At 46.6% G+C, this 144,179-nt stretch overlaps 1 protein-coding gene across 2 annotated transcripts; it reads right to left on the bottom strand.

Annotated features, from left to right (window-relative positions):
• Positions 1-50,091: 50,091 nt before the first annotated feature.
• GCLC (glutamate-cysteine ligase catalytic subunit) lies at positions 50,092-120,481 on the bottom strand. 2 transcript variants are annotated; one of them, XM_075340303.1, is made up of 16 exons: positions 120,164-120,481; positions 93,365-93,477; positions 88,288-88,470; positions 88,029-88,142; positions 87,773-87,831; positions 87,557-87,693; positions 87,279-87,353; positions 84,256-84,372; positions 84,028-84,166; positions 71,717-71,829; positions 71,432-71,524; positions 69,397-69,501; positions 61,738-61,819; positions 53,887-53,993; positions 53,661-53,781; positions 50,092-51,536 (listed from the first exon to the last, which is right to left on the bottom strand). In XM_075340303.1, exons 1-16 carry the CDS (start codon positions 120,311-120,313, stop codon positions 51,331-51,333), a joined length of 1,914 nt encoding a protein of 637 aa, XP_075196418.1. In that variant the 5' UTR covers positions 120,314-120,481; the 3' UTR covers positions 50,092-51,330. The 2 variants fall into 2 exon arrangements, with proteins under 2 accessions (XP_075196418.1, XP_075196419.1); XM_075340304.1 differs by lacking the exon at positions 120,164-120,481 and having other exon boundaries at positions 93,384-93,472.
• Positions 120,482-144,179: the final 23,698 nt, after the last annotated feature.

The following is a 144,179-nucleotide window of genomic DNA, read 5'->3' as shown; positions in this document are numbered from 1 at the left end:
AAATATCTCATTTTTCTTAGATTTTCCTTAGCAGTAATGCAGGTCCATGTTCACACATTCATGGTTTACATACTTTAGCATTATCAGAGCGCAAACTGTCTTTTTTTTGTATTTTATGTCATGTTCAGTTATGCGCCTGTTCACACGTCAGGTCGATGAGGCTGAGTGCAGGCAGTCTTTTTTTGTCTATATCAAGAGGGTCATACCTTCTGACCGTGCAACCCTCCCCCAGTTGCCACAGGTAATCTCATTCTATATAGCAGGTTCCTACGTGCCCATACACAGGAGGTTTTTAACCCAGAGAGAGGCTTCAGAATAGCGTTAGGTACCCAGTTACGAGATATGCCGTGAAGGAGCAACTGGGCAGATATACAAATGGCCATTTCTATATGCTAAATATCTCATTTTTCTTAGATTTTCCTTAGCAGTAATGCAGGTCCATGTTCACACATTCATGGTTTCCATACTTTAGCATTATCAGAGCGCAAACTGTCTTTTTTTGTTTTTTACGTTTTCTAATGTGACCGCACACCGTGACCTCAGATCTGGCAGAGCTGGGATCGTCATGGGCCCTCATGCATTACGATAGAGCTGCAGGGGTGTATTAGGTGTTAACAAATTGCAGGAGTGGTTTTTTTTTTGTTTTTTAAATGAAGGATTTTTCTGTGTAATTTTGTTTTTCATTTTTTTTTTACAGGGTTAGTAATGAGGGGGTCTCATAGACCCTTCCCCATTACTAATCTATGGCTTGGTGACAGCTGTGATTTTTTTTTTTTTTTTTAACAAATCATAGCTGTTATTAACCCCTTATCTTACTCCGGCTACCACAGCACCAGAGCAATCAGGATGAGCTGGGTAAAGCACCAAAATTGTTGCGTGTAATGGATGCAACAGTTCTGGAGTGGTTAGGGAGGGTCCAATAACCATGTGCCTCCCCATCCTGAGAATACCAGCCCCCAGCTCTGCGCTTTAACTTGACTGGGTATCAAAACTGGGGGAGGAAACCGCATGCCGTTTTTAAAAATGATTTCTTTAAATAGTTTTTAAAAAGCCGCATGGGATCCCTTGTATTTTGATACGCAGCCAAGATAACGCACACAGCTGTGGGCTGCAGCTGCTAGCCGTTTGCTTTATCTGTTCTGGATATCAATGTACGTGGGACCCTACGTAATTATTTTCCAATGATTTATTTATTTTTACACTCCACGTCCAATTACAGATACCGATATGCCAGCAGTCTGACTTCAACCAAGCACAGACGCTGTCAGAAAGGGTGGGCGGGGGAAGCAGTGAATATATGCATAAGAGCTAATTAGCGGACCCGGTAGTATTGTGACAGCCGCAGGGGAGACTCAGTAAGTATAATTTGTCTATTTTAACTTTTTTTTTTAATCTGGGTGGCCGAATGCGAACAGTAATACGAACATCCCTGAGTAGTCCATGTTCCGGGTCAGTGTATGGACACGAGATGTCTGGTATGGAACCCCAACTTTACAGTTTGGGTTCGCCCATCACTAAGGCCGCTTTACAAGCTACGACATCGCTAGCAATTGCTAGCGATGTCGAGCGCGATAGCACCCGCCCCCATTGTTGTAACGATATGTGGTGATCGCTGCCGTAGCGAACATTATTGCTACGGCAGCGTCACACGCACATACCTGCTCTGCGACGTCGTTGTGACTGCCGAACAATCCCTCCTTCAAGGGGGAGGTGCGTTCGGCGTCACCGCGACGTCACCGTGACGTCACTAAGCGGCCACCCAATCAAAGTGGAGGGGCAGAGATGAGCGGGACGAACATCCCGCCCACCTCCTTCATTCCTCATTGCTGGTGGGACGCAGGTAAGGAGAGGTTCCTCATTCCTGCGGTGTCACACGTAGCGATGTGTGCTGCCGCAGAAACGAGGAACAACATCGTTACTGCAGCAGCAACGATAATTGAGATTATGGGGACATGTAAACGATTAGTGATTTTGAACGTTTTTTGCAATGATTCAAAATCGCTAATAGGTGTCACACGCAACGACATCGCTAACGCAGCCGGATGTGCGTCACAAAATCCGTGACCCCAACGACATCGCTTTAGCGATGTTGTAGCGTGTAAAGCCACCTTAATCTTTATTATCAGCAGCCTTGAGTTTTCAGTTATAAAGGCGTGGCCAGTGCAGTTTAAGTCACTTCTCAGTGCATAGTGAGTGACAGCTGTAACCGCAAGCCTGGTACTGACTGATAGCAGGCTCAGCTCTGCATTAATTCAAAACAGAGCCAGCTGGCAGTCAATGCTCAGACCATGGTTACAGCCGCTGTTCATTTTGCACTCCAATCTCTCAAGTGTCTATTTAATCCAAATGGAGATTCTAATCTAACATCCTTGCCAAATCTCTACACAGGGTCTAAAGCCCTTATTGAATGGAGCTAAAATCGCACGTACAATCACAATATTCTTCTAAAGACAGCGATATTTGCAATGTGTAATAGCTGATAGCAATCGTAATATTGTCACAAAACCAGATCTTTCAACTTGATTAAATATTATCGCCTGTAGGTACAAAATTTCACCAAGGTAAAATTAGTTAAAAAACAGTCTTGCCAGGAAGAATTCCTTGATGGCGCTCTGCGCTATCATCCCTCTTGTATTTCTTTTTACTAAAACTGCATTGCCCTCTAGTGGTTGACATTGGTAATGCAATGAACCCAAAGCCAAAGTTATGTGTACATATGGCTAATCCGCCAGCGGACTAGAGCATCGTCTTAACATTCCTATACAAATACCCTATGCTTAAACAAATTACATCAAAGTACTATTCCCTTCCCCCTGGTAATGATCACACATTGTGCTGTCTTAGGGTAGGTTCACATGGGAGGTGACTTGAACACACATAAATTCTGCTGAGGATTTTGCTGCAAATTCAAGGAAATAATCACTGGTGGTTTTGCTGCATAACTGACCTATGAACTGATCTATGAACTGGCCTATGTATTGCAAAAATTCCAAACCTTCAGGATAAATTGATATCCTAAGGATAGAAGAATTTAACTACATGCCATGAGGAGGCATGAGGAAACATGCACTGGAGCACTGGGAAACTAGATGAATGCCACATATGCTACGTTCATTTAATACATGGTCATAGGCCCATAACAGACCTATCATAGGTGCCTTACTATATAATTTTATACCTTTATACCTTTTGTCTCTTAGTATGCCCAGATGCTTTAGACACTGTCTTATTACAATGGTATAACCACTGGGGGATTATTCCACTACGTTACATTATATGTATTTACCCATGTCTCATACTTTTGCTACCTCTCGTTTGTATAATGATATATACACTCTATTGTCTAGACTATTTCTGATATGGTGATGGGTTTATTTTTAATTTTACAGCAATGTAAAGGATGCTAGTTCTCAAAGTTGCATACCACAATAAATTATTACATTTAATGGAACATTTGCTTTTGTATGTAATTCTGTGTATCTTTGAACAGTTAGGCTGAATTCACACATGCATAAGAGATGGACCATGCTCAGTTAGTGGCAACCTGCCTACTGGAGGAGCTAACTGCCTCATAGGTCGGAGACCTTCTGATCAAGCTTTGTTATCTGAGAATGAACCATGTTTCAGTAATGCGTGATTTGGTTTTATTTAAACGATCATTTAAACATTGTATTTTGTGTCTATTAGGTTGTCAGAGAAGAGTAACAACATTAATAATCAGCCACGAGGAAGCCATCATACTGCTATCCTCTGTGTGGCCAGCAGCTAAACTATGCCTACATAGAAGGACATGGGTGGTTACAGGTTTTGTGAAAATACTTTAATTTTTATTAACCGAATAAACCACACTCTGAATCCTTGGACAACCTCTATAAGCATCGCTTCTCAAATTGTTGAAGAGGCGCAACAGGTTACCTAATTCTGGAAGAAGTGGCTAGAAGCTGCACAGTTTGCTCCATGCCTGCAGTCATCTCTGGTTTAGCAAAATACCTGGGTCATTTTCTACTAAAGTTGGCATGGCCTTTCATTCTAGATGTCACCTTAAGGTGGCTTTACACGCTATGATATTGCTAAAGCGATCTCGTTGAGGTCACGGAATTTGTGATGCACATGCGGCCGCTTTAGCGATGTCGTTGTGTGTGACACCTATGAGCGATTTTGAATCGTCGCAAAAACGTTCAAAATCGCTCATCGGTGACATCACCCCCTATTCCCAATTATCATTGCTGCTGCTTGGACGATGTAGTTCGTCGTTCCTGCGGCAGCACACATCGCTACGTGTGACACCGCAGGAACGAGGAACCTCACCTTACCTGCGGCCGCCGGCAATGCGGAAGGATGGAAGTGGGCGGGATGTTGCGTCCCGCTCATCTCCGCCACTCCGCTTTGATTGGGTAGCCGCTTAGTGACGTTGCTGTGACGCTGAACAAACCGCCCCCTTAGAAAGGAGGCGGTTCGCCAGTCACAGCGTCGTCGCTAGGCAGGTAAGTAGTGTGACGGGTCCGCACGATCTTATGCGCCACGGGCAATGATTTTCCCATGATGCACAACCGATGGGGGCGGGTATGCACCCTAGTGATATCGGTAACGATATCGTAGGGTGTAAAGTGGCCCTCAGTCTGACAAGTGTGGTCCCAGCAGAAAGAGTTTGAGAAGCCTTGACCTAAAGGATGTTGAAATGGTTGGATTGCATAAGATACAAGGCTATAAAATTATTTTTTTATGGTTTTTCTACAACCAGACACTTGTGCTGCAGCAAAGCTCAACTGTTGGCAGTCGAATGGCTGCACTCTTGTGAAACAAAATGATGCAGCAATTGGCCGTCATGCTGGGCAAAGCTACAGATGGATCATCTGGCCATTACTATTGCATGAGTCTGTTCCTCCATTACTGAGAAATCGGAGTTTGAATTAATAAGCAAATGAGGCTTAGGGGCTATGGTAGATCTGAAGCTTCTGTCACTCCAGTTCTATTTCCTCCTGCTTAACCCATAGCCTCTATGCTGTGCAAGTACAGGCAAAGGAGCATTCAATCAAGCAGGAGGACATGGCACTGGGTGGAGTAATAGAGCTGGAGTGACAGAGGATTCAGGTCTACAAATATATTTGCATATCTATACAATTGCTGATTTCTCAGTAATGGACTGGCCATGTAAAGATATCTTTGGTAGAGCTACTTGTACATACAGTTTGGTTGGTGAAATGCTGCTGACAGATTCCCTTTTATTTATCTTGCATCAACAAGAAATGTGGAATTGGTGTAAAATGTTTACCAATGGCTTATATAAATCTGATAATGGCTCTGTCAGCCAGTGTCCAGAGAGAGCAGGAGTGGGGAACCTTTTTGCTGCCAAAGGCCATTTGGATATTTATAATATCATTTGCATAAAAAATTATCAACTGAAAAATGATCCTGCTATATTTAGCCAAACAGTTATATAACTCAACCCTAAATCTGATATATGAAGCTGCTTCTCTCTGATGAAACACGTGTGTTATGATCCGGAACCATGGAAGACCACCACAAATCATTGGCAAAAGGGGACAAGAGCATTGGCAACTAATCTGGCCGCCATCCACTTATCTGGGGAAGATGTGGTGTAGAGCAGGATTAAGCAGGCTGGAGATACAAAGAACAACTGGCATCCGGCAACAGCCTGCAATCAGACCAGGATTTAAATAAGCAGAGAGTTAGCAAAGGAAACACCCACTGCACAACACACCTGGTCCAAGTCCAAACCATTCCTGGCCACCAGAGGGAGCCTCCCAGCATCCAAAACATAACTAACATTCACAACAGTACCCCCCCCCCCTTGAGGAGGGGTCACCGAGCCCTCACCCACGCCACCGGGTCGCTCGGGATGAGCATGATGGAAGGCGCGAACCAACCTGTCCGCATGAGTGTCAGAAGCCACAACCCAAGAGTTATCCTCCTGCCCCTTACCCTTCCATTTCACAAGGTACTGAAGCTGACGCCTACTGCGTTGGGAATCCAGAATTTTTTCAACCTCATACTCCAGATCCCCTTGTACCAAAACAGGGTAAGGAGGCGCTGCTGCAGGAACTGCTGGCTACACATGTTTCTTCAACAAGGACTTATGGAAGACCACCACAAATCATTGGCAAAAGGGACAAGAGCATTGGCAACTAATCTGGCCGCCATCCCCTTACTAACCATCACAACTAGAAGTAGCCGAAGGGTGAACATCCTGTGCACCGCGAACCCAGCCAGAGAACTAACTATCCTAAAGGTAGGAAAGATGAATAACTCTCTGCCTCAGAAAATAGACAAGAATAGCTAGCGCCCCACATTCAAAGACTGCGGTGATATAGGAAAAACACAATACACAGGTAGATGACAGGATTAGCAAAAGGTGAGGCCCCCGCTGACTAAAATAGGAAAGGACAGGAAAGGGACTGATGGTGGCCAGAGAAAAACCCTGCAAAATACCAACTTTCTGATAGTACAAAAAGGCCCTCAGATCGCACGATCTGAACTCCGTCCTATACCAGGTGCCCTTGTCATACCAATGAACAGAAAACAAGAATCATAAAGTCAACAAGCCACAAACACATGGACCCAAAGGAGCTATACTCCACACAGAACTGCAGGGAGTTCCTCAACAATCCACTGAGGGGGAAAATCCCTGCAAGCAAATAAACTGAACCCAACCACAGCAAATGACAAACCCAGATAAACAAAAGAACCAGACAATAAATAAAGAGCAAGCACTTATCTGGGGAAGATGTGGTGTAGAGCAGGATTAAGCAGGCTGGAGATACAAAGAACAACTGGCATCCGGCAACAGCCTGCAATCAGACCAGGAATTAAATAAGCAGAGAGTTAGCAAAGGAAACACCCACTGCACAACACACCTGGTCCAAGTCCAAACCATTCCTGGCCACCAGAGGGAGCCTCCCAGCAGCCAAAACATAACTAACATTCACAACACACGTGACACACAACTACTTTCCAGGGTTCCGTCAGTTTGGAGTGTAGTTGACTCTTTGTGATAATACGTTTTGTAAAGAACTGCTCAAAGGAGTAAGCTGTACTGAACCACTGAAAGTCTGAAGTCTTCCTGTCCTGCTCCAAGACTTGTTAAAAAGCGAAATAGAATTAATTTGTATATCATTTTTTTCATGAAGAATTCCCAATAACATTTCATGCACACATAGGGAAGGGGCACTAAGCAGGGTTGTCCTTTGTCACTCCTGCTCTTTGCTTTGGCTAATGAGCCACTGGCCTATCTGATTAGGACATTACCTGGCATTGTGGATTTGGCTAAGTGGGCATGAGGAAGATCATATGCTGAAGATATGTTACTATATACAGCGGCTATTCTAAAGTCTATCAACTTGATAATAAATATAATCACAAATTTTGGAGGTTTCTTATCAATTAGAATAAATCTGTTGCTGAGGGTGAGGAAGATCATATGTTGATATTTTACTATATAATGCTGTTCTTGTAAAGTCTATCAACCGGAAAATGAACATAATCACTAATTTTGGGGGTTTCTTATCAATTTAGTATGGGGGTGCATTAAACGATATGGGGCCTGCATAATGCTATATGAGGGCTGCATAATAATATAGTGGGTCTGCATACTACCATATGGGGTGCATAATACTACGTGGGAGCTGTATAATACTATATTGGTGCTACATAATGCTATATGGGTTGTATAATACTATATGGGGGCTGCATAATATTATATGGGGCTGCATAATATTATATGGGGCTGCATAATACTATATGGGGGCTGCAAAATACTATATGGGGAATATAGGGGCTGCATAATACTATCTAAGGGAATATGGGGGCTGTATAATACTATTTGAGGGAATATGGGGGCTGTATAATACTATATGAGGACTGCATAATAAAATATGGAGGAATATGTGGGCTGCATAATGCTATATGGTGGAATATGGGAAGTGTATTATAATATATGGAGGAATTGTATTATAATATATGGAGAAATATGGGGTGCATTATAATATATGGAGGACTATGGGGTGCATTATAATATATGAAGGAATATGGGTGCATTATAATATATGGAGGACTATGGGGTGAATTAGGTGATATAGAGGACTATGTGGGGCCCATTATTCTGTAAGGACGACTATGGGGGAGTATTATACTATATAGGACTATGTGGGGCCCATTACTATACGGAGGACTTTGTGAGTCCCATTATACTTTATGGAAGGCTTTCTGAGGCCATTATAATATTTGGATTGCTATAAATTAGCCTTACACTTTAGGGTTATTTGAGGGCTATTATACTGTATGCAAGGATTATTAAAAAGTGTGAAGGTTTGTGTGGAGCTTATCATACTATGATGGGGCCATTATACTATTTGGAGGGATAGTATGGGCCATTATACTGTTAGGGTGAACTCTTAATCAGAGATCACTAGTTGCCTACTGCCTGGCCTAATTGATGTGGATCGAGTGCATGCTTGAAAAATGAGATCAGACACAGTAGGATATTCATCTTTCCTCGACAAAACTCGGCCCATGCTCTGCTTTATTACAACTGAGCTTACTCTGATATAACCTTGCAAAGGGGCATGTCCGGATGTGTTCATTGGTCAGTGGGTTGAACAATGTGTTAGTCCATGAGCTGATTGGTGGGCGTTATTGTAGGCGGGTCTATGACATCATTGGATGGATCCATGGTGATGGGAGGGATGTCATCTGGTGGATCCATGCTGATGGTAGAGTCTGTGATGTCATCGGGGGCCATTTTGGGTTCCTCTGAAGAGTGACTGGCTAATGTATAGAGAATTAATTTCAATGAACACACTTCTCACAGTGCTCTATGTCCAAAGGTTAATCAAGTATTTCATCTTATGGCTCTCCTCAATAGTCCCCCCTAAATACTTTATTAACCTTCTGACCCTACCGTGGTCCTCTAACAAATCAGCTCTAATGCTTTAACTGCAACTTTTTTCAGTTTTCTATCCACTGTACAAGCAATGCTAAGCCTTTGCCCCCACTGGTACAGACTGTTGATCAGAGAGTTGATCACATCCCGCACACACAGTTCACAGAGGCATAGGTAACGTCCCAGTCCTTAGTATAGACTATTTAATGCTGAAGAGCTCACCCAGATTTTGATATTAATCGATTAGAAAAAGTAAGGCAATCGTAAGAATAAGCTTCTTACCGTTATGCTGCAGCTTTTAGCATTACTGTTTCTGAAAGACTGATTCTCAGTCAATATCCGAGTGCTGTCCGCGTCCTCGAGACTTTTCTACCTGAATACACCCGATTGTATCACAACTCTAATGGAGCTCTTCTTGTCTCGGGTTCATAATCTACCACCAGGAGTCCTTCAACAAGATTTCCCTTACACATGGATCCGATTACTTTCAGTAACACAGAGTAGCACTTTTACGGCTTCAAATACCAGCAAATAAGACAATACCAGTAACCTACAAGTGTATGTTATCCTTAAAAAGTCACTTAAAACCTTAAACTAATGGGTTAGTTCAGGTCAGAGAATGTTTTTCCCACCATGAGCCCTTATATGTGTAATGTTCCTGTACGGATTGTTCCCTTATCATGGTTATTTCCCATGTATCATCCCCAATCTAGAAATTCTCCATAAGGTTCTATGTGAGATAATCCAGCACTATGTGTGTTGTGACCCTCATTCTGCTGGTACGATGGACTCTTTACAGCGGCTGTTGTCTCCAGATGGGATTTCCCTCAAGCTTCATGGAAATTGCTGTGGTCGGGATAAGCTGGATCGGCCCATCTGATTCTGACTCATGGCTCTTTCTGACTTGTCTTTTTAGGGTCACCCAGTCTCCTGGCTGGAGACCACCTGCTCCTGACACTGATTTAGGATCTGGAATTGGAGGATACACATGTTTAACACACTATACAGGCAGTTGTATAAGGCTCGTACATCACTGGTCAGGATATCACACTGTATCTGAAGTGTCTATGAGAAATATAATCACATTCTAGGTACTAAACCAAAAATATCTTATGTAAAGATCTAATTATTAAGAAAAAGGAAACCGAATATTTGTTACATGATTTTTCCAGCGTTCACCGTTATCTTGTGGATCGTTACATTTTCATGTTATAATCATTAAAATTCCAAACAACATAAACCCATGTGACTATAGACACAATTAAATATTCCAATAAAGGAGGGGGCAGGGATTGGGGCAATAGCCCTACACTCTCCCTACCTCGCAGCGGAGGTCGGCACCCTATAAGGCGAATTGGCGCCCCCGTCACCGACGGCTCACCCTCCCTATCCCTACACTGCTAAGCTAATATGTGCTGTTAATGTCAGTGAGGGAAAATAGAAACCGTGAGATACAGGGGATAAAGAGGTGTCAATATGCAATTATATATATATCCAATTCATTCCCAAAGATTAAATATTCAAACTCAATATTTTACATAGCTGTTTGGTAGCTTAAATCAATATGATACAGCAAATTCAAGGACCAAACCCTAAAACAAATTGAATATTTCACTTGTATAACATGTACCCACTGTATAAATATAATAATAATAAGGCCAGGTAAAGTCATGAGGAGATATTGTCAAATCACAGACCCTCCGCTGTCCAATTCACCCTCAGACTAATAAAATAAACACATATTTGTCAGACACTTAGCTTGAAAGAAGCCCAACATGTTTCTCCCCTCTTCACAGTGGCAGACAGGGGATCATCAGGGGCATCCCCAGGTACTGTAAGATCTCTATAATAACCTCTGCTATAGAACATGCACTTTTACCACTTTTTAGGAACTCCATTTTTACATACCACCAGCATCATGAGTTTTTCAGCAGTAATGTTTTCCACACTGGATATGTTTCAGAGCAGACCTGAAAAGAAATTCACACAACACGCACAAAACTCATATAAACCTACTCATGGTAGATGTATATGACTAATCTGCAATCACTGGAGCAGTAGAGCGGATGAGGGGGGGGTGGTTCTATGAGGTCTTTACAGTTTTTTTTTTTTTTCTACCTTAATAGGCACACATCTTACAAGACTCGATGTGTTTGGCCACCTGGGTACTGAAGCAGTGGTGCTACCCATATCTTGTCCACCACCACACTCTTTGTCACGTGCTTATTGGTTACCTGGGCCATTATTGAGTAGAGCGCTCATGGCAGAGAAAGCTTACTGCCCTTTATCCACAGACCTTCCTCAGTCAGCTGGCTCCCTGCGTCTCACACTCCATTCCTTGCTGAATCGCTTGTTCCTGTAGGGATTTAAGAACACAACTAGTGACCAATGTCACGGACGTGATAGGAGCCACTGAGGTACTGGTCTGCATTGGTAAAGGACTGTCAACTCTAGGCCCGTTCACTGCTTCTTTGTTGTTTGCACTTGTGCGAACATCTCCTCCTCCCCACCTCCTCAGTCACCGCCTCCTTTGATAACACCTGGGCTCATACGCACTCTACGGCCTTATAGGTTTATCACATCACACTAGAAAAGATCTGCTGCCTATATCCACATTTTCCTATCTTACCTCCCTCTGCTCTACGAACCACAGTGATCATAAATCTTCATCTCGTTCTCCTATTCCGATGGGAGAGGAGCGAGTGGTTCGATTTTTATTACCTCATGTTGTGTAACCTCAGCATATCCAGTGTAGAATCAACCAGCATCTTGGTATCTGGATCCATCTACGAAGAAAACCTCAAAATCTGGATTAGCAATGGGCTCATCTGAGACATATTCAAAACCTGACAATTCTTGTTACATCAGAGCAATCATGAGATATATGTATGTCTTCTGTATCCTCCTCAATAATATGTGTGATTTTCCCCATCATCTTTCCCCCCCTTTTTGAATCTATTATCCAAAACATAATTAAACCCAGAGCTCTACATTTAGGCATAAAAGTCACATTGTATAGATTGTACCTAACCGGAAACACCATAAATATTATGTTATGTGTAACCTTATAATGGAAAATTATTTCAATGGGGTTTTTTTTAACCTTCGCTTTAACCACAGAAATCTGCATTACAATCTTTCTTTCTATAAAAAAGAAAACAGATGATTCAATACATTATATAATCAAACACAGAATGCCATAAATCATCCACATACTTTTAAACCAAATTATTGTAATTATTAATAAATATATTATTAATAAAGATTATTATTATTACTATTATTATTATTATTATTAACAACAACAATAATAACGTAACACAACCTCTGGATAACAGACTTCTATGCTCGAATATCTATCAATAAATCTAAACATGTCCGCAGTTAATTTTTATTCATTTGGGATTAAATTAGTAAAATATATTATTTGCAATTACTTTTTCCACTATAATTTACAATGAATTAAATGTGGAAACCCCTTTTTTTTTTTCTTCTTTTGGCCTTTTTATGACAAAACAATAGATAGGACGAACCCCACCTTGTAACTTGAAACTCTAGTGGAGAAACCTGTATTTCCCTCCTCCCTCTGATACCTCTGAAGCCATAAGAAAGCATTTATTTTTTTCTCTCTCTCTCTCTACAAGATGCAAGTTGGGGTCCATCTCTTCCCTTGGATATATTATTATTATTTTATTTTAATGTATTTGTTTATTTTATTTATTTTTAAAACATGCAACTCTCAAGATTAATCTATCATATACATAACTGGAATATTTATTTATTTTCATAAGATCTGTTTTAAGGTACGTTTATTTTAACCCCTTAAGGACGAAGCCAGATTTGTACTTAATGCCCAGGCCATTTTTTGCAATTTTGACCAGTGTCACTTTATAAGGTTATAACTCTGGAACGCTTCAATGGATCCCGGTGATTCTGAGATTGTTTTTTCGTGACATATTGGGCTTCATGTTAGAGGTAAATTTAGGATGATATTTTTTTATTTTATTTGTGAAAAAATCTGAAATTTGACAAAAAAATTAAAAATTTTGCAAGTTTCAAACTTTTAATTTTTATGCCCATAAACCGGAGAGTTATGTCACACAAAATAGTTAATAAATAACATTTCCCACTTGTCTACTTTAGATCAGCGCAATTTTTGAAACAACATTTTTTGGGGTTAGGAAGTTATAAGGGGTCAAAGTTCATCAGCAATTTCCCATTTTTTCAACAAAATTTACAAAACCATTTTTTTAGGGACCACATCCCATTTGATGTGACTTTGAGAGGCCTGGGTGACAGAAAATACCCAAAAGTGACACCATTCTAAAACCTGCACCCCTCAAGGTACTCAAAACCACATTCAAGAAGTTTATTAACCCTTCAGGTGCTTCACAGGAACTAAAGTAATATGGAATGAAAAAAAATAAAAATTAACATTTTACCTAAAAATGTTACTTTAGCACTAATTTTCTTACTTTTTCAAGAGGTAACACCAAAAATTGGACCTCACACTTTGTTACCCACTTTCTTATGAGCACGCCGATACCCCACATGTGGTCAGAAACCTTTGTTTGGGTAAATGGGAGGGCTTGGAATGAAAGGAGCAATATTTGAATTTTGGAAAGCAAAGTTGGCTGAAACAGATTGCGGGCACCATGTTGCTTTTACAGATCCCCTAAGGTACCTAAACAGCAGGAACCCCCCTCAAGTTACCCCATTTTGGAAACTAGACCCCTTAAGGCTTCTATCGAGGGGTATAATGAGCATTTTGGATCCACAGGTACTTCACAGATTTTGATAACGTTACTTTGTCATATTGAAAATTGTAATTTTTTTCTCAAAAATGTTGCTTTAGCATCAATTCTCTCACTTTTTCAAGAGGTAATTCCAAAAATTTGACCCAAATGTTTGTTACCCACTTTTTTATGAGCGCGGTGATACCTCACATGTGGTCTGAAACCTTTGTTTGGACAAATGGGAGGGCTTGGAACGAAAGGAGCAATATTTGAATTTTGGAAAGGAAATTTGGCTGAAAAAGATTGCGGGCACCATGTTGCATTTGGAGGACCCCTAAGGAACGTAAACAGCAAAAAACCACCACAAGTGACCCCATATTGGAAACTAGGCCTCTCAAGGAATTTATCTAGATGTTTGGTGAGTACCCTGAACCCCCAGGTGCTTCACAGAAGTTTATAACGTTGAGCCATGAAAATAAAAAAATAAAATTTTACCACAAAATTGTTACTTCAACCAGGTAGCTTTTTTTTCACAAGGGTAACAGGAAAAAAATCACCATGAAATGTATTCTGCAATTTCTCCTGAGTTTGGTGATATCTTATATGTGGTGGAAATCAACTGTTTGGGCACACGGCAGGTCTTGGAAGGGAAGGAGTGCAATTTGACTGAACATTTGGCTGGAATAATTAGTGGACGCTATGTCGCATTTGGAAAGCCCCTAACGTGCCTAAACAGTGGAGGCCCCCCACAAGTGACCCCATTCTGGAATCAAGAAACCTCAAGGCTTTTATCTAGGTGTATATTGAGCATTTTGAATCCACGAATACTTCACAGAATTTGATAAGCTTAGGTTGCCATATTGAAAATTTTCATTTTTTTCACAAAAATGTTTCTTTAGCATCACATTTCTCACTTTTTCAAGAGGCAACAACAAAACGTGGACCCCACAGGTTGTTTTCCAATTTCTTGTGAGCGCAGGGATACCCCATATGTGGCCAAAAACCTCTGTTTGGATATATGGGAGGGCTTGGAATGGAAGGAGCACCATTTGAATTTTGGAAAAGTTGAAATAAATTGCGCGCACCATGTCACATTAGCAGAGCCTCTTGGGTACCTATACATTAGAAACCCCCCACAAGTGACTCCATTTTGGAAACTGGACCCCTCAAGGATTTTATTCAGAAGTATAGTAAGCATTTTGAATCCACAGGTACGTCACAAAAATGTTGCTGTAGCAACAAATTTCTCTCTTTTAGGCTATGTGGCCATGATCCAGCGACACGGCGTCCAGTACACAGTGTCAGCCTTCCTGCAGAGATGTGAGTGTTGTCCACGGGAGAACGCAGCTGCCCATGCCCACGATTTGGGTTCAGGCTGCTGTGGAGCTCTATGCTACCTGCAGAGCACACTCATCTCCGCAGCATAAATTGACATGCTGAGGCTCGGGAAGCTGCGCCACAGGTCGGTTTATGCTGCGGAGAAAAGAAGCACAGTGGGCACGGGATTTCTAAAAATCCTTCCACTGTGCTTCTACTGCACAACGCAGCGTTATGGACGCAGGGAAAACACTCTGCGTCCAAAACGCTGCAAACCCTGATTGTGGGCACATAGCCTAAAATGCTACAATGGATGAATGGATAGATGTCAAACGTCCCACCCCCCTGCATATTCTAAGCTGGCGCCCTTTAGTGCCTTTCATGTGGCACTAAAGGGTGCCTAGCCTTGTATTTAGCCCAAAAAGAAAAAAAAATAATTAAAATAAATGACGTGGGGTCCCCCCTATTTTTGATAGCCAGCTAGGGTAAAGCAGACAGCTGTAGCCTGCAAACCACAGCTGACAGCTTCACCTTGGCTGGTGATCAATTTGGAGGGCTCCCCAAGCTGTTTTTTTTTTTAATTATTTATAAATAAATAATTAAAAAAAACAAAACAAACGTGGGGTCCCCCCAAATTAGATCACCAGCCAAGGTGAAGCTGACAGCTGGGGTCTGGTATTCTCAGGATGGGAAGAGCCATGGTTATTGGACTCTTCCCAGCCTAAAAATAGCAGGCCACAGCCGCCCCAGAAGTGGCGCATCCATTAGATGCGCCAATCCTGGCGCTTCGCCCCAGCTCATCCCGCGCCCTGGTGCGTTGGCAAACGGGGTAATAAATGGGGTTGATACCAGGTGTGTAATGTCACCTGGCATCAAGCCCAGCAATTAGTTATGTCACGGCGTCTATCAGATACCCGACATAACTAATTGACAGTAATAAAAAAAAAAATTGACAACAAAAAAAAATTTATTTGAAAAAACACTCCCCAAAACATTCCCTGATTGACCAATTTATTGAAAAAAAAAAAAAAATCCGCTGTAATCCATTTGGACGTCCCACGTCGACTCTGGACCTTCTAGAATATGGGGGACACGTTCAGGGAACGTATCCCCCATTTTCTAGGTGTGAGGACCCTCCATTTGAGGAGAGTGGGTGCAATGAATCTGCACCCACCCTCCCTGGGTCACAGCTACAGACTGTGCAAGCAGCAGCAGCCAGCGTCTGAGTCACAGACACAGGAAGCTGACAGCCGCGCTCTGCACATGTGACCGGCGTCTGCTGAGAAGGAGCCGGAGGAGGGGGCTGCGGGGGATCAGCGCTCCGACAGGTATGTATGACACCGGGGAACACCGGGGGGGGATAGGGGGGGACCCGGCAGGGCCTGGGGAGCAGGTTTCTGTCGCATGTGTTATGGCACATGCGACAGAAACCATAGGAAAGGGGGAAATGCGGCCGGCGCGCTGCTGTGCTCGCCGGTGCGCGCGGCCATCTTGGATTTTCGGGAGGGGGTTGGGGGTCGGGGGGGCACTTTGGGGATACCGAGGGGACCGGAGGGAACCGGGAAAAAGATTTATCTCCCATCTGGCATGTTTGATCATGCCAGATAGGAGATAAATGATTTTTTACCGGCGCGGTCATTTACTGTAACCTGATCATCGGTATACGGTGTATACCGGTCATCAGGTGAGCGGGGACCGGAAAAACCGGCCAGAATCATGATCTCCAGGGTCTCAGCTACCCCCGGCAGCTGAGACCCTGGAAATTTTCTGACTCTAGGGGGCGCTAGACCCTTTTTTCCGACCGCCGTTAAAAAGCGGCGGATCGGAAGAAGTACCCTAATTTGTCGCCGTTAAAAGGCGTATCGGCGGTCGTTAAGGGGTTAAGGTTTTTCTCTTATTCTTTTATTGTTTACTAATTAATAAGATTTTGCTCCTTGTGACTGTCCTGACTCAATCCAACCTGCACACTGGATCTATATTAAGTGTCTTCCACAACTACCCAAACATTCAATATTCCATCTTTTAGTACTATAAACGTTTACTAACACTTCATAGGTTATTCAGTGAGAGCAGTTTTGTCAACTTCACTGGAGGGTTCCATACAGATTTACTAACAAAATGGCCACTGCCAGAATAGCACATGGCTTTTTTGTGTAAGGGCGGTTGAACCACATGAGAGGGGGAAGGGAGAAACTGATTTTACTTCTGCTAAACTTACAAGTTTAACCAATTATCCTTCCTGCCTATATTCCATACTCTATACATATACACACAGATTTACATATCCACAGTCCTGGTCCGACTACAGTTAAAAACACTAATTTTTCTGTCTAAGTATGTACTACTCCATTCAATCCATTGTTCAGACTTTCATACAACCTATGGTCTTCTGGTTAATTTACACATCCCCCTACTCACTCTCTGTCTTTGTCTCATTCATACCTCAGCCATGTTCTTCATCCACCATTTTAAAATCTGTAGGAACATGTGGCAGAGAAAAGGGAAAACTGACATCACATCTGCTCAAACTCTTTCTCTCCTATTTTCTGTAGTCTGTACACACACACATATATATATATATATATATATATATATATATATATATATATATATATATATATATATAGATATATTCATACACACATACACATAAGTCCACGATCTAAGTCTAATTATAGATAACATTTATTTTTCTGGCTAAGTATATAGTTGTCCATCCAATCCATTGTTCAAACATTTACAGAGCACATGCTCTTCACACATCCCGACTCACTTCCTTTTCTTTGTTTAAACCATGCTTGCCTCAGCCATGTGCTTCATCCACCATTTTAAAATCTGACCTAAAATGGCTGCCACCAAAAAATAGCACATGGTTTATCACAGGATTGCGGCCTACTAAAATGTCTGCCACCAAAAAATAGCACATGGTTTATCACAGGATTGCGGCCTAGAGTCCCCATATCTCAACAAAGTCCACTCTCATCCAGATTTTTTCCGACCACAACTACACACAACTTCATCAATTTCTCCATCTTTGTCTCAAGATAAACAACACCAAACAATCTTTCTCTATGCAGACCAAGATAAGAACAGACAACAAATAGACGGGGGAGATGACAAATAACTGAAATACTAAAGAAAACCTGCAGTTTGCAGCACACACTTCCAAATCCTTCCTTATACTGCCACGTGGTCCCTGTCTAATTTCTGCATTCCGTAATATACAAAAAAATACCTAGTATCACCCCTGACTACAAGGTGTCTATACCAGCCGATTCGCCTCTCTTGGAGGACTTGTAACTAGCCTCTATAACACCGACTTCCGTTAACCTGCCTCTCTTGGGGGACTTGTAACTAGCCTCTATAACACAGACTTCCATTAACCTGCCTCTCTTGGAGGACTTGTAACTAGCCTCTATAACACAGACTTCCGTTAACCTACCTCTCTTGGAGGACTTGTAACTAGCCTCTATAAAACAGACTTCCGTTAACCTGCCTCTCTTGGGGGACTTGTAACTAGCCTCTATAAAACCGCTTTGAGAGCCCGTGAAAAACACGTGCCTAACCTGACCAATTAAAACCGCGCTATATTTCTAGGCCTCTTGCCGAGTCATTCACTCTAGCCCTCAAGCCACAACTCTATTTAAATCACCACCAGAACCGCAAAACATAAGACAGGCAACAACCAAAAACCGTACCACATGGAGTGTCCTCCACGTTTCCAAACACCGCTCAAAAACCCACTTGCTATCCTAACTACCAGTCATCTCCCCTCTTCACAAATACACACAACAGGCAGCAGGCAACTGAATATGTGACGGTTCTTCTGAGATTAATATGGCTAATAGCCGTGAGACCCGTCTGCCCATCAACAGATACCCCAACAAAAAGGACACAGTCAGGCAACCAGTGCCACACAGCCCACCAAGACCACGGGAAGACTACAGATTATGAAAAAAATCAGCAGACCTACCGTACCCTTGTTAGGAAGTGATCAAATTTCTGGGGTGTCCAGCACGTCATGCCATTCCAGTTGCCGGTTCATCAGGATTTCAGGTGTCTCTGTCTATTGGCCCCACGTTGGGCGCCAATAATGTTAGGGTGAACTCTTAATCAGAGATCACTAGTTGCCTACTGCCTGGCCTAATTGATGTGGATCGAGTGCATGCTTGAAAAATGAGATCAGACACAGTCGGATATTCATCTTTCCTCGGCCCATGCTCTGCTTTATTACAACTGAGCTTGCTCTGATATAACCTTGCAAAGGGGCATGTCCGGATGTGTTCATTGGTCAGTGGGTTGAACAATGTGTTAGTCCATGAGCTGATTGGTGGGCGTCATTGTAGGCGGGTCTATGACATCATTGGATGGATCCATGCTGATGGTGATGGGAGGGATGTCATCTGGTGGATCCATGCTGATGGTAGAGTCTGTGATGTCATCGGGGGCCATTTTGGGTTCCTCTGAAGAGTGACTGGCTAATGTATAGAGAATTCATTTCATTGAACACACTTCTCACAGTGCTCTATGTCCAGAGGTTAATCAAGTATTTCATCTTATGGCTCTCCTCAACAATACTATATGTAGACCCATTATACTGCATGGAGGGCTTTGTGGGTTTCACAGTTGGGGATCTTACTATGTCGGGGTCATCATACTGTGCGTGTGAAGGGTACTGTGGAGGAATTTACTTTGGGGTATCATACAACAGTGTTTGTGGGGCACATTTGTTGCCATCATACTTTATGGGTGCAATGAAAGGGGAATCTAGGGGCTGCAATATAAGGAAAATTACTTGCACCCATAAAGTGTAAAACTTAAAAATGTGATAAAATCTGATATAGCTGTAATTGTGGTGACCCGAAGAATAAAGTCATCTTATTACTTATACAGCACAGTGAATGGCGTAAAAAATAAATAAAACCAATTCTTTAACTGCTGTTGATTTCTTCCTTCTGTCTCTTAAAGGTTGCATTAAGGCTCGGCTTACATTTATCCTGTGCCCTACACTGAGTGCTTACATTGTGGTTTTAAATGTAAATCTCTGAAATTCGTGATTCAGATGAAACACCCAACACAAGATCCATTATAATGATGAAGATGGAGTTACTTTGGACTCTCTCTGGCCTATTATGCAGCAGTGTCCACCTTTTTAAATGTTCATAAAAACATGCTCAGCCACAGTTTTGTGCACCTTTGAAAAGACGGACACAGCTGTCAGACAGAATCAGAAGTTACTCTGCCTGTCTCATTATAGTGAATTGATCTATTGGGGTTTTATTTGAATCACACCATTTGGAGATTCAGATATAAACCCAAATTCACGTGCTCAGTGTAGAGAAAAGGATAAATGTGATCTAAAATGTCATGTAAAATGTTCACAATAAAAGGTTTAACTCATTCCACCAAAAAACCCCACATCCTCACTGAAGACTGTCAACGGAAATACAGGGGGTTTCAATGGTAATAGTAGCACAAATGTTCTGGAAGAGTGCCATCGCTCTTCTTCCTCCACTCCTCAAAAGAAAGTCAGCCAAATTTGCACTCCCAAATCCAAAGTGTGCCCCGCCATGCTGAGCCCCACAGTGTTCTTAAAATGCAGTTAGCATCAACATATTTCTCAGTACAGTAGCAAGGATAGACCACATAATTACTGAGTACATGTCTCCAGAAGCACAAGCTGGGCACACTATATGGGCCATACAATACATTTGCTATAGGGGGTGACCTGACTATGGAAGAGGGAGGACATGCCTCACAGGAGCTCCTCAGTCCGCGGCACTTCATATCTCTCCTGCTGGCAGTGAAATGTGGTAATGCTGGCGAAAAGAAAGGGGAATATTGCTCATACTTTGGTTTCCTCACCCAGTAGAGACCACCTAGTATCCTGCAGCACTTCCTTACTGTAGAGGCGCCAGTATCTTTCCGTTCTGAGGCTAAAAAGATGACATTAGTGTCTTAGCATGTGGCAGTGATTGCTCAATTGATTCCTGCACCGCTGGTGGTGGAAGAAGAGAGATAGTGACTTAGCTACAGCATGCAACCCTCATGCAGCTAGGACCATTTAGGTGTATTTGATGGGAGATAATACAGAATAGGGAGGCAGCCTCTTAGCTCCTACCTCTCCCCGACAATCACATAGTTTGCAGCAGGACTTTCAGAACCTAAGTTAATAATGGCTCTCCCTACTAAAAATGATCTAGACTCTGTTGTATCAAGAACTGAGATGTCCCAGCAGCAAGATATTATTGTCATTCAAGAAGAATTTGGATCCCTTGATAATAGGATCCCTGAATTTGTGCATGAACATATTCCCTTGACAAAAAGAGACCACTTTGGAGAAGGACTATAAAAAATCCAGGTCTCAATTAAAGGACTTTGCACTGCTCTTAGACAACTAGGAAAATAGGAGCAGACAAACTAACGTGAGACTGAAAAGCATACCTAAAGTTGGCCTCATGAACTTTTACAGACAAGGTAATTGGCCATTTTTCTCTACCAGACTCCTAGAGGCAACATACAAGATTGACAGGGTCCATTCAGTTTCCAGACCCATCTACAGGCTCTCCTCTACTCCCACAAATGTTTTATGTCATCTGCATTATTATGTGGATAAGGAACAGATCCTACAAAGGGCTTAATGGCATGGGTCTTGTGACAAACCGCACCTTGCAGCCCCTTGTCACTTCCCGCCAACATGTGACGTTTAGCACCCCCGAGGATATGCCAAGTCAGCTTGGCACAGTTTTACAGAGGCACCCATGTCCGTACGAGCACAGGAAGGCACGGGGAAGGAGAGATGGTGATCCAAGCAACCTCCTGAGTCCAGCCAGCCCAGTAGTACTGCCACCAGTTCCACGTTAAACATAAGGCTGATCCTTTAACAGGATTATAGCGGGTCAGAAACCAGCCCCGGTAGCATGTAATATTAAGTAGAGAACACAGATGTGGAATTTATGGATTGAGATAAATGAGCAACTCAAGATTAAATTATATATTTAATCGCCTTAAGCGCTTGCTAGATAAAAATGTAAGGGTGAACTCTTAACCAGAGATCACTAGTTGCCTACTGCCTGGCCGAATTGGTATATACCAACTGCATGCATAAAAGAATTCACACCAGACACAGTCGGATATGAAGTCTCTTCTTGGTCACAGTAAAGATGGCACCAAAACAGACAGAGAAGGAACATGCGTCCTCTTGATATAGGCTAGGGGTGTACACAAGTTCAGATATGCCCATTTAGTGGGACAGTTCATGGGCTAGCCAATGGGGAGATCCGTGTTGCTGTTGATGGGTGCGTCTGACTTCAGTGGATGAAACCATGATGATGGGAGGGACGTCATCTGGTGCATCCATGCTGATGGTTTGGTCTGTGATGTCTTCTGGCTTGACCAGGGGTCTTCCCTTATATGGTATCTTCTTTCATTCCCTGCATTCTAAGCAAGGTGTGGAGAACAGGAAATGGCAGCCATCTTTATATCTGTGTCATGTGTATGATCTGAGAGCTGAATTATGTAAGGCAAATCGACATATTTCCCACAATGCTCTATGTCCAGAGGTTAATTAAGTATTTCATTTTATGGCTCTCCTCAACAAAAACACTATTTACACAATGAATATACAGAAAGGATAGTCAGAATTGGAGATACACGTAAAGGTACAAGCAGATATACATAACTCAGTGTATAACTCAACTTGAATGCTAGGCCTTAGTTGCTGGCAGTCACATAAGAGGTGCTATTGAGCCAGGGGATTTCTGGTTGCTTCCAGCACGTTACTCGACGTGATCACCCCACAGAAGAGCACCCAAGAGATATGATGGATACCTTTTATCCCCTTGGTCAGTCACTCTCTTTCTAATCCCCTGGATGGTCCTACTCCCTCCCCTGGTTAATGGATGAAAAATCTCAAAACCTATGATGAACTTCTCACCGGAATGTCACAGAGAGGTGGTTTTGGTGCCACTGGATCTGGTCAAGCCCCTGTTACGCTTGGAAACCAAACTGGGCTTTGCTACCTGGCTTCTGCTTGCTGATCTACGCATCTCCACACCCCAGGATACTAGGAAAAATCTATATATTTTGATCATAACATTTGTAATGTGAGAAGCAAGAAACAGAAACTTAAGAATATGAAAACTAAGAAACTACGTTTGACTGTACATTTTTAAATTCTAAAAACCAATAAAAATTATTGTACAAAAGAAATACAAAGGAAATGTGTCATCTTTAACTTTGTCTTTTAGAGATCATTTAATCAACTTGCTTTATTGTTTACAATAACAGTAATTTTGACCACGGGTGCTCAAACTTTTGAATAACACTGTATTACTTTTTCATTATGCAAGAAGATCGACATTCTCTTATAAACATCTCGATAGAATTTCTCTCAGACCAAGATTTAGTCACTCTCAAACCTCTCATCGCCTCCTTATTCACATGCATGGGCAATGTATACTAAATGATCAGATTACTATCAAAGAAATCCAGAACATTTTATCGGACTATTTTGTCATTAATTCTACTGAGGAAATGTCACCAAATACAATCTGGGAGGCTCATAAATGAGTGGTCACGGAGTTCTTTATTAATCATGGATCTGGTCTAAAACAGGAGCAAGCTAAAGCAATCAATGATTTGTTGGCCAACGTCCGTACACTTGAAACTTGTCATAAGGGTCTCCCAGATCACAATACAAAAGTTCTTCTCATTCAGAAAAGAGAGGAACTAAGATATCTATTATCTCATAAATCTAAGTGCTCCGTGGCCAAATAGAGAAGACACTCCTATGAATTGAGGAGTGAAAGTAGTAGAACACTTGCCAGAGCCTTGAGGACTAGAGTGATCTAAGGGGTATATTCCAATCGATCCAGTCTCCTTCAGAAGCTAAATTTATTTGGCAAAAATACATTGCCTCTTCCTTTAAGGAGTTTTATATTTCTTTATATTTTATTAATAGACCGCCCTCTGAAGCAGCTAGGGCGGAGTTCCAGAATAGTATTAAAGAGTACATTACAAATTCAGGTCACCCTTCTTTGAAGAGTGAGGACATACAGGTACATCTAATAAATTAGAATATCATCAAAAAGTTAATTTATTTCAGTAATTCAATACAAAGCGAAACACATTACATAGCGTACTGTAATTACAAACAGTGATTTATTTCAAGTGTTTATTTCTGTTAATGTTGATGATTATGGCTTACAGCCAATGAAAACCCAAAAGTCATTACGTCAGAAAATTAGAATAAATATCACAAAGCACCTGCAAAGTCTTCTTAAGCGTTTAAAATGGTTATTCTGGTTCAGTAGGCTACACAATCATGGGGAAGACTGCTGACCTGACAGATGTCAAGAAGGCAATCATTGACACAATACACAAGGAGGGTAAGCCACAAAAGGTCATTGCTAAAGAAGCTGGCTGTTTACAGAGTGCTGTATCCAAGCATATTAATGGCAAGTTTAGAGGAAGGAAAAAGTGTGGTAGAAAAAGATGCACAAGCAGCTTGGATAACCGCAGCATTGTTAGGATTGTTAAGAAAAGGCCATTCAAAAATTAGGGGGATATTCAAAAGGAATGACCTGCTGCTGGAGTCAGTGCCTCAAGAGCCATCACACACAGACGTATCCAGGACATGGGCTACAACTGTCGCATTCCCTTTGTCAAGCCACTCCTTACCAATAGACAAAGCCAAAAGCGTCTTACGTGGGCCATGGAGAAAAACAAATGGACTGTTGTTCAGTGGTCCAAGGTGTTGTTTTCAGATGAATGTAAATTCTGCATTTCATTTGGAAATCAAGGCCCAGAGACAGGAAAAAGTGGAGAAGCCACAATCCAAGCTGCGTAAGGTCTATTGTGAAAATTTCACAATCAGTGATGTTTTGGGAGCCATATCATTTGCTGGTGTAGGTCCACCGTGTTTTATCAAGACCAAAGTCAGCGCAGCGGTCTACCAGAAAATTTTAGAGCTCTTCATGCTTCCCTCTGCCGGCAAACGTTTTGGAGATGGAAACTTAATTTTCCAGCATGACTTGGCACCTGTCCACACTGCCAAAGTACCAATACCTGGTTTAATAACCACAGTATCACTGTGCTTGATTGACCAGCAAACCCGTCTGACCTAAACCCCGTAGGGTATCTATAGGGTATTGTCAGGAGGAAGATGAGAGACACCAGACCCAACAATGCAGACGAGCTGAAGGCTGCTATCACTGGGCTTCCATAACACCTCAGCAGTGCCACAGTCTATTCACCTCCATGCCACACCGCATTGATGCAGTAATTCATACAAAAAGGAGACCCAACCATGTATTGAGTGTATTTACTGTACAAACTTTCAGTAGGCCAACATTTCTGAGTTTAAAACAATTTTTTTCAGTTGGTCTTATATAATATTCTAATTTTCTGAAATATTAACTTTTTGGTTTTCATTGGCTGTAAGTAGAGATGAGCAAGTACTGTAATATTCGTAATCACTACACTCGTAACAAGTACTTTGTAATACTCGTGTATTCATTACGAATAGCGAGTACAATGCAAGTCAATGGGAAATGCAAGTAATTTTCTGCTGGAGCCAATAAAGAGGTCTGGGGGCCTGAGGAAAAGGCTGAAATGGATGGGAAAGTGATGAAACTGAATGGGGAGAGCCTGGAGAATATGCCTGCATACATTTTTGACTCACATATGGTTTCTGGGAATGAGGATGTCACAGTATTACGCCACTTTTTCAGATGCACAAAAACAACTACCAAACCTAACCTAAATTGCATTTTACAGGCCAAAAAGGTTAAGAAACAGTTTTTCCTACATAATCACTTGTAAATAATGCTAAATAAACTGGAGGAAAAAAAATTTGTCCATTTTAGCTTTTGTTCACACGTAGTGTTTTGGCTTGGGCCCTGACATACATTTTGTAGGTTCTTCTGACATACATAATTTGTAGTTAGCTATTCCCCAGCACTTTACAAGGCCAGCTACAATGTGCTAGTTGGTATCTTGATCTTTGACCTGAAGGGCCTCAAGTGGTCCTGTAACATACATTTTGGAGGGACTGCTGTTAATTATATATTTGGGCGGTCCCTCCCTCATTGAGACTCAGATATTGAAATACATATTCCATAGCAGTTTACAACGTGCCCATTGTGGTGGTGGCCTTTAGCCTCCTGCTTCTCCACCATGTCATTCTGTGGCCCTCAATTCAAGTTTTCAGAGAGTCATTAGTTGTTCATCAACATTGTAAATTGCTATCGAATATGTATCCCCTATCTCAGTTACAATGTGAGACAACCCAGAGATGTTTTTTTTGCCAACTATGTTGACTGACAGTAGATTTCTATCGAATATGTATCCCTTATCTCAGTCACAATGTGGGACAACCCATGACAAGGGTCTCAAATGACATATTAGTTTGGTAGGAAAACTACCCTGGTTTGTCCAGTGCACAATGTGCCTAGAGTTTACAAAAATTAGCCATATAGCCTGAGTCATGGTTGACACAGGGAGTCACCATCACAAAAGTCTTAAATGACAAATAGTTAGGCTGGAGTAGGAGCACTGTCCTGGTTTGTCCACCACTGCACAATCTGCCTAGTGTTTATAAAAATTAGCCCTATGGCCTGAATCATGGTTGACGCAGGGAGTCACCTCCTAAGGGCCTCCAATAACAAATAGTAGTTAGACTGGAGTAGGACTACTGTCCTGGTTTGTTCACCACTGCACAATGTGGATAGTGTTTACAAAAATTAGTCCTATGGCCTGAGTCATGTTTGACACAGAAAGGAAATGGCTTTATATGGCTAGATGTCAACAGCAGTAGTCAAAATCAAAATTTTGTGGGAATTTACTTTGGCTTGCTCATCTGGAGGGATTACAAACTGTGGAGAAATCTAGTGCGGCGCCCCTGACCTGGTCAGGCAGTACTGAGTACTGCACCCATGCTGGGGGCAGTACAACACAGGTAATCCAGAAGGCCGACCGGGGTGTGGTTACACAGGCACATAGTAATTAGGTCTCCCACATTGACCTTTGAAGGGACCCCTGGGGAATCCAGGAGGGGGCATGGCCTCCATCTCCACTCAAGGGGTGTGGTAGAGAGCCTGGTTGCTAAGTTGCGTAGGCAGGCACAGAGGGGAGGGAGTAGTGAGCCAGTCAGTGAAGCTCAGGAAGAGCAGTCGCAAGGAGGAAACCTGGAGGCTGTCATTAGTCAGACACCGCAGGTGCAGTGGTTACTGATGGAGGAGAACGGTCACCTGGTAGTGCTGCCCGAAATCCACCTAGGGCCGGAGTGCAGAGGGGTGGCTGAGTATGGGGACTGCCAGGAGAGGCCAGGCCACACGGGGTTACAGGTCACCAGTGCAGGGCCCCATTCAGTTCAGACATTCCTGCTGTGCGTGTGAGTTCTTCTGCGACCTGTGGTGCCACACACCTACACCGGGCCCTGGGGCCAGCATCACTCTCGGGAGGCTATCACATCTAACTGCATCCACCATCAGCCCCAGGTGCCCCTTAAACTGTAGTGGCGGTTGCCCTGACCACAATACCGAGAGTAGCGTCACGAATCCTATAGAAGTCAACCTACCTGTGACCAGAAGGACCCAGGACGTGCTGTCCCTGAAGACCCTAAGATGACCTGAAGGTAACGGGGCACTGGGCGGCAGAACTCTGGCGTCACGAACAGGATAAGGACTAGACCTGTTAAGACAGATGACCATGTGCCTTGGCGGTCCGATTTAAAAATGTGAAACACCACCATATTGCCACCATGAAAAGCGCGCCAAGAAACAACAGCAGCCCGCGCTAAAAGTAGCCGTCCACGAAGAGGTGGGGCTACCCAGAGAACCCCTGCAGCGTTCTGACCTCGCAAGCGATGGAGGCGGCGTTGTCCAGAGACGGCAGGAAGAAGGAGTCACGAGTCTGCAGCAAGAGGTGAAAGTGGAAGGTCGTGCAGAGAGAGAAGGGAAGATGGCGTCTGAACGCAGAGATCCAAGCCAGGCTCCGCTGCCTAGTGGGACTGGGAGCTTGCCCAGTTCTGCAACCGGCTGGAGGCCAGGATCGTGCAGTAGATCAGGGAAGGACGCACCGAGCTCCTGGAGATGGCTACAGCGGTTCAGGCCTATGAGAGGTGGACCACGCGACAAGTCCCACACCGGGCGGTGACCACCCAGACTCTGATGATGCTACCCATGGGTGAGTGTGGTGTTGCCCCTGCCCGTTCGAGTGTACCGACCCCGCTGACGCTGCTGCACCCTGAGGCCGCTGCGATGCCTGCGGCGCACCACGCTGCCACGCCCGTGAAGATCCCTGCTGCGATCCCGGAGGAGACACCCGCTACGAGCCACGCTGCGAAGCCCGCGATCCCTGCAGAGACGCCTGGTGCAAGGACGCCCAGCCCGCATAGACCAGGCCGTAGCAGCGACGCCCAGCCCGGCCCGCCAAGACCAAGCCGCAGCAGCGACGCCCAGCCCGGCCCGCCAAGACCAAGCCGCAGCAGCGACGCCCAGCCCGGCCCGCCAAGACCAAGCCGCAGCAGCGACGCCCAGCCCGGCCCGCCAAGACCAAGTCGCAGCTGCGACGCCCAGCCCGGCCCACCAAGACCAAGCCATAGCCACGCCAGGCCCGGCCCACCAAGACCAAACCGCAGCAGCGATGCCCAAGCCGGCCCGCCAACACCAGGCCGCAGCCACGCAAGTTTTGCACGTGTAAAAGAGGCCTTATATGGAGCTTTTTCCCTTCTGAACTTTGCACCCAGACTCCGATGATGCTACCCATGGGTGAGTGTGGTGTTGCCCCTGCCCATTCGAGTGTACTGACCCCGCTGACGCTGCCGCACCCTGAGGCCGCTGCGATGCCCGCGGCGTACCATGCTGCCACGCCCATGAAGATCCCTGCTGCGATCCCGGAGGCGACACCCGCTACGAGCCACGCTGCGAAGCCCGCGATCCCTGCAGAGACGCCTGGTGCAAGGACGCCCAGCCCGGCCCGCCAAGACCAAGCCGCAGCAGCGACGCCCAGCCCGGCCCGCCAAGACCAAGCCGCAGCAGCGACGCCCAGCTCGGCCCGCTAAGACCAAGCCGCAGCAGCAACGCCCAGCCCGGCCCGCCAAGACCAAGCCGCAGCAGCGACGCCCGGCCCGCCAAGACCAAACTGCAGCAGCGACGCCCAGCCCGGCCCGCCAAGACCAAGCCGCAGCAGCGACGCCCAGCCCGGCCCGCCAAGACCAAGCCATAGCCACGCCAGGCCCGGCCCACCAAGACCAAACCGCAGCAGCGATGCCCAGGCCGGCCCGCCAACACCAGGCCGCAGCCACGCAAGTTTTGCACGTGTGAAAGAGGCCTTATATGGAGCTTCTTCCCTTCTGAACTTTGCACTGTGGCCCAAAAGTAGATTTTGGCCACAAAACGTATCTACATACTCAGGACAAATTGCATAACAAATCATACCATCCATTTTCTCCTATTAACAGTTTTGAACTAAATGAATTGAATTAGGACCTTGGGGCTAAAGCAACATGGCAAAGAAAAAAAAATAGTAATTTTTCATTTTCACATCCCAATTTTATTAAGTAATGTGAATCACAAGGGCTCTAGAAGCATCCTACAGCACTAAATGAACTCTGAGTGGTATAGTGTCCAAAATTGAAGGGATGGGGGGTTGCACAACAAATTCTCTTGTTATCCTTGTGAAAATGAAAGATCTGTTGCTAAAGCACCTTTTCTGAAAAAAAAAAAACAAAGTGGGAAAAAAAACAAAACACGCTAGTTTAAATTTGTATGAAGCACCACAAGGGTTATCTTCCTAAAGGTGGTTTTAATACCTTGAAGGGTACAGTTTTTTTTAAATGGGGTCACTTTGGGTGTTTGACATATTAGCCTCTAAAAGTTACTCCAAATGTGAAGTGGTCCTTAATAAAAATAGATTTTGCAAATTTAAAAAAAGAAAAAAAAAACGTTACAAAAATGATGCTGTGGTATGACCAAGTTTTATCCAATTTCTCATAAATAAACAAAATCATATTGATCTGAATCTACAATTAAAAGGGAACCTGTCACCAGGTTTTTTCCCCTATAACCTACAGCCACCACTAGTAGGTTCTTACAGTGCTGGCTAAAAGTATTTGCACCCCTGCAATTCTGTCAGAGAATATTCAGTTTCTTCTTGAAAATGATTGCAATCACAAATTCTTTGGTATTATTATCTTCATTTATTTTGCTTGCAATGAAAAAACACAAAAGAGAATGAAACAAAAATCAAATCATTGATCATTTCACACAAAACTCCAAAAATGGGCCAGACAAAAGTATTGGCACCCTTAGCCTAATACTTGGTTGCACAACCTTTAGCCAAAATAACTGCGAACAGCCGCTTCCGTTAACCATCAATGAGTTTCTTACAATGCTCTGCAGGAATTTTAGACCATTCTTCTTTGGCAAACTGCTCCAGGTCCCTGAGATTTGAAGGGTGCCTTCTCCAAACTGCCATTTTGAGATCTCTCCACAGGTGTTCCATGGGATTCAGGTCTGGACTAATTGCTGGCCACTTCAGTAGTCTCCAGTGCTTTCTATCAAACCATTTTCTAGTGCTTTTTGAAGTGTGTTTTGGGTCATTGTCCTGCTGGAAGACTGATGACCTCTGAGGAAGACCCAGCTTTCTCACACTGGGCCCTACATTATGCTGCAAAATTTGTTGGTAGTCTTCAGACTTCATAATGCCATGCACACGGTCAAGCAGTCCAGTGCCAGAGGCAGCAAAGCAACCCCAAAACATCAGGGAACCTCCGCCATGTTTGACTGTAGGGACCGTGTTCTTGTCTTTGAATGCCTCTTTTTTTTTTTTTCCTGTAAACTCTATGTTGACGGCTTTTCCCAAAAAGCTCTACTTTTGTCTCATCTGACCAGAGAACATTCTTCCAAAACGTTTAGGCTTTCTCAGGTAAGTTTTGGCAAACTCCAGCCTGGCTTTTTTATGTCTCGGGGTAAGAAGTGGGGTCTTCCTGTGTACCCTACCATACAGTCCCTTTTCATTCAGACGCCGACGGATAGTACGGGTTGACACTGTTGTACCCTCGGACTGCAGGGCAGCTTGAAGTTGTTTGGATGTTAGTCAAGGTTCTTTATCCACCATCTGCACAATCTTGCCTTGAAATCTCTTGTCAATTTTTCTTTTCCTTCCACATCTAGGGAGGTTAGCCACAGTGCCATGGGCTTTAAATGTCTTGATGACACTGCGCACCGTAGAAACAGGAACTTTCAGGTCTTTGGAGATGGACTTGTAGCCTTGAGATTGCTCATGCTTCCTCACAATTTGGATTCTCAAGTCCTCAGACAGTTCTTTGGTCTTCTTTCTTTTCTCCATGCTCAATGTGGTACACACAAGGACACAGGACAGAGGTTGAGTCAACTTTAATCCATGTCAACTGGCTGCAAGTGTGATTTAGTTATTGCCAATACCTGTTAGGTGCCACAGGTAAGTTACAGATGCTGTTAATTACACAAATTAGAGAAGGATCACATGATTTTTCAAACAGTGCCTTTTTTATGTTTGGTGTGGAATTATATCCAATTTGGCTTTATGACAATTTTTTTTTCCATTCAAGACAAATTAAATGAAGATAATAATACCAAAGAATTTGTGATTGCAATCATTTAAGAAGAAACTGAGTATTATCTGACAGAATTGCAGGGGTGCCAATACTTTTGGCCAGCTCTGTATATACAGTATTCTCAAGTTATACATATACATAATATATACACTAAAAATTTTAGAATATATATTACACACAATAATATATATACGTACATACACACACAATCTACAGTGGGTACGGAAAGTATTCAGACCCCTTTTAATTTTCACTCTGTTTCATTGCACCTATCTGGTGAATTGGAAAAAGTTCATTTTTTTTTCTCAATGTATGCTCTGCACCACACCTTGTCAGAAAAAAAAAATAGAAATTTTTGCAAATTTTTTAAACAAGAAAAACTAAAAAAAAAAATATATGGTCATAAGTATTCAGACCCTTTGCTCAGACACTCATTTAAGTCACATGCTATCCATTTCCCTGTGATCCTCCTTGAGATGGTTCTACTCCTTCATTGGAGTCCAGCTGTGTTTAATTAAACTGCTAGGACTTGATTTGGAAAGGCACACACCTATCTATATAGGACCTCACAGCGCACAGTGCATGTCAGGCCAAATGAGAATCATGAGGTCAAAAGGAACTGCCCATGGATCTCAGACAGAATTATGGCATGGCACAGGTCTTGCCAAAGGTTACAAAAGAATTTCTGCAGTACTCAAGGTTCCTAAAAGCACAGTGGCCTCCATAATCCTTAATTGGAAGACGTTTGGGACCACCAGAACTGTTCCTAGACCTGGCCATCCAGGCAAACTGAGTAATCGTGGCAGAATAGCCTTGGTGTGAGAGTTGAAGAAGAACCTCAAGATCACTGTGGCTGAGCTCCAGAGATGCAGTGAGGAAAGTCAACTATCACTGTAGCGCTCAACCAGTCGGGCCTTTACGGCGGAGTGGCCCAACGTAAGCCCCTCCTCAGTGCAAGACATCTGAAAGCCCGCATAGAGTTTGCAAAAAAAAAAGCACATGAAGGACTCCCAGACTATGAGAAATAAGATTCTCTGGTCTGATGAGACGAAGATAGAACTTTTTGGTGATAATTATAAGCGATATGTGTGGAGAAAACCAGGCACTACTCATCACCTGCTCAGTAGAATCCCAACAGTGAAAAATGCTGGTGGCAGCATCATGCTATGGCGGCAGGGACAGGACAACTGGTTGCAATTGAACAAAAGATGAATGCGGCCAAGTACAGAGATATCTTGGAAGAAAAACCTCTTCCAGAGTGCTCTTGACCTCAGACTTGGCCGAAGATTCACCTTCCAACAAGACAATGACCCCAAGCACACAGCTAAAATAACAAAGGAGTGGATTCAGAACAACTCTGACCATTATTGACCGGTCCAACCAGATTCAGGACCTAAACTCAATTGATCATACCTGGAGAGACCTGAAAATGGCTGTCCACAAACGTTCACCATCCAACCTGACGGAACTGGAGAGCATTTGCAAGGAAGAATGGCACAGGCTCCCCAAATCCAGGTGTGAAAAACTTGTTGCATCATTCCCAAGACGACTCATGGCTGTACTAGCTCAAAAGGGTGATTCTACTCAATACTGAGCAAAGGGTCTGAATACTTATGAACATGCGATTTCAGTTTTTCTTGTTTATAAAAAAACGGATTTTTGTGTACTCACCGTAAAATCGTTTTCTCTTAGCCATCATTGGGGGACACAGGACCATGGGGGACACAGGACCATGGATGTTATGCTGCCTATCCATAGGAGGACACTAAGTAGATGCAAAAGAATAGCTCCTCCTCTGCAGAATACACCCCCTGGCCGGGCCAGGCAAGCTCAGTTTTAGGACACAAGCAGTAGGAGAAAAAAACAGTAAAAACTTACCTCAACAGAGGAACATGAGAAAAAAAAGAGTCATAACCAAATAAGGTACTGAGAGAACCAAGGCCCAACAGGGCAACAGGGTGGGTGCTGTGTCCCCCAATGATGGCTAAGAGAAAATGATTTTACGGTGAGTACACAAAAATCAGCTTTTCTCTGACGCCTCATTGGGGGACACAGGACCATGGGACGTCCTAAAGCAGTCCATGGGTGGGAAACATAAAAGAAGACAACACAACCCAAGGACTAGGAACCAGTCCCAGACAGCCTGGAGCGCCTACTGAGAGAGGTGCTCTACTGCCGTTTGCAGAATTTTCCTACCCAGATTTGCCTCAGTTGAAACCTGGGTATGGACTCTGTAATGCTTTGAAAACGTATGTAGGCTAGACCAGATCGCAGCCTTACACACCTGTTCCACTGAAGCCTGATGCCGAATGGCCCACGAAGCTCCAACTGCTCGCGTGGAATGAGCCTGCAGCCCACTAGTAATGGGCTTGAGTTGCAAGCGGTAGACTTCCTGAATTGCAGAGCGAATCCAGCGAGCCAGCGTCGCCTTTAAAGCTGCCTGTCCCTTCTTGGGCCCCTCAGGAATGATGAACAAGAGAGTCCGTTTTCCTAAAGGGGGCTGTCCTGGATATGTAATATCTGAGAGCTCTGACGAGGTCTAACGAATGCAGAGACCTTTCCACCCTATGAACCGGGTGTGGACAAAAGGAAGGCAGGACAATGTCCTCGTTCAAATGAAACGGGGTAATAACCTTTGGAAGGAAATCCGGAAGGGGGCGCAGAAGCACCTTGTCCTGGTGAAAGATCAGAAAAGGTTCGCGGCAAGAGAGTGCTGCCAGCTCCGAAACCCATCTGATGGACGCAATTGCCACTAAGAATGTTACCTTCCAGGACAGAAGAGCAAGTGAGGATTCCTTGAGGGGTTCAAAGGGAGACCTCTGGAGACCATCCAGAACGAGGTTGAGGTCCCATGGTTCCAGCGGCCGTTTGTATGGGGGAACTAGATGGGAAACGCCCTGGAGGAAGGTCTTGACTTGCGGTTTTTGAGCCAGGCGGCATTGGTAGAAGATTGAGAGCGCTGAGACCTGCCCTTTAAGGGAACTGAGAGCCAACCCCGCTTGTAAGCCAAACTGTAGAAAGTCGAGAATTCTGGGGATGGCCAGAGGCATAGGCTGGACGTTAGTTACCCTGCACCATGAAAGGAAGATTTTCCACATACGGTGGTAAATGCGGGATGAAGCAGGCTTTCGGGCGCTGATCATGGTGGCAATAACCGCGGGGGAGAATCCCGCTCTTGTTAATACCCAGGTCTCAATGGCCATGCCGTCAGCTTCAGGGCTCTGGAGTTCTGATGGGAAATGGTCCCTTGGGTCAGCAAGTCTGGGATGTCTGGAAGGCGCCACGGTGCGTCTGTGAGCATTTGTACTAATTCGGCGTACCAGGCGCGCCTGGGCCAGTCCGGTGCTATCAGTATCACCGGGACTCCCTCTGCCTTGATCTTCCTGATTACCCGCGGCAGCAGGGGTAGAGGTGGAAATATGTAAGGCAGGCGGAAGTGGTTCCAGGAGCAGACTAGAGCATCCGCACCGATGGACTGCGGGTCGCGTGACCTGGGTATGAACGCGGGTACCTTTGCATTCAACCTTGAGGCCATTAGGTCCACGTCTGGTGTGCCCCAGCGAGTGCAGATGTGTAGAAACACATCTGGGTGGAGAGACCATTCTCCGGCAGCCAGGCCATGGCGACTCAGAAAGTCTGCTGCCCAGTTCTCTACCCCCGGTATGTGTACCGCTGATATCACTAATCCCGTTGATTCGGCCCAGCTGAGGATCTTGTGGGCCTCGAGATAAGCAGCTTTGCTGCGGGTGCCCCCCTACCGATTGATATAGGCTACAGCTGTCGCATTGTCCGATTGGACTCGAATCTGACGACCCGCTAGCAGAGGGCAGAATGCTCTGAGCGCGAGGAAGATCGCGCGGAGTTCAAGGATGTTGATGGGAAGGAAAGACTCCTGGGGCGTCCAATGTCCTTGAGCAGTGTGGTGCCGGTACACTGCTCCCCAGCCTAGGAGGCTGGCGTCCGTGGTCAGGACCAGCCAGTTCACTGGGAGAAAAGATCTCCCCTTCGATAGGGATGAGGACCGAAGCCACCAGCGGAGTGCGTACCTGACTGAAGGCGTCAGGTGAAGATGTCTGTTCAGGGAGAAGGGGCTCTTGTCCCAGGCCACTAGAAGGGCTAGCTGCAGTGGGCGGAGGTGCAGTTGAGCAAAGGGTACTGCTTCCATAGCCGCCACCATCCTGCCGAGCACTTTCATGCTGAATCGAATGGAGCGAGACGGAGGACGTAGAAGGCAGCGTACCGCTCGTTGAAGAGCGAACGCCTTGTCCTGAGGGAGAAGGACCAAGCCCCGACGGGTGTCCAGGGACATGCCCAGGAAGGTGATGGATCGTGATGGGATCGGGGATGATTTGTCCAGATTCACTAGCCACCCTAAGCGGGATAGGGTGTCCACAGTGATCTGTACGCTGGTTGAGCAGTTGCGGAAGGAGGGGGCCTTGATGAGGAAGTCGTCCAAGTAAGGGAGAACGACTACTCCCCTGGCGTAAAGGACGCTCATGGCGGCCGCCATGACTTTGGTGAAGACCCTTGGTGCGGTGGCAAGGCCGAAGGGTAGAGCTACGAATTGAAAGTGGGAGTCCTGAATTGCGAAGCGGAGGAACTTTTGGTGATCTCGGGCGATGGGTATGTGCAGGTACGCGTCCTTGATGTCTATGGAGGCGAAGAATTCCCCTTCGACCATGGATGCAATAATGGACTCCATTCTGAATCTCCGTACGTGCACATATTTGTTTAGGTGTTTGAGGTCCAGAATGGGTCAAACTGACCCATCCTTTTTGGGGACCACAAAGAGGTTGGAATAAAAACCCCTGAACTTCTCGTCGTCTGGGACAGGTATTATCACTCCTGCTGTTTGGAGCGAGTGGATTGCTGAGAAAAAAGCTTTGCGTCGTTTTCAAGTCTTTGGGGGGTTTGAGAGAAAGAACAGACTCGGGGGTCGGGTCCGAAATTCTATGTGGTAACCGGAAGACAAGGTCTCGCACCCATTTGTCGTCTGAGGCGGCAGCCCAGATGTGTTGAAAGAGCCGCAGTCGACCTCTTACAATGAGTGTGTCTTCCGGGTCGCCGAAGGAATCATGAGGGGGGAAAACGTCGTGGCCGAGTCTCCCTAGTCCTGGACTGTTTCGCTCTAGGCTGCCATGACGAAGTGGGTTTCGGGGAGAGCTGAGAAGGTCGGTCCCTGCGTAGTCCGCGGCTGGTGGCGGGGACAGCACGGGATGTCGACCAACCAAATGCGTTCCGAAAGGAGCAGAACGAGGACTGTGGACGTCTGGTGAAGGACGTCCTGGACTTCAGCTGGGGGAGGGAGGTACTCTTTCCTCCCGTGGCGTCATAAATGAGCTTGTCCAGACGTTCGCCAAACAATCGGTCTGGAAAAAAGGGAAGGCCCGTGAGAGACTTCTTGGAGGCAGAGTCCGCTCGCTATTGTCGGAGCCAGAGAGCTCTACGGATGGCTATGGTATTTGAGGCGGCAAACGCTGCGCAGGTAGCAGCGTCCATGGAGGCCTGGATGAGGTACTCCGCCGCAGCGGCAATTTGAGCTGTTACCTCTGTGAAGGTATGAGTGAACTGGGATTCCTCAAGCGAAGTGTTAAGGGATTCTGCCCAGACCGAGATCGCCTTTGTGACCCACACAGAGGCAAAGGAGGGCGAGAGGGAGGAACCCGCAGCCTCAAAAGCAGAGCGGGCGAGGTGCTCCACCTGTCTGTTGGGTCCTTGATGGAAGAACCATCGGGTAAAGACAGGAGCGTCTTTGTGGTAAGGCGGGAGACCGGGGTGGTTGACCGAGGGCGGATCGGCCCAGCCCTTAGGGGCAGGTGAGGCAAAAGGGTACCGGGACTCCATGAGCTTTCGGTTACTGAAGCACCTGTCAGGCTTCTCCCTTTGCTTTGTGAGGATATCCTGAAACTCTGGGTGATCAGCGAAAACCTTTTGGGGTTTCTTTGCCCTCTTAATGGAGACCGCATGGTCAGTGGTAGTGGATGGGGGATCCTCCACATGCAGAATTTGGTTGATTGCTGCTATAAGGGAGTCTATTGCAGTTTGATGAAACCAAGGAATCCTTCTGGTATAAACAGCATTCTCCCTCCTCCAGCTCATCAGAAGCCGTGGAGCGTGTGGGAGAGCCTGCCTTGTGTGCTCTCGAGGGAGAGCCCGCTGGAGACACCCGGCCGTGTGCTCTTTTCCTGATCCCTGCAACCGGTGAAGCATGTGCCCGGATTACCTCAGAAGGATCCTCCATAGGGGTATCCTTAGGCTGCGTTCCGTCCAGGGACCCAGAAGGGTGTGGAGGACGACATTGCATAGCCAGAACCAGGTTCTGTGACAGTTTTTCCATGGATTGGGACAGAAACTGTGCCCATTCGGGTGGGCTGGGAGCCCTAGGCTCTGGGCTGCCGGTTGAGACGGTGGTGACAGGGGGGCTATAGGGGCACAGGACTCACAGAGAGAAGAGGTGTGTTTACGTGGTAGCTCAGCGTGGCAGGCAGTGCAGGCTGAATAATAGACTATGTGGGCCTTAGATAAGTGTAAGGTTATGCACATGGGAAGGAGAAACAGATGCTACGATTACTTACTAAATGGGAAACTGCTGGGGAAATCAGACATGGAAAAAGACTTAGGCATCTTAGTCAATAAGAATCTAAATTGGAGTGCCCAGTGTCAGGCAGCAGCCACCAAAGCAAATAGGGTGATGGGATGCATTAGAAGAGGTCTGGGGGCATGAGATGAAAACATCATTCTCCCTCTGTACAAATCACTCGTCAGACCACACTTGGAGTATTGTGTGCAATTTTGGGCACCGGTGCTCAAGAAAGACATTACTGAACTTGAAAGGGTTCAGAGGCGGGCTACTAAAATAATAAATGGAGTGGGTGCATTACAATACACGGAAAGGTTATCAAAATTAGGTCTATTTACTCTAGAAAAGAGAAGACTTAGGGGAGACCTAATAAATATGGACAAATATATCAGAGGGTCATATAGAGATCTCTCCCATGATCTGTTTGTACCAAGGACTATGACAAGAACAAGGGGGCATTCTCTTCGATTGGAGGAAAGAAAATTCCTACATCAGCATAGAAGAGGGTTCTTCACGGTAAGAGCAGTGAGGCTCTGGAATTCTCTTCCTGAGGAAGTGGTGATGGCCAACTCACTGAATGAATTTAAGAGAGGAATGGATGCTTTTCTTGATAGCAAAAGTATAGAAGGTTATAAATAGCATAATCTTACAGGTAGATAGAAGAGCGACCTAGATTATTAGAGGAATGGGTGGGCTGCAACACCAAGACAAGTTATTAAACTTGGGGTTATTTAGTTTGGAAAAACAAAGGCTTAGGGGGGATCTAATCACAATGTATAAACATATGAGGGGACAGTACAGAGACCTTTCCAAAGATCTCTTTACACCTAGGCCTGTGACTGGAACACGGGAGCATCCGCTACGTCTAGAGGAAAGAAGGTTTAATCATACCCACAGACAAGGATTCTTTACTGTACGAGCAGTGAGACTATGGAACTCTCTGCCGCATGGTGTTGTAATGAGTGATTCACTACTAACATTTAAGCAGAGCCTGGACGCCTTTCTTGAAAAATATAATATTACCAGTTATGTACATTAGATTTTATGACAGGGTGTTGATCCAGGGAACTAGTCTGATTGCCGTATGTGGAGTCAGGAAGGAATTTTTTTCCCCATTGGAGCTTATTTGACACATTGGTTTTTTTTTTGCCTTCCTCTGGATCAACATGTTAGGCCGGTTTCACACATCCGGCATTTTGCCGTTTTGCCGGATCCGGCGCTCTCCCGTACAGATAATACAGTACAATGACAGCGCTGTAACTTCCGGGTCACATGCGCCGGTCACATGACAGCATGTGACCGGCGCTTGTTGCGCTGTCATTGTACTGTATTAACTGTATGGGAGAGCGCCGGATCCGGCAAAACGGCAAAAAGCCGGATGTGTGAAACCGGCTTTAGGCTACGGGTTGAACTAGATGGACTTAGAGTCCCCCTTCAACCTTAAAAACTATGACTAAACTATGACTAGTACTCTTAGTGCCCTTAGATTTCTGCATGTTCCTAATAGGAGTATGCCAGGAGGGGGAGTAATGCTCAGCAGAGCTACAATTGAAGCAAGCACCTCACCAGAATCAGCCGATGGCCCTGTCCTCAGGAAGGATTAAGCTCTATGAAGATCTTCGCACGCTTTCCTGGGGGGGCGGGGCTTAGCGCTAAAAGAGCGGGAAGATGAGTCAGTGTGCTCCCCCCTGCTGTGGGTAGTTAAAAAAAAAAAACAGGCGGGAAGGGAGCTTCTGAGTTTTCCTCCCTCTCCCTACAGTCAGCACACAGCTTGTCACCGGTGGTTATCAGCCGGCTTTTCTGCTAGAGCAAATAATCAGAGCAGATAATAAACAGCGTGAGTCCCTGAGCCCTGGGCCCTCCCCCCTGCCACCAGGAAATTATCTGCAAGACTTTCTGCAAACAGCAGAACTTCCCCCTCCTCCAGCCAGCAAGCTAGAGAAAGTTAACACTGTTTGTGCATGATCCTTGCTCCTTGCACATAATAAATACTGTAAATGTCCTGGGGGCCTTCCCTGCCGGATCCGGCGCTCTCCCGTACAGATAATACAGTACAATGACAGCGCTGTAACTTCCGGGTCACATGCGCCGGTCACATGACAGCATGTGACCGGCGCTTGTTGCGCTGTCATTGTACTGTATTAACTGTATGGGAGAAAAAAAAACAGGCGGGAAGGGAGCTTCTGAGTTTTCCTCCCTCTCCCTACAGTCAGCACACAGCTTGTCACCGGTGGTTATCAGCCGGCTTTTCTGCTAGAGCAAATAAACAGAGCAGATAATAAACAGCGTGAGTCCCTGAGCCCTGGGCCCTCCCCCCTGCCACCAGGAAATTATCTGCAAGACTTTCTGCAAACAGCAGAACTTCCCCCTCCTCCAGCCAGCAAGCTAGAGAAAGTTAACACTGTTTGTGCATGATCCTTGCTCCTTGCACATAATAAATACTGTAAATGTCCTGGGAGCCTTCCCTGCAGCGTCTTTTCTCCCTTTGTCTGGGAAACCAGTCAGGGGGGATCTCACCTTAAAACAGTGCTTTCCAGGCAGTGAAAATAGAGTCAGCTTGCTGTGTCGGTGTTATATTCAACTCAGAGCCTGCAGAGAGGGGCTGAGGAATTGGGCTATAGGGGCACAGGCCTCTACCCTGGGCTTTGGAAAATCGGTGTCTGTGGAACCAGTCGTCCAGCCCAGGATCTAGCGTCACAGGAGGGGGTACATGTAGGCAACACTTCACGTTCCCGCCCGTTGATGGTAGTGGGAGATCGGTCCCAAAAGGAAATAACAAACCTTGAAAGGAAGTGCCTCCTACAGACACTAAGCTAAAACTGAGCTTGCCTGGCCCGGCCAGGGGGTGTATACTGCAGAGGAGGAGCTATGCTTTTACATCTACTTAGTGTCCCCCTATGGATAGGCAGCATAACACCCATGGTCCTGTGTCCCCCAATGAGGCATCAGAGAAAGCAAAAATTTCTACATTTGTGTTTTGTTTTTGTTTTTTTCTGACAAGATGGGGTGCAGTGTACATGAGAAAAAATTAAAAAAAAAATAAATTTTTGAATTTGCCAAATGGCTGCAATGAATGAGTGAAAAATGTAAAAGGAGTCTGAATACTTTCCATACCCACTGTATATTATATACACATACAAAATATATATGAGCCCAGGCCACTCTGTATAATGTAAAAAATACCTTTATAATACTCCCCTAGGGGGTGGTCCGGTCTGATGGGTGTCACTGCTCTTGGTCTGGTGCCTCTTCTCGTGATTGCAGTCTTTCTGACCAGCCCCGTGTGCATGATGTGTACTGAGTCATTCACAGAGAAGCCTCCAGTGTGCTCCGGTGCACGCACACTTTACTCTGCCCTCAGCAGGGCAGATGAAAGTACTGTAATGCGCAGGTGTGAGAAAAGTTTATAGACCGCCCACGCACTACTGCATTCTGGAATGCTGTATATAAGTGCTCCCTTTAACATAGTAGAGTGGGGAAGGGAAAGAACAAATATATATATATATATATATATATATATATATATTGTATATATATCTAGCTATCCATCACTGGATCACGTTGAAGCAATGAACAGTTATTAAAGTAACGCTGGTCAGAATTAAAAAATTTTGCCTCGTCAGGAAAGGTGAAATGTGGGTTTTGGTTAATGGATACGGCAATAAACTGGATCCAAAATGTATGCTGGGGTCATTCCCTTACTGATGAAATGACTTGCTATAAGGATTACATCACAGAGCACACAAGACAGATCAGAACAAGCTTTGTACATTGTACTCCGCTTTGTCTGAACGATGACATCACTTTACTATTTAATAATTAGTTCCTAATGTCATGATTAAATATTGACATTGGCATGTTCATTTTACTCAAGTTACAGGCAGCACACATTACAAAGGGTAAAGTCAAAACCTGCAACATGTGAAATATCTACCTAACTAGTTAACCATTTCTGAGCTCCTTAATTGATTTTTTACTCCTTTGTTGTTGTCTGTGACCAGAATCTCAGGAGCTCAGCAAGTCAGATAAAAGTCACAAACTCACTGTCAGGAGCTCTCTGACATATTAACTACTCTGTAGCCAGTGTTTAAAAGGGAAACTGACACTTTTTTGGCTATAAGCTGCGGCCACCACCACTGGGCTCTTATATACAGCATGTTAGAATGCTGTATATAAGAGCCCAGGCCACTGTGAACATAAAAAAAACCAAAACACTTTATAATACCTAACGGTCGCTCAGTTGGCCATGTGGGTGTCTCCGTTCTCCAGTGACCCCTCTTTCGGCCATCTTCATCCTCCTTTTCTAGCCACGGTGCATGACGCGTCCAACATCATCCACATTCGCGGCATTCAGGTCATGCACAGGTGCACTTTCATCTGTCCTGAGCAGGGAAGATCAAAGTATTGTGGTGCGCCTGCGCAGGACCGGCGAGTATGTATGACGTAGACGCGTCATGAAAATATCAAAAAACTGACCCGCACATCCAACAAATGAACAGGTGCTAACTGAAAAAACATAGTAACTATAAATGCATACAGTTGCACACTGAAAAAGCCAAAAATGTACAAAGGAGAATATGGCACTGCATTACTGCAAAAGAGATATTTAGTTTATGTATTGGCCAATGCATGTAAGCCCGGACACCAACGGCAAGGTATATCTCTGTAATCCGGGAACCTAACTTAAATGCCACTATCTAGGTTAAAAACATCCGTATCTGGGCAAAAAAGAGAATTGTTACTTACCGTAAATTCTTTTTCTTATAGTTCCGTATTGGGAGACCCAGACCATGGGTGTTTAGCTTCTGCCTCCGGAGGACACACAAAGTACTACACTTAAAAGTGTAGCTCCTCCCTCTGAGCTTATACACCCCCTGGTAGCCAGTCCTAGCCAGTTTAGTGCAAAAGCTGAAGGAGAATAGCCACCCACAAGTAGAACCGAGTAAGAACCGGAACAACCGGAGACTGTCCACGACAACAGCCGGTGATAACACACGGAACAAGAAAATTGCCAACAGGCAACAGGAAGGGAGCTGGGTCTCCCAATACGGAACTATAAGAAAAAGAATTTACGGTAAGTAACAAAATTCTCTTTTTCTTTATCGTTCCTTTGGGAGACCCAGACCATGGGACGTTCCAAAGCTGTCCCTGGGTGGGAATAAACAGAAAAAAATAAGAAGTAGGCGGAGCCTAACTTCACAAGTGGGCGACAGCCGCCTGAAGGATGCGTCTGCCCAAGCTCGCATCTGCCGAAGCATGAGCATGCACTTGGTAGTGCTTCGAAAAGGTATGCAGGCTAGCCCAAGTGGCAGCCTGACAGACTTGTTGAGCCGTAGCCTGGTGCCTAAAAGCCCAAGAGGCACCGACAGCTCTGGTCGAGTGTGCTTTGATCCCCGGCGGGGGAGGCACCTGAGCACTCTGGTAGGCGTCCGAAATGGTCGATCTAATCCAACGGGCCAAGGTCGGCTTAGAAGCAGAGAGACCCTTGCGCTGCCCTGTGGTTAGCACAAAAAGAGAGGTGCACCGCCTAAGCGCAGCAGTGCGAGACACATAGATCCAGAGAGCACGCACCAGATCTAGAGTATGCAGCGCTTTCTCAAAGCGATGAACAGGGGCCGGACAGAAGGAAGGCAAGGAAATATCCTGGTTAAGGTGGAAGGGAGAGACCACCTTAGGAAGAAAGTCCGGGGTCGGACGGAGAACTACCTTGTCTTGGTGAAAAACCAAAAAAGGTGACTCCGAGGAGAGCACAGCCAAATTAGAGACTCTCCTAAGAGAAGTTATGGCAACTAGAAAGGCCTCTTTTTGAGAAAGACGATACAAAGAAACCTCCCTAAGGAGCTCGAAAGGGGGTTTCTGCAATACCGTGAGGACCAAGTTAAAGTCCCAGGGATCCAAGGGCCGCCGATAAGGCGGAATGGATGTGAGACGCACCTTGCATGAAGGTGCGGACCTGAGCCAGCCGGGCGAGACGCCGCTGGAACAGCACTGATAGAGCTGAGACTTGTCCCCTGAGAGAGTTGAGGGACAGTCCTAGCTGCAGACCGGACTGTAAAAAAAGACAGAAGGGTCGGCAACGAGAATGGCCAAGGAGAATGGCCGGAAGAGCGACACCAGGACAGGAAAATTTTCCAAGTCCTGTGATAGATCTTGACAGAGGAAGACTTACGGGCCCGAGTCCTAGTGGAGATGACTTCAGGAGGAATACCAGAAGCCATCAAGATCCAGGACTCAAGAGCCACGCCGTCAATTTGAGTGCCGCAGAATTCGGGCGGAAAAACGGACCTTGTGAGAGCAGGTCTGGACGGTCCGGAAGATGCCACGGCATCTCCACGGACAGTTGGAGCAGGTCCGGATACCAAGCTCGCTTGGGCCAGTCCGGTGCAATGAGAATGACAACGGCCCTCCATTCTGATCTTGCGCAGGACTCTGGGCAAGAGAGCTAGAGGGGGAAACACGTAGGACAGACGAAACTGGGACCAGTCTTGAACCAGAGCGTCCGCGGCAAAGGCCTGAGGATCGTGGGAGCGAGCCACGTAAACCGGAACCTTGTTGTTGTGACGGGATGCCATTAGGTCCACGTCCGGAGTGCCCCACTTGCGGCAGATTGACTGAAACACTGCCAGGTGCAGGGACCACTCGCCACCGTCCACGGATTGTCGGCTGAGATAATCTGCCTCCCAGTTTTCTACGCCAGGGATGTGGACTGCGGATATGGTGGACTTGGAGTCCTCCGCCCATTGAAGAATGCGTTGGACCTCCAACATTGCCAGGCGGCTGTGTGTCCCGCCTTGGTGATTGATGTAGGCAACCGCTGTCGCGTTGTCTGACTGGACTCGAATGTGCCTGCCCGCCAACAGGTGGTGAAAGGCTAGGAGAGCTAGAAGCACAGCTCTGGTTTCCAGCACATTGATTGAAAGGGCTGACTCGGACGGAGTCCAAGTGCCCTGTGCTCTGTGGTGGAGATGTACCGCTCCCCAGCCGGATAGGCTGGCATCCGTGGTGAGAATCACCCAGGACGGAGTCAGGAAGGAGCGCCCTTGGGACAGGGAGAGGGGGTCGAAGCCACCACTGAAGAGAGCTCCTGGTCTGTGGCGACAGAGCCACTAACCTCTGTAAGGAGGAAGGCCACTTGTCCCAACAGCGGAGAATGTCCAGCTGCAGAGGACGCAGATGGAACTGGGCAAAGGGAACCGCCTCCATGGAGGCCACCATTTGACCCAGCACCTGCATCAGACGCCTGAGGGTATAACGGCGGGGCCTCAGGAGAGCGCGCACCGCCAACCGGAGTGACAGCTGTTTGTCTAAAGGCAACTTCACAAGTGCCGGCAAAGTCTCGAACTGCATCCCTAGGTACGTGAGACTCTGGGTCGGAGTCAGAGTGGATTTAGGAAGATTGACAATCCACCCGAATTGGGCTAGGGTGGCGAGAGTGAGTGAAACACTCCGCTGACAGTCTGCGCTGGATGTACCCTTGACCAGAAGGTCGTCCGGATAAGGAAGCACTGCTAACCCCTGGAGGTGCCGGACCGCAATCACTGCCGCCATGACCTTGGTGAATACCCGAGGGGCCGTGGCTAACCCGAAGGGGAGAGCCACGAATTGGAAATGATCCTCTATCGCAAAACGTAACCAACGCTGATGTGACACTGCGATTGGCACATGTAGATAGGCATCTCTGATGTCGATGGACGCCAGGAACTCCCCTTGGGTCATAGAGGCAATGACTGATCGCAGAGACTCCATGCGAAAATGCCGCACCCGGACATGCTTGTTGAGAAGCTAGAGATCCAGGATGGGCCGGAAGGTACAGTCCTTTTTCGGAACTAGGAAGAGATTTGAGTAAAAACCTCTGAACCGTTCCTGAGCGGGAACTGGGACAATCACTCCGTTTGCCTGCAAGGACGCCACGGCCTGCAAGAAGGCGGCGGCCTTGGAGCAGGGGGGAGTTGAGAGAAAAAATCTGTTTGGTGGGCTGGAAGAGAATTCTATCCTGTAGCCGTGAGATATGATGTCTCTCACCCACTGATCGGAGACCTGCTTTAACCAAGCGTCGCCAAAGTGGGAGAGCCTGCCACCGACTAAGGACGTGGCTGGAGCGGGCCGAGAGTCATGAGGAAGCTGCCTTAGTGGCAGAACCTCCTGCGGTCTTCTGCGGACGCGCTTTGGGGCGCCAGTTGGATTTCTGATCCTTGGCTGAGTTAGCGGACGAGGCGGAAGGCTTAGAGGATGACCAGTTGGAGGAACGAAAGGAACGAAACCTCGATTGATTCCTACCCTGGGCGGGTTTCCTGGTCTTGGTTTGTGGCATGGAAGTACTCTTCCCGCCAGTAGCTTCTTTAATGATTTCATCCAGCTGTTCACCAAACAGCCGTGAACCAGCAAAAGGGAGCCCAGCAAGAAACTTCTTGGAAGAAGCATCTGCCTTCCACTCTAAGCCACAAAATCCTGCGGATAACAAGAGAATTAGCTGAAGCCACCGCAGTACGGTGAGCAGCCTCTAGCATGGCAGACATGGCATAGGATGAAAAAGCTGAAGCCTGAGCAGTTAAGGTAACCATCTCAGGCATAGATTCCTTGGTGAGGGAATGCATCTCCTCTAGAGAAGCAGAGATGGCTTTGAGAGCCCACACTGCTGCAAAAGTCGGGGAAAACGCGGCCCCCGCAGCTTCAAACACAGATTTGGCCAGAAGGTCAATCTGACGGTCAGTGGAATCCTTAAGTGAGGTGCCGTCAGCCACCGACACAACGGTCCGGACTGATAGCCTAGACACCGGAGGGTCCACCTTTGTAGAGTGAGACCACTCCTTGATCACCTCAGGAGGAAATGGAAACCGGTCATCAGAACCACGCTTTGGATAGCGTTTGTCAGGGCAGGCCCTGGGTTTGGTCACAGCGGTCTGAAAACTGGAGTGGTTAAAGAACACACTCTTCACTCTCTTAGGCGAGGTAAACTGATTTTTTTCTGCCAGAGAGGGTTGCTCCTCTGATACTGGCAGATTGAGATCCAGCACAGACTTAATAGAAGCAATCAAATCACTAAGATCTGAGTCACCCTCAGAGAAATCGATGGGATACATAGCCTCCGAGCCCCCAGTGAGGGCATCCTCCTCATCTAGAGAGTCAGCTCTTGAGACAGAGCCGTGGGATGGGGAGGGGGAGGAAACCCTGCGCCTTCTCTTAAAAGGACGGGGTCTGGGATCAGATGATGAATCCTTCGTGAGCTCTGATGGACGGAGGTCAGAGGATAGGAGTCCTCTGTCAAGAGTATTAGAGGCACCCTGTGAGGGGGGCTGATGCATATTCATCAAAGTCCTGGACAAAAGCCCCATGGACTCAGCAAATGACTGGGATATGGACCTAGAAAAGGACTCTACCCAGGCCGGGGGTTCAATCACAGGTGCAGCAGCAGCCTGAGAGACCATGCTGCTGGAGTGGGGGCTTTGCAGAGAATGAACCCCAGGGAGAATATACAGGAGGTCCACAACCGGAGACCGGCTGTGGCTTACCAGACCGCTGAGCGCGGTGTTGTGTGCCCTCCAGATCCCGAAGCCCGGTCCCCCAGTCGCAGCACCTCAGCAGAGATGCAGAATGCAGGATGTCCCAGAGCAGAGTGAACTCTGCCTGAGAAGAGGGAGTTCCTATAAAAGAGCGGGAACTGGAGGGCTATAGAGACCTGCAGGGAAGGAGGGACGCCCCAGCAGTGGGGAGTGTCCCTCCCCTGTGTAGAACGGCCGCCGGGAGGAGCCGAACCTGTCCCTCTGCATGAGTGACATGCGAGGGCAGGAAAATGAAACTAGGCCTCCGGCGAAGCCAGGGCCTAAATTTAAATTTAAGCGGCGAGGCCGACAAGCAGGCACCATCGGCGCGGTTCTCAGGCAAAAGCTAGAGAACCCGCCGGAAAAGTTAAAACAATCACATACAGCATTACTCTCCCCTTACAATAAAGAACCGGGACCCCCAACATAAACGTCTCAGGTACTTAGCTGCTGAGACGCAGGGCCATGTCCCTAGGGATGAGTGCTCCGGTCCAACAGAATCCTCAAGGGGCTGTGGATGGAGACCGGACTCCTGCCAGGCATGGAGACCGTGCTGGCTCCCACTTCAAGCCAGAGCCCAGAAGGGATGGTGAAGGAGCGCGGCATGTAAGGCTGCAGCCTTGTAAATCAACCTTAACAACACCGCCGACAGTGGGGTGAGAAGGGACATGCCGGGAGTCCAGACATGGACCCGCTTTTCTTCAAACTCTTTCCAAAAGTCAAACAAATCAGATGAGAATGCATGTGTGGATGTATGCCTCCTGACACAAAGCAATAAACTGGCTAGGACTGGCTACCAGGGGGGTGTATCAGCTCAGAGGGAGGAACTACACTTTTAAGTGTAGTACTTTGTGTGTCCTCCGGAGGCAGAAGCTAAACACCCATGGTCTGGGTCTCCCAAAGGAACGATAAAGAAAATGCCACTATTTGGACTACAAACCTCCATGTATGGGCAGCTAGGCTCCTGCTATAATGGTTATGAACACAGCCAGGTCTTAGGACGGAGTGCTCAGTCAGAAAAAGACTCACTAGAAATATCTGCCTGACTGAGCACGCCGCCCTAAAGCTGGTGTCACACATAACGACAACGACGTCGCTGCTACGTCACCATATTCTATGACGTAGCAGCGACCTCAACAGCGACGTCGCTGTGTGTGACACATAACGATCAGACCCCTGCTGCGAAATTGTTGCTCGCTCCTGAATGTTCCAGGTCATTTTTTGATCGCTGCTATCCTGCTGCGCCATGCTGATAAGCTGATAATCCTTGTGTTTAACACCGCAGCAGCAACGATCGCTACGCTACGTCTGAAACCACACAACGACCGTCGACGTCGCTATGATCGCTGCTCCGTCACTGCTTTATATAACATGTTTGACAGCTTACTAACGATCATCTATGGTCGCTGCTACGTCACAGAATATGGTGACATAGCAGCGACGTCGTCGTTATGTGTGACCCCAGCTTAAGACCTGGCTGTGTTCATAATCATTATCGCAGGAGCCTAGCTGCCCGTACATGGAGGTTTGTAGTCCAAATAGTGGCATTTTGCCCAGATACGGATGTTTTTAACCTAGATAGTGGCATTTAAGTTAGGTTCCCGGATTACAGAGATATACCTTGCCGTTGGTGTCCGGGCTTACAACTAAATATCTCTCTTTTGCAGTAATGCAGTGCCATATTTTCCCTTGTACATTTTTGGCTTTTTCAGTGTGCAACTGTATGCATTTATAGTAGACGCGTCATGCACACAGGCTTCAGAAAGAACACGAAGATGGCCGAAAGAGGCGGCGCAGGCACCGGACAACGGAGACGCCTATATGGCCAACGGAGCAACCGTTCAGTAAGTATTATGAAGTGTTTTTTTATGTTCTCACAGCAGCCTGGGCTCTTATATACAGCATGTTAGAATGCTGTATATAAGAGCCCGGTGGTGGTGGCCGCAGCTTTTATGCCAAACAAGTGGTGACAGGTTTAAGGAAACTAACAGGCTCAAAAATTATTTCAATAAACAGCTTTTGATATTAGTCAATTGGCAGTTTATATAACATCACATCTGCTTGTCATGCACATGGTATTTCCACATTGGAGCGCTATACACTTCCAACGATTTTTCCATCCTATTAAGTTAGCGTACACGAAATTCTTCGCTGTGCAGACCACCAGCTCTCCTGACCATTCCTTATACCTCCTTACTCCTTTAATCAAGTGTTTTTAAAAAGGTGAAGGGGAGGAAGGGGTAGGACAGAGAGCGGGAAGAAGAGAAGGGATGGGATAAAATAAAAGAAAGGGTGGTGGACACGTTGCTACCAGAATCCTTTAGATAGAAGGGATGCCAGTTTCGACCCCCTGCCCAATAAGAGAGCTACAAGCCATTTTACCAAACATAACATATCTATAAGAAAGTGTCAGAGTCAGGTACTGGGAAAATGTTTATTCGTCATATCTGCAATATAGATTTATAAACTGCGGTAACCCACTTTCATATTGGACTTGCATTAACATTCAAATATGATCCGTTCACATATATACAGTGGGTTATAATTCTTTACTAGACATGCAGTATTACAAGCAATTGTTAAATATTACATAACATCAGGCTGACACTTTCTACACAACACAAGATTTAAGGCTGGCGAGGTTGTCAGCTAGACATGCTCTGGTCAGTACTCTGAGGCCATCCTCCTACAGTAGAAAGCAATTCAGTAAAAGTAAACTATTGAAATCAATGTAAGGCCTCATTCAGATGTTAGTGGGTCACGTACTAATTCGAACATGGATACGAGTATTGGGCTGTTCACAAAAAACACATTCAAGTCTATGGTTCCAGGAACATTTAGACAGCCCATTGACTGTACCTATTTGACTCAGTCAGGTGACTAAAAGGTTTCTCAACCCTCTGCTATCAATTTTTTTTTCTTTCTTTGGAATGAGAGATAAGAAAGGATGAAACACTGATGGTAAAACAGGCCAAACACTGATCAAAATGTGATCCAGCACACTGACAGAATGTCTTTTTTTGACACGTATGAGAAAAGAAACGGACATCTTAATGAGGCCGAAAAGAAAGAGGGGAAAGTCTAAGTATTCATCCTAAAACAAGCAGAGTATGAAAGCAGCTGATCTTTACTGTGGAAATAAAAGGCTTTGACAAATCGTGGAATGCAGGCCTCCCCCGAGCAATGCCAGCCTCCCCCGGGCAATGCCATTCTACTGGGCAAAAAATGTGCCTGCTTCAGCAGAAACACCTATCAGCTAAATGTTTCTTCATTATAGGAACCAAATATATAGAAGCGTGCCAGCTTTATAGTTCTATTTGTCTAGTATTTGTACGTATAAAACTCTACTATTGCTTACTAAAGGGATGCCATCATTATTTCCTTCCTTTATTACACAGAGCTACTGGCACTTTACTGTATAGAACTGTATGCCCATAGTGTACATAACAATTGTGAGTAGATTTCACAGTAACTTGATACAACTTTAACCAAATACAATGTTAGTCAGAAAAATATTTTCCTATTTACATGTTCACTGTATAAAGGCTAATCGTATTCAATTGTGAAGCCAGCACTGCAGAAAATCAGATTGGCCCATGATTTTTGCACAGTTTTTCTTGGTCACCGATCAGATAACACTTCATGGGCGTTTAGTTACATCATAGAGAAACATTCTTATTTCCACTTTGCTTGACCCTGAAAGAGAACCCTAGCAGCTCAGGACAGCTAGCTTGTTCATTAGCGATTTGATTGCATTTCACCAGCAGGTCGTAATTAACTTGGTCACTGATCACACTGTCTTTCTTGTAGTCCGGATGATTGGACACAAATTCTCTCATCCACCGGGCAGCGGTCATCAGTTCTCCTACAAAAAAAAAAAAAATAAAAAATTCTATTATGTATAATAAAAATGCATGCTAAATGCACATTGGTTATTTAACAACATTTGCTCTCCGTTGATTTCATCCTCTTATTCGGCAGAAACCGTATTTTTCATTTTATAGGACGCACCGGATTATAAAACTCACCCCAAATTCAGAGCAAGAAAAGGTTAATAAAAAAAAAAAAAAAAAAAAAAAAGGGAAGAAGGTGGGGGGGGGGGTCTGTCTCGTAGTCTGGTGGTGTCTTACCGGAGGGGGCAGTAGCTGTGGAGGAGGCGGCTGTGCTGGTGCAGGGGCGGAGACTGGGACTGCAGTGGAGGCTCAAGCTGCCGTGCTGGGGCAGCTGTGCTTAGGTTCTGGCGGCTGCTGTTGTGGAGGAGGCTGATGCTGCTATGCTGGAGCTTGGGAGGCTGCGGATGGTGAGGGCTTCAATGAAATGAAGCCATTTTCCTGCAATCCGCTGGGGTGAGATCAATGGTCCGGAGGCGGCGCCTGCACAGATGAGAGCTTGAGCAGAGAGCTTTAACTGTGCGCACAGGCCGACTCCCGGCGGCATTATTTGAAGTCCTCACGGCCCGACCCGCAGTGCCAGTAAAGCTGCTGAAGACCCCGCACAGCAGCCCCAGGAGACCCTGCATAGCAGCCCCAGCACCAGCCTCCGCAGCCCCCTCCCCTTCCCCAACAGCCCAGCCACTGGAGCACCCCCTGCACAGCCGCATTCCACAGGCCCCTTGCGACCCCTCTCCACCACTCTGGTAAGCTACATTCAGATAAGACGCACCCCTCACTTTCCTTACAAATTTTTGGAAGGAAAAGTGCGTTTTATAATCCAAAAAATACAGTATACACCATTTTTAGCACTAAAATGCTTGCTGCTCAATTTGAGCTGGTCAGATGCTCGGATGAGCTTGACGTGAGTAATAAGCATTATGGAAAGGCAATGATTGGCCTATTCGGGTCTCCGCCCACATACAGCCAGTCATAAACAGCATTTCCAGCAGAAGGGAGGGATTTTTTTGGTCACTCCACATTCAAGAATGCAGTTTGATTCCCAGGGAAAGCCAGAGACTGCACATGACTGTCCCTGGGGTGCCTACACACATTATGCAGGAAAGCAAGCCTGTGCAACAAGGCCTGTGCAACAAGGTCATTGTTTCAAGGACAAAATATCTGAGCACCTGCGATACTGGCTGAGCTCTGAGCACCTGAACCCGCTAATGCTTGACCGAGTAATGAGCAGTGCAGAGCATGTTTGCCTATAAATAACCATTATATATCTCTTTGAAATGTGTATTTGGGCCCAAATGAGAATTGTGCAACTTGTTTGTGTCAGACAGTAAAATACTTTATAAAACTGATGGATCCTACAATTGTGTGCTTTTTGACCCCCCTCTATTGCTCTTTCCACTCCCTTGCCCCCTCCCCCTCATGTAGAGACATGATGCAAATATATACCAATTATATGCACTGTGTTTTTAAGCTTCTAAAAACATGTACACATTTAATGGGGTTCTACATTCAAATGTAAAAGTCTTCCAGAAGGGGAGAAACTATATACCCCAATGCACTCTGTTCCAATGCAGATCCACCAATTAGCACTGTCAGACAAGAAGTGATTACCACAGACTGCCGGTGACTTGACTGTGGGCAAGGTCCGATATAAATGATCAGGTCAGTGAGGTCATAGCTAACAGTCCTACAGCAGAGCACATCCACTGGAGCAGGGTTAACATTTTACACTTTCTGTAGGTGGCATTAGGTTCAAGTCTTTGTCCTCTAAGAGGCAATATGAATATGTTTAAATTATCTTAAACCCAGTTGCCTGATATAAGTGAAAATAATGCAGATATAAAAACTTTAATGTACATGCAGAATTTGGTGGCAATAAAAATATGGTCCAATAATATGGAATTAGGAATGCTTTCCCAATATTTTGGGGCACAATTTATGTTATTTTAAAAGGGACAGGATTAAAATACTGTTCTAGGCATCCAAAATGCAGTTTGCATGTAGATTTACACTTTTAAATTGCTGTGTCCATGAACTCGTGGATCAAGTATTTAACACAAATATAGTACAAGTAGTATAAAGATATCAGAAAACCTTACCAGATGCTCTTTTCTTGATAAGTTTAAGGTAGTTTAAGATAGTGCAGCGAGTGTCTACATCAACCTCCATATTTTCAAGGTAGGAATTGAGAATTGGAAGTAAACCCGGAAACACGCCTTCCTGTGAGTAAACAGAAACTTATTCTACCAAGTTTTAAGAGACATTCGTTTCACAGCCATTTAGGCTAAACAAAAGTTATTTGTATACTTTATAAAAACACATTACCTTTCCATTGATTATTTTATCAATGCTCATCAGAGTGTACTCTTCTGCTTCAGAATCAGTACCATTAACTGCAGCAACACAGCCATCAACAGCAGCAGCGATACCAGCTATTTGCAAAAGAAAAACAGACGTTAAACAACGTTGTACCAATTTTACATAGAGATTAATGCTATTGTGGGAATAACACTTCACAAAAACCAGTAAATGCAAAGTTATTGCCAATACACACACTAAGCCTAAGGCTATGTGCGCACTAGGCAGTTTTACCCGCGGATTTGCTGCGGAAATTTCTTGAAAGGTTTGAAATCTTTCTGCAGACATTTCCCAGCAAAACCTATGGGAACAAAAAAATAGCTGTGCGCACGCTGCGGATTTTTCTCAAGAAAATTTCTTGAGAAAATGAGCATGTCCATTAATTTTCCGCAGGTACCTGCGGTATGCCCCCGGAGTATCCCTCCATTCACTGTAATGTAATCGCGAAATTCCGGGGGTATACCACAGGTAGAAAAATGATGTGCGGTATACCCCCGGTATAGCTGCGATTTACCTGTGGTAATGCTCATCACTCCCTGCGGTTTTGCAGGGAGTGATGTCATTATGCCAGGAAGAGGAGGCGGAGCAGAGTAAACACACACACACACACTCCCTGGACGCCACACAGAAGCGCTTCCGTGTGACGTCCGGAGGGTGCCCGTGCAGTCTGTGTCCCGCTCCAGCCCCGCCGCTGCACGCACAGCAGTGTCAATGTCTGCCCGCAGTGTCAGCAGCTTGTCACGCTGCAGTGCGTGCAGCCGCAGGGATGACTGGCGCTGCTGTCAGGAGGCGAGATGAGATCATTACCTGCTGTGACGATCTCCTGCCTCCTGACGTCACCGCGGTCACTGCAGTTTATGCCCGTCCCGCGAGCGGCCCGAGACTGTCACTAGTGGTGACGTCACTGGCTCTCGCGATAATGCTGACAACACGGCGGGCATAGAAGGCAGTGACAGCGCTGATGGCAGGACTGCAGGAGATCATCACAGCAGGTAATGATCTCATCTATCCTCCTGACAGCAGCGCTCGTCATCCCCTGCAGTGACCTGGGCTATTGATGTTAGCTCAGATCACTGCATTGCTCTCCCAGCCAATGGGGAACATTCTGTTCTTCATGGACTGGGACAGTGACTAATGGTATGGATCGCCGTGGGACGCCCCCCCCCTTATTGGATTATGCCGGACGTGGAATTGATTGTTCCTATCAATAAATTGGTGAAAGAGGGAGTGTGGGGAGTGTTTTTTTTTTTTTTCCAAATAAAATTTGTTTTGTTTTCTATTTTATATTTCTTACTGACTGGGTTTGTGAGGTCAGGTATCTGATAGACGCGTGACATCACTAACCCCAGGACTTGATGCCAGGTGACATTACACATCTGGCATCAACCCCATATATTACCTCGTTTGCCACCGTACCAGGGCAACGGGATGAGTTGGGGCGAAGCGCCAGGATTGGCACGTCTAATGGATGCACCACTTCTGGGGCGGCTGCAGCCTGCTATTTTTAGGCTGGGGAGTGTCCAATAACAGTGGACCTCCCTAGTCCGAGAATATCAGACCCCAGCTGTCTGCTTTACCTTGGCTGGTGATCCAATTTGGGGGGGAGGGGGGGTGGGGGACCCAACGTTTGAGGTTTTAAATTATGTAATTTAATGTAAAATAACAGCGTGGGGTGCCCTCTATTTTAAATTACCAGCCAAGGTAAAGCTGCCAGCTGTGGTTTGCAGGCTGCAGCCTAGCTGGCTACAAAAATAGGGGGAACCCCACGTAATTTTTTTTGTAAATCATTTATTTTTTGGCTAAATACAAGGCTTGCATGCGTTTTTCCCGCAGAATTGGTGCGGTTTTTTTACCTCCCAGAAGTTTCTCAAGAAATTTTCTTGAGAAAAATCACTTTTTCTAGTGCGCATATAGCCTAAAAAGGTTTTCCTGTATCTTTCATATATAAATTTGCCCCTCTGTGCATCCAACATCACAGAAGAATATAGCGGCACATTTCATCTTCTGCCATCTAAATAAATGTGCAGTGGTTTTACATGATTGTTGGTTTGTTTCTCTCAGAGCTCAACTCTTTTCCACGCCTCCACAACAGAGCTCGTAATAACTGGACAGTGCAGAGCTGAGATGTGTTTGTTGCCTGATGCTGACAGATCAGTGATGTGAAATACTTACCGGTAATGGGTTTCTTCGGAACCCATGACAGCACCACGGGAACCCCGGAGAGAGGGGATTCACCCTTCTAGGGCATGAACCTACTGAATAAGGCCGTACCTCTCCCACGTATCAGTTGGATTACACAGCATGAGAGGACCTCCGGATAAAACATTATTAACCCAAACTACATCCAATCACCGAATAAGCTATATCCACCAAGTTCATTACACTACATATATACATGTGAAGAGATTTTTTTTTATTCTATAAAAAGACCCCACACGTGAAGGGAGGGAACATATGGGTGCTGTCATGGGTTCCAAATAAAAAAAAAAACAAAAAAACAAAAACCCAACAAAACCAAACCAAAACAAAAAACACACATTACCGGTAAGTAATTACATATCCTACCACCCATGACAGCACCATGGAGAGAATTACAGAGAACTCAGCTACGGAGGGTCCACAGCCTCGAACTCTTCTACAAAAAGGTGAGATCAGAAGCGGATGATCGATCTAGCTGGTAATGCTTATAAAGAAGGTAGAGGGTGAAGACCATGTTGCCACCTAACAAATGTGCTGGACATCAGACTTTTCCGCCCAGGAGGGTGCCACCGCTTTTGTGGAATGAGCCTTCAGCCTTTCTGGGGGTGACCTGCCTGCAGTCGTGTAGGCTAAACTAATGGCCTCTCGAATCCACCTAGCTAGTGTAAATTTAGATGCCTTATGATCCTTTCCTTGGCACTGAAAAGGTGACAAATTGAGACTAGATCGGTCTTTAAGACTGTGGCCTAAAGGTATTTTATCAGGCATCTCTGGACATCTAGGGTATGTAATTTCTTCTCCTTCTGATTCCAAGGTCTATTGCAGAAGTTTGGCAGAACCACCTACTGAGACCAATGGAATTTAGAAACAACTTCAGGGAGATACACTGCATCTGGTCTCAACACAATTCTATCCTCAAATCTGGGTGAAAGGAGGGTCCGTCGATAGGGCCTGGATATCACTAATCCTACAGTCTGACTTTAACGCCACTGAAAGGATGGTTTTAAGTGAAAGCAACTTAATTGGTGTCGATGCTATGGGTTCAAAGGGAAGCTCAGTCCGTACCAGATTCAGATCCCACGGAGGTATTCTATGTCTAACAATAGGCATTGCTCTCGAGCGGGCCCAAATAAACCTGGAAATCCATCGATTATGTGCTAAATCATAATTATTTAAGGCCCCAAGTGCGGACACCTGGACTTTTAGGGTGCTAGTGGAAAGCCCCAAATCTACTCCCTTCTGCGGGAATTCCAAGATGGAACAGATAGGGACCTAATCAGTGACTTGGACTCTTGGGGTAGACAAGAATCTGTTCCAGGTTTTGGCATAAGTTTAGGTGGTTACTGGCTTTCTACACTACAGCAGAGTTGAAATTAGACTTGGGAGAAACCTTTACTTTCTAGCAATGACCTCAAATTCCATGCCATTAGATGAAGGCTGGAAATTTGAGGATGTGTGACTGGTCCCTGTAAGAGAAAGTCCGGGATGTCCGGAAACACCCACGGTCAGAGATTGACATACTCTGTAGCCAAGAAAACCAAGGCATTCTGGGCCAAAATGGAGCCATCAGGATGACCCTTGCTTGATCTTCTCTGATCTTCCTCAGTACAACTGGAATCCGTATCACTGGAGGAAAGGCGTATGCTAGACTGAAGTTCCATCTTGCCAGGAAGGAGTCTACTGCGTGAGGATTTTCTTTGGGGGTTGAGCGAACAGACTTTTTCCACCTTCCGGTTCGGTCTGGTTGAAAACAGGTTTATATAGCTGGTTGCCCCCACAAGTCCACTATTTGGGAAAATACTGAGTGATTAACCCCTTCAGCCCCCGGGCATTTTGCGTTTTTTTCCTCTTTCTTCAGAGAGCCGTAACTTTATTTATCCGTCAACCTTGCCATATAAGGGCTTGTTTTTTGTGGGACGAGTTGTACTGTTAAATGAAATCATAAGTTTTACCATATAGTGTACTGGAAAACGGCAAATTAATTCCAAGTGCGGAAAAATTGCAAAAAAAAAAAAGTGTGATCGCACAATAGTTTTTGGGATATTTTATTCACAGTGTTCACTATATGGTAAAACTGATGTGTGATTGTGATGCCTGAGGTCTGTGCGAGCTTGTAGACACCAAACATGAATAGGTTCACGTTTAAGTTTAAGGGGTTAAAAAAAAAAATTCACAAGCTTGTCCAAAAAAAGTGGCGCACATTTTGCGCCATTTTCCGAAACCCGTAGTATTCTCATTTTTCTTATTTTTTGCATCTGAAGCTGCCGTTTTTAACGGTACCATTTTTGTGCAGATGCTACGTTTTGATCGCCTGTCATTGCATTTTGCGCAAAATTTGCGGTGACCAAAAAACGTAATCTTGACATTTGGAATTTTTTTGCCGCTAAGCAGTTTAAACAAAACGTGTTGGCGAATCCGGAAATTTCAACTTTAGGCCGGACATTGCTACTGAGAGGATCCAGCTGTTGGAGATTTTTTCCCAGACGGGAAAGAATAGGGAGTCTTCCCCCTACCTGAGGGCAACAGTCATTGGAAGGGCTTGTTCCCCTTCGGGGAGGGGCCTTTAAACATGAGGCCTCGATCTTTACTTCCTCGGTGCAAGTTCTATCTCCCCTGGTCTCTAGGGGGATCCTCTGGATCTCCGAAAGGTACCCTAGGAAGATGAAAGGGAGAAGTTTGGGAACCCCTTCTTGTCTCCGGCCTTCTCCAATAGGTCATCCAACACGGGCCGAACAGTAATTCCCCCCTCACAGGAGATGGAGCATAGCTTCGATTTTGCTTGCATGTCACCTGGCCAGCATTTAAGTTAGAGGGCCCTGCAAGCCGCGTTTGATGGTCGGCAGACCAAGCAGCCAACATTGCTGAATCTGCTGACACATTGGAAAGGAATGCTGATGCGCAGCACATCAACGGAATCGCTGATAAACTGTCCTCCCTGGCATCTTGATACGAAGTTGCTTCTCTAGATGAGAGAGCCAGACTGATAAGGACCTGGCTGTGTATGTTGCTGCAATTGCTGGTCTGAGGGCCCCGGCTGAAGCTTCCCAGGTCCCTTTTATGAAGCCATCTGCTCTTATCCATTGGGTCATTCAAGAGTCCCAAATCCTCGAAGGGTATAGTGGGGATTTCTTGGAAGCGTTAGAGATGGCCACATCCAGTTTTGGAGCTTTTCCTTCCCAAGATGTTGTGATGGAGTCATCAAACAGATATTTGCTCTTGAAAGATGATGGGAGAGAACCCAGTTACTGTTTTTTTCCCCCACTCGGTCCGAATAAGGGAGCTGAGTTTTTCATTGAACAGTAAGGCTCGAGGCTTCTTTTGTTCTAGACCCCCCGTACATGACGTCTTCCACTATGTTACGAGTCTTATCGTCGGGTATGCCCATTGTGGACCTGACAGCTCTGACCAACTGATCTGTGTTTTCCGTGGGGAAGCAATGGCGTCCCCTCCCTCCCCACATCGGTGTCAGAGGACTCGCACTCCCCTTCTGACCTGTCTGATTCACTTGAAAGAAGTGACGATCTTCCATGTTACTTCCTTTTCGCTTTCTTCCCTTTGGATAGGGATGTAAGGGAGATCTTCACTTCGGATCCAATGATGGCCCTTAGATCAGAGGCGAAGCCCGGGGTCTCGTCACGGATTGTCTGCTAAATGCAGGACTGAGACGTTTGGGCCAAGTGCTGGGTAACCCTTCCCTACAGAGGGAGCACTCCCTGTGTTTAGTCGTCATAAGACTTTTCTTGGGCTTTTCCTAACAAAATACAAGAGAGAAAATGAGGAATCCTTTATAAGCAAACTTTCAAGATCCCTTACCAAAAGGATAATCCTCACTGTACCGGGTACGGAGGAGAAATCTGGTCAGGTGACGCGTTTTCTCTGGAGGCAGCGGAATCCGCTTTTTTTCCCCCCTGGTCCAGATTGCTGGAGCCGTGACCCTGCTGGCTGGTGCTGCTGACACTGTGCTTGGACTGCCCGCCACAGTGGGAAACAACTTTACTATGTTGCTTCTGCAGCTGACTTGGCTGCAGGTGGTGGTGTTCTTGGTACTACTGCTCCTGAACTGCTTCATTCATCTTCACTGTCAGAGATGTGTGGCTGGACCAAAAGCGCTCTACTGGTGGTCAGACTGCTTTTTTTAAACTGCAGGATCTGCCAGGTACAGCCCCTCCCCCGAAAGTCACTTCCTGCTTCCTACCATGTGACCGCAGTCCCTTAATCCCGAGTGCGCATGTCATCACTGCGCACTGATTAGGAAGTATGCTGTGCGCATGCGGACCCAGGAAGCATGGCAGCCCAACAAAAAACCCACGTGGGTGCAGTGGCTCACGCCCGCACGCGTCGTGAAATCCCCCCCCCCTCCCCCTGGGCTTACCGTGGCCCTTCCAGGACCCCTCGCTTCCAGCCACAGCAGGGACCCTCCGCTGCCCGTCTCAGTGAGCGAGGCCTGGGAACATCTTCTGGATCAAACAGTACCGCTTCAGGAGGTTCCCCCTCCAAGGACAGGAAACCAGATGGTATGGGAGAGGTACTGCCTTTTTGTTCAGTAGGTTTCCTGTCCTGGGAGGGCAGATCCCCTCTCTCAATGGTGCTGTCATGGGTGGTAGAAAAAAATGGCAAATGCTACTTTATTGATGCATATGGCAAAAGGACTATACATGAAGTGTAGCAGTTACAGATTCGTATCATTGTCAGCAGCAACTAACAAACACAGCTCAGCACTGATTATTAATTACGAGGTCTGTTAAGGTGTGTTGAGCAATTAAAGAAATTCGTAAAACAATTAAACCCAGATATATTGATGTAGAAAGATGACAGAAGTATATAGTGAATACAATAAGACAGAGAGAGGCAGCGCAAAGCTTATGAACCACTGTACTGGAATGTATCAAAAAAGAAGAAACTTCAGCTCTCCCCTCCTCACTCCCAAATCTTACCTCCGGTGCACGGAAACACCCTGACCTGGGTGAGAACACATGAAGAAAAGGAGAAATTCCAGCAACTTGAGGAGAAAGTAGAATTTTCTTAAAAAGCAGATTCTTTATTGATCATAAAAATATTAATATTCCATCCAAGCAAGACAAAAAATAGAGAGGCAAGACAGAGGAGCTGTTTCCTACGCGTTTCAACCTGAATAGGTCTTAATCATGGAATGCCATGATTAAGACCTATTCAGGTTGAAACGCGTAGGAAACAGCTCCTCTGTCTTGCCTCTCTATTTTTTGTCTTGCTTGGATGGAATATTAATATTTTTATGATCAATAAAGAATCTGCTTTTTAAGAAAATTCTACTTTCTCCTGAAGTTGCTGGAATTTCTCCTTTTCTTCAACTGTACTGGAATGAACTTCCACAGGATGGTTCCACTGAAGTTGGAGGGTAAAAAGCCTGGAGGTCCGTCCTCAGATGTGCGATATGTGCAAGACCAAGCATATGTCAAAATTGGTTAAGCTCTAACAAAATCAATATAGGAGTACATTATGATTTTAACAATGTCATGAAGGATACTGTGAAGGGTACCTGTTCCACAACACCAAGACATAGGTAATGGTATTTGCCAACACATCAGCAGATCCCCTACCATCAGCATTTCAAAAATTAAATCAGCACATCATAGGATTTACCTTTACAAATATCCTTCTTGAAGTAAAACATTCCCTCTTGAACAGCATTTCTTTTTTGAGCCACTTTCATATTTTCATCAACCTGTTGGGAAAGCATTTTTATATATTTACTAGCTGTAGTACCCGGGCGTTGCCCGGGATAGTAACTGCTTCTCTCCCAGTCTGTCTGTCTCTCTCTGTCCGTATTTGTAGCAGTCTGTCTCTCTGTGTGTCTATAGGTGGCTGTCTTTCTGTCTGTCTCTTTGCGCCGTCTCCCCATTGACATCCTATTACCTCACATATGCTTCTTATACTACAGTTTATTTTGTTATTATAGCAACCACTGATAGTTGCTATTAATAGCCTATAGCTTGCAGCTCCATTCAGTTTAATGGAGGCAGGATTTTTAGAGTAACTAAAGCGCGGGGTTAAATTTTCCCGCCCAAACATAGTCTATGAGTCACATGGAGTGTGCGCAAAATTTCGTGATTGTAAATGCGACGGTGCCAATTCCTTTAGCGAACGAACACACACACACACACACACACACACACACACACACACACACACACACACACACACACACACACACACACACACACACACTAGCTATTATTATTACTAGCTGTAGTACCCAGGCGTTGACTAGGATAGTAACTGTCTGTCTCTCTCCCAGTCTCTCTCTGTATTTGGCCGGCTGTCTCTTTGCCCGGCTTGGTCTTTCTCTATCAGTCTCACCACCAACATCTTTTTACCTCACACATAAGCTTCGTTTACTAACAGTTTATTTTGTTCCTCTAGCAACCACTGACAGTTGCTATTTATAGCCAGGAGCTCCCAGCTTCATTAAGATTAATGGAGGCAGGATTTTTGTAGAGTAACTGGAAAGGACGGGGTTACATTTTTCCGCCCAAACAGTCTATGACGTTCCCTGAGTCACATGGAGTGTCTGTGCAAAATTTCGTGATTGTACATGCGACGGTGTGGATTCCTTTAGCGGACATACATACACACAGCTTTATTATATTAGATTAATATTATAATAAATAAATAAAAAAAAAATGTAGGCCCAAAATGAATATTTCTTTTATGCTTGCTCACTATTCACTTTCTCATTTTAATTTATTTAAATCAAACTTCAGTTATACATGCAACCCTCATTACAGAAGACTGCATCACCTGTCCCCTAGTCTGTCAACCAGTCTGGTAAATGTATCAGTGTGAAGGCAGGAAGTACGTTTGACTTCCTGCAAACTCCAGTTCTTCTCCCCTCCTTATCCATGTGTATGCCCTTCACAAAGGGCTACACTGGAAGCTTTGTATCACTGGCAGCCATTAAGAGCAAGAGCGGTATTTTCTTTGCTTATATAGTGGTGCACAGGTTATTAAGGAATAATGTAGAGGGTTTTGTGTATAACTATTAGTTGGAGTTCTTCTTTAAAGATTCTATTGCCTATGATCAGCCAGTTCAACTTCTAACTCCAATTCACATAAATAGCTACACAAAGAAGGGAATTTTGTTTACTTACCGTAAATTCCTTTTCTTCTAGCTCCAATTGGGAGACCCAGACAGTGGGTGTATAGCTACTGCCTCTGGAGGCCGCACAAAGAACTACACTTAAAAGTGTAAGGCCCCTCCCCTTCTGGCTATACACCCTCCCGTAGGAGTACGGATTCCTCAGTTTTAGTACCAAAGCAAGAAGGAGGAAAGCCAATAACAGTTTCAAAAACAAATTCAATCCGATAACAAGATCGGAGAACTTAAGAAACAACATGAACAACATGTGCACCCGAAAAACGAAACCCTAAGAACAAATAGGGCGGGTGCTGGGTCTCCCAATTGGAGCTAGAAGAAAAGGAATTTACGGTAAGTAAACAAAATTCCCTTCTTCTTTTTCGCTCCTAATTGGGAGACCCAGACAGTGGGACGTCCAAAAGCAGTCCCTGGGTGGGTAAAAAGATACCACATGAACGGGCTGTCAGACAGCCTCTTCCTACAGGTGGGCCACCGCCGCCTGAAGGACCTGTCTACCTAGGCTGGCATCTGCCGAAGCGTAGGTATGGACTTGATAGTGTTTGGTAAACGTGTGCAGACTCGACCAGGTAGCCGCCTGGCACACTTGCTGAGCCGTAGCCTGATGCCGCAATGCCCAGGACGCACCCACGGCTCTGGTAGAATGGGCCTTCAGTCCAGATGGAATCGGAAGCCCAGCAGAACGGTATGTGTGAAGAATTGGTTCCTTGATCCACCGCGCCAGGGTGGATTTGGAAGCTTGCGATCCCTTATGCTGACCAGCGACTAGGACAAAGAGCGCATCAGAACGGCGGAGACGCCGTGCGAGAAATGTAAATCCTGAGTGCTCTCACCAGGTCCAACAGATGTAAACCCTTTTCAAATTGGTGAACTGGATGCGGACACAAAGATGGCAAAGTGATATCCTGATTGAGATGAAAGGAAGAAACCACCTTGGGAGAAAACTCTGGAATTGGACGCAGTACTACCTTGTCTTGGTGAAACACCAGGAAGGGAGATTTGCAAGATAACGCCGCTAGCTCGGACACTCTTCGAAGAGACGTGACCGCCACAAGAAAAACTACCTTTTGTGAAAGCCGAGAAAGGGGAACCTCTTTCAAAGGCTCGAAAGGCGGCTTCTGGAGAGCAATGAGAACCTTGTTCAGATCCCAGGGTTCCAATGGCCGTCTGTAAGGAGGAACGATATGACAAACTCCTTGGAGAAACGTGCGTACTTTAGAAAGCCGTGCCAAGCGCTTCTGAAAGAATACGGATAGCGCGGAGACTTGACCCTTAAGCGAGCTAAGCGACAAACCTTTTTCCAACCCAGACTGCAGGAAGGAAAGAAAAATTGGCAATGCAAATGGCCAGGGAGAAAACCCTTGAGCCAAGCACCACGCTAAGAATATCTTCCACGTCCTGTGATAGATCTTAGCTGAGGATGGTTTTCTAGCCTGTCTCATTGTGGCAACAACTTCATGAGATAAACCTGAGGCCGCTAGGATACAGGACTCAATGGCCACACAGTCAGGTTCAGGGCCGCAGAATTCAGATGGAAAAACGGCCCTTGAGACAGCAAATCTGGACGGTTTGGTAGTGTCCACGGTTGGCCTACCGTGAGATGCCACAGATCCGGGTACCACGACCTTCTTGGCCAATCTGGAGCGACGAGTATGGCTCGATGGCAGTCGGACTTGATTTTCCGGAGAACTCTGGGTAACAATGCTAGAGGTGGGAACACATAGGGGAGTCGGAATTGCGACCAATCCTGAACTAAGGCGTCTGCCGCCAGCGCTCGGTGATCGTGAGACCGTGCCATGAAAACTGGGACCTTGTTGTTGTGCCGTGACGCCATCAGATCGACGTCCGGCGTCCCCCAGCGGCAACAGATCTGCTGAAACACGTCCGGGTGAAGGGACCATTCTCCTGCGTCCATGCCCTGGCGACTGAGAAAGTCTGCTTCCCAGTTTTCCACGCCTGGGATGTGAACTGCGGATATGGTGGACGCTCTGCTTTCCACCCACGTCAAAATCCGCTGGACTTCTTGAAAAGCTTGGCGACTGCGTGTTCCCCCTTGGTGGTTGATGTACGCCACCGCCGTGGAATTGTCCGACTGAATCCGAATCTGCTTGCCTTCCAGCCATTGTTGGAAGGCTCGCAGGGCAAGATAGATTGCTCTGATTTCCAGAACATTGATCTGCAGGGTGGACTCTTCCTGAGTCCACGTCCCCTGAGCCCTGTGGTGGAGAAACACCGCTCCCCACCCTGATAGGCTCGCATCCGTCGTGACCACTGCCCAGGACGGGGGAAGGAACGACTTTCCCTGTGACAATGAGGTGGGGAGAAGCCACCAACGCAGAGAGTCCTTGGCAGTCTGAGAGAGGGAGACAGTCCTGTCGAGGGACGTCGATTTCCCATCCCATTGGCGTAGAATGTCCCATTGTAGAGGGCGCAGATGAAACTGCGCGAACGGGACTGCCTCCATTGCTGCTACCATCTTTCCTAGGAAATGCATGAGGCGCCTCAGTGAGTGCGACTGGCTCTGAAGGAGAGATTGCACTCCAGTCCGTAGCGAGCACTGCTTGTCCAGTGGAAGCCTCACTATCGCTGAGAGAGTATGAAACTCCATGCCAAGATAAGTCAGAGATTGGGTCGGGGTTAGATGAGACTTTGGAAAGTTGATAATCCACCCGAAACTCTGGAGAGTGTCTAGTGCCACCTTCAGACTGTGTTGGCATGCCTCTTGAGAGGGTGCCTTTATAAGCAGGTCGTCTAGATACGGGATGACCGAGTGACCCTGCGAGTGCAGAACAGCTACTACTGCTGCCATGACTTTGGTGAAGACCCGGGGGGCTGTTGCCAGACCGAAAGGTAACGCTACGAACTGCAGGTGTTCGTCGTGTATGACGAAGCGTAGGAAACGCTGATGCTCTGGTGCAATCGGCACGTGGAGATACGCATCTTTGATATCTATTGATGCTAGAAAATCTCCTTGAGACATTGAGGCTATGACGGAGCGTAGGGATTCCATCCGGAACCTCCTGACTTTTACGTGTCTGTTGAGCAACTTTAGATCCAGGACGGGTCGATACGATCCGTCCTTTTTTGGGACCACAAACAGATTGGAGTAAAAACCGTGACCTTGTTCCTGAAGAGGGACGGAGGTCACCACTCCTTCCGCCTTTAGAGCGGCCACCGCCTGCAACAGAGCATCGGCTCGGTCTGGTGGTGGAGAAGTTCTGAAGAAACGAGTTGGCGGACGAGAACTGAACTCTATCCTGTAACCGTGAGACAGAATATCCCTCACCCAACGGTCTTTGACGCGTGACAGCCAAATGTCGCCAAAGTGGGAAAGCCTCCCACCGACCGCGGGTGTGGGAATCGGAGACCGCAAGTCAGGAGGACGCCGTCTTGGCAACGGTTCCTCCGGCTGTCCTTTTTGGGCGTGACTGAGACCTCCAAGAATCTGAGAGTCTCTGGTCTTTTTGAGTCTTTTTTGACGAGGCGAATTGGGACCTGCCCGGTCCTCGAAAGGACCGATAACCAGACTGCCCCTTCCTCTGTTGGGGTTTGTTTTGTCTGTGTTGCGGTAAGGATGAGTCCTTACCCTTGGAGTGTTTGATGATTTCATCCAAACGCTCTCCAAACAATCGGTCACGAGAAAAAGGCAAATTGGTTAAGCACTTCTTGGAATGAGAATCTGCTTTCCAATGTCTCAACCACAGGGCCCTACGCAAAACAACGGAGTTGGCTGACGCCACTGCCGTGCGGCTTGTAGCGTCAAGAACAGCATTAATCGCGTACGACGCGAATGCCGCCATTTGCGAGGTCAATGGTGCTACCTGCGGGGCAAATGCACGTGTGACTGAGTCGACTCGCGCAAGCCCGGCTGAGATAGCTTGGAGTGCCCATACGGCCGCAAAAGAAGGCGCTAATGACGCTCCAATCGCTTCATAGATGGATTTCAGCCAGAGCTCCATCTGCCTGTCAGTGGCATCTTTAAGTGCCGCTCCATCTTCAACTGCAACCAAGGATCTAGCTGCAAGCCTGGAAATTGGAGGATCCACTTTTGGACACTGGGTCCAACCCTTGACCACCTCAGGGGGAAAAGGATAGCGTGTATCTTTAAGCAGTTTAGAAAAACGCCTTTCAGGATAAGCGTGGGGTTTCTGGATTGCGTCTCTAAAGTCAGCGTGGTCCAGAAAAGTGCTTAATGTACGCTTAGGGTATCTGAAATGGATTCTCTCGTGCTGCGAAGCTGACTCCTCTACAAGAGGAGCTGGTGGGGAAATATTTAACATCTTATTGATGTTAAATATAAGATCATTAACTATGGCGTCACCATCTGGTGTATCTAGATTGAGAGCGGTCCCAGGATCAGAATCCTGATCAGTTATGTCCGCCTCATCACCCATAGATTCATCTCGCTGGGATCCTGACCATTGAGATGAATGTGAAGGCCCGTCATAGCGAGCCCGCTTAGGCTGCCCGGGGCCATCGTCCGAGTCAGAGTCTTCACCCTGAGGTGTATATGCCCGTCCCGGAGCTTGGTTCAGCTGAGGGGGACCAGGGGGCAATGATTGCACAGTGTCCGTGGCCTGAAGTACAGGCCTAGCTCGCAATGTGTCAAGAATTTGTGACATAGTGAGAGACATTCTGTCAGCAAAAGCTGCAAACTCAGTTCCTGTCACTTGGACAGCATTCACAGGTGGTACACCCTGGGTCACGTCCAGCAGAGGTCCCGACTGTGCAAGCGCCGCAGGGGCCGAGCACTGCACACAATGGGGGTCCGTGGAGCCTGCCGGTAGAAAAGTCCCACATGCGGTGCAGGAAGCATATAATGTCTGTGCCTTGGCACCCTTGCGTTTTACGGACGACATGCTGCTGGCTCTCTGGAATGTGAGAGAGTCTATAGCCAAAGGGCGACCAGCGCTATGTAATACCAAGTATTTGTAGAAACAAAATACTAAGAATACTACTGTCACAAGAGGGGGTGAGCCCTGAGGGCTGCTTACCGCCCGCTGAATAGCGGGTAAGAAGGCGCAGAATTCCTTGTCTGGGTCTCCCCGGCTCCCCTCTGCAGCTCAGCGTGTCAGCAGGAATGGCTGCCGGCGTCTGTGGAGAGGGGCGGTCCGTGGGAGTTCCCAAACAAAAGTGCGGGAAACAGTGTCCCCTCTGTGCCGATTGTGAGGGCTGGAGTATGTAAAAACGACTCCAGCCCTCGGCGCTGATGCACTGGCCAGCGTCCCGCCCCTCTCCTGACTGGCAGGTCTGGGGGCGGGAACGAACGGAAGCAGGCCGCAAAAGCCGGGGACTCGAGTTATCAGCGTGGCCGCCGTAAAAGCGCGGGCCGCGCTGAAGTCCCAGGCGCACCACAAGTGCCAGCCGCGCCGCAGTCCCAGCGGCCGGCGCGACCGATTCCCAGAAGTGTGCCTGCTTCAGCGAAGCTGAATGAGGCCATGGCACAAGCGCCGTAGCGCTGATGTCCCCCGGCGCACTACAACACCCAGCATGCTGCGGTGTGAGCGCCAAATGCACGGGGACACAGAGTACCTTGAGGAAGCAGGGCCATGTCCCTGATGTACTCCGCTCCATCCAGCATCTTCTCCAGGGGCTGTAGATGGAGCACGGTCTCAGTGCCTGGAGACCAGTAAATCCCACTTCACCCAGAGCCCTGTAAAAAGGGATGGGGAAGGAATCAGCATGTGGGCTCCTGCCGCCGTACCCACAATGGGTACCTCAACCTTACAAACACCTCCGACATACAGTGGGGTGAGAAGGGAGCATGCTGGGAGCCCTGTATGGGCCCTCTTTTCTTCCATCCGACATAGTCAGCAGCTGCTGCTGACTAAAAACAATGGAGCTATGCGTGCGTGTCTGACCTCCTGCGCACAAAGCTAAAACTGAGGAATCCGTACTCCTACGGGAGGGTGTATAGCCAGAAGGGGAGGGGCCTTACACTTTTAAGTGTAGTTCTTTGTGCGGCCTCCAGAGGCAGTAGCTATACACCCACTGTCTGGGTCTCCCAATTAGGAGCGAAAAAGAAAGTGTTTTTTTTTCATCCCCAAAAAAAATCACACTATTTTGACAGATTTTAGCCTTGTATATTATATAAAAAGTTAGATTTTAGCTAAAGCAATAACCTCTTACAGAATGTAATCGCTTACCTTTGACAAAGGAATCAGAAAGTCCAGCTTGTATGAAAGAATTACTCTAGTCAGTAAAACAACAAACACGACATATGCAGAGTTCTCAAAATCTGTTAATTGGACCTAAGAAAAGAAACAAAAAAACAGGAATCTATAGAAGTGGCTGCTCACGTTAGCCTACAACAAAATCTCACTGTGGGAAAGATAGACATGGTGATTTACATCACATAAAAGTTTGAGGGAAGTTTATATGGACAGTGTATAGTAGGACACGTATTCTTGAGCAACAGTAGGTATACATAAGTTGAAGGTAATGAGAAGTTTCTAACTCTGCCAGCAGTACATACAGCGGTGTCCTTCCTTTAAAAATAGAACTTGGCATGTAAAAATAAAAAAAAAAACTTAAAAAAAAAAAAAAAAAACACGATAGAAATGTACAGATATGGTATTAATAGCATTCTACAACTGGGCGGTCAACAGACTGAAAGCCCAACTACCAGGAAGAAATTAACTTTATTTCTCCCCGCTGCCTTGGTCTTTTAATCAGAAGTGTGGCAGGAGAAGCCTCAGTCACTGTCCAGTAGATTGTGAGCATTGGCTGTAATGACACCCCGGCACTGACTGACAACTGATTGTGCATTGCATCAGTGCACAATGAGCGGTCAGTCAGAGCCGGGGTGTAGTTACAGTCTCTACTCACTATGTGAACGTCTACACCTTTACAATTGAAAGCCTGAGGAATTAAGTTACTGTATTTTTCGCATTATAAGACGCACTTTTGTTCCCCCAAATTTTGGGGGAAAGTAGGGTGTGCGTCCTATAATCCGAATATACGGATTATATACTGCAGGGTCCAGGGGAGGTGGGGGCAATTCTGGAGCGGTGCTGGTAGAGGCAGCGGGAGATCTCCTGCTCCCGCTCATATAATATGCACTGCCGCTGTCCATCACAGTGGTGCTGAAACCGCACCGCGGCGATGGGCTGGGGGAGCGGCACATATATGTGCCTGCGCCCCCCTTTGATTGCACATGCCCCCCCGTGTTAGATATGGCCCCCATGCTGCTCCCCATCCTAAAATAAAAAAAAAAAGCTTTACTTACCTCCTCCAGCGTGTCTCCCCGATCTTACTGCTGCAGCTGTGATCAGGCATGCAGAGATTATGTCACTCTGCTGTGCCGATCACATGACCGGCACCGAGAACCAGAACGTGCAGGAGCTCCGCAGCACGGAAGGTAAAGTAAAGTGTTTATTTTACTATGGGCAGCAGCATGGGGGCCATATCAAACACAGGGGGATGTGTGCCAGCAATCGGAGACTTGTGCCATAAATAGGGGACATGTGGCATCACTGGGGGACGTGTGCCAGCACAAGGTGGCTATATTTAATATAAGGGGGCAATATCCAGATTAAGGGGGCTAATTTTAGGATGGGGCTATAAGGGACATATACCCTATAGGATTTATTAGACGGACACTGGCATAAGACGGACCCCATTTAAAATTAAAAAAAAAAAAAATAAAAAAAAAAATATATATAAAAAAAAAATTTTTTTCCTTCACCAAATTTGTGGGTGCGTCTTATAATCATGTGCGTCTTATAAAGCGAAAAATACGGTAATTTCCTCCCACTAGCTGGGTATTCAGTGCAGCGACTGGACAGCCTTAGAACCCTACTAACCTTCGGATACCCAGAATTTTTTTTAAATTTTACAATACAGGTAATCTTTAAATCTGACATATACAGAAGTAGCATTCGTCACCTTGAAAAGCCTCAGGCGGTTAACATCGTAGCACACTGTGCCATCTATCATCTATGTAACTTAAATAACCATTAACCATTCCCATTAAATTGGACTGCACACTATGCAGATAGTAGACATATCAAATTGCTGGTTGTAGAGGGAATATTAATTACATACATTACACACTACAGCTCCATTTATTTAAAGCTATAATTTGGGCAACATACCACCCATTGATGAATGCCATCCTTTAGCCAAAACACCCCCCCCAAAAAAAAACAAAAAAAAAAAAAAAACAACCCATAAACTAACCTCCATAGGACGAAACTCCACTCTCCAACCTATATCAGAGTTAGGTGGAGGGGGCTTAAACCTCATAGTCTGCCAATTTGTCGACTGAATATTCTGAGGGGCAAAGAAAAATACAATTAAAATTTAGATATTTTTCAGATTAGCAATCAACAGAAGTCCAAGATACATGAAGGGAAACGGTATAAAGTATAATCTTGTTTAAATGGTTTGCCTTCTGTGATTACAGGTAGATGTATGTGTAATTAGGTTGTAGACTTTTTGCCATTTTGTATCACGCTATATTACCTCAAAATGGTCAGATTCATTGGCGTCGTCGAGGTGTATTTTCTCTTCAAACAACGTCAAAGGATCTCGGATAAAGAGATGTGCGATGTGCTGAGCCAGGAGATGGTCAATTCCTGTTTTACAAAACAAATGAATATAGGCCTAAATTAGAAGGCCGTGACTTTAATAGTAATGCTGGTTTCGGTTTCTATGAGGAGACAATAAAAGTGGGTTATTCTTTAGTAAAGAAATTCACTATATAGATACTACCTTGTACGGCTTATGCAGTACACAGCATTATCAAGCCTCTGTCTTATACTTACATGCTACCTATTCAATCTTGCGTCTTTCACAATCTTTTAGGATTCTATGTTTGGCACAAAATGTTAAGCATGAACTTTCCTTTATTCCCTATAAAAAATGACTCATGTTATCTGCATCTTTTAAAAAAAAAAAAAAAAAAAAAAAAAGTCTCCAGAATCCAACCTTTTCTCATCTTTCAAAATGCCAAAGCACTTCTGCTACGTTCCCACAATGAGCTTTTGGTGCATCAAAAACACGGCATTGTTCAGTTTCAGCAAAGTTGATGGGATTTATAGAAGTCTCATGCCTCCTGTATCTTTCTTTTTACACGCTGGGTTAACGAACCTGCGGTGGAGTTTTTTCTTCAAATCTGCAGCATGTAAATTGCTCTTGTGGTTAAAGTGAAGCCATCAGGTGCAATATGCACCCAGAAGCACGAGCAGTTCTGGGTGCATATTGCTCATCCCTGCAACTAGTAGCATAAATAAAGGGATCTTTAGAAAAAGTATTTCTAAAATATTTTATCTTATGCTAATGAGCTCGGGGACTAGTCCCAAGGGCGTTATATTGTTGAGGATAAGAATTGAGTAACCAAAAATGCTTAATTCAGCCATTTCATAGACTCAGGTATATACCGTATTTTTCGGACTATAAGACGCACCCTGGTTTTAGAGGAGGAAAATAGGAAAATAAAAAACTTTAAGCAACAAAATGTGGTCATGACACACTGCTATGGGGCGAGGATCTGCTGCTGACACTGTTATGGGGGTAATGTCCCCAAATTCTCTACTAAAGGTACCACATCCTGGTAATTATCCTCCTGCCTTGTATATGATCCTGCTATAAACCCCCATCCTGTTCATATACCCCCATCCTATTGATATACCCCCCCCATCCAGCCTATTGATATTTCCCCCATCATCCTGCTCATATACTCCCATCCTGCTCATATACCCCCATCCTGCTCATATACCCCCATCCTGCTCATATACCCCCATCCTGCTCATATACCCCCATCCTGCTCATATACCCCCATCCTGCTCATATACCCCCATCCTGCTCATATACCCCCATCCTGCTCATATACCCCCATCCTGCTCATATACCCCCATCCTGCTCATATACCCCCATCCTGCTCATATACCCCCATCCTGCTCATATACCCCCATCCTGCTCATACACCCCCATCCTGCTCATACACCCCCATCCTGCTCATACACCCCCATCCTGCTCATACACCCCCATCCTGCTCATACACCCCCATCCTGCTCATACACCCCCCCATCCATCCTGATCATATACTCCCATCCTGCTATATGCCCCCATCATGCTCATATACCCCCATCCTGTTCATATACCCCCCATCCTGTTCATATACCCCCCCATCCATCCACCCCCCCATCCTGTTCATATACCCCCCATCCATCCTGCTCATATACCCCCATCCTGCTCATATACCCCCCATCCATCCTGTTCATATACTGCCATCCTGTTCATATACCCCCCCATCCATCCTGCTCATATACTCCCATCCTGCTATATGCCCCCATCGTGCTCATATACCATCCTGGTATATGGCCTGTATCCTATAGCACAGAGAAAAAAAAAAACGTTTATACTCACCTTTTCCTCACTCCCTCCAGCACCGATCATCTTCCTCTCAGCGGCAATGACCTGTGTGTGTGTGTGTGGAGCCGTTCCCCTGCAGCACGCGATGTCTTCCTGTCTGTGCCGATCAGCTGATCAGCACAGATCAGCTGACCGGCACAGACAGGAAGACATCACGTGCAGCAGGGGGGACGGCTCCACACAAGGGATGGGTGAGTGTACTGAGTCACTGCACCCCGCGCTGATGACGCGCGGGGGGGCAGTGAATACAGCTGCATATGATCACTCCAGGCTGTAATTGCCAGGGGTGATCATGCGGACCGCCTCTTTACTATGCGCGCGTCCCCGCTCATCCTCCCGCCCACCTGTCAGTGCCGGCTTCAGCGCTGAGAGATGGGCGGGAGGATGGGCATGCATATGTAATGAGCAGGCCCACGTGGTCACGGCAGGCGCTACTGCTGCCTGCTCGTGCCCCCGATGACCCGCTCCACCGCAGCACCCTCGTTCCCGGCCGCAGCCCTATAGTCAGACCATAAGACACACCCCCAACATTTGGGGGGGAAAAAAGTGCGTCTTACGGTCCGAAAAATACGGTAGTTTAGTAGATTTAAAACCAACACACATTTATGAATGCTTTTGTTTTTAACACGTATATATGTATATTGCATATTTAGTGACTTTCCTTAACACAGTATATGCCAGCACATGTAATTTGAATATGGCTGCCACATCCTGTCTACACCCAAGATGATGAACAAAGGAGAATTCCTAAAGCTTGGACTGACCAATCCAGAAGAGATTATGCCAATATCTATACGTCTTGAAGCCCCGACCTGCGATACTTGGACAATACTTTTGTATACACCCATACTATAAAAGCTTCGTCCGAGGAGAATAAAGACCAGTTGGTCAGCGTCCGTCATGGAGAAGGTTCATACCAAATATAGTGTCTGTTATCGGTCTCTCGCGTGCACTCATGACATAATTTGGAACAGCAGTCAGATCCCGAAAGACCGCTTAAGTCTCATCATCATCATTTCAACAATATCCCCTGACTGGTCTGCTTTTTCAGCATGTTAGTACGCCCACAAGGGCGTACTAACATGCTATGGAACTCAGCATCACAAGCGGTGATGCGCGTACCTATGTTCGCTGTGACTGCACTTCTGAATACTGGGCACTTCCGGTTATGTGCAGTATGAAGCCGGGTGTACATGTCCTAGCTTCAGAGGTCTACTGCGCATGACTGGAAGTGTCGGGCATTCAGAAGCGTGGTCACAGATACGCGCGGCGCCGCTGGTGATGATGCATGGTATAGCTCGTTAGCACGCCCCTGTGGGTGTGCCAACATGCTAAGAGGACAGACTAGTCTGGGGGATATAATGCCCTTGGGACTAGTCCCCACGCTCATTAGCATAAGATAAAAGTTCTTTAGAAATACTATTTCTAAAGATCTCCATCTATGCTAGTGTATACAGGGACGATTAGGCAGGGATTAGTAATATCCACCCAGAACTGCCCATGGTACTTGGTGCATATTGCACCTGACAGGCTCCGTTTAAGTTGAGTTTTCTGTGCAGATTTTCCACTTAGACTTATATTAGATGCTGAAAATCTGCAGGAAAAACAAAAAACCCCAAACCCACACAGGTGGAAACGCATGAATAAACACATATTAGTTTTAAGTTTTAAAAACAAAGCAGGTTATTGAAAGCATGACACAACAAAAATACAGTGTCAAAGAAGGGAATTTTGTTTACTTACCGTAAATTCCTTTTCTTCTAGCTCCAATTGGGAGACCCAGACAATTGGGTGTATAGCTACTGCCTCCGGAGGCCACACAAAGTACTACACTTAAAAGTGTAAGGCCCCTCCCCTTCTGGCTATACACCCCCCCGTGGGATCACGGGCTCCTCAGTTTTAGTGCAAAAGCAAGAAGGAGGAAAGCCAATAACTGTTTTAAATACAAATTCAACCCGAGAAACAACCTCGGAGAACTGAACTGTTCAACATGAACAACATGTGCACCCGAAAAAAACAAATTTCCTAAGAAAAACAGGGCGGGTGCTGGGTCTCCCAATTGGAGCTAGAAGAAAAGGAATTTACGGTAAGTAAACAAAATTCCCTTCTTCTTTGTCGCTCCTAATTGGGAGACCCAGACAATTGGGACGTCCAAAAGCAGTCCCTGGGTGGGTAAAAGAATACCTCGTGATAGGGCCGTCAAACAGCCCTTTCCTACAGGTGAGCCACCGCCGCCTGAAGGACTTGTCTACCTAGGCCGGCATCCGCCGAAGCGTAGGTATGCACCTGATAATGCTTGGTAAAAGTGTGCAGACTCGACCAGGTAGCCGCCTGGCACACCTGCTGAGCCGTAGCCTGGTGCCGTAATGCCCAGGACGCACCCACGGCTCTGGTAGAATGGGCTTTCAGTCCTGATGGAATCGGAAGCCCAGCAGAACGGTAGGTGTGAAGAATTGGTTCCTTGATCCAACGCGCAAGGGTGGATTTGGAAGCTTGCGACCCTTTACGCTGACCAGCGACAAGGACAAAGAGTGCATCCGAGCGGCGCAGAGGCGCCGTGCGGGAAATGTAGATCCTGAGTGCTCTCACCAGATCCAATTAATGCAAACCTTTTTCAAATTGGTGAACTGGATGCGGACACAAAGACGGTAAAGTGATATCTTGATTGAGATGAAAGGAAGATAGCACCTTGGGAAGAAATTCTGGAATTGGACGCAGAACTACCTTGTCCTGGTGAAACACCAGGAATGGAGATCTGTATGATAACGCCGCCAGCTCGGACACTCTCCGAAGAGACGTGACCGCCACTAGAAAGGCCACTTTCTGTGAAAGACGAGAAAGGGAAACCTCCTTCATAGGCTCGAAAGGCGGCTTTTGGAGAGCAATTAGAACCTTGTTCAGGTCCCAGGGCTCCAATGGCCGCTTGTAAGGGGGGACGATATGACAAACCCCTTGCAGGAACGTGCGTACCTGAGGAAGTCGCGCCAGGCGTTTCTGAAAAAATACGGATAGCGCGGAGACTTGACCCTTAAGGGAGCCAAGCGACAAACCTTTTTCCAACCCAGACTGCAGGAAGGAAAGAAAAGTAGGCAATGCAAAAGGCCAGGGAGAAACTCCCTGAGCCGAGCACCAAGATAGGAATATCCTCCACGTCCTGTGGTTCTTGGCGGAGGATGGTTTCCTAGCCTGTCTCATGGTGGCAACCACTTCATGAGATAAACCTGAGGCCGCTAGGATCCAGGATTCAATGGCCACACAGTCAGGTTCAGGGCCGCAGAATTCAGATGGAAAAACGGCCCTTGAGACAGCAAGTCTGGACGGTCTGGTAGTGCCCACGGATGGCCTACCGTGAGGTGCCACAGATCCGGGTACCACGACCTCCTTGGCCAGTCTGGAGCGACGAGAATGGCGCGGCGGCAGTCGGACCTGATTTTGCGGAGCACTCTGGGCAACAATGCCAGAGGTGGGAACACATACGGTAGCCGGAACTGCGACCAATCTTGAACTAAGGCGTCTGCCGCCAGAGCTCGGTGATCGTGAGACCGTGCCATGAAAACCGGGACCTTGTTGTTGTGCCGTGACGCCATCAGGTCGACGTCCGGCATCCCCCAGCGGCGACAGATCTCCTGAAACACGTCCGGGTGAAGGGACCATTCCCCTGCGTCCATGCCCTGGCGACTGAGAAAGTCTGCTTCCCAGTTTTCTACGCCTGGGATGTGAACGGCGGATATGGTGGATGCCGTGTCTTCCACCCACGTCAGAATCCGCCGGACTTCCTGGAAGGCTCGCCGACTGCGTGTTCCCCCTTGGTGGTTGATGTATGCCACCGCTGTGGAGTTGTCCGACTGAATTCGGATCTGCTTGCCTTCCAGCCACTGTTGGAAGGCTTGTAGGGCAAGATAGACTGCTCTGATCTCCAGAACATTGATCTGAAGGGTGGACTCTTTCCGAGTCCACGTACCCTGAGCCCTGTGGTGGAGAAACACTGCTCCCCACCCTGATAGACTCGCATCTGTCGTGACCACCGCCCAGGATGGGGGTAGGAACGACTTTCCTTTTGACAATGAGGTGGGAAGAAGCCACCACCGGAGAGATTCCTTGGCTGCCTGAGAGAGGGAGACCTCCCTGTCGAGGGACGTCGACTTCCCGTCCCATTGGCGGAGAATGTCCCATTGTAGTGGACGCAGATGAAACTGCGCAAAAGGCACTGCTTCCATTGCTGCTACCATCTTCCCTAGGAAGTGCATGAGGCGCCTCAAGGGGTGCGACTGGCCCTGAAGGAGAGATTGCACCCCTATCTGTAGCGAGCACCGTTTGTCCAGTGGAAGTTTCACTATCGCTGAGAGAGTATGAAACTCCATGCCAAGATATGTTAGTGATTGGGTCGGGGTTAGATTTGACTTTGAAAAGTTGATAATCCACCCGAAACTCTGGAGAGTCTTCAGTGCCACGTTCAGGCTGTGTTGGCATGCCTCTTGAGAGGGTGCCTTGATAAGTAGATCGTCCAAATACGGGATCACGGAGTGACCTTGCGAGTGCAGGACTGCTACTACTGCTGCCATGACCTTGGTGAAGACCCGAGGGGCTGTCGCCAGCCCGAAAGGTAGAGCTACGAACTGCAGGTGTTCGCTTCCTATAACGAAGCGTAGAAAACGCTGATGCTCTGGAGCAATTGGCACGTGGAGATAAGCATCCTTGATGTCTATTGATGCTAGGAAATCTCCTTGAGACATTGAGGCGATAACGGAGCGGAGAGATTCCATCCTGAACCTCCTGGTTTTTACGTGTTTGTTGAGCAGCTTTAGATCCAGGACGGGACGGAACGACCCGTCTTTCTTTGGCACCACAAACAAATTGGAGTAAAAACCGTGACCTTGTTCCTGAAGAGGAACAGAAGTCACCACTCCTTCCGCCTTTAGAGCGGACACCGCTTGCAGCAGAGCATCGGCTCGGTCGGGCGGTGGGGAAGTTCTGAAGAAGCGAGTTGGAGGACGAGAGCAGAACTCTATCCTGTACCCGTGAGACAGAATGTCTCTCACCCAACGGTCTTTGACCTGTGACAACCAAATGTCGCCAAAGCGGGAGAGCCTGCCACCGACCGAGGATGCGGAGAGAGGAGGCTGAGAGTCATGAGGAAGCCGTCTTGGTAACGGTTCTTCCGGCTGGCTTTTTTGGGCGTGATTGAGTCCGCCACGAATCTGAGCCCCTCTGATCCTTTTGAGTCCTTTTGGACGAGTAGAATTGGGACCTGCCTGAGCCTCGAAAGAACCGAAAACCAGACTGTCCCCTCCTCTGTTGCGGTTTGTTTTGTCTGGGCTGAGGTAAGGATGAATCCTTACCCTTGGAGTGTTTAATGATTTCATCCAAACGCTAACCAAACAATCGGTCACGAGAAAAAGGCAAACTGGTTAAGCACTTCTTGGAAGAAGAATCTGCCTTCCATTCTCTCAACCACAGGGCTCTGCGTAAAACCACAGAGTTGGCTGACGCCACCGCCGTACGGCTCGTAGAGTCTAGGACAGCATTAATCGCGTAAGACGCGAATGCAGACATTTGAGAGGTCAAGGGTGCCACCTGCGGAGCAGATGTACGTGTGACCGTGTCGACCTGTGTAAGCCCAGCTGAAATAGCTTGGAGTGCCCATACGGCTGCGAATGCTGGCGCCAACGACGCTCCAATAGCTTCATAGATGGATTTTAACCAGAGCTCCATCTGTCTGTCAGTGGCATCTTTAAGTGCCGCCCCATCTTCCACTGCAACTAGAGATCTGGCTGCAAGCCTGGAGATTGGAGGGTCCACCTTGGGACACTGTGTCCAGCCCTTGACCACGTCAGGGGGAAAAGGATAGCGTGTATCTTTAAGCCGTTTGGAAAAACGCTTATCTGGATAAGCGTGGTGTTTCTGGATTGCGTCTCTAAAGTCAGAGTGGTCCAGAAACGTGCTTAATTTACGCTTGGGATACCTGAAATGGAATTTCTCCTGCTGTGAAGCTGCCTCCTCCGCAAGAGGAGCTGGTGGAGAAATGTCTAACATCCTATTGATGGACGCTATAAGATCATTCACTATGGCGTCACCATCCGGGGTATCTAGATTGAGAGCGGCCCCAGCCTCAGACTCCTGATCAGTTACATCCGCCTCATCACACAGTCGTCCCGCTGGAACCCTGACCAGTGTGATGAAGTTGAGGGTCGCTCATAGCGAGCCCGCTTAGGTTGTCTGGGACTGTCGTCCGAGTCAGAGCAGTCACCCTGGGGTGCATATGACACCCCCGGAGCTAGGAAGTGGTCCAGCTGAGGGGGACCAGGGGGCAATGGATCAACAGTGTCCATGGTCTGAGTTACTGGTCTAGACTGCAATGTTTCAAGAATTTTAGACATAGTCATAGACAATCTGTCAGCAAAAGCTGCAAACTCCGTCCCTGTCACCTGGACAGCATTTACAGGTGGTTCTCCCTGGGTCACTTCTAGCAGCGGCCCCGGCTGAGCAATTGCCACAGGGGCCGAGCACTGCACACAATGGGGGTCAGTGGAACCTGCCGGTAGAGTAGCCCCACATGCGGTACAAGCAGCATATAAAGTCCGTGCCTTGGCACTTTTGCTTTTTGCGGACGACATGCTGTTATCTCCTTGAGAAATCTAAGGAGGGTATATAGCAGAAAACCACCAGCGACTGTACAGTGCAAAGTATTGCCAGCACAAAATACAAAGTACACTATGGCACAAGTGGGGGAGAGCCCTTGAGGGCTGCTTACCGCCCGCTGAAAAGCGGGTGTGAGATCGTAGAATCCCTTGTCTGGGTCTCCCAGCCTCCCCTCCGCAGTTCAGCGTGCAGGCAGGAATGGCTGCCGGCGTCCTGTGAAGAGGGGCGGACCGTGGGCGTCCCAAACAAAAGAGCGGGAAACTGCGTCCCCCTGTGCCTAGTGTGAGGGCTGGAGTATGTAAAACAGACTCCAGCTCTTAACGCTGCTGGACTGTACAGCGTCCCGCCCTCCTCCTGACTGGCAGGTCCGGGGGCGGGAACGATACGAACTAGGCCGCAAAAGCCGGGGACTGTAGTAATCTAGCGCGGCCGTCACATATGCACGGCCAGCGCGGAAGTCCCCGGCGCACCACAAATCCCAGCCGCGACCAGTAAAAACTGACCCCAGCGGCCGGATCGGCCGATCGTACAAAGTCACCTCACTCAGCAGAGCTGTAGTGAGTAACGGCACCAGCGCAGCAGCGCTGTTTACCCCGGCGCACTAACACACCCAGCAATGCTGCAGTGTGCGTGCGATAAGCACGGGGACACGGAGTACCTTGATGGAGCAGGGTCCTGTCCCTGAGAAAACTCCGCTCCGTATCCAGCAGATCCTCCAGGGGCTGTGGATGGAGCACGGCCTCAGTGCCCGGAGACCGGTAAAGTCCCACTTCACCCAGAGCCCTAATGGGGATGGGGAAGGAATCAGCATGTGGGCTCCAGCCTCCGTACCAGCAATGGGTACCTCAACCTTAACAAACACCGCCGACAGAAAGTGGGGTGAGAAGGGAGCATGCTGGGGGCCCTAGTATGGGCCCTCTTTTCTTCCATCCGACATAGTCAGCAGCTGCTGCTGACTAAACAGTGGAGCTATGCGTGGATGTCTGGCCTCCTTCGCACAAAGCATAAAACTGAGGAGCCCGTGATCCCACGGGGGGGTGTATAGCCAGAAGGGGAGGGGCCTTACACTTTTAAGTGTAGTACTTTGTGTGGCCTCCGGAGGCAGTAGCTATACACCCAATTGTCTGGGTCTCCCAATTAGGAGCGACAAAGAAAACTAGATAAAAACAAGACTCACACAAACAACGAAAGTAAAAAGTAACAATTAACATAATAGGTGCAGAAATTCTGCAACATCAAAAACGCACCAAGAGGCCAAAACCCATTGTGGAAACGTAGTCTGTCGCTCTCGTCTTGACTACTGCAACGCAACTGATCTTTCCCCCTCCCTCTAATCAAACTTTCTCCTCTGCAATCTGTCCTGAATACAGTAGCCATGGCCGTATTTCTGTCCAGCTGCTACACTGATACTTTCACCATGTGCCAGTCATTGCACTGGTTACTTATTCACTACAGACTACAATACAAACTTCTCTCTCATCGACAAATGGCTCCAAAGTTCTGCACTATCCTATACCTCCTCTCTCATCTTTCCATCAACCTACCTGTAAACTCAATTTTGCAACTGATCTAAGACCAATATCCTTCATAATCTGAATCTTGCACCTTCATCTCCAAAGACTTCTTTTGGTGTACCAGTTTTCTTGAATGCACTACCCCAAATGATCAAATTACCTAGTCCTCACTTTTTTTTTCCCAGCGGGCTCGAAGGGAGCAAAAATAAAAAAAAAAAAAAAAAAATTATTATATCGTTAGACCAGCCTTTCACCTCAATAAACTAACCTCTCTCCTGTTCCCCCTGTCCCAATTTTACTCAGAATCAGGTTCTTCCTATTCATCCGTGTTCACATGCTCCATGCATCCAATAAATAGCACTTGGTAACTGTACTTAGATACTGGCTGATAAGCAAATCATGCAGCTTCTTTGAAACTAGCTGTAGTGCCCGGGCGTTGCCCGGGATAGTAACGGTCTCTCTCCCAGTGGCTGTCTGTGGGGCCCCGGCTGTCTCTTTCTCTATACGTCTCACCACTGACATTACCTCACACATAAGCTTCGTATACTAGAAGTTTATTTTGTTCCTATAGCAACCACTGACAGTTGCTATTTATAGCCTGGAGCTACCAGCTTCATTCAGATTAATGGAGGCAGGATTTTTGTAGAGTAACTGGAAAGGACGGGGTTAAATATTCCCGCCCAAACAGTATGACGTTCCCTGAGTCAGATGGAGTGTCTGTGCAAAATGTCGTGATTGTACATGCGACGGTGTGGATTCCTTTAGCAGACACACACACACACACACACACACACACACTTTTAAATATTAGATGCCCTATTATAATGGCTGTCCCGTACATACTGTAAGTACATTCTATATGTTGTGTCTCCCCTATCTCCTTATAGATTGTAATCCTGCGAGCTGGACCCTTACTCTTCCTTTAAAGGGAACCTGTCATCAGAAATTTGGCTTTCAACCTAAATTTTTCCCCCTCTGCAGCTCGTGGGCTGCATTCTAGTAAGGATTCTATACTTTTTGTGCCCCCTTTTAAACCAAAATAAATACTTTATAAAACTGTACCTTTCGGTTTGAAAATCTTGTAAATTATCCATGGGGGCGGGCCGTGTGGAGTCCGTTGCTGTATCTTACGCCGTCCCCCATGCTCCAAATCATCCCTCAGGACGCCGCCCACTGCGCCCGAGGTCCCGTGCACGCCGGGACACCTAGTGACATGGTCGCAGGCACGAGCGTATGGGCGGCGCTATGATTGCATCGCAAGTGCCCGCCCATACTCTCGTGGCCGCGCTCTCCCCTCTGTACGTCGCTCAGATCCTCCGCTCCTCCCATCTATTTCCTGCTGCAGGGTACGATGGGAAGGAGGTGACGTTGGGCCGGCACAGAATGCTGGAGGCAGTGGGGAACGGGCGGCACGACAGGCACGAGAGTATGGGCGGGCACTTGCGATGCAATCACAGCGCCGCCCATACGCTCGTGCCTGCGACCACGTCACTAGGTGTCCTGGCGTGCACGGGACCTCGGGCGCAGTGGGCGGCGTCCTGAGGGATGATTTGGAGCATGGGGGACGGCGTAAGATACAGCAACGGACGCCACACGGCCCACCCCCATGGATAATTTACAAGATTTTGAAACCGAAAGGTACAGTTTTATAAAGTATTTATTTTGGTTTAAAAGGGGGCACAAAAAGTATAGAATCCTTACTAGAATGCAGCCCAGGAGCTGCAGGCAGAGGGGGAAACATTTAGGTTGAAAGCCAAATTTCTGATGACAGGTTCCCTTTAAGTGTTACATTGTAATAATGTCTTTGCCTGTATATGTTTCAGCTTAATTGTAATGTGCTGCACAATAGCTTGGTGCTGTAGAAATACATTTTTAAGCTTCTGGGTGCCATGGCAACCATCTTCCCCCCCCCTCCCCCCATTGAGCGGCAAAAAGCCAATAAAGTGAAAGTGATCTCCTTCTGTCATACTTGAAATCCAGTGTTTGCCAGTGACTGAGGCATGTAAGATTTTAGTTAAGTGCTGCAAACAATGAGAGCTCAGTTCTCTTACACATTTTTAATTGCAGGGGACTTTCCACCGGTAGCCCTGGAATCACGATTATGGGAGAAAACTATCACTGCCTTTAAACTTTCTAATAAAAAGGCATGACCAATTAGGACGCAAGAATGCAAAGAGTTGATGGGGGATGCGGTTAAAGTACAACATTATAAAAATTATTGGTATGGTTTTAAAACGAAGATCTTACCCTCTCTTGTTAGCTGGCCATAGATTTCTTTATCAATAGTTAAATCAATATCATTGTACTTTTCACCACATGTAGACAGGTAACTGTCTATAGAATCATATCGAGATTTACTGATTCGATATTTGTCATTCTTCAGAGGCTATGGAGAAGAGAAGATATATAAATTCTACATCTGCCATAATAAAAACAAAAGCTGAAATAGGAGAAATTACAAAATAGTAACTGTACCTCCAGGCCTCTCTCTTCTTTGGTGCGATCATCTACTGAGGCAGATATAACACCCCACCGGCAGTCTATATCAGAAACGTAGCCTCTGTAAAATGGTGCAGCCGCACTTAAAGCCATCTACGAAGAAATGTTACAAACTCATGATTTGAAGGGAAGCAGTCAGTCATGCGAAAAACATTTTTGTTATCTCATCTGCAGGCAGGACATCCTAAAGCAAGAGTAGTTAAAGTGCAGCCCGCAGGCCATATACCTCTTGCTGTTCTCGTCCGGTCCTCGGACTGAGGCAGGCAAAGGGCTGAAAACAGTAGCCCACAGGCTGCACCATGCCCCCAACTGGTAGTTTCCAGATGTTACCACTATTTGCATCCACAGGATCCAGACAGAGTGAACACACTAGTGAAGGAGGGAGCCGCTGGCTCAGTTTTCCACCAATCAACGTGAGGCATAGCAGACGCAATTGACGTCACATCATTGAGTTTTTTAGATCTTACAAGATCTCAGGAAGAGAATTGTAGACTTGCACAAGTCTGTTACATCCTTGGGCGCAATTTTCCAGATACCTTAAGATACCTCACTGATCTGTACAAAATTATACGCAAGTACAAACATGGGAAAGTCCAACCATCATATCGCTCAGGATGGAGACTGGTACTGTGTACCAGGGATGAATGTGCTTTGGTCAGACATGTGCATATTAACCCAACAACAAGAGCAAAAGACCTTGTGAAGATGCTGGCGGAAGCTGGTAAGATTGTGTCATTATCCACAGTGAGTAAGGAGTACTTTATTAACATGGGCTGAAAGGCCACTCTGCCAGAAAGAAGCAATTACTCCAAAAGAAAAATAAAAAAAAAGTCAGATTAATGTTTGAAAATGCATACAGAAACAAAGACCTTAATTTTTAGAGACATGTTTTGTTTGTGGTCTGCCAAAACTAAAATTCAACTGTTTGGCCATAATGACCATCTTTACGTTTGGAGGGAAAAAAGAAGAAGCTTTGAAGCTTATGAACACCATGCCAACTGTGAAACACGGGGTTGGCAACATCATGCTGTGGGGTTGTTTTTCTGTAGGAGGGACTGGTGCACTTCACAAAATAGATGGCATCATGAGGAAAGAAGATAATGTAGCAATACTGAAGCAACGTCTGAAGACACCAGTCAGGAACTTAAAAAGCTTGTGCAGACAAGGGTGTTCCGATTGGACAAGGACCTGAAGCATACTGCCAAACTGGTTACAAAGTGGCTAAAGGTCAAAAGTCAATGTTTTGGAGTGGCCATCACAAAACACTGATCTCAATCCCATTGAAAATTTAGGCGAAAAAGCAGGTGAGAGCAAGGCAACCTACAAACATGGCTCCGTTACAGCAGTTCTGTCAGGAGGAATGGGCCCAAATGAGAAGCTTGTGGAAGGATAAACCAAAATGTTTGACCCAAGTCATACAGTTTAAGGGCAATGCTACCAAATACTAATGAAATATGTAAACTTTTGACTTTGCAGAAAGTAATAAAAATGCCTTAAACATTCTCTCATTATTCTGGCATTTGGTAAATATAAATAATTTTGGTTTCTAGTTGACCTAAAATGGGAAAGGTTTATTCTGATTTCATGTCAGAGAGTGAGAAAAACATGCAGATGTGTCTTTACAGATAATGTATGTAAACTTCTGGTTTCAACTGTCTGGGTAATATGAAGCAGGAGCAGAGGTAAAATTTACAGTGATCATTAAGTTTGGTGGTTGCTGCAAGATCTGTAAAACATGTAGTAAGACAAAATTAAAGGGGTGACCTGAAGGATAAACAAATGTTCAACATTATCCCTATTTAATGGGGTAAACTAATTTCTAATATGGTTGCTTTAAAAATTTCCTATCTTTCCCCAACTACACCATCTGATATCGATTTTGTTTTTCCTACTTTCCATCTGATATTTTGTTTGAGAATCCCAGTGCATGCTTGGATTCTCAAACGCAACATTAGGTGGTAGAGGCTGTGATCCCTGCCCCCTCCGTGAAATGAAGTGTCAGTGATGCTCGTTTCAGGGGCTGGTCTGGCTGGTCATGCTGTGTTAACGGCTCAGATCAGCTATAATGAGCCAGCAACAGAGCATCCTTCAGAGCTCAGCCCCGCTCCTGCATGGGATGTCACTTACTTGCAGGGGGTGACGCTGATCTCTGAATACTGCCTGGAACTTCGATAATTCGCTCCTGACTGTCTAATCTCCTCTATTGCCAGCTCATTACAGCTGATGTAAACCAGCAACACAGTGCATGCTGTCATTGTACACGTCACACAATGACAACATGCAGGGACAGAGCAGAGATCAGACCTGGAACTAGTGTCACCGACGACGCTTTGTTCCAGGGAGGGGCATGGGCTGTGTCAGTGACCGCAGCCTTTGCCCGAAAGATGATGCTTTGTTTGAGAAGCAGGGCAGAGGGAAGTGTGCAGGAGCACAATGGAAGACTGTGTGGATGATGTAGGACACGTCATCCACACGGAGCAAGTAAGGACAGCAATCGCAAAAAGATGGGCTGTGCCGGACCAAGATTAGCGACACCCATCAGACCGGATTGCCCTGCGAGTATAAAAGCTGTTTTTGTTAGACTGGTTGGGGCACGTATATACATCACTCTAGAGTACAGTATATAAGGGCTTACTAATGGTGGCTGCAGCTTACAGGGGACAAATCTGGTGACCGGTTCTCTTTAAAAACACATTGAGGGAGGTTTGATATCACAAAACGACATGACAGGTTCCCTTTAACTTATTAGTAACTATCCTCATTTTAGCAGTGTAACTCTTGCAACATTTGGTGTTTTAACACCATTTTTAAGCAGCTCTGCACCTGACCATTTCATGGAAATTGGCAGCGTTTTACACAGGTTACTCCAGTTCCCCTTTTGACTCATTACAACTGGTGTACAAAATGTCTGTTAATGAATCAGGGTCAATATACAGTATCTACAAGGGGATACATTTTGTAAGAAGTATCAAACTAAAAAAACAGGACTACGGGCTTACCACAATTGGGCATATTGTTGCTAGCTGGTCATAAAGATACCTTGCTTCTGAAATGCTACAAGCCTGGAAAGTTACCTACCGCAAGAAAAAGAGAAGAGGGTCTACAAAAACGTCAACTAGACAAAACATTAAACAATGGATAAGACATGAACAATAGAAAACCTAGAATTTATTGAGCAAGAAAATTTAAAAAAAAAGTTGAGATAAAAAAAAAACAAAACAAAACCAACCACAAACACGCACATGCTGGTTCCATGTCTGTGCCAAGTGTGACATACCTGAAGACAACAGTTGCCCATCCCAAAGCCCATGGCGTCCATGTACACATGATCAGGCAACGCTGCTTTAGCTCCATCACCAGGATCATTGACAAATCTTTCAATAAATGGTGACGGTGTATGTCGGTCTTTAAAAACTACATAAGCAAAACAAAAGAGGCACTGTAACAAGTTTATGATAACTAGAATGGCAAAATTGCCAAAAAGCATACTCACTTGGAACATTAATGACGACTTTTTCACCACGCCTATGTCGAATATTTCTGGTTAAAGTACTGTGTAAAACAAAAAGACAAGACCTATATAAATGCCAATGACAATGGGTATTAAACTTCAGTAACCAGAGCTAAACATCCAATTTGCATATTTAACGATACTTTTATCTAAACAAATCCATTGTTTCCTCGCTAGAGCATTAACCCATGTTAACCCAAGTTTCAGATTTTGCAATTATTGAACTTAAAAAGTGTACCTAAACCGAGGATGTTTGTTGATCGCTTCATCTGGAAAGAAGAGAGACTTGGAGGCTCCTTGTTCCACTGGAGTTGGTTGAAACTCAGGCATCGTGAATCCTGGACATCCCAGTCTAAACACACAGTGCTAGGATTAGTTGGATGTCAGCTATACGTCTCTATATCTCATGGATGGCTACAGTATGTGTTTTTATTACATGTCACTATTGTGAAGGGAAAAATAAAAAAAATACAAAAATATTAAACATTACATTTTACCTCGGAAAGGAAGTTATAGTGCAAATTGAAACATTGTCTGAGAGCAGAGAAGAAGCTTCCTGGCGCCGTTTCCTCATATTATCTTCCACTGTATTAAACTCTGCCATTATGCCTCCATAGGGCTGTCCAGGAGTTCCCTCAATCATATAGCTGCCATACTCCGGTCTCCAAAGTGTAGGATGGCTAAATATGGGATACAGAAAAAACATTGTCAACATCTCTATTACAAGTCACACAAATAAGCAATGAATATGCGTGTAATTACCGATCTCTGCAATTCTGTTCGGAGTTGCATCATGACGTCTAATTCAACCACCTAGTAGTCTGCTGTGTACTGATGTGGGGTGACAAGAACCCTGAAAACAGCTATCTGCACACGGGTGCTTGGTTTCATGGATGCAAAAGTTTTTGGACAAGAGCAGTTTACTTAATTAGCATGTATGGTCAACTGGGGATACTGAAGCTAAAATGGGAGTTTTTGAAAGTCTATAACCTCTGGTAACCAAGGTCTAAGGGGTACTTTGCACACTACGACATCGCAAGCCGATGCTAGCGATGCCGAGCGTGATAGTACCCGCCCCCGTCGCAGCTGCGATATCTTGTGATAGCTGCCGTAGCGAACATTATCGCTACAGCACCTTCACACGCACTTATCTGCCCTGCGACGTCGCTCTGGCCGGTGACCCACCTCCTTCCTAAGGGGGCAAGTCGTGCGGCATCACACGGCAGGCGGCCAATAGAAGCAGGAAGGGGGGGGTGGGGGATGAGCGGGACGTAAACATCCCACCAACCTCCTTCCTTCCTCATTGCAGCCGGGACGCAGGTAAGGCGATGTTCCTCGCTCCTGCGGCTTCACACACAGCGATGTGTGCTGCCGCAGGAACGAGGAGCTAGGAAAGGGAGACCTAAAATATAAAACTTTTATTTCACATGCTTGATAAAAAGTGAACCTAGGCTCACTAAGGGGTGAGTAAAAACAAACCACAGACGTAATATCCTGTTGACATACAGGGACAGAAGAAACAGACCAAATAAATCTTGGCCCTTGGTGATAGGGTACGGCAAAAGCTGGCCTCAAAACTAGGTTGAGGATGCTACCAAAAAAAACCACCCACCACGGTATATGTTAACAATTGTACTGATGCACAGCCCTACTAATTTATAAAGCTGAATTTGATAACAGCATAAGGGCATGTGTCTCAAGTATCAAAAGAGTGGACCACAGGGAGTCATATTAAATTGTCCCATAAGGGAACGATCTTACCCGGTCCAGCTGATATATAGGAAGGGCGACATATGGGAGGACCACCAAAAACGGCTTTTCAGGGAGGCTGTCCACCAGCTCATCAAATCCCACAGTAATAATGCCAGAGGGTCACTTCCATACTAGGGCAGGTACTCACTCCCAACGCGTTTCATGGAGAACAATCAGGGGAGTCTGGTGAGTTAAATCATGTATGGCCCATACCATCCTATGTGGCCATTTTATTATGCCCAAAGAATTTCGCACTCTTGAGTGCGTCAGTCATAAGCCTCTTCAACAGTGCCGCGCTTTTGAAGAGGCTTATGACTGACGCACTCAAGAGTGCGAAATTCTTTGGGCATAATAAAATGGCCACACAGGATGGTATGGGCCATACATGATTTAACTCACCAGACTCCCCTGATGATTGTTCTCCATGAAACGCGTTGGGAGTGAGTACCTGCCCTAGTATGGAAGTGACCCTCTGGCATTATTACTGTGGGATTTGATGAGCTGGTGGACAGCCTCCCTGAAAAGCCGTTTTTGGTGGTCCTCCCATATGTCGCCCTTCCTATATATCAGCTGGACCGGGTAAGATCGTTCCCTTATGGGACAATTTAATATGACTCCCTGTGGTCCACTCTTGATACTTGAGACACATGCCCTTATGCTGTTATCAAATTCAGCTTTATAAATTAGTAGGGCTGTGCATCAGTACAATTGTTAACATATACCGTGGTGGGTAGTTTTTTTTGGTAGCATCCTCAACCTAGTTTTGAGGCCAGCTTTTGCCGTACCCTATCACCAAGGGCCAAGATTTATTTGGTCTGTTTCTTCTGTCCCTGTATGTCAACAGGATATTACGTCTGTGGTTTGTTTTTACTCACCCCTTAGTGAGCCTAGGTTAACTTTTTATCAAGCACGTGAAATAAAAGTTATATTTTAGGTCTCCCTTTCCTAGCACCTATTTTTGCCTGGATTCAGCTATTTGCCTAGGTTGATACTGTGGATCCTCTGGGTATTTTGCTATTGTGGTTCTGCCGCAGGAACGAGGAACATCGTAACATCGGTCCTTCCCAAATTATGGAAATGACCGATGCTACACCAATCATACGATAACGTCGTTTTTGCGCTTGTTAATCGTAGTAAAAAGGATTCACATACTCAGATGTCGACAGTGACGCAGATTGTGCGTCACTTTCAATTTGACCCCACAGACATCACACCTGCGATGTCGTAGTGTGCAAAGTACCCTTAAGGGTACGTGTCCACGATCGGGACACGCTGTGTCCTGGATCTCGTGCCCACGATCCGGATCCTGGCTGTTGCGGTCTCTTCTGTTCTCCCTGCGGAGAACGCTTGCGTGTCCACAACAAACAATTGACATGCTGCGGCTCGGGAAGCCGCACCTCAGGTTAGTATACACTGTGGGCTGTACACGTACAGAGGGCATGGGACTTCTAGAAATCTGATCCACTGTGCATTGCAGCATTTTGGATGCAGCTGAAGCTGGCTGCGTCCAAAACGCTGTGAACCCTGATCATGGGCACGTACCCAAAGACTGAAAATGAAACCACTACAGCTGAACGAAGAAGTACGACATAAAAACAGGAATTATAAGACTATGTGCCCACGTGCCGTTTTTCCTTGCTTATTTTAATCAATAAGAGCAAGAAAAAAAAAAGCATTGCAGCAAAGTCTATGAGAATCCTGACTTGCTGTGCACACGCTTTTTTCTTGCAGATTTTGTTGCTGAAATAAGGAGCCATGTCAATTGTTTCTGATTTTTTTTTTCTTGCATTTCTATAGTCCCCTGCAGTGCTTTACCACTGCAGGGGATTATAGCACAGCACTTCGCTTCACATATCTGCATACAGCATGGTGTGTGAGGCTCTCCGTAGCGCAGTAACCCGGGGTTATTATGGTGACGACCCAGGGTTACCATGGCAGCGCTCGAATCCTTGTGATTGACTTGCTTCTGAATTCAGGGGCTTAAGCTGCCAGGAGCGGCGTGGGCACCAACCCGGGCAGTGAGAGCTGGGTCCCAACTGCAACATCAGCGGGGGTATATCGCCTGAGCACCCGTGATCGCTACGACTATAAAAAAGAAAAAAAAAAAAAACCTAAAACCGCAAATAATGCAATAAAAAATGCAATAAAAAATGCGTGATTTTCAGCTGCTTTTTTTGTGCCAAAACATGCTGTGCGCAGAAAAGCACAAAAAAAACAAACACACGTGGGCACAGCCTAAAAATTGAAGGCAGCAGGTTCAAATAAATGCATTCCAGGCATCCAAACCTCTCAGTAGGCAAATAAAAAAAAAAAAAAAAAAAAAAGAAGAACGCTATTACTACAGTAAGGGACAGAATGATAAGTCTGATATCACATACCGTACTCTTCATCTGAGTTCACCAGCAGGTTAACAGTATCAAATATCATTAATGGAGACAGTAATTAAAATGTTCACCGCCCAATATAAGAATGTCATGACTGAAATACCCAGAGTACAGTCTCAATGGGCCAACAGTCGTCAAGTTTGAATAATTTACGGGTCCGTAATATAATATATCCATGGGTTACCACAAGGCAAAAAAAAAAACAAAAAACCCCACACACCACAGACTATGTACTAGTCGTGTATTCGTCACCAGTGAAATGTTGCTCGATTTGAGGACCATGTCCAGTGTCTTAATAGGAGAATAGCTATGGGCAAATTAACAATTTATTTCCGGCGTCGTCTTTGTATTCTTTAGTGATCATTGATCCAAATAGGGTGAAGTCCTTTACAACTTCCATTTCATCGCTGTCCATATCAAATGTGTCCCGGTGGTACCTAGCAGTAGTCAATATCTTTGTCTCCTTTGTATTGAGTAGGAGTACCATGTTTGCGCTTTCTATCTTGACACTCAGTAATAGAAGTCCTTCATTCCATCTATGCTTGTTGCTATCAAAGTCGTAACATTTGTGTATTTAGGATTGTTGATTTGTTCAGCAAATTTTATTCCTTTTTCAGTAAGTCCAGCCTTTTAGAAAATAGCTAGATTGGAATGAATTACAGCGATTTCTTTATCCCCTTCACGACCATGGACATACTGGTACGTCATGCTTGTCGGGGACTTCCTGACCTTGGACGTATCAGGAAGTGCTGGGATTGTGCGGGCAAAAGAGCTGTTCCCACGCAATCGCCGCCGGGGACTCTGCTTGCCTGACAGCCAAGCCCTAGCTTTCACAGTCAGGCACGGTCCCTATGCCGTCCCTGGCCGTTTAACTCCCCAAGTATCACAATCAATATTGATCGCAGCATTTAGGGGATTGGGAGATTGATTGCTCTCCTTCTACCCTCCGATCTGTGCCCACACAATGTGATTGCGAGAACCCAATCATCACCATGGTAACCCGATGTCGTAATGGGTACCCTCGAGTCACAAGGCTACAGCAAGCGCCTGGGATCATGCCTGGGGGGCTAAAACCAAACACACACACACACACACACACACACACACACACACACACACACACACACACACACAATTTATTAGGTTTCCTTCAAATGTTGACGTATCACTAGTAATAAGCAGAGAGACACCCCATGGAGAATCTAATATTTATTTCCATTTAACTTCCAACATGTGGTTCAGTAGCTCTTAATAATGTAGCCTTTCAATAAATATTAGACAACAGCTATCCATCTACACGATAAATAATGGCGAGTAAACAGTAACCAAATACACAGAACAAAAAGGAGTGAGGGGAAGAGATAAAACAAAAAAAAAAAAACAACTGCCTAAATAAAAAACAAAAACAAAACATAAAAATATCTAAAAGATAACATACTTTGGGTTTATTTTTTCACCTCGGCCTTGAAGTGTATCAAGCATTTCTTCTCCTTGAAGTACTAATCGCACCTTGTGATTTTCATGATCAAAGGCAACCAACATATACTCCACCTGGGGAAAAGAAATAAATGTTAAAATATTGGTTTTACTTTAGCAATTGTGATACAGCTGCAGATTTTATCTATAAATCCCATGAGAATTTTCAGATATTCAGAAGCTACAGACTTTCCATCCGAGCGAGTTCTTTTCAGTGAGCTCTGACTCCAGGATGCTGCGGCTACTTCATCTCTTCAGATTCAGTGCAGGGTCATATACAGTTTTCTCCTAAGGCTAAGTTCACACATCCTGTGTTTTCAATCCGTCAGGTCCGTCAGCAACGGATCAGTCATTTTCAAGATGTCAACTGATGCAACTGATGTGTTTTTCACAGGATTCCTTTCACAGGAATCCTGTGAAAAAACGGATCAGTTGCGTCCGTTACATCCGCTGTGCGTCCGTTTGACAGATCAGTCATGATCCGTCTGTGTTTGGGACAGCCCAGTGGGCGTGCCAAGCATGCTGGGCATGCTCAGTAGAGCATGACGGAATCCTGCGCTGGATTCCGTTGTAAGACGGATTACGACGGAATCCAGCACCATAGACATGCATTACAAGCTTGACGGATGGCGACGGATTCCTGCGCGGCGCGTTAATTTTGACGGCCCGAAAAACGTTACATTCTGCGTTGCTCCCCGCTCGGCGGTCAGTCAAAAACGACGGACCGCGACGCAGCGGATGCAACGCAGGGTCATCAGTCGCAATCCGTCACTAATAGAAGTCTATGGGGAAATACAGGATTCCTGCAAAATATTTTGTAGGATTCCGTAATTCCTCAAGGCTACGGATTGTGACTGATGCAAAACACAGGATGTGTGAACTTAGCCTAAAATGCATGGAGAGGAGTGCATGAACTCTCCTCCTGATAGAAAGCATGCAAAGCGTTCTTATTGCTCTGTCTTGTATTTCAGACTAATAACCAGTAATTTAAAACTACTGGGCATATAATTTAAAGGGACTGTCACCAGGTATTTCTATCTTACCTGAGCACAGCATGAGATAAGGACAGAGACCCCCCCCCATTCAAGTGATGTATCATTTACTGCAGTTTTGTTTGGATCATTTTTATCTGCTGAAGATCTACTAGTTCTCTGAATGCTGAGCTCTGTATAATACCGCCCATACTACTGATTGGCAGCTTTGTGAATACACTGGTAGCTTTCTGCCTATGCACAATCAGTGGTGGGACGGTGTTCTACAGAGCTCAAATATGGAGGACAACATGACAGCATGTTTACTAGTGATCTACTGATAGTCTTATGCTGATAAAACAGCGATTGTATCAAAACTACAGCAATCAGCCAAATAATACATTATGCTGCTCCCAGATTAGGTGTAACACAAACAAAAACTGGTGACAGATTCCTCTTTAAAAGAGGAATACATTTTCAATGAGGCTCAAAAGCAACAGGAATTGAAAAATATGAAGTTAAATACAAATATAAGGATCTGCTTTAAAACTTAAAAAAAAAAAAACCCACACGAGAACATATGATGTAATTAAGTTATAGGCTTGTACAATGAACACTGGACACTATCAAAATCCTAGATTAACTCAAGTAATCTTCCACAAGACATTCTATACTAATCCTGGCCAACTCTGATAAATGCTGGCTAAAATGTGGTTTTGTTAAATGCCATTGCTGCATTCACTTATTTCCAGTTATAAGGAATCTGTCAGCAGCTTTTTGCTACCTCCTGAGAGCAACATACTGTAATATAGGCAAAGAGATTCTGAATCCAAGAGTATCACAGATTACCGGCTGCAGCCAATCTGACAATCTGAATTTTAAGACTAAGACCCCACGTTACTTTTTACCTGCTTTTTTGCTGCTTTTTCAACTGCAGCGTTTAATGCCAAAATGGATGTGTTCTGCTTTCCAAGCTTAGTCTATGGGAATTTGGGTTTCTAAACCCCACTATGCAGTTCAAACTGCTGCCTTTTTGTGGCAGAAATTTGGGCAAAAACTCCGCTTTGTAGTGCAAAACCCAAATGGCGAAAACAATTGACATGTCAGAGATTTCGGTTTTTCTGTCCGCACATTGCAGATTTTTTTATTGCATCTTTGTGGTGACCACAGAGATGCGGCACCTTAATTCTTTGTGCTTTTGAGCCCTTCCAGGCATAGATTACACAAAAAAAAAAAAAAAAAAAAAAACACGTGGGGTTTTTTTATGCTTTTTCCCATACTTTTGGGCCACAAAATGTGCATCTTTGTGGTGACAACGAAGATGCAGCGCGCGCACATAGCCTAACAAGCCTACTGAGATCAGATTTCTCTGCCACGCTCAGCCTCTCCTCCTGTATAACACAATAGTTGGTTACATGTTTTGGCAGGTGCGAGTGACAATTTAATGATGCCAAGAGCTTTGCATATTTTTGCAATGTCATACTTATTTTATGCTAATGTTAAGGTGACTACAGTGGCTATGTACAATGAAACTCAGGAAGGTAGTGCAAACCAAATGTTCAGTGTTGTCAAGTAAGTAGTCAATTAGGGTGAGACCATGTTAACACAATGCAATCATCTACATTTTTAAAATCTTAATTTTTCAAAAGCCAGAACAGAACAAAAAAAAAAAAAAAAAAAAAAAAAAAAAAGAAGACAGACAGACAGACAGACAGACAGACAGAATGAATGAGGAGCTACCGTATTTTTCAGATTATAAAAGGTGCACTTTTCCTTCCAAAGCATTTGGGAGGATGATGAGGGGTGCATCTTACAATCCGAATGTAGCTTACCGGGGAAGATGTGGGGTCACAAGAGGTAGGAAAATGCTGTGCTGCTCTGTGGAGGCTCTGTGCAGGGGGCGGGCGGCGAGGCACAGGCTATTCTGAAGAGGTCAGCGGTAAGTTCTTAAAATAATGGCACTCAAAGTTGGGGCGTGCGCAGGTTGAGCTCTCAGCTCAAGCTCTCATCTGCACAAGCACCGACTCTGGCCGCCATGTCCTTGAAGCCCGCACCGCCGAAATCTTTAGAATGGCTACTGCTTCTCTGCTCGCAGCGAGTGCCAGCACACAGCAGCTCCGCAGTGAGCATCTGGGCCCCCCTCTGCATCGACCTGCTCCACCACCTCTGCTGACCCACTTCGGTAAGACACCACCGGATTATAAAATGGACACCATATTTTTTTTCTTTTAACTTTTTTTAGCTTTAAATTTGTGGTGCGCATTATAAAACAAAAAAGATTGTATTTCTTTATAAAAACAGGCAGGAAAATGTTTTACCTCAAAGAAATCAGCTCCTGTGATCCCGTGCTGTAATGTTTGTGTACTCTCGTGTCCTCCTGGCCCAGGAGATGTGACATGATCAGACCATATCCCTATACCAGACCTGGACAAGGGGCGGCCCCCGCCTACTGTCGGTGTCCAGCCCGCCCGTCTTGCTGAGAGTTGGAGGCGTGGCCTGATCTATGCCTCAGCCTTGCTCTCACTGCCGCGAGCTATGCATCCCACAGTGCTGTGATAAGCAGCTGCCACATCCCCACTCTGCCGGTCACGCCCCCTCTGGATGCCTTCTACGGCATCTATGCTGCTAGCCACCCCCCCTGTTGATGTCGTGCACGCCCCCTCAATGCTGGACACAGACACACACACACACACACACACACACACACACACACACACACACACACACACACCCCTCGGATGCCTCCCTTGTCACCTCCTCCCGCTGCTGTTGATGCTGGCCACGCCCCCTTTGCCTGCCCCTTCTACCCAGGATCCTCACATGTGACCGGCTCATCTCCACACAGCAGCCACTTCAAAAATGTCTGTTCTACAAACTGAGGTAAGTTCACCAGTAGCAGCAGGGAGAGAGCAAAGTGGCTGCAGGAGGGAGGGAGTGTGCATGCCCCTCTAGCCACCACGGCCAGTATGCATGCTCCACTGGCCCCAGTAATGTGTATGCCCCCTACTGACCCCAGTAATGTGTATGCCCCCTACTGACCCCAGTAATGTGTATGTCCCCCACTGACCCCAGTAATGTCTATGCCCCCACATTTTCATTGAATCTTATTATTGTTTGTTTATGAAAGGATATAGATAGATATCGAATAGATAGATAGATAGATATAGGATACACAGACACATACACAGTATTGGGTAGAACTGAGCTAATTACATTAGTCCGACCCTCTAAAACCATCCCAATTTCTCATGCGGCCCCATGGGAAAATTAATTGCCCACCCCTGCCCTATACGGTCACACACACGGCCATTACACAGCAGGGGTATATGTATAAAATCTCAGCACAGGAACATGTTTAAACACATCCAATTAAGGAAATTATTAATATTCCAAGAGTACTTTGTGGGAAAAAAAACCCTTTAAATATATAATTATCACACACACACACACACACACACACACACACACACACACACGATTTTTTGTATACTATGGGAAGTTTTATACAAATCTCTGGAAATACGTCTTAGCATTTTGAACACAGTAGTTTAATTGTAAGAGCAGATATAATGGAACCCTGCAATCCAGGATCCACTAATACACCACACTTTGTTAGCCACAGTAGTTTTAAACCAAGATCCCCTTTTAATGAAAATTCCGTTCAGGCTCAGGCAGCATGGAGGAAACATGATACATGGTCAAAGCCAAGTCATGACCCTTCAGGAAAGGGGGAAGGGGGAGAGAAACTCCTACACAACCTATGATCGTTCCTATTAACCTCCCTGGGGCACAAATCTAATGCCAAGGAGCATCTTACAAAATAATAAAATAAAAAACCCGCTAAGTAACAGGCTCTGATTTTTCAACCTTCAATTTGAAAGCAAGCAAAAGAGTTGCACATGCTTACTCCTGCCCAGAATTTGACTATATGGGCACGGCTTTGCTGAAAAGAAATGTGTTGAGCGTGGCCTTGCCAGTCTAGTCCAATTCTGGCCGGGAGTATGCACATCGCATGCTTGCCACCACGTGAACACCATTTCAGTCTCTGAAACCAGTGAATACTCACAGCGCATAGAGTGTGTAATATGAGGATTCAGAAGGCTACAGTCAGAGTGACGGTAGACTTATAGATTTAGATTGGACAACACCTTTAACCTACAGTATTTAATGAGAGGTTTCCAGACATCTAGATTATTAGCATAGGCGACCATTAACCAAAGGCCAAAAGTATGTTTTTTGTTTTCCCTTTCAGCCTCCCCCTGGCCTCTGTATACTATTTGGCACAATGGATCACTGCAAAAAATAAAAAAAATAAATAAAATGTACCGTATGTTTCTTTACAATGGTCTCCATGGTGGAGATATACACTGGAAGCCATCCTGACAGTGGCTAGTCTAGTACATACCACCAGAATGTATGTGTCCGACAAAAGCCTCAAAGAAGGGAATTTTGTTTACTTACCGTAAATTCCTTTTCTTCTAGCTCCTATTGGGAGACCCAGACAATTGACAATTGGGTGTATAGCTTCTGCCTCCGGAGGCCACACAAAGTATTACACTTTAAAAAGTGTAACCCCTCCCCTCTGCCTATACACCCTCCCGTGCATCACGGGCCCATCAGTTTTGGTGCCAAAGCAGGAAGGAGGAAACTTATAAATTGGTCTAAGGTAAATTCAATCTGAAGGATGTTCGGAGAACTGAAACCATGAACCAAAAGAACAATTCAACATGAACCACATGTGTACACAAAAGAGCAAAAAGCCCGAAGGGAACAGGGGCGGGTGCTGGGTCTCCCAATAGGAGCTAGAAGAAAAGGAATTTACGGTAAGTAAACAAAATTCCCTTCTTTGTCGCTCCATTGGGAGACCCAGACAATTGGGACGTCCAAAAGCAGTCCCTGGGTGGGTAAAAGAATACCTCGATAAAAAGAGCCGAAACAACGGCCCCCTCTTACAGGTGGGCAACCGCCGCCTGAAGGACTCGCCTACCTAGGCTGGCATCTGCCGAAGCATAGGCATGCACCTGATACTGTTTTGTGAAAGTGTGCAGACTCGACCAGGTAGCCGCCTGACACACCTGCTGAGCCGTAGCCTGGTGCCGCACTGCCCAGGACGCACCCACGGCTCTGGTAGAATGGGCTTTCAGCCCTGAAGGAATCGGAAGCCCAGAAGAACGGTAGGCTTCAAAAATCGGTTCCTTGATCCACCGAGCCAAGGTTGACTTGGAAGCCTGCGACCCCTTACGCTGGCCAGCGACAAGGACAAAGAGCGCATCAGAGCGGCGCAGTGGCGCCGTGCGAGACACGTAGATCCGGAGTGCTCTCACTAGATCTAACAAATGCAAATCCTTTTCACATTGGTGAATTGGATGAGGGCAAAATGAAGGTAAGGAGATATCCTGATTGAGATGAAAAGTGGACACCACCTTAGGGAGAAAGTCCAGGACCGGACGCAGAACCACCTTATCCTAGTGAAATACCAGGAAAGGGCCTTTGCATGACAGCGCTGCAAGCTCTGACACTCTACGGAGTGAAGTAACCGCCACTAGAAATGCCACCTTCTGCAAAAGACGTGATAGAGAGACATCCCGCAGCGGCTCAAAAGGTGGTTTTTGAAGAGCCCGTAGAACCATGTTGAGATCCCAGGGTTCCAGCGGACGCTTGTAAGGTGGGACTATGTGGCAAACTCCCTGCAGGAACGTGCGGACCTGCGGAAGCCTGGCTAGACGCTTTTGAAAAAACACGGGAAGCGCCGAGACTTGACCTTTGAGAGAGCCGAGAGACAAACCCTTGTCCAATCCCGATTGAAGGAAGGAAAGAAACCTGGGTAAGGCAAACGGCCAGGGGATAAACCCCCTCTCAGAGCACCAGGCTAAGAAGATCCTCCAAGTTCTGTGATAGATCTTGGCTGACGTTGGTTTCCTGGCCTGTCTCAGAGTGGCAATGACATCTTGAGACAACCCTGAAGACGCTAAGAGCCAGGACTCAATGGCCACACAGTCAGGTTGAGGGCCGCAGAATTCAGATGGAAAAATGGCCCTTGAGATAGCAAGTCTGGTCGGTCTGGGAGCGCCCACGGTTGCCCCACCGTGAGATGCCACAGATCCGGGTACCACGACCGCCTCGGCCAATCTGGAGCGACGAGGATGGCGCGGCGGCAGTCGGACCTGATCTTGCGCAACACTCTAGGCAGCATTGCCAGAGGAGGGAATACATAAGGCAGTTGAAACTGCGACCAATCCTGAACTAAGGCGTCCGCCGCCAGAGCTCTGTGGTCCTGAGACCGTGCCATGAATGCCGGGACCTTGTTGTTGTGCCGAGACGCCATGAGATCGACGTCCGGCGTTCCCCAGCGGCAACAGATCTCTTGAAACACGTCCGGGTGGAGAGACCATTCCCCCGCGTCCATGCCCTGGCGACTGAGGAAGTCTGCTTCCCAGTTTTCTACACCCGGAATGTGAACCGCGGAGATGGTGGAGGCTGTGACCTCCGCCCACAGCAGAATCCGCCGGACTTCTTGGAAGGCTTGACGACTGCGAGTGCCGCCCTGGTGGTTGATGTACGCAACCGCCGTGGCGTTGTCCGACTGTATGCGGATCTGCCTGCCCTCGAGCCACCGATGGAACGCCTTGAGGGCTAGATACACTGCCCTTATCTCCAGAACATTGATCTGAAGGGAGGACTCTGTCGGAGTCCAGGTTCCCTGAGCCTTGTGGTGGAGAAAAACCGCTCCCCATCCTGACAGGCTCGCGTCCGTCGTGACCACAGCCCAGGATGGGGGCAGAAAGGATTTTCCTTTCGACAGAGAAGTGGGGAGAAGCCACCACCGAAGAGAGGTCTTGGCTTCCAGAGACAGCGAGACGTTCCTGTCTAAGGACGTCGGCCTCTTGTCCCATTTGCGGAGAATGTCCCATTAGAGTGGACGCAGATGAAATTGCGCAAATGGAACCGCCTCCATTGCTGCCACCATCTTCCCCAGGAAGTGCATGAGGCGTCTCAAGGGGTGCGACTGGGCCCGAAGAAGGGATTGCACCCCTGTCTGCAGCGACCGCCGTTTGTCCAGCAGCAGCTTGACCATCGCTGAGAGAGTATGAAACTCCATCCCTAGGTACATCAGTGACTGGGTCGGAGACAATATTGACTTTGGAAAATTGATGATCCACCCGAACCTCTGGAGAGTCTCCAGAGCAACGGTCAGACTGTGTTGACAAGCCACCCGTGAGGGTGCCTTGACTAGGAGATCGTCTAGGTAAGGGATCACCGAGTGGCCCTGAGAGTGTATGATCGCTACGACGGATGCCATGACCTTGGTGAAGACCCGTGGGGCTGTCGCCAGGCCGAAAGGCAGTGCCACAAACTGAAGGTGTTCGTCCCCGATGGCGAAACGCAGGAAGCGTTGATGCTCTTGAGCGATCGGCACATGGAGATAGGCATCTTTGATGTCGATTGATGCTAGGAAGTCTCCTTGGGACATCGAAGCGATGACAGATCGGAGGGATTCCATGCGAAACCGCCTGGTTGTCACATGTCTGTTGAGCAATTTGAGGTCCAAAACGGGACGGAATGAGCCGTCCTTTTTTGGCACCACGAACAGATTGGAGTAAAAACCGCGACCGCGTTCCTGAAGGGGAACGGGGATCACCACTCCTTCTGTTTTCAGAGTGTCCACCGCCTGAAAAAGCGCAACGGTCCGCTCGGGGGGCGGAGATGTTCTGAAAAAACGAGTCGGAGGATGAGAGCTGAACTCTATCCTGTAACCGTGAGACAGAATGTCCCTCACCCATCGGTCTTGGACATGTGGCCACCAGGCGTCGCAAAAGCGGGAGAGCCTGCCACCGACCGAGGATGCGGTTTGGGGCGGCCGAAAGTCATGAGGAGGCCGCCTTGGAGACGGTGCCTCCGGCGGTCTTTGGAGGACGTGACTTAGACCGCCATGCAGAAGAGTTCCTTTGGCTCTTCTGTGGCCTGTTGGACGAGGAGGGTTGGGATCTGGCTGAGGGCCGAAAGGACCGAAACCTCGCTTGAACTTTCCGTTGCTGAGGTCCGTTTGGTTTGGGTTGGGGTAAGGACGAGTCCTTTCCCTTGGATTGCTTAATAATTTCATCCAATCGCTCGCCAAACAGTCGGTCGCCAGAAAAAGGCAAACCGGTCAAGAACTTTTTGGAAGCAGAGTCTGCCTTCCATTCGCGTAGCCACATGGCCCTGCGGACTGCCACAGAATTGGCGGATGCTACCCCTGTACGGCTAGCCGAGTCCAGGACAGCATTCATGGCGTAGGATGCAAATACTGACGCCTGAGAAGTCAAAAATGTTACTTGTGGCGCAGCGGTACGGGTGACCGCATTAATCTCAGACAGACAAGCTGAGATAGCCTGGAGTGCCCACACAGCTGCAAAGGCTGGGGCAAAAGACGCACCTATGGCTTCATAGATGGATTTCATTAGGAGCTCTGCCTGTCCGTGGCATCCTTGAGCGATGCACCGTCAGCCACTGCTACTACGGATCTAGCCGCCAGTCTAGAGACTGGAGGATCCACCTTGGGACACTGAGCCCAACCCTTAACCATGTCAGCGGGGAAGGGGTAACGTGTGTCATTAAGGCGTTTAGTAAAGCGCTTGTCCGGGAAAGCCCTGTGCTTCTGGACAGCATCTCTAAAGTTAGAGTGATTGAAGAAAGCACTCCGGGTACGTTTAGGAAACCTAAACTGGTGTTTCTCCTGTTGTGAAGCCGAATCCTCTGTAGGCGGAGTTGGGGGAGACAGATCTAGCACCTGGTTGATGGACGCTATAAGGTCATTTACTATGGCGTCCCCTTCAGGTGTATCCAGATTGAGAGCAACGTCAGGGTCAGAGTCCTGAGCTGCGACCTCCGCCTCCTCCTCTAGAGAATCCTCAAGCTGAGAGCCCGAACTGCGTGATGAAGTCGGGGAAGATTCTAAGCGAGCCCGCTTAGCTGGTCTGGGACTGCGGTCCGTGCCGGAGTCCTGCACGTAATAACTAGAGGCCACACCAGGAACACGCTTAGTCGCAGACCGAGAGGGGCCTGGGGGTGATCCCGCAGTGCCCGGGGCCTGTGTAAGGGCCGGTCTGGACTGCAAAACCTCTAGAAACTTAGCAGACCATTTATCCATAGACTGAGTCATGGAATAAGAAAGCGACTCAGAGTTTGTCGGCTAAAACAGCAAACTCTGCCCCTGCCATCTGGACAGGGGGGGCCGGCGGTTCTACCTGGGCCGAGGGACCCCCTAGTGCCTCAGGCTCCGGCTGAGCGAGTGCCACAGGGGCCGAGCATTGCTCACAGTGAGGGTAGGTGGAACCTGCAGGTAACATAGCCTCACAAGAGGTACAGGTAGCAAAATAACCCTGTGCCTTGGCCCCCTTGCTCCTTGTGAACGACATGCTGTTGTCTCCCAGGAGCGTGACCACTGAGGGTATATAGCCACAAGTTAACAGTACAGCTGAACCAGAAAAAGTATACAAATATAATGTATCTATATACAGTTCAGCACCCAAGGGGGACCAGCACCGGTAACCGGTGTGGCTTACCAACCGCTCCAGCGGTGTGTGGCCACCAGATTCCCTGCCTCGGGTCTCCCAGAGCTGCAGCCAGAAGTCCTCCACCAGCAGGATGTGTTAAAACATGGCTGTCGGCGTTCACAGGGGAGGAGGGAGCCGTGGGCGTAACTTACAAAAGTGCGGGAATGTGGTGCCCCATAGGGATTAGTGAGGGGGGAGGAGGACAGCTATGTGTGCTCCAGCCCTCACTGTCGGCGTCAGACCGACCGTCCCGCCCTTGCCCCTGACTGGCAGGCCAGGGGGCGGGAGTTTAATGTACTAGGCCGCAAAAGCCGGGGACTAAAGTAAAAACCGCGGCCGGCAAGCAGGCACGGTCGGCGCGGTAGTCCCGGACAAAAAAAACAACACTGCAGGCGCTGCAGCGTCTGAGGCCCAGGTGCTCCATGCACCGTCCCAAAGGGGACACAGAGTACCTGTAGTTGCAGGGCCTTGTCCCTGACGATACTCAGTCTCCTGTCCGGCAGATACCACCAGGGGCTGCGGAGGGAGCCCGATCCCAGTGCCTGGATGACCGGTTAGGATCCCACTTCACCCAGAGCCCCTAAGGGATGGGGGAAGGAAAACGGCATGTGGGCTCCAGCCTCTGTACCCGCAATGGGTACCTCAACCTTAACAACACCGCCGACTCAGTGGGGTGAGAAGTGAGCATGCCGGGGGCCCTCAGGGGCCCTCTTTTCTTCCATCCGAAATAGTCAGCAGCTGCTGCTGACTAAAATGTGGAGCATTGTGTGCATGTGTGCCTCCTTCAACACAAAGCATGAAAACTGATGGGCCTGTGATGCACGGGAGGGTGTATAGGCAGAGGGGAGGGGTTACACTTTTTAAAGTGTAATACTTTGTGTGGCCTCCGGAGGCAGAAGCTATACACCCAATTGTCAATTGTCTGGGTCTCCCAATGGAGCGACAAAGAAAGTAATGTGCAACAAGCCTCAATTACAATGGCTATATGTTTGGGTCATTGTCCTGCTGCTTTGGAGCCAATTAACTGCCTCGCTGATATTGCATTATGGATATGAATCTGCCTGTATTTCTCAGCATTGATGGTTAAAAGCACCAGTACAGGTTTTTATTGCACACTGAGCCCTATTTTGTACTCCACTTCTGCCACCTTCATCCTTTTCCAGAAGCGCTCCAGTCGATCCGCGCTGAGAAGTGACTACCCGGCACTCTTCGTTGCATCACTAGGAGACCCTCGCTCTCAGACTTGCATTGAGCGCCTGTGACATAGCTTTTGACTTCCGGTCAGTCAGAAGTCCAGGCATAAGATGGCGCCACAGGACTGGAACAGCGTTGGTAAAGCATGAAAACGCCAGAAAGAAAGTATAGGACACAGGTCGGGAGGGAATTACAATTAAAAGTACCAACACGACAGTTAAGAAAAACAAACGCTGTAGTGGTGCTTTAAATCATGACAAAATCCCCCCAAGTCCATTTGCTGATCTGCAGCCCCAAGCTTCAAGTAACCACCGTGCTTTACTGCTGCCAGCTGTTTATATACTTAGACGGTTTAATGTATTTTTTTTTTTTTTTTTAATTAAAAAAACCTGCAGTTAACAAGTGACCTGTGAATTCTGTAGGCATGCAATACTTTGCAATAGAAGTCAGTGAGAAGACTACAAGATCACCTAGTCATCTTTTGGGTAGTTCTGCATCATGAAAAGTTTAAAAAAAAAAAAAAAAAAAATTATATCCCTCTTTAGACTACCTGGGACATCTAGATGAATGAAGATAATCCTGGAATTGTGCCATCAGTAAAGCATCCTGAGGCCATTCACAACTGGAGTTGCTTTTCACCAAGGCAGTCAGCTCAGTTAGTTTACCCTAAGAAGAATACCATGAATAAAGAATGGTGTGCAAACATCTTCCAAGAACAACTACCAACGATCCAGGAACAATTTGGTGATGAACATTATGGAGCACCATGTCAGAAGGCAAAAATGATAATGTTAGTCAATGTGCCAGGGTGTGCTTAGAGGAGCTGCTAACCATGTAATGAGTGGTGAATTAAGGCTAGACGTTGCTGGACGAAATCATGTTAATTTTCCCCCCAGGAGCTGGACTTTCAGTACGGTGGCCAGGCAGTTTTAGAAAGCCAGTAATCTTTAGATGAACCCCATATATGTAGGATAATACAATTTGGCCTCATGTCAGCTTCAATTTATTCAAAAGAAAAAAGCCTGCGGAGACACCATCACGTTTCTCAACGCTGGCAGGAAACTAGCCAGGTCTTTCACCGGGAAGGAAAAGCCACGGGAAGGGCAGTCTCCAGTCAAGGAGACCACCTACGCCAAACATGGTATCCATCCACAGACAGCTGTTTCGGGGTATTTGCCCCTCATCAGTGTGGAGTAGAAAACTGGCTAGTGGTAGCATTGCCTAGTAGAAGAACTAGTACTAGAACTAGTAGAAGAACTCCCACTAGCCAGTTTCCTACTCCACACTGATGGGCAAATAGGTGGTTTCCTTGACTGGAGACTGCCCTTCCCGTGGTTGTTCCTTCCCGGTGAAAGACCTGGCTAATTTCCTGCCAAAGTTGAGAAACATGTGATGGGGTCTCCGCAGGCTTTCTTGTTTTGAATATTTCACAGGGGGCATTGCTCTATAATCACTGCGTTGAGAAACACGCGATTGTGTCTCCACGGTGTTGGATGTTGATCTCCCTAAGGTCAACCATCCTAGCTTCAATTTATTGACTTGCAGCTAAGGTATTAAAAGTTGTAACCGATTACAGTCTTGAGACTGCAACTCTTGGTTTCCTGTACGTCACCTTTGAGCAGACAGCTTGCACCATTTAAGAGACCCTGTCACCTTACCAACACTGACCTAATTATGCACATTTTTACTTTGGCCAAAAACAACATAAGTATTACTGTACATGGCCCAAATACACAATTCTAGGAGCAACCACAGGTCCCCAGACCTGACCTTAAGGCCTCAGACACATGTAGCCATTAGCTTGTGCCAGCCAACAAATCAGGACAAGAATTGTGCCTGGAGCACAGACTGGATTCACACATCCTTGCTATAATCTGTAAGCTCCAGGATTTTATAGTGCCCATGTTAAATGTGCAAAAATTAAGAAAAAACAACCAGCTTACCAGTCCTCCATAAGTATTCAAGCTCATATGGCTCTGTAGCTTTAGGTTTTTGCTCCCCTTTTTCCGTGAGCCATAACTTTATTTTTCTGTCAATCTTGCCATATGAGGGCTTTTTTATTGCGGGATGAGCTTTACTTTTAAATAAAAACATGAGTTTTACCATATCGTGTACTGGAAAACAGCAAAAAAAATTTCAAGTGCGGGAAAAACTGCAAAAAAAAAAAAAAAAAGTGCTCACAATAGTTTTCAGGATATTTTATCAACTGTGTTCCCTATATGATAAAACTGATGTATTGGTGTGATGTCACAGGTCGGTACGAGTTTGTAGACACCAAACATGTATAGGTTTACTTTTATCTAACTGGTAAAAAAAAAAAAAAAGTTTATCCAAAAAAAAATGTGGCACACTTTTAGCACCATTTGTGAAACCTGCAGCGTCCTCATTTTTCGGGATCTATGGTTCAGTGATTGCTTATTTGCATCTCGTGACTGACATTTTTAATGGTGCCATTTTTACGCAAATGCTATGTTTTGATCGCCTGTTATTGCATTTTGCGGCAACCAAAAAACGTAATTTTTGTGTTTGGAATTTTTTTACTGCTATGCAGTTTATTGATCAGATTAACTGATTTAATATTTTTTATAAATGGATGGGTGTTTTTGAACGCAGCGATAACAAATGTGTATATTTTAACCCTTTCATTTTCAATGGGCCGAATTGGGAGGGGGGGGGGGTGATTTCAACTTTTAGGGTTTTTTTATTTGTTTTTTTCACTTTAATAGGTCCCCTAGGGGAGTATAACAATCAGGAGTCTGATCGCTCTTCCATTTCTCCAGATCACAGGTAAGACCTGGTGAAAAGTGGCTTAAGGCTATGTGCGCACTTACCGGATTTTGCCGCGGATTTTTTGCGGTTTTGCTGCATGTTTCGCTGCAGAAAATGTTCATAACATCTCTGCAGTGAATCACCAGCAAAACCTATGGGCAAAAAAAATCCTGGGCGCACTAGGCGGAATTTGACAGCTGCATGTTTTGCTGCGGGATTCCCGCAGCAAAAACAATTGCATGTCAATTCTTTTCCGCACGTCGCTGCGGGATTTCACTACATTGACTCCAATGTTAATCGTGAAATCCCGCAGGGAATAACGCAGGAAGCAAGTTCTGTGCGGTTCACTGCGTTTTCCTGCGTTATTCCCTGCGGTATTTTGCGGTTTACCTCCGGTAATGTACATCGCCTGTCTGCGGTTTTGCAGGGAAGTGATGTCATTACAGGAAGAGGAAGCCGTGCAGAGAGTAAACACACACAGACATAAAACACAGACATAGATCACAGACACATAGAAAGAAAACGGAAATATAGAAAACAAAGAACGTGGGCTCCGCTGTATATTTACCTTCCAGCCGAGGTAAGCACACAGTGGCGGCCCGGTATTCTCAGGCTGGGGAGGGAGAGGGGCAGGGTTAATGTCCCCCGCCTCACTCCCCCTCCCGCAGCCGAGAATATCAGCCGCAGCTGCCCCGGTACTGTCGCATGCATTATGCGGCAGCACCGGCGTGTCCCCGGCTCTTCCTGCCGCCGTGTAGCAGTGGCGGTCAGGGTAATACAAGGGGTTAATGGTGGTGGATCACTGCCATTAACTCCAGGCTTGATCATGGCAGCGTCTATGTGACAGCTGACATGATCAACCCGTAAGTAAAGTGAATAAAACACAGACACCGAAAAATCCTTTATTGTAAATAAAACAAACAAGCCTCGTTCACCATTTTATTAACCCCTCCCGCACCAAAGCTCCGGCGTAATCCACAGGTCCTGCGCTGCTTACATCCAGCCGCGACTGTCACAGACACAACGCTGAATGAATGCAGCAGACAGCAGGTAATTACCGGTCATATCCCACGGCCGGTAATGTGAACTCACTGCTGACCGTGGGAAATGTAGCGATCTGTCCTCTATCTATTCTTCTGTCTATCTACTATCTCAGAATTAAATGACTTTTTTTTCAATGTGCTTCATTGCATTGAATGCAATAAAGCACATCCCAACCCGCACGCGGCAAAACCACGGCAATACCGCGAACAATACCGCGGTGAAACCGTCGCAAACCGCATGCAGTTTCCGGGTGCGGTTTGCCGCGTTTTTTTACCGCGGGTGCGGTAATCTTTGAATACCTGCGGAATTTTCTTGAGAAAATTCAAATTTTCCAGTGCGCACATAGCCTTATTCTCACACACTGACCTCTGCCGGCAGTGAGAAAATGACTCATGATAGCTACAGTAGTCATCGCATCACGTGTCTTCCGATGGGGGCGGGCAAGTTATACTTATGGTGGCACGCATTTACATTTCGCTGTCAGATATTGGCAGCGAGATGTAAGGAGTTAATAGGCGAGGGTGGAACGAGATTGTTGAAATCAGCTGAGATGTGCGTGGATCGCCGCAGACTATCCACGGCAGCCCACGGGGTTTAGGCCCTGTGCGCACTAGAAAAATTTAATTTTCTTAAAATTCTGCAGGCTCTGAAAGATTTCCTCACACGCGGGGAAAAAAAAAAAAAAAAAAAAAAAAAAAAATTGATTGAGATTGAGATGGATAGATAATCAATAGATAAAGTCCCTGTGAGGACACACTGCAGTTCTCGCGAGCTGTAATGTGTTCACATAACAGACCGTGAGAAATGACCTGTAATTACCTCTGCAGTCTCGTTACAACGCTGCATTGAGTATATGTCAGATGCGGCTGGATAGAAGAGTCGTGGGACCTGCGTGGATTACGCCGTAACTGTGTTGGGTGGGTTAATAAAGTGGTGAAAGAGGGGGCTTTTTTGTGTTTTACTTAAAATAAAGGATTTTTTCGGTGTGTGCGTTTATTCACTTTACTTACGGGTTAATCATGAAAGCTGTCTCAGACGCTGCCATGATTAAGCTAGGACCTAGTGGCAGCGATTCGCTGCTATTAACTAGTTATTACCCCAATTGCCACCGCATCAAACTGGATGCGACAGTCCCGGGGCAGCTCCGGGCTGATATTCTCGGCTGCGGGAGGGGGAGGGCATTAACCCTGGCCCTCGCCCTCCCCAGCCTGAGAATACCGGGAAGCTGCTGTGTGTTTACCTTGGCTGGACGGTAAAAATATGGCAGAGCCCGTGTTTGGTGTTTTTTTTTGTTTTTTTAATTTTTATATGTACGTTTTATTTCTATGTGTATTCTATATGTCTGTGTGAGTGTGATATGTGTATTTACTCTGTGCTCAGTTTCCTCTTCCTGTCATAATGACATCACTTCCCTGCAAGACGCAGGCAGTGATGAACATTATGTCCCGAAAAATGCGAAATACTGCAAGGAATAACGCAGGAAACGCAATGAACCGCATTAAGCCTATAGTGTTACGAACCGGCGCCGCCATAGCCGCAAGCAGCCTGCTGCGGTTCCTGTTGCGCCCAGGCACCGGCTGCCGTTCTTGGCCGTGCCTCGGGTCGTCCAGTTGGCTGCTTCATCCACCACGTCTAAGTGTGGAGAGGCAGCTAGTGCGCATGCGTGCGCCGATTTACCCCAGCCAGAGTCTAAAGGGGGCTTTACATGGTAGCGATAGCGCTAGCAATTTGTAGCGATAGCGAGCGTGTAAGTACCCGCCCCCGTTGCGCATGCGATTGTTTGTGATCGCTGCTGTAGTGAACATTATCGCTACGGCAGCGTCACACATACTTACCTGGTCGGCGGCATCGCTGTGACTGCCGAACAAGGGGGGGGGGGGGCGTTCGGCATCACAGCGACGTCACCAAGCGGCCGGCCAATCAAAGCGGAGGTGAGCAGGACGTAACATTCCGCCCACCTCCTTCCTTCCGCATTGTGGCCGGCGGCAGGTAAGGAGACGTTCCTCGCTCCTGCGGTGTCACACATAGCGATGTGTGCTGCCGCATGAGCGATGAACCACCTGGATAAACAACCCTTACCGATTTTTGAGTTTGGGATGACCTCTCCATGGTGAACGATTTTCACCATTTTTGAGGTCGCTTAAGGTCGCTGGTCAGTGTCACACGCTGCGATATCGTTAGTGACGCACATCTGGCGTCATTAACAACTTGACCCCGACAACAAAACATTAACGATATCGTAGCGTGTAAAGCCCCGTTAAGTCTGGTGTTTTGCCTACTGAGCATGCTCAGCCTGATTGTGTCATTTCTGAGACTAAGTCCTCAGTTCAGGCTACTGAGTATGCTCCCACAATTAATCCTAACAGCCTCTTTGCACAGGTACTTGGACTTCGTGCTGTGTCCAAGTTCTGGGATGTTCCTACTGAGCATGCTAGTAGCATCATCAGGCAGTCTGATTTCTGAGTCTGTTGTTCAGGCTACTGAGCATGCTCAGGCACTTAGTGCATCAGAGGCTAGGTCTGGTAAGGACCTCACTGAGCATGTCCGTGAGGTGGCAGGCCCTGATAGGGCAGAGGGTGTCAGGTGTCCTGATGATGTGGCCACTCCGGACTGGCTCGCAGAGGCCCGCCCCTATGATCTGGCACCTCACCATTGGTCGTCAGACGATGACCGGTGAAGTGTTTGGGGCGTGGCTGCCATGAGGTCATCAATGACGTGGCGGTTCCGGATAGGCCGCTGGTGACATCGCTGATGATATGGCACTCTGCTATTGGATCTTGGTGGTTCCACCCTGGGTTTGGGGTGGACCCAGGTTATAAAAGGGGCTGGAGACAACATGGAGGTGCGCAGTCTTCATTTAGAGTTCATGGTGGCATTAGCTTTGTTGGAAGCGGTAGGTAGGGCTAGGCGAACGGTGCCTGTCACGCCAAGATTCGTGGCTCGGCACATCAGGGTCAGGCGCTGTGCTTCCTTGCTGCCGTTCCAGTTGTGCTATAGCAGTCCAGTGGCGCTAACTGGACTGCGGCTGTTGTGTCACCTGTCCGTTCGTGTGCAAAGGAGGCACACGGACAGTATACCTGCTGCGTCACCTGTCCGGTTGTGCCCTCTACACGCACGGACAATGTATTCCAGAACCCCTGTGGAGTTAACAGGGTGTTCCTAGATTGGGTATGTGAACCCTATTTCTCTCCTCGGCTTCCCAGTCAAATGCTACTGGTGTGACTACGTGGTCTGACGTGTCCTTCACACACGTGGCCAGTCGAGTGGTGACCAGAAACGCTAATCGAAGGACCGCTCGGCTTGACGTGTCTTACACACGTGGCCGACAGGGCGCTGTCGCAGCGGTCTTCTCGGTTAACGCTAACTGGTTACCATCCGGTCTGACGTGTTCCCTACACATGTGGGTTGGAGTAGCGCTCGCTCCACCGAAACGCTAACTGGGTTGTCGTCCGGTTTGATGTGTCCCTACACACGTGACCGGATCCCAGGTCTCCTGGGTTATCTCTGAGTCATCAGCTCTATAGTCTCCGCCTAACCCACAGGGTGCCAGCAGCTCCATTGCTATCTGGAGCACGATGGGCCCTGACTGGTGATTGGGATATATACCCCCTGGTCCTAATCTGCTGGTCCCCCCGTAACATATAGTCTACTATGTTGATCCAGAGGGAACCCCTCCACCCCCTTCTCCTTTCCTCACATACTCCTTACTAACTACTTGGCACAAAAGATTTTTAACCTCATTTACCCCCTTAAAATAAAGTTTAAGATTGAAAAAATAAATAAATAAATAAATATAATATGTTCCAAGAGTCTTCTAACTCCTCACTTTGCTCTCAGATTATGTCCCTTAGGAGCATGGATTCCCATTTAGGTCTTTCCAAAGAACATCGATTTAGTTTATTTCATGTAATTTTATATATTCCCTTTTAGAAATTTTTTTGTTATTCCATGCGCATTATTAGTAATATTGCTTCATTGCTTTATGATGCTACACAACACCTACCTGTTGTCTGTACATTATACAATAAAGGTTTTCTTAAACCTCCATATTTTTATTTCATTGGTCCATTCAGAGTCTGCTTAGTACTTGTGTGGTATCCTTTACACCATCTAGTAATTTTCTGTGCTATTACATGTCTCCTGCCAGGGGCGGTCTCTTTCTTTGGGGGGTATAAAAGGAGCCATCAGCAGGGAGGTACACCATCCCTGATGAAGGACTTAATCCTTCGAAACACGTAGGATTAGAGCATCCCTGCTCACAATCTATGACGTCACTCTGCTAACCTAGCCTAGCAGATCAATCTCCAGCCGGAACTCTCCGCTGCCAGGCTTCCCGCTGCACACTTGGCTTCTGCCAGCGTTACTCCAGGCTTGCAACCTTGCAGTTCCTCCAATGACAGCTACTACAAGGCAAGTCCCTCCACCAGCGCTGATCTTAAGTCTGTCATATTGTTTTACTGGTGCAACATCCTTTTCATTTACTGCTTTTATTCAATTTTGAAACACAATAGACGTTCACAATGGAACACTGCACAGCGTTGTTACCCAAGTGTTACCCCTAAGGACAGTCTTGCACTAATACATACACACTTTATCACTGTTACGCGTACATTTGCATAGGAAGGAGGAAGCTGCGGTCACCGGCACCGCCACGCTCCTCAGCAGTGTGCGCATGCCGGGCCGCCACAGCAGCACACAGCAGGGCCGGCACAACACTGCCTCCTGCTGCAGCTAGTGTGCCCGGCATGCACACAACGCTGAGAAGCACGGAGTTGACTGCAGATACAGCGGCCCACTACAGGCACCGGCCCACTACAGGCACCGGCCCACTACAGGCACCGGCCCACTACAGGCACCGGCCCACTACAGGCACCGGCCCACTACAGGCACCGGCCCATCTGGCATTTGCCAGAATTGCCCTATGGTCAGTCCGGGTCTGAGTTCAGCCATGTCCTCCTTAAAACACTGGAGACCAAAAATTGTACAGAGCACTTAAAAAGTGTGGCTGCACTTGTGATTATATAGAGGCAAAAACATTGTCATGAGCATCAAAATCAAAGCTTCTTTTAATGAATTACATTATTTGAGGAGCCTTGGTAGCTGCTGCCCGACACTGGTCACTAAAGTTGAGTTTGTAGTCTACCCATACGTGCAGATCTTTTTTCAGTGACAATTTTACCCAGTGATCTACAATTTAGTACATCAATTATGCAATTTCCTCTAACCTTACATTTATCTACTTATTATTTAAAAGGTCTTCAGCTCGATCTCGACCCATGGTGACTTTATGGATGACCGCTCTGTAGGAAGATCAAATTTTGTGCAAGCCTAGATAGGTCCACAAAGGTCTTCACAGTTTTTTGATTGCATCCAGCAATCGGATGGCTGTTCTTCCTCTTCGCCTTGTTCCCTCTATTCTTCCGATCATGATGTCCTTTTCTATTGATTACTCTCTTCGTACAATTTGTTTAAAGTAGGCAACTTGTAGCTTGATTATCTTTGCTTTGAGTGACAGGTCTCGCTTGATTTGTTCGCTCTTCTAGCCATCCATGGTATTGATAACATTTTCTCCAGCACCACATTTCAAAGGGATGGATTCTTCATTGTTTCTTTATTGTCCAGGCTTCACATCCATGTTACTACAGAAAATACAAGACTATGTATGAATCAGGTCTCCATCACAAGTGAAGTGTTCCTAGATTTAAGGACCTTGCCCAGTGACTTAATTTGCCTATAGCCATTCTCCTACTGTCAGTGTTGCCGCTGCATCTTGAGTGATCATTGATCTTAGTAGGTTGAAGTCTTTTACAGCTTCCAGTTCATCGTTGTCCATCTCAAGTGTTCCCGTCCGTACCTGGCATTAGTCAATATTGGTCTTTTTTCTATTGAGTACGAGTCCCATGTTTGAGCTTCCCATCTTGACACTCCCTAATAAGTCCTTCATTCTATCTAAGCTTGTTGCAATCAATTTTATAACGTATATGTAAGATTGTTAAGGATTCATCCAGCAATTTTGATTCCATTTTCGGGCAAAGTCCAGCCTTCCAGAAAATAGCTTCTGCATATATATTGAAGAGAAATGATGACAGGATGCAGCCTTGTCGGAAGCCCCGTTCTTCTTTGAACCATGCCGTGTCACCATGTTCCATTCAGACTAGTGCTTCTTGGTTGATGTTAAAAAGGTTCCTAATGAGGGTGATCAGATTGTTTGGCACGCCCATATTCACAGTATTCCAATGTTTCTGGTTATCAACCCAGTCAAAGGATTTCCTGTAGTCTATGAAGCAAAAATAAAAAGGAGCTCCTTATTATAGTCCTTGGCCTTTTCCATTACTCATTTGAAGGGAACCAATCACCAGGATTTTTGTATATAACCTGAAGCCAGTGCTATACTGGCACTATCAGGCTGATTCTCTACACACCTGTAGCGGTCAGCGCGGATGTTTAGGCTTTCAAATCCAAGAAAGTAAAGTTTAAAAAATAAATAAATAAATAAATAAAAAAAAAAAAAGTCCGCTGCTTGAGTGGCAGTTGCAATGGAACAGATAATACATTCATAGTTATCCCCTCCTTCTGTTAGAATTAGCATAAGTATTATACAAACGATTCACTGTTGCAGGAACTGTGTGAGGTCATATCCATGTGACCTGGTATCCAGCATTTCTACCCACCCACCCCCACCCCCCCCCCAATTTATTTATTTTTACAGGACCCAGACAGCTAGTGTGAGGGCAACCAATCACAGACGCTGTCACAGAGGGTGGGCGAAGCAGTGAACATTCATAAGGTTTAATGAGTAGACCCGGAAACAGTATGACAGCTGTGGAGAAACTGGGCAAGTATAATTGTCCTGCTTTAATTTCCGTTTTGCTTCCTTTTGCAGCCCCCTAGCTGACACCATTTTCTAGCAAGTAAGTTCAGGTCCCAATAGACTTTTATGGACTGTGTGTCCAAGTTCAGGTAAAGTCTGGTAAAACAAATTTGTTTTTTTAATATCCGCCAGACCCAGCGAACTCAACTGCGGGTTCGCTCAACTCTACTCCTGACCGATTCCCTTTAACGCAGTCTTGGAAGTTATCAGTTCTTCTGGAAATACAGTTCATACTTCAGCTGCGGGCTGTGTTTATGAGAGCATCATTGCACACGTAAGAATTTCCATGCTCATGAGCTGGGTAGAACACATATATCGGCCTTACGGACTTTAAACAACACAAATTAGATTTAAGGGGAAAAAAAATAAATAAATAAAAAATCTTGATTTAAAAAAAAATTAAAAAAAAAAAACAAAAACAAACAACTCTGCCCTTTACAAAGACTGCTGCATGCAGAAGGTGTCAATACCAGAGAGCTACCCTAAGGTAGAAGCTGAACTCATTGGCGCAGGAAAATCTAGTGCCCGATTTTCAATATAAACATATTGATTGCATGAATGGACTTGGTGCTGTGATAGTTTTCTATTCCCCTCCCTCATTTTAGTGTTTTTCAATGGGTATTAGTAGGTCATGCACCATGAAAGTTTACTTGCAAAAAACCGCATGCTTCTGGTAACAAAGCCGAAAAACTAAATTCTTAATTACATCTATAGGAGCATTTTGAACAGAGCCGGAATGAGAACCTCAGGCCCTCTTCCAGTCTTGACTCTAATCCACATATCTTCAGCATAGCCCTCTGACCGGAGTCTCTATGGGCATACCATCAGCTCAGGTGAGTATGCAGAGCACAGTCCAGACTTGCAGACGTGCATGGGGTGGTAGTAGTGGACAAGGGATTGATTTTTGTCGCCCCAGCATGCTACATGAAAGCTGTGGCCCCGGGTTGGTGTGAGAGTGTGTGTGGTGTGGGTGGTACGCCCATGCTGGCCGCCTAGGATATCTTACACCCCATCTTATATTTCAAAGCACTCCAGGTCCATATGGACTTAATGTTTATTCTACTGCATCGAAAAAGGAAGCACTGGGCCACCCAAGCTGGTCATGCCCACCCCATCTCCAAACCACTAACTCGAGGGTGCTCCCACCCAGTGTTTCCACTCCACCCACTATCTCCAGGTGGTCACACCCAGTAACTTCCAGTTAACGATACTGCTAGTATGTTCCTTTTTTGAGTTATAAGCCATTAAGGGTTGTACTACTGAACGTCCACCTTAAGGATCAGTGTCTCACTCAGTGGTTTCAGACCCAACTACAGTCAGTCACTGTCTATATTGTAGATTGCTCTTTTCTCTCTAGTCAGAATCTCGCTTTTTTGGTTCTTCGTCTCCTCTCCTGTCACTTGGATCAACCAAGCATCCGATCTTTCAACAAGTATGCCTAGATTCAGCATCTTAGTGCCAGTATGGCACTGCCTTTACTTCATATAGCAAAATCCTGCTGGTTGGTTCTCTTCAAGTGCGCGCCTATATTCCTAACAAAAAAAAAAAAAAAGTGCCTCCAAGCTCAAGAAAAAAAAGAGCCTAAAATTACTGCATATGTTCTGCTGTCTAGTAGCGGTGGTAGGTCTCGAAGGCTGCTTTCACACTACGTTTTTTTTAACATGAGTCATGAACGTTTTTTGCTGTAAAAGTGGATCCTGTTTCAAAGAAAAACGCATGCAAACGCATGTGTTATTTTGCAGGATCCTGCCACTTGAAGTTTATGGGCGGGCATTGAAGTCATGTGATCGGGAGTGAGGGGAACTGAACGTGAGACTGGGAGCCGGCATCTGACAGCTGCAGACGCTGGTAACCAAGGTAAACATCGGGTAACTAAGCGAAGTGCTTTGCTTGTATACCCGATATTTACCTTGGTTACTAGCATCCGTAGCTGCTAGGAGCCGGGCTGCCTGCTCCCTGCACACGTAACCAAGGTAAACATCAGGTAACTAAGCGAAGCGCTTTGCTTGGTTACCCGATATTTACATTGGTTACGAGCGTCCATCGACGCTCGTAACCAAGGTAAATATCGGGTAACCAAGCAAAGCGCTTCGCTTAGTTACCTGATGTTTACCTTGGTTACGTGTGCAGGGAGCAGGCAGCCCGGCTCCTAGCAGCTACGGATGCTAGTAACCAAGGTAAGAGATCGATCGATCGATCGATCGATCGATCGATCGATCGATCGATCGATCGATCGATCGATCGATCGAGAGAGACTGATCACGCCAGGCTGGTTTCTGGGCATGCTCAGTAGAGCAAGCAGGATCCTGTCTATCAGCATGCCAGCGTTCACATGCGTTTGCGTGCAGTATAGTCAGGATCCAGTGAAAAACAGTATTTGGACGCAGCTCAAAAACGCTACAAGTGGAGTTTTTGAAAAAAGTTATAAAACAGCAAATCGCTGGATCCTCACTAAAACGCACGCAAACGCATGTGAACGCGAGTCCATTGCAAATGCATTCAAATGAAAACGCATTTGCACTGGATCAGTTTTTGCGATAAAAAAAACGTTCATGACGCACGTTAAAAAAAATGTAGTGTGAAAGCAGCCTAAGGCAACAAGCTGTGGTAAAAAAAAAAAAAAAAAAGGCAAAAACTACTAAATTGCTTCCATTGACAATAGTGATATATGAAGATGGAGAATCAGACAAACAGCACACACTCCCCATACACAGGAGCCACCAACACAGCAGCATTAGTAATGCACAGGTGATGGATTAGGCTACGTTCACACTTCAGTCGTTTCAAATCCGCCAGGTCTGTTGTGACTGAATGGCGGATCCATCATTTAGCTGTCAACGCACGAGTTATTTCACAGGATTCCGTTCACAGGAATCCTTTGAAATAACTGATCCGTCGCGTCCGTTATATCCGGTGTGTCCATTTTTCGACTGATCTGTTTGTTTTTGGGACAGCCCAACGGGTGTGCCAGACATTCTGGGCATGCTAGTAAAACTAGACGGAATCCTCAGACATCTATTATACCTCTTGATGGATTGCAACAGACACCCCACAGTGCGTTTTTTATGACACGCGGAAAAACGTTATATTGTGCGTTGCTTCCGCCCGACGGTCAGTCATTCCACAACTGATCAGTTGCACTACAGATGCAACGCAGGGCCATCAGTCACAATTCGTCATTAATACAAGTCTATGGGAAAAAAATGAATCCTGCAAATTATTTTGCAGGATACCATATTTTCTCAAGGCAACGGATTGTGACTGAAAGAAAAAGACTGAAGTGTGATAGTAAGGCTAGGTTCACATTTCAGTGTTTGTTCATCAGTCACCTGCATTGCTTGATGCTTGTGACTGATACGTTGTACAACGGACTACAAGAATTAGAATTCATTGTCAGGACTCCATTGTAAAAGAGAGCGATCAGCTGATCGTTCACAATAACCGGCTGGCTAATGAGAGCGAACAGATGATCTCCCGGCCGCCGGCTAATGAGAGCGATCAGCCGTTCGCTCACAGCAGCCGGCCGATCAGCTGATCGTTCGGCCGCCGAGAATGTGTGCGGGGGTCGGAGCCGAGGACTGCATGGCTGGGGACAGGCGAGTGTGTGTACACATGCCGAGAGCGGAAGGGGGCGGAGCCGAGTGGGGAAGTGTCGGGCTCCCTCCACACGTAGCCAGGGTAAATATCGGGTAACTAAGCAAAGCACTTTGCTTGGTTACCCGATATTTACCTTGGTTACCAGCATACACCGCTTAGTGCTGACTCCTTGCACACGTAACCAGGGTAAATATAGGGTAACTAAGCAAAGCGCATTGCTTAGTAACCCGATGTGTGCCCTGGTTACGTGTGCAGGGAGCATGCGCAGCAAAATCCTACAGATTGCGCTGCTCAGAAAACGTTACAAGCTGCGTTCCTGCTGCCCGGCAGTCAGTCGTTCCACGACTCATCAGTCGGGCGGAGGATACAACGCAAGGGCATCAGTCGCAATCCGCCGCTCATACAAGTCTATGGGAAACAACGGAATCCGTTGTTTAACAGAGCCGCAGATTGTGACTGATATAAATTGACGGAAATGTGAACCTAGCCTAACCTTACCAGGCCAATACCAAGGAAATCCAGAAAAACATGATCTGCTGGTGGCTCCGGAGGACCGGAGCTAGGGACACTGCTGTACACCGATACTGGTGACCACTGCAGGGATCCGGGCCATTGCCTGCACGTGGAGGAGGAGCAGCGCTGCCACCAGTGGAGGGGAGGACACAGGCGGCACTGGTGATAACAGCGGTATCACACACGCCGCTCTCCTGCGGCCATGACTACTACACCGGGTCACATGACCTCAGGCGCCCTATCAGGAGCTCGCCCTCTCTGGCTCTCACCTCGTCGCCCCACTTGAGCACGTCCTTCTGTCGCTCCTTCACTTTATGGTAGATGTGCAGGAACTGGGTGATGCCGTGCTGCCGCACGTGATCCGCGTACTTCTTAGTTTCTTCCCAGCTGAGCGGGGAGCCGTGAGACAGTAACCCCATAACTGTAGCTCCCGTAAGTGACGACTACCGAGCCTGTGCGCACAGCGGCCGCGTCTGTGAAGTCTTCCCCGAGCGCTCACGCCGGACTGTCACACCGCTCCTCCCTCCGCAGTCTTGTTATTAGGAGGCGGCTGACAGACCACGTGACTCTCTGCCTAACTGCGCGCCACAGGCTGAGGGCTCGCTCTCCGGCAGCGCTCGTCACGTGGGCGGGGCCTTGCGTCACTCCCCGCCGTGACTTGGCAGTTTTACTGAGGGGAGGTTAACCCTAGCGCTGCCGCTCACTGGTCTCTGTCATGTCGGTGATAATGTGAGGGTCTCTACAGGTTCTAGGTCTCCACTATGCTATATTAATATATCCAGAGGACTCATTAGTTACGTTCTAGTCATGGGATAGGGGACAACGTACTGGGCTCCTGCCACAGTCCAGGCTGAAGATACAGAAACGAAATGCTTTGTGAAGAATACTATAGCCTATAGCTATTCCACCTACAATCAACTCTCGGTTCACCAAGCTGCCTGTTCTCTATGGGGAGAGCGGAGTAAGCGGCTGTCAGACACCACTGGGAGCAGCTGAGCCTCAGCAAGACGCTCGGACGGTGCTGCCATCATCAGCGGCTTCAGACCACAATCTAAGGGCAGTTTCCTATGGGGAGAGTGGAGTAAGCAGCTGTCAGAGACCGCAGGAAGCAGCTGATCAGCCTCAGCAAGACGGATGGACGGTGTGGCCAGTATAGGCGGCTTCAGACCACAATCTAAGGGCAGTTCTTTATGGGGAGAGCGGAGTAAGCGGCTGTCAGACACCACTGGGAGCAGCTGAGCCTCAGCAAGACGCTCGGACGGTGCTGCCATCATCAGCGGCTTCAGACCACAATCTAAGGGCAGTTCCCTATGGGGAGAGTGGAGTAAGCGGCCATCAGACACCGCAGGAAGCAGCTGATCAGCCTCAGCAAGACGGATGGACGGTGTGGCCAGTATAGGCGGCTTCAGACCACAATCTAAGGGCTGTTCCCTATGGGGAGAGTGGAGTAAGCGGCCATCAGACACCACTGGGAGCAGCTGAGCCTCAGCAAAACGCTTGGATGGTGCTGCCATCATCAGGTTCAGACCACAAGGGCCCATATAGACATTCAGTTTTTCCATGTACGAGAAAAAAAGCCTAATTTTTTGTATCAGAGTGTCATCAATTTTTGTAGTGTTGAGAAAGAAAAGTTTCTCCACATTTTCCTTTCTGACAGTCTGTGAAAATCAGACCGCACCCGTATGTCATCCAATTTATCCACCGCGCCATAGACTTACCGTATATTGCTGATTTTGCTCCGTCCTTTGGATCATCCGTCCACGTGGTCCATGAAAAATCACAGACGTGTGAAAGGTCCCACAGACTATCCCATGAAAACTACAGCTAAGGCCCGCTTCACACGTCAGTGAAAAACAGTGACGTTTTTCACTGGCGTGTAAAACACGCACATGTCCCTGCGTGTGCCGTGAATCACGGCACACGTGGGTTGTCTAAGTGCAATCCGGGCTCCGTTATCCGTGGCCCGTGATTGCACTTAGAAATCAACTCACCTGCGCCCGCTCCCGCTGTCCATGGTGCTGATCGCTCCCGCGGTGCAGCATCCGGCCGGCAGTGACCCCCGCAGCAGCTGCTTCCGGGTCGGCTGTGTTGCGCATAATGAATATGCGCGACAGTAATGAGCCGGCTTAGAAGCAGCAGGGAGGACGGGCTGCAGAGGACATTTCTGGAGCCGGGTGAGTTAAAATGTTTATTATTTTAAATGCACGTTTTTTTCTGGCACGTGTTTCACGGACCACACCACTGCGTGGTCCGTGGAGCATCAGTGATGCCATAAAAAATGGACATGTCTCCGTGCAGCAATCGCGGACATGCGGGTACGCTGCACGGAGACACGTGCAGTGACAGATCACTGACGTGTGAGCAGACCCATTCATTATAATGGGTCTGCGTATGTCAGTGATTCTGGTACGTTTAAAAAAAAGCACAAACGTACCAGAATCACTGACGTGTGAAAGGGGCTTAACACTTATACAGGAATATGGACGTCTGAGCTGTAAAATGAACCTGTCCGATTAACTAAGGCTGTGTCCGCACTTTCTGTTTTTACCTGCATTTCCGCAGCGTTTTGAACTGCAGCGTTTCCATGCCAAAATGCATGCGTTTTCATTTTCCATCAAAGTCTATGGGAAATGGAGAATGCTTGTCCACACAATGCTGTTCAAAACGCTCCGTTTAATTTGCATGATTTTGGGCAAAAACCATGCGTTCAAAGAAGCAGCATGTCAATTGTTTTCGCCATTTGGGCTGCGTTTTGCTAACATTGAAGTCAATGAGAAGTTGTAAAAAAGCAAGCAACATCAAAATTCCAGCATTTTACATGCTTTTTAGCTGCAGAAACAATGCGTTTCTGACATCAAAATAATGGAATAATATGTCCCTTTACACACACATAGTCCAACAATTAAATTAATGAAAAATAATGTATTGTTATTTTAGCGATAAATATTATAAAACCGCTATAATTATATTAAATATAACTATTTTCGTTAAGATTTATAAAATTATATTTGTTTTCTTTTTCTTTCCCTTTTTTCATAGTGTTTGACTGTTTAAACTTTATTTAGCAGTGTCTTTATGTTCAAAACGCTTCTGTCTTTAAGCAATGGAGAAACATGTAAAAAGCGCTAAACACGTAAAAACGCACGTGTATTTATCGCGTTTCTGTGGCCAAAAGCAACTTTGGCAAAAGCAATTTCTGCCAGAGGATGCGTTTAGAACTGCAACTACGACGACGCAAAGTGCGGACACAGCCTTAGGGTATATACACATGGAGATTTCTGGAGCAGGTCTGCTTCAATTCCTGAAAAATCAATTACAAAATGCTTGAAAGACTCTTGCAGGACATTTCTATGGTAAAACCACTCTGCTGTTCTTGTGTTCAATGTTGTAAACATTTATTTTGCTATAGGTTTTGAAAAACGCTTGGTAGGAGAAGCAAAATTATGTTAATCGTCCAATCGAAAGGCTGTAAACAACGCTCCAGGTAAAGAACTCTTCAAAACTATTAGGCTATGTACCCACGCTGCGGATTTACCGCGGATTTTGCCGCGGATTTACCGCGGATTTTCCGAAAATCTGCAGCAGCGGCACTTCCAAGCCATTTCAATGGCATTTTGGAAATGCTGTGTCCATGCTGCGGATTTTTCCGCGGCGGATTTGCCGCGGATTTTGATCCGGAAAAATCTGCAGCATGTCAATTATTGTTGCGGATTTTGATGCGGATTTTGGGTATAGAATGGGGGAAAAAAAAAAAATCCGCATCAAAATCCGCGGCAAATTCGCGGTAATCCGCGGCAAAAATAAGGTGCGGATTTGCCGCGAAAGTCGCGGATTTTCATGCAGAAAAATCCGCAGATACATTCTACCGTGGACACATAGCCTTACAGAAAACACTTCAGGGAAAATAAAAACGTCCCAAAGTAGAAGTGTTTCTGTATTAGAAAATTCCCCAATTTTCACCATCACAAAAATACTGCACATATCCTAAGCCCTGCAAACTGCCACCAGCTTCATATAGATCCATATTCCTGAGTTTTAGCTAAGTGTATACTGTGACAAAACTCAAGCTGTTAGCAGAAGACTCACTTTTGTGCCACTGATCATGATATGCTAATTAGCACAGACTAGTCCGGTGGTGTCACGAGTGTGGCATGGACTGATGTGATCTCGAGGCAATCTGGGATCAGAAGTCACTGCACATTTTGGATCGCAAACTCGCTTTAGTGCCTGCTCGCAATTTATCCTGAGTTTTATCCGGAGCATAATTAATTCCATCCAGCACTTAGGGGTTAATTGAATTTCTATCCTGCAGTCATCTAACAGGTAGTTGTAACCTCAGCTGCAGCCACTCCCTTCTGCTAGAAATATCCGCTCCTTACTTCACTCCATGTCAGCGATAGCTCATTTTAATTAGTGTCTACTTGGAAGGAACAGTTGTCTGCAGAAAGCTGAGGTGTTGCTTCAGTTTCAGCTGAGATGTTCCTGTTGGAGTTTTATTTGTTGTGTCTTTTTCCCCTGTTTGTCTTTCCTTATCGTGGTGGTGAGACTAGCATCTCGCTGACACTCACTAGCCAGGGTGAGTTTAGGTGTCAGCGAGGGCCTATGCACTGGCTCAACAGTGGGGGAAGGACCCGTATAGGGACGTTAAAGGGAAGCTGACACTAGAATTTTCACTATGAAACTAAAAGAATCCCCTTCTGCAGCTCCTGGGCTGCATTCTTGAAAGGTTCATCTTGCTACTGGCCCCCCTTTCAGACCTAAATAAACACTTTATAAAATCTTACCTTTTGGTATGCTAATGAGCTTTGCTGGCCACGGAGGCGGGCTGTATTGCGTCCGTTATTCCCTCTCCTGCCGCTGTTCGCCGTCCCCCAGTGTTGATTGACATAGATGAGGCCGCCGCCCACATCTTCCACAGTGCTCCTGAAGTCTCGCGCATGCCCAGTGGCACTATCGCGGGACTGAGCACTGTTCAAATCGCGAGCGCCGGTGATCTTTTTGCGCAGGCGCGAAATTATGGGCGGGTACTAGGATGATGCTGGTGATGACATTGTCATTACCAGTGTCATCCAAGTAGTCGCCCATAATCTCGCGCATGTGCAGTAGCAGTGTCGCTGGACAACACTGTTTTCAAATAGCGAGCGCCGGTGATGTTACTGCGCACGCGCGAGATTATGGGCGGCTACTTGGATGACCCTGGTGATGACAATGTCATCACCAGCATCATCCAAGTACCCGCCCATAATCTCGCGCCTGCGCAAAAAGATCACCGGCGCTCGCTATTTGAACAGTGCTCAGTCCCGCGATAGTGCCACTGGGCATGCGTGAGACTTCAGGAGCACTGTAGAAGATGTGGGCAGCGGCCTCATCTATGTCAATCAACACTGGGGGACGGCGAACAGCGGCAGGAGAGGGAATAACGGACGCAATACAGCCGCCCCCGTGGCCAGCAAAGCTCATTAGCATACCAAAAGGTAAGATTTTATAAAGTGTTTATTTAGGTCTGAAAGGGGGGCCAGTAGCAAGATGCACCTTTCTAGAATGCAGCCCAGGAGCTTCAGAAGGGGAATCTTTTAGTTTCATAGCGAAAATTCAGGTGACAGGTTCCCTTTAAGGAGTGCAGGGATCAGCATCAGGTGAGTGTTAGGAGGTGACCCTGCTCCCCTCTTTTTAGCACCAGGACCCACAATTGTATCATGTTCCTGATGTACCCTGTGTGTTGTGGCACTTGCCGGGAGTTCCCTTATACCTGGCAGAATCCCGATATTCACTGCGTGGCAGGTGGGGCGTCGATTTCTCCAGCCAAGGTGCAGCCTCAGGTACTGCAATCACACTCACTTGACATGATAGATATTTTTACTAGCTCCTTTAGCTTCAGGGCAAGACATTGTATCTACTTGACCACCCCCTATATAATTGACATATTTTTCAGGAAAACAGGAATAAAAGTTTTATAAAGTACAGAGGGTCTTATAAACCCACCAACAAGCACTTTGAGGAACTTTTAGTGAGCCCGATACTGTGTGACCTTAGATGGGTACGGTTCTTCTAGTAACAGATCTGATTTAACTTTTATATTTTGCTGCTTTTAAAAAGAAAATAAAAGAATTGTTGAGTTTTACAAGCTTTAGTTTGTATTGGTACTGTCACAGCAGGCAGACATGGGGATCAGCCATACAGGGATATGCTTCATGTCAAAGATGAAAGCCATAGACAGGGAATAAGGTCACACACCAGAAGAGTTCTAAGTATGACAATATTCGCAATTTATTAGCGGAAGTACTACATATTTGTACAATTATATCTTGGGGGCATAGCAAAGAGATAATATCGAAAATATAAGCATCTTATTGGTTATATTAGCATTTTATTACTGATTGGCTGTATTTCAATCTACATAATTGGATATTAATTTCAAACTAACGTGTTTACAGGTTAAATCTCATGCTTTTGAATAACATAGTATAAAGGGGATGCCTCAAATCTTATCTTTGGAAACTGGACATTGCATTTTTGTCAGCAGGGGGCGTCAAAGCTATACACAGAGTGTTCCTTTAAGGCCACTTCACACATAACGAGATCGCTAACGACATCGTTACTACGTCACCGTTTCTGTGACGAAACAACGACTTCACCAGCGATCTCGTTTTGTTTGACACGTACCAACGATCCGCCCCCTGCTGTGAGATCGTTGGTCGTTGCTGAATGTCCTGGGCCATTTTTGGCTCGTTGGAGTCCTGCTGGGCAGGATGGATCTGTATGTTTGACACCTACCAATGACCTAGATGAGAACTTAAAGTGTGACACGTAGGCGTTAGAGTTGAGCGCGGTTCGAGGTTCTCCAGTTCGCGGTTCGAGTGATTTTGGGGGGTGTTCTAGATCGAACTAGAACTCGAGCTTTTTGCTAAAGTTCGATAGTTCTAGTTACGTTCGAGAACGGTTCTAGCAGCAAAAAGCAGGGCTTTTTACAGCTACAGTGTGCAGGAGCCATTGCTGGCAGCCTGCCAGAAGCTGGTAACCAAGATAAACATCGGATATCCAAGCAAAGCGCTTTGGTTAGTAACTCGATATTTATCCTAGTTACGTGTGCAGGAAGCCGACACTTCCCCGCTCAGCTAGCTCCGCCCCCTCCTGCACGCGGCATGTACACATACATACACACACACTCACCTGTCCCCAGCCATGCAGTCCACGATACTGACGTCCTCAGCGCCACATGACCCCGCTAGGCTCCACCCACTTCGCACTCCGCCGCCAGCACACATGGCTCCGCCCACCTGGCACTCTGCACACATGGTCCTGCTAGGCTCCGCCCACCTGACACTGCACACATGGTCCCGCTAGGCTCCGCCCACCTGACACTGCACACATTACCCTGGTAGGCTCCGCCCACCTGACACTCTGCACACATGGCACTGCTAGGCTCCGCCCACCTGGCACTCTGCAAACATTACCCCGCTAGGCTCCACCCACCTGGCACTCTGCACACATGGTCCCGCTAGGCTCCGCCCACCTGACACTCTGCACACATGGTCCTGCTAGGCTCCGCCCACCTGACACTCTGCACACATGGTCCCGCTAGGCTCCGCCCACCTGACACTGCACACATGGTCCCGCTAGGCTCCGCCCACCTGGCACTCTGCACACATTACCCCGCTAGGCTCCGCCCACCTGGAACTCTGCACACATGGCACTGCTAGGCTCCGCCCACCTGGCACTCTGCACACATGGTCCCGCTCGGCTTACCTGCGGTGATGAAGTCCCGACCTCAGCGCTGTCACTGTCCTCCATGGCCGCCGCTTGTCACATCACCTTCTCTCGCTTCCGACCCGAGACTGACTAGCGGTGACGTCACGGGCCGCTCGCGATACTTGGCTGTGAAGATGATTGAAATCAGTGTGCAGGAGATCAGCGCAGGTAATGTACCTCGCTGACAGCAGCACTTGTCATCCCCTGCAGTGACCTGGGCTGACCCATTGATGTTAGCTCAGGTCACTGCACTGCTCTCCCAGCCTATGGGGAACATCCTGCTCTTCATTTACTGGGACAGTGTGGATCGTCATGGCAACCCCTTGAATTACACCAGACCTGGATTTGTTTTTCTTTCTAATAAATTGGTTAAAGAGGGGATGTATTGGGGAGTGTTTTTTCAAATAAAAATGTGTTTGTCGTCTATTTTTTTTTTTTATTACTGACTGGGTTGGTGATGTCGGGTATCTGATAGACGCCTGACCTCACCAACCCCATGGCTTGGTGCCAGGTGACATTACACATCTGGTATTAACCCCATATATTACCCCATTTGCCACCGCACCAGGGCACGGGATGATCTAATGGATGCGCCACTTCTGGGGCGGCTGCGGCCTGCTATTTTTAGGCTGGGGAGAGTCCAATAACCATGGACCTCCCTAGTCTGAGAATATCAGACCCCAGCTGTCTGCTTTACCTTGGCTGGTGATCCAATTTGGGGGGGACCCCTACGTTTTTTTTTTTTTAATTATTTAATTTAAAATAACAGCGTGGGATGCCTCCGTTTTGGATTACCAGCCAAGGTGAAGCTGCCAGCTGTGGTCTGCAGGCTGCAGCCGTCTGCTTTACCCTAGCTGGCTACAAAAATAGGGCGAACCCTACGTCATTTTTTTTTTCCATTTTTTTGGCTAAATACAAAGCTAAGCACCCCTTAGTGCCACATGAAAGGCACCAAAGGTTGCAAAATTACAAAATGCAGGAGAGTGGGACATTATGTGTCTTTCTGCCATTATAATGACAGAAAAGACTGATATGAAGTGTACAAGCACAAGAAAATCACCAGAGCGCTCTACGCTGTGAAAAGCAGTAGAAAATGGCACTGGAGTGAACATGTGACCGCCTCATGTAGGTTGAAGCTATGGATCCTGGGTAAATTTATGTATTTTCCCTCCTTCAGTTTTTTTGCAGTACGCAAAAAAAACGGAAGGCACACGGATGACAAACAGATGACATACGGACCGTCTATGGAACGGAAACGGATGCCACACGGATGCACCCGTGAAAAAAAACGGACTGTTTTTTGCAGACTGCAAAAATGGATCGGTCGTGTTATTGTAGCCTTATTCTGATCTGCTGTTTATAAACAGCAGGCAGAAATAAGTGAATAGCGCCCCCCAGCGTCAGAAAATCTCCGGGGTTTCAGGCGTAGCTGAGACCCTGGAGATCCTGATTCAGGACGGTTTTTCCGATCCCCGCTCACGTGATCACAGGTATACACCGTACACAGATGATCACGTTACAGTAAATGACAGTGTCGGTAAAAAATTATTTATCTCCCATCTGGCATGAACAAACATGATAAATTTCCTACCCGGTCCCCTCTGGTCCCCCGGTGTCGCCAAAGTGCCCCCCCTGATGCCCTCCCAGAAATCCAAGATGGCAGCGCGCCGGCCGCATTCACCCTACTCCTCTGATTTCTGTCGCATGAGCCATGACACATGTGACAGAAAACTCCTCCCCAGGCCCTGCCAGGTCACCCCCTATAACCCCACTGGTGTTCCCCGGTGTCCCACGGTACCTGTGCAGCGTTGATCCCCCGCGGCCCTCTCCTTCACAATAGACGCTGTCGCATACACAGAGCAGCTGTCAGCTCAAGTTCCTGTGTTCAGACACAGTGAGTGGTGGTTATGCATCTGAAAGCTAAATGGGCGGCACGGTGGCTCAGTGGTTAGCACTGCAGTCTTGTGGTGGCTCAGTGGTTAGCACTGCAGTCTTGCAGCGCTGAAGTCCTGGGTTCAATTCCCACCAAGGACACCATCTGCAAGGAGTTTGTATGTTCTCCCCGTGTTTGCGTGGGTTTCCTCTGGGTTCTCCGGTTTCCTCCCACACTCCAAAGACATACAGATAGGGAATTTAGATTGTGAGCCCCAATGGGGACAGTGTTCGCAATGTATGCAAAGCGCTATGGAATTAATAGCGCTAAATAAATGAATAAATTATTATTATTACTGCAATGCCCTGCTCATGAGGTAAGGAACATAGTTGATCAGGAGAGCTATTTACTACATTTCCAAATGGAGGCATTTGATTTTATAGTTGCCCTGCTGAATGACTACCAAACATGAGAGTCCGTTATACGCCAGAAGAAAACACATCTAAATAGCGAGCTCTGTTGTTTAGTATTCATTCAGCTGGATAACTGACCTTAAAGGGGTATTCCATCTCCAAGATCCTATCCCCAATATATAGTAGGTGGAATAGCAATAATATCAGGAAATACCAATATTTGGAAATGTAGAATAGTTCTCCTGATTAGGCATGCCCTTGCCTCATGAGCAGGGCATTGCAGCTTTGGTAGCAACCATTACGACATGGACTCTGCTGCTGTGGACCCTGGGAGAGTGAGTGCAGATTCATTGCACCCACACTCCTCACATGGAGGGTCTGCACTCCTAGAAAATGGGGGATACGTTCCCGTTTTTTCCTTACAATAAATTTGTGAAAGAGGGAATGTTTTGGGGAGTTTTCTTTCAAATACATTTTTTTTGGCGATTTTTTTTTTTTTTGTTAGTACTGACAGTTTATGATGTCGGGTATCTGATAGACGCCATAACATCACAAACTGCTGGGCTTGATGTCAGGTGACTTTACAACTAGTATCAACCCCATTTATTACCCCGTTTGCCACTGCACCAGGGCACGGGATGAGTTGGTGCGAAGCACCAGGATTGGCGCATTTAATGGATGCGCCACTTCTGGGGCGGCTGTAGCCTGCTATTTTTAGGCTAGGGAGTGTCCAATAACAGTGGACCTCCCTAGTCTAAGAATACCAGACCACAGCTGTCCACTTTACCTTGGCTGGTGATCCAATTTGTGGGGGACCCTACTTTTTTTTGTAATTATTATTATTTATAAAATAATTATAAAAAAAGAGCCTGGGGTGAGCTCCATATTGGATCCCCAACCACGGTAAAGCTGCCAGCTGTGGTTTTCAGGCTACAGCTGTCTGCTTTACCCTAGCTGGCTATCAAAAATGGGGGGACCCAACATAATTTTTTTTTAACTATTTTTTAAATAAAAAAAAAATAATGGGCTTCCCTGTATTTTGATTGCCAGCCAAGGTAACGCCAGGCAGATGGGGGTGGCAACCCGTAGCTGTCTGCTTTACCTGCACTGAGAATCAAAAATACCGCGGAGCGCTACGTCATTTTTTTTAAAGATTTATTTTTACAGCACTGTCATGTCAGGCAATCAAAATACAGGGAAGCCCTTTTTGTTTTTAGTTATTTAAATAAATAATTAAAAAATATATATATGGGCTCCCGCTGCATTTTTTGTATTGCTAGCTAAGGGTAATCCAAGCAGCTACTGGGTGCTAACTGCCACTGCTTGGTGTTACCTTCACTGGCAATGGAAAATCCAGGGAAGCATTTTTTATTTTTTTTGCCAAAAAACTCCAAAAAAAATGACGGGCGCTTCGCCATATTTTTGTATGCTAGCCAGTTACAGCAGGCAGGTACGGGCTGCCCCCAACCCCCAGCTGCCTATTTGTACCCGGCTGGGAACTAAAAATATAGGGAAGCCCTTTTTTTAATTAATTCATGAATTTTATGAAATTATTAAAAAAAAACAAAAAAACGACGTAGGCTTCGCCCCATTTTTGTGTCCAGCCGGGTACAACTAGGCAGCTGGGGATTGGAATCCACAGCACAGGTTAGCCCGAGGTTTCTGGGCCCCTCTGCTGCGAATTGCAGTCCGCAACCGCCCCATAAAATGGTGCTCTCATAGAAGCGCCATCATCTGGCGCTGTATCCAACTCTTCCAACAGCCCTGGAGCCGGGTGGCTTGTTGGGTAATCATGAGTTAATACTGGCTTTGTTTTACTAGCCAGTATTAAGCCAGAGATTCTTAATGTCAGGCACGTTTGACCCGGCCATTAAGAATCTCCAATAAAGGGTTAAAAAAAAATACCACACAGAGAAAAAGTACTTTAATAGAAATAAATACACAGACACATTAGAGACTCCATCTTTATTACCCCCTGTCACCCCTCCACGATTCTGCTCTTCTGTCTTCTTTCCCCTTCAACACATGCAGCTCTGCTCCATCAGACAGCACAGCTGCATGGGGGAAGACGCTGTGCTCCGTGCAAAAATCACTCTGTGAGAGTGACCACAGGCTCCCGGCTGTAAGCGGTGGCACGGGTTGCCATAGCAACGCTGCTCCGATCACGTGATTCCAGTGCCGCTGCATGCTGGTAGCGGGAAATCCCCGTCACCGCTACCAAGCGCGTTGCTATGGCAACGGTGATCTCCGTGATTGACCGGCTGTGTCAGCCGGTCAGGAGCCGGCTTCTGCGGACACTGGTAACTACGGTAAACATCGGGTAACCCAGAAGCCCTTTCCTTGGTTACCCGATGTTTACCGTAGTTACCAGCGTCCGCCACTCTCACGCTGCCAGTGCCAGCCCCCTGCACACATAGCCAGACTACACATCGGGTTAAATTAACCCGCTGTGTACTGTAACTAGGAGTGCAGGGAGCCAGCGCTAAGCAGTGTGTGCTGGTAACCAAGGTAAATATCGGGTTGGTTACCCGATATTTACCTTAGTTACCAAGCGCAGCATCGCTTCCACGTGTGCTGCTGGCTGGGGGCTGGTCACTGGTTGCTGGTGAGATCTGCCTGTGTGACAGCTCACCAGCAACCCGTGCAGCAACGCTCCAGCGATCCCTGCCAGGTCAGGTTGCTGGTGGGATCGCTGGAGCGTCGCTTAGTGTGACGGTACCTTAAGGGAACGGAGAAGCAGAGCGGGGAGTCGAGCTAGAGCATGTCGCCGGTACACGGCGATACACAAACGTGCACCGTGTAACAGAGAGATGCAATGACAGGTCCTACATGACGCGTCATAGTCATGTGACCAGTCTGTAGCCAATGAGATAACAGGCACGTGACTGGTCACATGGCTATTTTTCACGTCACGATAGGTCCTGCATCACTGCTCGCAGTGCTGGTTACCGGGAGGATTCAGCGATCATCGGATGAAATAGCGGCAGGAGACAGAGTGCAGGAGGGATCGCGGGGACCGGTAAGTGTTATGGCAATGTTTATTAACTGTATGTGTACATTTATAATGTGTTTTTATGTGTTTGTGATTGCCTCCTATTGTTTCCCATGCGGTTCGAGTTTGGTTCGTCGAACGTTCGCCGAACTCGAACGAGACGCCAGTTCGGCGAACCGAACTCAAGCCGAACCGCGACCGGTTCGCTCATCTCTAGTAGGCGTGTAGTTGCGTCACCTTTTCCACACCCCCTCTGCACCGATTGGTTAGCGCTGAGAACAGTAAGCAAACACTCGGAAACGAAGAAGGGATGAATCCGGGTGCAGATGCAGTTTCGATTCGAAAAGCAAGCAAGCAACCGGGTCCAAAGTACGAATGAATCCGGGTGGAGTCGCAGGTTCTATCCTCAAAGCAAGGTTCAAAAAAGGACAAAGGATGAAGCGATACAAAGTTGCTTTCTAGGCCGGCCGCCTAATCGGAACACAGTATTGGCCACCAATCGGAGCGGAGGGGTGTGGAATAGGTGACGCGTTTGCACGCCTACGTGGCTTACAGCGTCAAACACTACGCCCCTATTCGAGGTCGGAATCGTTACATAGCTGCTGTGTGACAGGGTCCCAACGACCAACGAGATTGTTATACAAGTCGCTGCATCGTTACTAAAGTCGTTGAGAAAATGACTGTGTGACATCTCATCAACGATCTCACCAACGATTTAACAACGATCCGGAAACTGTGACATAGTAACGATCTCGTTAACAATCTCATTATGTGTGACTGGACCTTTAGAGATAGCTTGAAGGTCAGTGCGTGTAGTAAATGTATTTTCTTTAAAAACTCAAACATAATCCCATTGTGTGTTTAAAAACACTATACAGAAGACAAAATGAATGCCAGTTTTACAGTTCCAAAATGGATGCCACCGTTCCAGTAGCATTCCAGTGCATTCCAGTAGCATTGTGAGGTCCATATGACTTTTACATTAAGATCATTGCTGTATAAAGAATAAGGCTTCCTATTGTGTCTATGGTCAAGCTTAGAATATACTAACTGATAATAGAAGCTTATTAGGTTACTCCTGTGAACCAAGTCTCAGGTCCCGATTCCTCAAAGCCATTATGCCAGAATTCTGACATGAATTGAAAACACCATTCTTGATGAATCAGGGCATCTGAGTTCATTTTTCATGTCATGCAATAGGTTCTGAGCAGCGCTTTACTAGTCCAAAGCTGAGAACCCTTATCTGTCGTGTTGTCATTATACTCTATAGCCCTGATTCATTAAGACTGGTGTTGTACATGCTAGTATTGATTAAGGGGCGTGGGTTAGTAAGAGGCACCTGATTCAATAAAAGCCACCTCATAAGAGATCTTACTCTAGTCAAGGAGTGGAATAACATTTCTGGTGTAAGCTATGAATCTACTGGCCCCTATATCTCTTATTGAGACAATACCTTTAATCGGTCTCACTTCACCATACCTTCTTTTACAGATTCCACTGAAAACAATAAGTTTCCAAAAAAATAAAAATCGGGGGGGGGGGGAATTTCTCAGTATGATGTTCATGTTACTTCACCACAGCTATTGTACTGTACAATAATGATGTTAGCCCCTTTTAGACCAGAGAGAGTTGATGCCTCCTCAAGGGAGAGTGGAAACTTTGCCTAAAGAAATATTAGTGGCTATTCCCTTCTTCCTTGACTTGCACTCTAATATTCAGCTATAAAGACATGGAAAAATGGATCTCCAATATGTAATGTAAAAAAAGCCTAAGGAATAAGGTAGGAGTAATTGACTTGTTGCTATGACATGAGCGCCAAAGTTGGAGCTTCAAACAATAGCAGCATAGCCTTGTATTTTGTTCTTTTATCCATATCACATGTACATAGCCATAGTCCGTTTTAATATGTTTGTGAAAACTAAAGTTATGTCTTCTTATATATGTATTTATTACATTTTACACGCTTTTTACAAAGCTTTTTACAAACAATTATACAACTTTTTCATACAGCTCTTTCAATGGGTTTATATAGTACAAAAGCAGTAGATGACTGGGCACTGAGCTTAAAAACTAATGAACATCATTGTTTGGTCTCCTTAGGCTATGTGCCTACGGGACTCAGATAAATCTGCAGGTTTTAGCAAGTATAGACACTCCCCATGTTATCCTATGGGACATGGGGAGTGATGTGTCCATGCTGCGGTATGTGCGGCTGTGGAATATGCTGCGGATGTCCCGCAGCTGCACATGACTGCATGTCAATTATTCCTGCGGAAATACCTGCGGAAATCCTGGCGCTCCACTATGGAGATAGAGGCTGGGACTTGCGCAGGTAAGTCGCACGAATGTCCGCAGGTTTCCCACAGATATTTCGCTGGAATCCCGCAGCTATGTATAGCTGCGGATTCCGGGGAGCAGCTGTGGAATACCTGTGGCCGTACATCCGGATATCCGCGGGTACATAGTGCCGTGGGGACATAGCCTTAGGCGGGCTTTGCACGTTGCGACATCGCAAGCCGATGCTGCGATGTCGCACGCGATAGTCCCCGCCCCCGTCGCAGGTACGATATCTTGTGATAGCTGGCGTAGCAAAAATTATCGCTACGCCAGCTTCACATGCACTCACCTGCCCTGCGACCGTTGCTCTGGCCTGCGACCCGCCTCCTTCCTAAGGGGGCGGGTCGTGTGGCGTCATAGCGACGTCACACCGCAGGCAGCCAATAGCGGCGATCTCGAAAGTGACGAGATCTCGAAAGTGACGCCGGAAGTGCGTCACTTTCGATTTGACCCCACCGACATCGCATGTGCGATGTTGCAACATGCAAAGCCGCCCTTAGAGTTGTTATTGCAATTACAACAAAAGTTTCCAATATGAAGTCTTTCCTAATTTCATGAAATCTTTATTACTAATGTGAAGATGTTTGCAGTAATATGCCAGGGCTTCTACGTATCACTCATGCATTTATTGGCTGACAGCAGTAGAAATTCATCATCCTGTTTATGAAAGGCTCCAGGCTTATAGAGGTTTTCTGTTTTCAGAACCCCCCCCCCCCCCACCTCAAGTGTAGATTATTTTAGAAAAACAAATTACTTTACTCACCCTCCCTGGGTCTAGTGTTTTGTGTGCATCAGTGTGTGTTTTTGTCTTCAGGCTTGACATCTACTTGGAGAGAGCAACTGTAGCTTCTGACCTGCAGCGCTATCAGCATGATGTCAGCCCTGCAGACAATATCAGCAATCTAGAAGAGTGCTGGAGACTCATGGGTACTTTGCATACTACGACATCGCAAGCCGATGCTTGTGATGCCGAGCGCGATAGTCCCGCCCCCGTCGCACATACGATATTGTGTTATAGCTGCCGTAGCGAACATTATCGCTACGGCAGCTTCACACGGACTTACCTGCCCTGCGACGTCGCTCTGGCCGGCGAACCGCCTCCTTACTAAGGAGGGGCGGAGATGAGCGGGACGTAAGCATCCCGCCCACCTCCTTCCTTCCGCATAGCCGGCGTGAGCCGCAGGACGCAGGTAGGAGATGTTCCTTGCTCCTGCGGCTTCACATACAGCGATGTGTGCTGCCGCAGGAACGAGGAACAACATCGTAACATCGGTCCTTCCCAAATTATGGAAATGACCGACGCTACACCGATGATACGATTTAGACGCTTTTGTGCTCGTTAATCGTATCAAAAACGATTTACACACTCCGATATCGACAGCGACGCCGGATGTGCGTCACTTTCGATTTGACCCCACCGACATCGCAGCTGTGATGTCGTAGTGTGCAAAGTACCCCTCAGTGCTGGCCTGAGGGAGGGTTAGAAAATAACATCTTTTTACAAAAACTGCCGAGTGGAGTTGTCTGAAATCGTAAAAGCCCTTTGCGGTATGTACACAAAGCTAAAGTTATACACCCATGCAGCTGCCGAGTTTTCTCAGATGAAGCCACTTCAGGAAAATGCTAGAGATAGAGATCGTTCTTGCAGTGGTTCTACTGTCAGCGGCTTCCACTCTATATTGTTAAAGGGAACCATGTAAAAAAAAAACACTTTACTAATCTACAGATATGGGGTTAATATGCAAGTTAATTGCATTCTGAAGCTGTTTAACTGCAATGAGAGCCCTGCTACCGAGAGGAAATACACTTTTTTTCTTCTAGCCTTTTGCCTTCAGTCACAAAACTGGGGTTTTAGTCACTCCTCTGTCCATAGTTAATAGTGGCTATAACCACAACCCAGCACTGACTGACAGCCAGCTCAGAATTGCATCAGCACAGAGCTGATTGCCAGTCAATGCTGTTGCGTGGTTACAGCTTCAGTTCACTATGGACAGGGGGGTGACTGGGAAACCACGAATTTCACCGACAGCACAAGGCTGTCGGGAGAAATACAATTAATTTCCTCCTGACAGTGGGGTTCTCAGTGCAGTGGCTGCACGGCTTCAGGACGCTATTAGGCTACATGCACATACTTTACTTTTGTTGTCACAACAAAACGGCACCTTTGAGACATCAGAACTGCACCTTGTCCCAAAAATGACAAAAAACCCACTTGTAATAATGCTGCGGTTTTGGTGCTTTTTTGACCATGTGTTTTTCATGCGTTTTTTAAGTAGAAGCAAGCCAAAAATGCAAGTAGATAGAACATGCTGCAGTTTTTTTTTTCTCAGAAGTTTGTGACAAACTGCAACAAGAAAATTGCAATGTGCGCACAGTAAGTCTGAATTCTCATAGACTTTTCAGGGAAGTCAAAAGTGAGAACTTTCTGACATCAAAGCTGCACCAAAAAGCGCAAAAAAAATGGTGGAGTCTCTCTATATGCTTCAGTAGTTTCCTGTAAGGAGGCCTACAGCATGCAGCGCTGCCAGGAGAAGAAAGTAGACTAACTTTATAGCCATCTCCGGGAAGGGGTGGGAGCATGGCCTGGTTCGGCGTTGGTGCGTTCCATGTGCAGACACCTGGCAGCACCCGGAAAGAGGAGTATGGCCTGGTTCGGTGTCAGTGTCTCCTGGGAACCTGAGGTCCAGAGCGGTTAGTAGCAGAGGAGGCTTCCGGGGGAGTGCAGAGCCGCTTAGGAGTCTGGCACTCTGCAAGCAGCCGGTGATCCAGACCAGAAGTGGAGTACTTCCGGTAACGTCACGGTGGCGGGAAACAGTCTCAGATTCAAAATTCCTGAGGGAAGAATTGTGCCTTGCCAACATGGAGCAGCCTGCAGAGATCGTGGAAGAGACTGCACCTCCAATTCTGGTTCCTGGGTGGGTGAGTCCAGGGGGTTCCCTGCTATAGTTGTCACTGATGATTGTCTATATGTCTATTTTGTTTTGTCTAGGAAAACCCTAAGAAATCACTGTCCAAGACAAAATATAGGGAATGTGCCCTTTACAGAACTAAGCTGGCCTCTATCTATATTAAAAGGTTATGTCAGGCCTGCATAGACAAGATGATGTCAGAAGAGTCCCCATCCCTCTTAGAAAATTTGAAATCCCTAATTAAGGATGAGGTAAAGAAATCTTTGAGGGAGGTTAAGCTGGGCATGTCTTCAGGGAGACAGATGGCCACGGGAGACTCCAGCCAAGAAGATGTGAGAGAAGATGGAGAATTAGATTGATTTTACTCGGCTCAATCCTCATCATCCTCAAATATTGAGGGAGGGCAGCCATGCTTCCCGATAGAAGATATGAGAAGTCTGGTAAAGGCGGTGAGGGCTACTATGAGAAATGAGGACATCTGAGAGCCCAGATCCATTCAGGTCATAATGTTGGGTTGGCTGGAAGCAAGAAAACACAAATGCTTCCCAGTCCACAAAAACATCATAGATCTTAATCAAGCGAGAATGGAAGAGACTGGATAAAAAAGCCTTCATTCCAAGAGAGATGAAAAGAAAATATTAGTTTGATTTGGCAGGGTCAGAAGTGTGGGAGAAAATTCCAAAAATAGATGCCGCTGTCTCCAAGGTATCCAGGAATACGCCCCTTCCATTCGACAACGCGAGAATACTGAAAGATCCCTTAGACGAGAAAGCAGATAGTTTCCGGAAAAGACCTTGAGAATCGGGGGCAGCGGAATGTCTGTTCAAACCCAACATTGCAGCCACATGCATCGCTAGTTCACTGAGCGTGTGGCTTGGTCAGCTGGAGACACATATAAAGGACAAGTGCCCAAGAGACCAGCTACTGTCCAGTCACCTGGTTATTAGGAAAGTGGTGGGTGTTCTAGCTGATCCATCAGCGGATGCTGTGAGGCTCACTGAACGGACTTGTTCCCTCTCAAATTTTGCCAGGAAAGCCTTATGGTTGAAGAACTGGAGGGGAGACTTCCACTCAAAGTCAAGGCTCTGTGGGGTCCCGTGCGAAGGAAAACTCCTCTTTGTAAAAGGTCTGGATGAGATACTGGAGAATGCATCAGATTCCAAGAAGGGTTTCCCAAAGACTAATCTCCCAGACTTTAATAGATCATTTCAAGTAGTCCAGAGACCTGAAAAGGGGAAGTCAGAACTGGAAGGAGGGACCCAGAAAAAAGGAATCCAGAATGGAGGGTGTTTTTTTTTTCAGGGCCTTCAGAACACCCAGAAGACAATGATGCCAGGACACAGGTTGTTGGGACACTCTTGAAGTTCTTTCCTGCTTGGAAGAAGATTTTGGCGAACTGTTGGATTCTGGGCACGGTAGCCGAGGGATTGAAGCTCGATTTTTACTGTCCCTCACCCAGACAGGTTCATGATCACAAGGTCCCAAAGCTTGAAGGGGGCCAGCAAGCCTAAAGCGGGCTTTACACGCTACGACATCGCTAATGCGGAGTCGTTGGGGTCACGGAATTCGTGACGCACATCCGGCCGCATTAGCGATGCCGTTGCGTGTGACACCGATAAGCGATTTTGCATCGTTGCAAAAACGTGCAAAATCGCTAATCGGCGACACGGGGGTCCATTCTCAAATCTCGTTACTGCAGCAGTAACGAGGTTGTTCCTCGTTCCTGCGGCAGCACACATCGCTGCGTGTGACGCCGCAGGAACGAGGAAGCTCCCCTTACCTGCCTCCCGGCCACAATGCAGAAGGAAGGAGGTGGGCGGGATGTTACGTCCCGCTCATCTCCGCCCCTCCGCTGCTATTGGGCGGCGGTTCAGTGACGTTTCAGTGACGTCGCTGTGACGCCGCACGGACCGCCCCCTTAGAAAGGAGGCGGTTCGCCGGTCACAGCGACGTCGCCGGACAGGTAAGTATGTGTGACGGCTGTGGGCGATGTTGTGCGGCACGGGCAGCGATATGCCCTTGTCGCGCAACAGATGGGGGCGGGTACCCACACTAGCGATATCGGGACCGATATCGCAGTGTGTAAAGTAGCCTTTAGAAGACAAAATGAGGTCCTTGTTATAGAAAGGCGTGCTTACCTAGGTTCCGCAAGGAGAAGACAGGAGAGGTTTTTACAGCCCACTTTTCTTAGTGAAAAAGCCGGATTCATCCTTCAGAACCATCATAAATTTAAAGGGTCTAAATCAATTTATAATGCAGAAACATTTCAGGATAGAGACAGTCACCACGGCAGTAAGACTTCTATATCCGGATTGTTTCATAGCAACTATAGACTTCAAGGAAGCCTATTATCATGTGCCTATTTTTCAGGGACATCAGAAGTTTCTCAGGATAGCAGTACACATTCAGGGTCAGCTTACCCATCTGCAGTATAGAGCCCTACCTTTCGGTCTCTCAATGGTCCCTTAGAATATTTACAAAGCTGGTGGCAGAAATGTCAGCACACATCAAGGAAAAGGATATCCCTTTCATACCCTACCTAGACGACTTCTTAGTTCTTTTTTCGGATAGGGTAATCCTTTGACCAGATCCAACCTTGTTTTAGCAAAGGTAGTTTCTAGGTTTCACTGGTCCCAGGAGATTTTAAGAGATGCCTGTTACAATACCTAGAGGTGACCAGAGATGTCAGAAAAGCTACCACTCTTTTTGTTCTTTTTCAGTCTCCTGGTAGAGGCCAGCCGGCATCAAAAGGGTCCCTAACTAGATGGGTCAAAGAGGGGATCACTCTGGCATACAGAGCAGGGGATCAGGATCCTCCCTTGAGCTTAAGGGCTCAGTCCACCAGGGCCATTTCCATCTCTTGGGCTGAAAAAGCTAATCCCTCTCTGGAGCAGATATGTAAAGCCGCCACATGGTCTTCACCATCTACCTTTTTTAAGCACTAGAGGTTGGATCTTGGTGCTAGTGCTCTTTCCTTTGGGAGAAAGGTGTTACAAGCGGTGGTCCCTCCTTAGGGAATTTCTTGATAAGCTGTACTGGTTTCTGTCGTGGAGAAGGGAAAAAGTGGTATTACTTACCGGTAATTAGATTTTCCAAAGCCACGACAGAACCCTCTATTTTCCCTCCCTCATTTCTGTTGTTACCTACTTTCGGTGTTGGGTTTTGTCACTAGTGTAGAGGATTTTCCTTTTGTCCATGGGTGTCACAAAAAAAAATAATTTAGTGGCAGATATGTCAGCTATGCATATGTTGGAAGTAATGTAATTTCTTAAATATGTGTACTAATATGTGCCCTACTAACTTAACGGAGTCCGGTAAGTAATACCAATTTCATGTGACGGTACATTTAAGTATAAAGAGCGGGTGGCTTCTGAGTAGATGAAGGAAAGAAAAATTCTTCAGCTCACCTGTTGCCCGGTCTGCTGGACCTTGCGGGTGCCTAGGATCCGTCGGTGAGTCCCAACCGGTTAGTGGATGAAGGAAATAGGAAAAATGATCCGGCACTGATTCTCCTTTTAAGATAAAATCTCCAAAGTCTTTATTAGAAATATTAAAAACATCGTGAAGGCCGAGTATGAATCTTTACATGGAAACTTTACGCGTTTCGGACTACACCATAAAAACAACTAGAGTCCTTAATCATAAGTATTCCATGTATAACAGAACGTTACTAAAATAGACTAGCCCCCGGAATGGGCGGAGGGGAGGGGCGGTAGGTTGTAATTGCATGAGAAAACAGGTGGACATCACCATGTATGCAGATAGAACAAGACAAAACAAAACAAATCAAATCAAACACCGCAATAAATGGTTATAATCCATGGTGAATAATAAATGATAAGTGATAGATGGTAACCCCCAAAGCATTCATTCTCCTATCAATGATAATAATAATTGAGTTTAAGGAGCTGGCTTAGGATTAGAGTGAAGCTGTAAACACAAGTCCATATGTGTAGGAATAGCAGAGATAGGAAAAAAAAATAAAAAAATTATAAATTGTATGTTTTTTTTTTTTTCCCTTCCCTTTCTCTTTTCCCTCTTTTCTCTTTCTTTTCCTTTTCCCTTTCCCTTTTTATATATTCTGAAGTTGCCAACAGTACCTGTGTGTCAAATATATGGAGGTAACTCCTCCAAAAAATATGCCTGGTATAATCAATATGTGCCTTTTTTCTTGATGGCAAAAAAGACCATAAGGGTGTATGTACACATTGATTTATGTGGGGGGGGGGGGGAGGGGAGAGGCACATATAAAAATCAAATAAGGGAACACATGCTGTATTAATCCCTGAATTATAACTTCTATAACAGGCACACATATATTATGTCAAATGATAATCAGTGAATCCACACACATGGGCATGAGAGCACCCTGCTAAATATCAGAAAATGGGATGGATGTTCTCCTATGTCTACCGATTTAAAAAATGAATCGCAAATCGGATAATTAAAGCCACCTGGGTATCTTGTATTCAGCTTCAAAATCCATTTAGCCTCCGTCAAAAGCAAAGCTTGAAACCAGCCCCCCCCCCACGAGGGGGTCTGGGAACATACTCTATACCTGTGACTACTAAGGACGAAAAATCTGCTGAATGGCATTCAATATAATGTCTAGTCAGACCAGATAAGGAGCGTTTTTTCACCAATGCAACATAGCTCAGGGAGGTTCTGTCATGAGCCGCCGAAGGTATGTGGACATGTTCAGAGATTTTGGTCCTAAGCGCTCTGGAAGTGCAGCCGACATAGCCCTTGCAGCATAATGTGCACGATGCCAAATAAACCACATGTGTGGAAGCACAATTAATAAACGAACGGATTTCAAAGTTCTCCCCATTATCCCCTGATAGGGATTTAGTATTGTGCATAAATCTGCAAAGGCCACATCGGCTGGATCCACACTTATAAGAACCAGAAACGCTAAGCCAGGTTCTGTTAGATTTCCTGGAGGTAAACATACTGGGTGCTACGAGGTTCCCAATGGTACGGGCTCGCTTGGCTACTATGTTGACCCCCAACTGCAGGACTACATTCAATGTGGGGTCCTGGCGTAAGAGGGGAATAAATCGCCGAATAATCTGTTTGATTTGAAAAAAATCAGTACTGAAAGGTGTTGAAAAAGTAACACGGTTCATAGTTAATGAGGAAACAGGGCGATCCTCCAACAGATTAGCTCTGGTCCTGTTCGCAACAATAGAAGAGGCCCTATTCAGGGTACGGTTAGGGTATCCTCTCCTACTAAGTCTCTCTCTAATGCGGTTAGCTTCACCACGATAAGAAGCCTCAGATGAACATAAACGTTTCGCTCGCAAGAGTTCACCCACAGGTAGATTCTGTAGGGTTTAGGGCATGTGACAGCTACTCGCATGGAGAGAGGTATTGCCACAAATGGGCTTTCTATACAAAACAGAATGAATCAAGCCAGTCAAGGGGTCTCCAGATAGCAGAATATCCAAAAAGGGGGCTGAGTTCATATATAAATTCAATGTGAACTTCAAATTAAGAGAGTTGTTATTAAAATATGCATCAACGGCTTCCATGGCCTCCTGGGGGGTGCCAAAATCTCCTGTCTGACATATCAAAACTTGATCATCAATATATCTTGCATACCATATAATGGTATGCAACAATGGATTATCACTTATGTGGATGTACTGCTCCTCCCAGTAGGCCATGTAAATATTAGCCAATGCACATGAAAAACTCGCCCCCATGGGACAACCGGCTATCTGGAGATAAAATGTACCATTGAACTGAAAAAAATTGTGGGTCAGCAAAAACCCCGTTGTCAGCAAAATGAATTCCTTGAGGACGTCATCAAATAAGCTATATTTGTTCAGGTGGAAATATAAAGCTTGCAAGGCTTCCTTGTGCGGTATGCTAGGGTATAATGAGACAACATCACTCATTATCCAGAAGGAACCGCTTGTCCAAGACATCTTTTCCAAGTCCTGTAATAGACTCTTTGTATCCCTAATGTGACCAATAGTACGCTTCATAAGGGGTTGAATATAATGA

The sequence above is a fragment of the Anomaloglossus baeobatrachus genome, chromosome 3 (genome assembly GCF_048569485.1).
Source record: "Anomaloglossus baeobatrachus isolate aAnoBae1 chromosome 3, aAnoBae1.hap1, whole genome shotgun sequence".
NCBI classification, from domain to species: Eukaryota; Metazoa; Chordata; class Amphibia; order Anura; family Aromobatidae; genus Anomaloglossus; species Anomaloglossus baeobatrachus.
The sequence above is the reverse complement of the archived record's forward strand: the minus strand, read 5'-3'. Positions and strand labels throughout refer to the sequence as shown.

What these genes read in the sequence shown, in the direction of transcription:
- GCLC (XM_075340303.1), bottom strand. Translation starts at nt 120,313, where the DNA reads ATGGGGTTACTGTCTCACGGCTCCCCGCTCAGCTGGGAAGAAACTAAG. An exon ending in TGCTCAAGTGGGGCGACGAG is followed by an intron (nt 93,478 to 120,163) that starts GTGAGAGCCAGA and finishes TCTTTTCCCCAG; the next exon opens with GTGGAGTATATGTTGGTTGC. An exon ending in TGGCCAGCTAACAAGAGAGG is followed by an intron (nt 71,830 to 84,027) that starts GTAAGATCTTCG and finishes TTTGTAAAACAG; the next exon opens with GAATTGACCATCTCCTGGCT.